General features: G+C 47.2%; 2 protein-coding genes across 2 annotated transcripts; one reads left to right on the top strand and one right to left on the bottom strand.

Moving 5' to 3' along the window:
• Positions 1-40,750: 40,750 nt before the first annotated feature.
• LOC115098022 (protein-lysine 6-oxidase-like) lies at positions 40,751-78,832 on the top strand. The gene is made up of 7 exons (XM_029614297.1): positions 40,751-41,913; positions 64,366-64,474; positions 65,768-65,905; positions 66,112-66,268; positions 75,826-75,921; positions 76,214-76,329; positions 78,682-78,832. The coding sequence occupies exons 1-7, from the start codon at positions 41,364-41,366 to the stop codon at positions 78,686-78,688; spliced, it is 1,173 nt and encodes a 390-aa protein (XP_029470157.1). The 5' UTR covers positions 40,751-41,363; the 3' UTR covers positions 78,689-78,832.
• A 31,702-nt stretch (positions 78,833-110,534) lies between these two features.
• On the bottom strand, positions 110,535-139,278 carry DAPK3 (death associated protein kinase 3). The gene is made up of 9 exons (XM_029614296.1): positions 139,184-139,278; positions 138,508-138,631; positions 135,825-136,185; positions 121,179-121,308; positions 113,319-113,367; positions 112,777-112,803; positions 112,516-112,668; positions 112,005-112,050; positions 110,535-111,848 (listed from the first exon to the last, which is right to left on the bottom strand). Exons 2-9 carry the CDS (start codon positions 138,567-138,569, stop codon positions 111,306-111,308), a joined length of 1,371 nt encoding a protein of 456 aa, XP_029470156.1. The 5' UTR covers positions 138,570-138,631; positions 139,184-139,278; the 3' UTR covers positions 110,535-111,305.
• Positions 139,279-140,211: the final 933 nt, after the last annotated feature.

Below are 140,211 nucleotides of genomic sequence, written 5' to 3'. Positions count from 1 at the left end.
TACCAATGTCATCTTCAATCCTGTTGGGGTAAGAGAAAGTGGGTTAGGCCCCACTTTAGGCTTGGATGGCACACTGCATGGTAGGCCGCAGCAGTACCATCTTGTGCGTGTCTTTGTGCATGCCGTATTGCCCTCCATAGAATGTCAGTACGTGTAGTGCATTGGTTCTGCGCATGTGCCTCATGCATAAAGTTGTGCGCATAACCTACTAAGCGCAGAATACAAGTAAAGCTGGGTGCATGGGCTTTGCGTGCGCCTTGCCGTGTCCCGCCTAGGTGCCCAAAATCTGTGTGCATATAATTTTAAGCGTGAGCCGACAGAATACACAATTACTGTGCCAATGGCTCTGGAAGTGAAAAAACATAAGCGCCTTTCTCTCTCTGCACTGCTCGTCATATTAAGCTTTTACAGTCTGACCTGGATTCCAACTTATGTCAGCAGTGTGAGGAAGCCCGAAACCCCCCAATGAAATTTTGCTAACCCACCCTCAGAATGAGGAGATAGGGTTGACTGTCTCTCTTCTACTAGCGGTGGGTTGAGATCACTTCAGACAAATGGTACTGGAAGTCATGCAAAAGGGTATGTGCTGCAATTACACAGCACTCCTTGGGGACATATTCATGATGTCTCCTTGCCACTCCCAGCACAAGAAGCAGGTAGTGGAGATTACTCTTAAGGCTCCTCAGGATGAGGACTATAATCCCAGTACCTGTGCCCAGGAAAAATACGGTGCATTATTTCATCGTACCCAAGAAGGAAGCTTTCACTCCAGCCTGGACCTCAAGAGCGTCAACCAACATCTACGAGTGAATAATTTCTGCATGCAAACACTACGCTTCGTGATAATGGCTGTACAATCAGAGTTCTTAACCTCCCTGAACCTATCTGAGGCCTACCTACATATTCCAATCCGTCAAGAATATTACCTACACTTTGCAGTACTGGGTCACCATTTTCAGTTCCAGGCATTGCCCTTTGACCTAGCCACCGCCCCCAAAACATTTTTCAAGATTATGGTGGTCATAGTGACAACATTGAGAAAAGAGGGAATCCTGGTGCACCCCTACATGGATAGCTGGTTGATCCGGGCCAAGTCTGTGGAAGAGAGTCTCTGGGTGACCAACAAGGTTACCACCTTGCTTTAGGAAGTCAGCTGGGTTGTAAACCTGGACAAAAGCAGTCTCAAGCCCTCCCAGTCCTTGGAATATCTGGGAGTCTGGTTTGACACCAAGCAGGGCAAGGTCTTCCTTCTGCCCATGCAGATAAGGAAGTTGATATCTCAAGGGCATCAGTTGAAGAGCAAGATATGCCTGACAGGGTGGAGCTATCTCTAAATTCTTGGTTTGATGGTGGCACACCTGGGACTATTGGCGAGGGCCCACATGCAACCACTTCAACACTCTCAGTATTGTCACGTTGGAACCCTTAGGCTCAAGACTATTTGATTCGCCTCCACTTACCAATGGGAGTATGCTCTTGGCTCCAGTGGTGGCTGCAGGAAGCTCACAACAGATGAGAGCCTCCGGGACTGAAGAGCTCACTATCCAGAACTGACTGCCCAGGGATGTTGGACCTAGGAAGAGTCCCTCTGGAATAGCAACCACCTGGAAGCCCGGGCAGTCAGATTGGCGCATCTACAATTCAGCCACAGACTCCAGGGTCAAGCAGTCCGTGTAATGTTGGACAATACAATGACAGTAGACTACATCAACCGCTAGCGTAGAACCAGGAGTCAGAATGTGTCACAGGAGATAGATCTCCTTATGGAATGGGCAGAAATACATCTACTGCTGATCTCCGCCTCCACATCGCAGGAAAAGACAACATCAGAGCGGACTTTCTAAGCAGGAAGAGCCTGGATCCAGGAGAGTGGATGTTGGCCAAAGCCTTTCAGCTGAGAGTAGATCGCTGGGGTCTCCCGGCCATCGAACTGCTGGCCACATCCAACAATGCAAAGGTTCCCCCAATTCTTCAGTCGCAGAAGAGATCAATGGTCCCTGGAGACTGATGCTCTTGTTCAGACCTGGCTGGAACAAGAGTTGCTCCTGCTGGGCAGGAGTTGCTCCTGCCCAGCAGGGTCATTCGCAGAATTGAGCACCACAGGTGGTTTAGTACTACTCTTAGCTCCAGATTGGACCAGGCATCTGTGCTATGAGGCCATGTGGAGATCCCACCGCCCAGGGGCCTGCTTCTGCAGGGACAGGTCCTTCACAAGGATCCAACTCAATTCAGTCTTATGGTCTGGCCCTTGAGAGAGCTCGCCTGATGAAGCGAGGATATTCTGCAGCAGTAATTGCCACCTTACTCTGCGCTTGGAAGTTCTCTACATCCCTAGCGTACATGTGGTACTGAAGAGTATTTGAGGTCTGGTGCAAGGAGCGAGGTGTTCCCCCTTGGGCAGTCGAAATCCCACTAATTCTGGATTTTTTGCAGGATGGCTTAAATAAAGGTTTGACCCTTAACTCTTAGGAGAGCGCCACTAGCTGGACCTTCAATTTCAGGGGCGAGGTGAACAGAACCCGCCTCTCTGCTCATCCAGACATGGCCTGTTTTCTGAAATGGGTGAAGCACCTCCAGTCCCCTCTACGGTGGCTAGTTTCCTTGTGGAATCTTAATCTAGTATTGGAATTTTTGGCAGGGCCTTCCTTTTGGCTGCTGCGAAGTCTTTTCTTGCATTCATTACCCTTGAAAACTGTATGCCTGGTGCTATATGCTTGGCATGTAGCATCTCCAAACTTCAGGCATTGTCGAGTTGGGAACCATTCCTCCAGATGACTCCAGGAGCATTACACCTTCATACAGTTCTATTCTTCTTGCCCAAGGTAGTCTCGGAGTTTCATTTGAATCAGTCCATTTCATTGCCATCCCTACCTAAGCACAAGGATGCGGAAGAATACCACCTCCTCTATTTCAATGGCAGGAGACTTTTGGTGTGGTATCTGGAAGTTTCAGAATCGGTCCAAAAGACTGGTTCTGAAACCGTTTGTCCTTCACGGTCGAAGGAAGTGGGGTGAACCAGCTTCGCAGGCTACCACAGCTCACTGGATTAAGGAGGTGGTCACAGGCGCCTATGTGGAGGCAGGAAAGCCATTACCTTCTCAGGTTAAAACTCATTCCACTAGGGCCCAGGCGGTCTCATAGGCAGCAGCTAGACTGCTGTTTCCTGTTTGATATCGGCCGAGCGGTGATGCAGCCCTGTTTGCACACCTTCTCTAGGTTCTATCGCCTGGATATACAAGCCTGAGAAGATGCAGCCTTTGCAAGGGCAGTGTTAACAGGACTGCGTGCAGCCTTCCGCCCCAATTCATTGGTCTTGAGTCCATCTGGCTACAAGCTAGGAAATGGAGAAATTACCTACCTGATAATTTTGTTTTCCTTAGGGTAGAGAGCTGCCCAAGACTGGTGCCAAGGATTTGTCCATGAAGTGGATATAGATTCCAAGAGATTATGGGTAAGCCGTCATCCAGTCTCTAGATCAGGGTATCTATATTCTTACTGGAGTTCAGTGTTTATGATTGGTTGAATACAGTTCCTCTTCTCCTTTTTTAATCATTTTAATCACATTTTTTCATTAGTATGTCCACAGTGGCGTTTGAAAAGAATATTGAAGGGCTGAGGTCACCACAGGGCTATATGTAGGGTGACATCAGCTTTGAAATCTGGCTCCATCTGCTGGTAGGGGAGCATAACCCATTTGTCCTGAGTCCATCTGTCTGCCCTAAGGCAAATACAATTATCAGGTATGCAGAAATGGAGAAATTGCTTAACTTGCCTTGTTAAATAAAAGACTTAAACTACATGTTTTGTATGTTTCTAGCATAACTGGACTTCCCAGCAAGTCTGCAAGGTTATTAGTTTACCTTCCCAAATAGAAATGGGTTAGTGCAGTTAGTGTAGCTGGGTTCAAAAAAGGTTTGGATAAGTTCTTGGAGGAGAAGTCCATTAATGGCTATTAATCAAGTTTACTTAGGGAATGGCCACTGCTATTAATTGCATCAGTAGCATGGGATCTTCTTGGTGTTTGGGTACTTGCCAGGTTCTTGTGGCCTGGTTTGGCCGCTGTTGGAAACAGGATGCTGGGCTTGATGGACCCTTGGTCTGACCCAGCATGGCAATTTCTTATGTTCTTATGGGTATGAGTATTATATAAACAGGCCTGTGCAATGCAAACAAACAAGACCTGTTTGCTAACATTCCCAGGCAAAGTGCCTACATTGTGGTATTTATGTATTAAATCATTCAATCTGTTTTTTATAACATTCTTCATCTGAATGAAAAGCATGTTTGTCTCTTGTATATTACATCAATGCCAAAATCTGAGTGCAGCTTCAGTGCTTGGACAGATATTGGTTCTGGAGGAAGGTGGTAGGAGGGTAGTAGTGCCACACAGCAGCAGTAGTTTCCAAGACAGCTTTCACCCCCCCCCCCCCCCACCCCCCCCCCCTTAAGGATAAGAACTAACATTTGCACACAGATTAACTTTTACTATTTGTGAGCATTAAAAGAAGGGAATCGTAGCAGAAGAGTTAAGTTGTGGCCCTTGTCCTGTCAATTTTGCTTCACATTTGTCCTTGCCTGTGGTTTCTCCTCAATGGCCCCCTTTTCAGGCTGGGACCAATAGTCACCCAACAAATGAGCCTTAAAAGAAACCTTGTCCACCAATTTATATTGTAGATAATGAATGAGTGATTGCCAACCAGCAAAGAGGTTTTATAAATTATTATTTATAGAAATTAGCATGGAATGAGGATAAAGATAGCACAACCTAATTCCTTTGTAAAGTGTGTGTAGGGTCTGCTTCTCTCCAAGAAGTTATGCAGCTACACGATAGGTGAGCAATGAAACCTACGTCTGTCTCTTGCTACCATGCATTTACAGTATGTGAGTCATGCAGTTCTGTAATGCATTTCTTTGCCTGGGGTCCTCATCCCATGTAGAAAGTTAGATGAATGATTTTGGGTGGTGGCATGAAGGGCATGCAGCTAATCCAGGCTGGGAGCTGGGTTATTCTGGGACTCTCCCTAATTGGCACTCTTCAATCAGCAGCCAGTCTTAGTTTTCAGCCAGTTGTGGGTTTCACTCTGCTACCCGATCCCATGGTACTAGCCTTTAACCCTGCTGCAGAGGAGCAGGAGCAAGAATGCTTCTGTTATATATGCACGCAGTAGGGCTGAAAAATGGGTCCAGATGATGGGAATCCAATTATAAAAAAAAAAAAACCAGAGCAGAGCCATGTTAGAACTAAGGAATGGCATTGAACTTGGGGCTCCTCAGCTGCAGGAGAAAGGTTGAAAGGTTAGGCCAAGTCAGTGCAAGTCCTGTTCTATCAGTCGTCCATTGTACCACAGGCTCCCATGGGAAGGAGCACCTGCTTCAGCCTGAAACACAGAAAGCTGCCTGCGAGGCCCTGGCTCTTCACCTCCTTCATGAAGGATATGTTCAGGGCAGGCTGAGTTACTGTCTGTATTATAGCTGCTACTGTAGGGGGCAGGTGCTTTTGTTTAAAGGCATTTTCTGCCAATAAAAGTAGGGCCCTGGTTTTGCCTCCATCTAGTTGCTTTATGCCCTCAACGTGTTGCTGTGCTCTTTGAAAATCTCTCTGAAGTTGGGAAAGGGACATGGAGAGTGACAGACTGTGAGGGGGTAGGGAAGAGGGGTGTCAGTGAATATTTACCCCATCCTCCATGCTTTACATGGCATCATGAAACTGCCCCCTCCCCCCTTCGCTCACGTAAGTAGGTGACATGGTGTCAGTGAGCCTTGCAGGGCCCAGTTCTGGGGCTCAAGTGAAGGGTAAGAGTTATTTCAGTCCTCTCTGCTCACCATTACACATTGGTGAGCATCAAGCTGCTTCCACTGCCTGCTTGGTTGGAGTTGATGCTTCCTGCACATATTAGCATACAACCCACACCTTAAGCTTGATCTTTAGGGAGAGTTTTTCCTGCACAGAATGAAATAATTTTCTTGACAAGTCCCGAGCTCTTGTGATCTACTGCATACATGACATTGGCTGCAGGTAACTCCTGAAAGAGAATAGTGGTGAGACGAGCTCTTTGGAGAAAGAGAGTGAGGTGAGAGTTATAATATGTACACTAGGAAATCCATGCCACAATCCCCGCTAGCTTTACCCTTTGGTGCCTGAAAATGTCCTTAATCTGTCAATGGTTATACTAGGACAGTGATCACGAATGCCTGTCCTCCAGTGCCACAAACAGGCCAGGTTTTCAGGATCTCTACTATGATTATGCATGAGAAAGATTTGGTGCACCACCTCCATTGCATGCAAATCTAGCTCATGCATATTCATTGTGGATATCCTAAAAAGCTGGCTTGTTTGTGGTATTCAAGGATTGGAGTTTGCTATCACCGTACTAGGATAAGGATTCTGTGGCATTCCCAAAAGCTCTATGAGAGTTAAAAACATTCCTCCATGGACTAACACAGGGTCAAACTATGCAGAGTGTCGCTGCCACTAGCAATAGAGACTATGCAAGAGGTTCTTACATTTATTCCAATATTACAAACCAAGGGGTGGATTTATCAAAATGCAGTAAGTACCACATGTGATAGCAAAAGGGGCGTGTTTTATGCTAATAACCTGTGTGAAGAGCTAAGTTAGCACAAATTGTGATACCATTTCAAATTCTGCGATAAGTGCCAGACCTGTTGTATTTCCTGCATTCAACCACTGGGGGACCATTTTGAGTGAGTGAGTGAGAGAGAGAGAGGCCCACCTAGTTACTCGAGGTGGGGGATTAGGTAAGAGTGTAGGGGGTTAGGGGCCACTTTGACATTCAACGTGACACCTACGAACAGAACAGTGGTCTCTTGTGAAGATTTGCTGGCCTTCGGAGTGAGGAAACTCACTCCAAGATGAGATTTGGGCAATGTTCTCTCAACCTAGCTTGATGTTACCCAGGTAGAGAGCCCATCAAGCTAGGTTGAGAGAACCTTGCCCAAATCTCATCTTGGAGTGATCTCGGATCTCGGATCGCTTAACGCATGCGAAAACGCCTTATCGCATTTTGAAAAATGACACCCCCCCCCCCACCCCCCCAAGAAGGTTAAAATGTGTCAGAAACCCATCTGTGCTTTTTCATACAGATGTTTAGGGCAAGATATATTGCATTTATTTCCTTCATAAATACAAAATGGGTAAAAACATTTAGCAATACAGTATGTTTGATATCAGAAACTTAGTCCAGAGCGCCGTAGGCACATAAGATGATCTTGTGCACACACAGCTGAGTACAGTGGATTGGCCAATGCCTGCAACATGCTCAGTAAACAGCATAAGCAGACATGGAATATTTGCTAAAGAAGCAATGCAAGTGGGTAACTGAATTCCAGTGCTTTACGTAACTTGTGTTTTGAAAAGAATACCACCATCATTCTGGAAAAAAAAAAGTCCCCAGCCAAGAAAAAAAACTAGCTACTTCCTATGGAAGCCTGCCATCCTCCAACCCATTTCTTGGTTCTTCCTCGGCTGAGACCCAGCCTGAACTAAATCTTTGATGTGCCTGGAGGGGGGGAAGTGCACACGAGGGAGGAGAGGCATGGTCTTGTAACAGCTGCTCACACTTTCATTATATACCAGGCTAGTCTGGGAAGAGGGATAGGTGACTGAGAGGAGAGAAGTGAATCTGATTTTAAGGTTTTTAAAAGAAATCTGAAAACCTGGCTGTTTAGCAGAGCTTATAATGGAGCTGTTTGAGACCTGTCTGTAAACTAATTATTTCTTTTATGTTTTTATCTCTATTTTACTTAATTTATATTTTATTATGGCTTTGATATTTAATTATTTTATGTGACATTGTACTTAAAGTTTTATATTTTAATTCCTTAATCTTAATTACTCTATATTTTATACTATCTATCTTATAAATGGGCTCTGACCGACGGCCCGCAAATGCGCAGTAGAGAGCAGCTCTACCGCGCATGCGCGGGTGAGCACGTCGGTCAGAGCCGAGCGTGCCTGAAAAAAAAATGGCGTTGGGGCCGCAGGAGCGGCGGCGGTGAGAAGCAGAAGCGGCGGTGAGTAGGAGCGGCGGCGGCGACGAAAAAAAATGGCGCTGGGGCCGCAGGAGCGGCGGTGAGAAGCAGGAGCGACGAGGAGCAGGAGCGGCGCCGCACGCGCGGGAGGGACCCCCCCCCCCCCCCCCCGGAGATCTTCCGTCTGCCGGTTGTGGATGATCTGAGAGGGGGAGGGAAAGGGGAGGAGAGAGTGAGGGGAAGGGGGGAGGGGGGGGGAGGAGAGAGGGAGGGGGAGGGGAGGGGGGAGGAGAAGGGGAGGGGGGAGGAGAGAGGGAGGGGAAGGGGGAAGAGAGAGGGAGGGGAAGAGGAGGAGGGGGAGGAGAGAGGGGGGAAGGGGGAAGGGAAGAGGAGAGGGAGGGAGAATAGAGGGGGAGAGGGAGGGGAGAAGGGGGGGAGAGGGAGGAGGGAGTGGGAAGGAAATGGACAGAAAAAAAATGTTTAAATGTAGCCCGTTGTTACGGGCTTAACGGCTAGTAACTATATATTCTCTTAATTATGTAAACCGTTGTGATGGTACAACCGAATGACGGTATAGAAAATTTGCTAAATAAATAAATTAAATAAATAAAATCAAGCCACAAGGGCTGGAGAAGCATCTGAGGGAAGCTTTCTAGTACAGAGGCTCTTGTGTTCTCAGGATGCTGCAATGACAATTGAAACTTTCCCTGGAAACATACTACCCTTTACAAGCACCACCACTGTAGAATTCAGTAGGTACTTAAAGTAAAAAAAATAATAATAAATAAATAAATCATCAATGCCTCCCATTTTTATGCTAAATGTAATTGATGATAGATAAAAATCAAAATGGCCCATCCACTCTGCCTAGTTGAGATTCATCTTCTTTTGGTAGCAGTGCATATAAAATTTCCAAATGCAACCTAACTGCAATTCCCCTCTTGGGGCTTCCACCCAATCTCTCAACCCTTCTCTCATATCTCTCTCAAGCCTGCCCAAAATCCATCTCACTATTGGCCTCCCCATGCTTTCTTGAAATTCCCATGCAATCATATTGTTGCTGTCTTAGGCCTGGATTTAGCAAAATGCACTAAATATTACATGCGATAGGAAAAGGGATATGTTTTATGGTAATAGCGCACTTTGCGATAAACAGCCTATCTTAGCTTCGCATAGGTATTAGTGCAAACTGCAATAACTTTGTGATAAGTGCCAGAATTGTATTTCCTACCTACAACCACTGGGGGGGGGGGGGGGGGGGGTTTGAAGAGAGAGAGACTGACTAGCTATAAGGGCCTTATACTAGGTAGGTATTTATACCTCTATATGATGTCCACCTAGCTACTCGAGGTGAGGTTTAGGTATTAGTGTAGGGGTTAGGAGCCACTTTGACATTCAGAGTGCGACGTACGAACAGGACAGTGCTCTCTTGTGAAGATTTGATGACCTTCGGAGTGAGGAAGCTCACCCAAAGATGAGATTTGTGCAATGTTCTCTCAACCTAGCTTGATGGACTCTCTACTATTCTAACGTGGTGCTTCGCTTTATGTGAATTTCATATTCAAAAAAGTGAGAAATAAAATAATAAAAAATGTCCAAACAGCAATAAAATATTTCAAAACAGCAGACACATTAAACAACGATTAAAAATATCTTCTGCATCATATCATTCCATATCATATCGTTCCAAGTCACTTTTTGTTTACTTACTTCTTGGTTTTCTACTACTCTGGGCAGACGCATATTCAAAATCCCAATCTTAATCCAACACCTAGTGCCCCTTCCCCTCACCCCTAATGTCTTACTTCTAAGATTTCACAATAGACATGAATCCAGCAAGGGACAACCGGGCCTTGCTTCCTATTCCTGCTTACCAGCAGTACCCTGAAATCTCCCAGGACATCCCCCTAAAACACCTGCATCCCATTCCCCTCCCCACCCAGTGACATTCAGATCAGTCCTAGGCCCCTCTGGCTTATATTCGCCTGTTCTATCACTGAGCCCTTTTCTGCCCCTCTTAGCAACTGTTTGTGTTTATCTCTCAGTAAACTTACTTAAAAAAAGAAATGTATAGAACATCTTGTTTTAAGTTCTCGGTCTTTGATGCCGGGGGCACAGCACATGCAGGTTATTAATAGACCTTTAGTGCTTCTCCGCTCCTGTCCAACTTTGGTTAAAGCTGGGGGGGGGGGGCAGGCAGCACGTCGGATCCAGCCAGTCCTATCCAGCTCAGCATTGCAGACGGGCCACATCAATCATCTGTCTGCTGCTCCTCCAGGATCGTCTCATGGGGGCAAGAATGTGGAAGAGAGCCAAAGCCAGGGCGGGAGGGATTCTTTTCCCCTCCCCCGCCCTTATCACCTGTCCATCACCTGCACACGTGGTTTGACCTGTCTGTCATCTGCTATCTATAGATCAAACCCTCCTCTGGGGTAAGCAGTAGGGAATGGATTTTCCTGCTGGGATCTGCCAGCTCCTTCCAACTGACCAGGACCGGCTGCGGTCTGAGACAGATGCTTGATGAGCCATTGGTCTGACCCACCAGGCCATGTCTTAAATTTTTAGGTCACCTTCTCCTCCCGTGCCCTTGATGCCCTGCTATAAAGGAAACTGGTCCCGTTAGAGACGCCATCTACCATCACATGCCAGGATTTTTGTATTCCTCCGACCCAAGGGACAAGCTTTGCTCTTTGAACACCTCAAACATAATGCACCTAGGTTGGCTCTCGGTTTCCGAATTTAAAAGAAACCTGCACTAAAATAACAGTGGAGAAATGCATGTATGTTTTAGGATTCTATCTATGAAAATCTCATATTAACAGGGAAACCAGATGGACAGCATTCCACTGCTTCCAGGCCTCCTTCCCCGATCATCTTGGGACTTGTAGTCCTGTAAGTGTTTCTTGCATCGGTGGTCCTTTGAAACTTTTAAAGTTGATGCACAGACAGTTTATTTAAAATTTTAAATATATGAATATAACATTTAAGAATAAAGTGGAAGGCACCTAAAGGTTCTAATACTATTATTCGTGTGTTGTACAAACCTGTGATCTCCTTTTTTTTTCCCAGGTAACAACCCTCAATCAAAAGGATAGTAAATTTCACACAATATAAATCCAGCTGTCTTTAATTCACATTCCTTTCAAATTAAACTGTATTGTAAAAGAAAATATAAGAACATAACACACCATGTATATTTTGTAAATCCATGTACTAAATTATATAGGTGCAAATCATGAAAAGCAGTCGTATGCCCAAAATAGGTTGGAACAGGAGCTTAAAATGCAACTGCTTTGTTACTGTATCTCATTCAAATATCTGTCAAATTACCTGAAGGTTAGAAACCATAACAAAATGAACACTAACCCTATCCTGGTTTTCAGGAGATCCACAATTAATACTTCTGAAGTAGATGTGCATACAATAGAGGTAGTGCATGCAAATTTCTCATGCGTATGCATTGAGGACAGGGCACAATTTGTGGGGAAGGGGTGGAACTCAGTTCTGGGGTGTATTTTCCAGGCTTGAGAGGCGGAGCAGCAGGGGTGATCTGCTCCATCCCTTCCCCCTCCAGGGAGCCTGCAGGGAAGAGGAGAGGAGGGTCTGAGCCTGAAGCACACAGAGAAGAGAACAGCCACTCTGCTCCCTAATCCAGCCCCTCCTCTCTTGTTCCCCCTCCCTGCCCCCTTCTCCTCCTGTTTTGCAGGGAACAGAAGGTGGAAGGGGTGAGACTGAAGCAGACTCTGCAGAACAAGGAACAGACTCAAAGAAGGGTTTGAATTAACAACAAGTCTGAAACTTGTGAGCAGCAGTGCCAATTGTCAAGGCTTCAATCCTAGTCTTGATGAAGGGCACTACTACTACTCATAACTTTAAAATTTATGCTAATTCAACCCCTTTTTGTGTCCATTATTAAGGGCTTAATCTCTGGCAGAACGACCCAAAACAGTGTTCTGCCATCTTTTTTCTGGGACCCAAGAAAGCAGAGCAGAGCTGGCAGTGTATGTCGGTTCTGGATCCCCCGCGGAAACACCACAGAGCCAGTAATTGCATGGGTTATTAATGCCCCCCAGCCCTTGGAGGGAGCAGAGAACAGAGAGAGTGGGAGCTGCTTACCCTGAGCCAAGGGCAGCCACGCGGCTTTGATTTGAGTATGGGAGAAAGAGAGATCACACCTGGACCTGGTCCTGCTCCTTTGCACAGGTCAAAACTGGCCCTGGCCCCCACCCATTTCACCCCTCCACAGTTCCAGTTCCTTTCTGTCTGCAAATTAAGCTCTGATTGTGGATTTGCTCAAACCCTGACTGATCAAGCACTCCTGAATGAGAATGAAAACCATTGCACTAGTGTGGTAGATGACGACAAATAAAAACGAATTGCCCCATCTAATCTGCCCAGTAATTCCCGGCCACATACCAGCTGCCAGCCAATCGGCCATAGAGTGTGACTGACAATTTGTGTTCTCCTCCTCATTTTCACTCCATCCCCTTCAGGAGGTGAGCACCAAGATCTCCCTCTTAGTTCACACCCAGGCCAGTATCCCTCCTTTTGTATGTCTAACCACCAAGTTTTGGAATAACCTAAACAGCTCCCAGTACCCGTGTGCCCAAACATCCAGCCCTCCCGCCTGCCTACGTGAGCCCCTGCGTTTCTGCTAGGACTTCTAACTCTTACTGAACATGCAGCCTGGCAGATGGACCCCGCTGCTAGTTAATTCTGTCATCACAGCCTGCCCGATCGACCTGGCCACATGGGTGCTATCCCCTTTTCATTTAGTTTCCTGAGGCAAACTGACTTTAAATGAGTGCATGGAATGAGATGTAGATGGACCCTTCAGTAATGGGGCTTTAAAAAAAAAAGCAAATATCACTTTGCTAGAATAATACTTATGCTCTCTCACATCTAGGTTATTTCTCTTTGGTTCAAACTCAATCTTCTAGCTCAGGGGTGGGCAATTCCAGGCCTCGAGGGCCGCAAACCTGTCGAGGTTTTAGGATATCCTAATGAATATGCATGACATAGATTTGCATACAGCTGAGGCAGAGTGCATGCAAATCTCTCTCATGCATATTCATTAGGGATATCCTGAAAACCAGACTGGTTTGTGGCCCTCGAGGACCGGAACTGCCCACCCCTGTTCTAGCTGTTAGTATCAAAAATGCAACCGATTGCAAATGGGTATTATCTGAAATTAATAAGGCTAAGAAGAAACAGAACACACATACAACCTAACATATGTGAGATCTCATCTTCGCAAAGTGATTTTATCAGCAGAGGAGGACATAAAAAAAAAAAAAATTGTCTGGTCCTTTATAGAGTGAAAACCATGGGATTCTATTCAGCAGAGTTTCCCAGGCAGGGTTTCAAACTTTGCATGGCATTTCTACCTTGATCCTCTCCCTGGCCTGAAATGCCAGTTGAAAGATCAAGTTCCCATTTTGTGCATCCCAATTGTAGGAACAGTTTGTGTGACTTATCCTCACTTGCTACTGTACTATGAGTCAGCCTGGTTGGAGTGGCCAGAGCTTGCATCCAAGTCTCAGGGTACTCACGTGGGAATTCCTCAATAAACTGGAGATCAGGGGGATGTCTGTTAGTCATCAGCTGTTGCCTGCCTTCCTCCTCGCCTGATCTCCTGTGCCTAGAGAATGACATACAGGATGGCATACAGAAATCATGCAAGGGGATGTGCATTCGTTTTTCATGAATTAGGCAGTCAACGATATTGTCTAATTCGTCATGGTTCGTTAGCCCCGATAAATGAAGTGTTTTTTGCCAAAATTTCGGCAAAATTCATATTTTGTGTTAGTGCGCACTAATGGAGTTACTGCGCTCTGCATATCTCTTAGTGCGCAGTAATACCAATTAGTGCGCACTGTTTTTCTAGCTAACGAACTCCTCTGAATTGATACTTTTTAATTTTTAAGTTGCATTTTTTTTAGTGCGCACTAACATTAGTTACAGCGCACTAACATTAGTTACACATTAGTGCGCACTAACATTAGTTACAGCGCACTACTATATACTTAGTGCACTGTTCTATTAGGATGCACATTAACATCTAGCTAGTGTGCACTGTCATGGTACTGCGCACTAATGCTGAGATAGTGCGCACTAACTGGTTGTGAGTGCACAGTAAGGCCCATTAGTGCGCACTAACGCACTTCGTCAAAAATTGCTGGAAAAAAAAAAAGACGAACCATGGGAAAACGAAATTTTCCACAGAGCACCCAATCCGAAGCCCGAACCAATAGCTTTAACCGAAGCACATCTCTATGCAAGGCACAATAATGTCAGAGAATGTGAGGTCTGAGTTCCATTTTTTCCGCAGAAGGGTTTCATAACCTTGGAGTGTTCATGGACAGGGAAAATTAGGTAAACCACCCATGAAAAGGTAAGAAATTAGTTATGATGGGTTATGAACTACTAAGAAGTACCAAATCACTCTGTTCCCTTTCCCCGCCCCCCCATGCTCAAACCCGCACATACAAAAATAAAGACACAGAGGTAAAGGAGAAACCCACAAGGATGGCATTGCTAATAAATGGGTCAGTACCAAGTGACTAATCTGTTCAATGCATTGAGTGAGAGAAGATCCTCAAGTACCAAGAGATGCAACCAGAGACCAGGAAAATGTAGCAAACGATACATCAATAGAGCCAACTGGCTTGAGAGCTGCTGGTCTGGTTTAAAAAATAACTCCCAAGCGTACTTCAATATGCAGAAAGATCTTACACCCTATTATCTCCAGAAGGAAGATCTTTGGCGCAGTGCAAAGAGAGCTTCGGTAATAAAAGGAGAGACTGAGACTGTACCCAACATCCCCTGGCTTAAGGTTCATTTGTCTCTTGGTATGTGCAAGACAAAACCCATTACAGAATGTATATATTGTTCAACATCTCAAAACGTGGCTTCAGACAGATGTAAAGATCCTGACTAGTTGTTAGGATTCGTGGATTTAGTGGACCCTTGGCCCAAGGGGAGTGTTGTTACAGCCTGAGGGGAGGGGCCCCACAGGTCCTCAGTGTCGGGAGGCGTGGTCAGCAGTAGTAGGAGACACAACTGAGGTGTAGCGTAGTCACAGAGTCTCTGGTATGATGACATAGGGGCTGCACCGGGAAGCAGGGAAGCACAGAGCCAGTCCTAGCAGCAGTGATGTAGGCTGCCCCAAGGAGTGGGGAAGTGCAACATCAGATTTAGCAATAGCAATGGAGACTGCCCCGAGAAGCAGGGAAGCAGGAGCAAAGTCACTCGAGTAGAGATGTAGACGCGGTCCCGAGGAGCGGGGAGATGTGGAGCAAGTTGCTGATGAAGCGACATAGACCCTACCCTGAGAAGCGAGGAAGAGTGGAGCAAGGTCGCTGGCGTGGAGACGTAGGCACTGCCCCAAGGGGCAGGAAGTGCAAAGCAAGTTGCTGGCGTAGAGACCTAGACACTGCCCCGAGGAGCGGGGAAGTGCAAAGCAAGTTGCTGGCGTAGGGACGTAGGCACCTGCCCGAGGAGCGGGGAAGTGCAAGGCAAGTTGCTGGTGTAGAGATGTAGACAGTGCCCCGAGGAGCAGGGAAGTGCAGAGCAAGAGTCTCTGTAAGGTAGTTCCAGGGCGACCCCCGAGGAGCGGGGAGGCCAACAGGCAGGAGCTCTGGAGAGGGCAGGGCCACCCCGAGGAGTGGGGAGATCTGGAGACAAGTCTCCCGAGAAGCACACACAGGCCCCCGAGGAGTGGGTACCCGAGCCAGAGTCCAGGAACTGAGGTAGAGATCCAAGCAGGAACAGACGTCCAGGCCGACCGGCACAAGCACCAATAGCATAGGAACTCATTGCCAAGTCGATTAGTGCAGGGCCAGGACGGTGCTTATGAATCCCGGCTGGTGATGTCATCAATAAGGGACACCCTTGAGCAGGGCCGGCGGAAGCACTAGGCGAACTAGGCGGTCGTCTAGGGCGCCAGCTTCCCGGGGGCGGCACTGCCCCGGTAAAATTAAGAGAGCCGCGCTCAGCCGCTGCCCCGGTAAAATGAAAAGAGCTGCATTAAGCCGCCGCCCCCCCCCCGATAAAAATAAAAGAGCCGCTGCCGGCAGCCCGCCCCAAAAGACCCATCTGACCTCCCCCAGCGGTTCGCGTGCTCCCGGTCTCTCCCGCTGCTCTTTCTTCCCTGCTGCCGTTGCCGCCGGGCTATCAGCACATTCAAGCCCAGCGGGAACGGCAGCAGTGCAAAAAAAAAAAAAAAAAGCTGTGGCATCCGCGGCTGCCCTTTTCTTCCTCCCGCCCCCCCTGACCTAGAACAGGAAGTGATGCGCGGGAAGGAGAAAGAGCGGTGCCGCATGAAAAAAATAGCGGCGACAGCAGCATCGGCCCCCGAGCAATTGATGCAGCCGGGAATCGGGAAAGGAGTCAGCAGCATGAGCCTCCCGCGGCCGATGGGATTCTTCCTTTTGGCCTGCGGGGGCTGGAGGAGGAGGCTGTTGCAGCTACCATTTGTGCTGGGGGGGGGGGGAGGAAGTGAGTGAGAGAAAGAGAGAGAAGCAGCCAGCCAGCCTGTGTGTGATTGAGAGCCTGTGTGTGTGATTGAGAGCCTGTGTGTAAGTGAGAGAATGTATTTGATCGAGAGCATGTGTGTGTGATTGAGAGAAACTGGTCAGAGAGCTGATGTATGTGTATATGTGAGAGACAATGAAAGTGACTGCTCAAGGAGATGACTGATGTGTGAGAGTGTGAGACAGTTAGGGATGTGACTGATGTGTATGTGTGTGTGTGTGTGTGAAAGAGAGAAAAAGCATGGAAGTGAGAACTCTGGGTATGTGAGAAAGCATGGGAGTAAGAAGCCTGGTGTTGTGGGGGTGTATGTGAAAGAAAGCATTGGAGTGAGAAGCCTGATTATGTGAGAGAGAGCATGGGAGTGGGAAGCCTGTGTGTGTGTGCATGTATGAGAGAGAGACTGGTTGGTAAGGTGACGGTGTGACTGGTGTGTATGTGAATGTGAGAGAGAGAGAATGTGATTCAGGGAATGAGAAGCCTGTGCACCTGGAGAGCGAGCATGGAAATGAGAGAGAGACTGGTGTATGTGTGTGTGTGTGTGTGTAACAGAGAGAAAGTGATTATGGGAATGAGAAGTCTGTGCATGTGAAGAGAGTGAGCATGGGAGTGAGAACCTGGGTGTGTGTGAGACACAGCATGGGAGGGAGAAGCCTGTATATGTAAGACAGAACAGGTGACTGGTGTGTGTTTGTGTGTATGTGAGAGAGAGAAAGAAAGTGATTATGGGAATGAGAAGCCTGTGCATGTGAAGAGTGAGCATGGGAGTGAGAAAGCTGGGAGTGTGTGAGATACAGCATGGGAGTGAGAAGCCTGTATATCTGAAAGAGAACATGGGAGTGGGAAGCCTGTGTGTGTGTATGCATGAGAGAGATCAGGTGACTGGTGTGTGTGTTTGTGTATGTGTGTGAGAGAAAGAAAGTGATTATGGGAATGAGAAGCCTGTGCATGTGGAGAAAACAAGCATGAGAGTGAGAGACTGGTGAGTGTGTGTGAGAAAGAGAAAGTGATTATGAGAGTGAGAAGCCCATATATGTAAGTGGAACACGGGAGTGGGAAGCCTGTGTGTGTATGGCATGAGAGAAACTGTTCAGGAAGGTGACTGGTGTGTTTATCAAAGACTGTTTGGGAGATGATTGGTGTGTGAGAGACAGAAACTGGTCATGGGGGCATGACTGGTATGGTGTGTGTGTGAGAGACATGGGCCTTAAGGAAGAGGACCATGAGTATAGAGCTTAGCCACTACTGCTGCTTCTGGTGTGTGCTATGGCCTGCATGGAAGAGGAGTAGGAGAGCTGCTGGAGGGGGTAAGTAAAGGTGGCTTTTTAAGTTTATTTTTCTTGATTGACTGCCATTTTAATTATTTAATATTATGTGATGTGTATGCTTTTTTTGTTTGAGCAACAAGTATAGCTTTGGTTTATGTTTATTTTATTTATTTTTATTTATTTATTTATAAAAGTTTCTATACCGTCGATAAGACAAATCATCTCAATGGTTTACATGGCATAAAAATGTCAAATAAGTGTTCTGTTATAAATACAGACTTCGTTATTTTCATTAATGCACAATGTAAGTTAATTGTGTGTGGAGGCGGGGGGGGGGGGGGCGGCATAGCTGACGTTTCGCCTAGGGCGCCTAATACCCTTGCACCGGCCCTGCCCTTGAGGTTCCCGCCTTAGCGTCCTTAAAGGTAGACTCAGTGGCACACACGTGCGCCTAGGAAGGCGTGGAGGAGGCATGGAGGTCTGCGGTGTCCCAGCCACCATGAGAAGTCCAGGGAGGTAGACGGCATGCGTCGGGAGCGGCTAGCCACAGCCGCGAGTTCGGCCGGAGAGGAGAGCAGGGCAGCACATGATGTGAGTTGGGTCGACCGCGAGCAGGCTGCGGATGAGCAGTCATAACACTAGCTCTTCACTAGTCACTGAGAAAGGTGACTAATTACTATTAACAGTTACACAAGAGTAAAGGGAAAGGTTAGTTACTTTGTACCTATCTGAAAACAAGGCATGTCTCCTCTTAGAGGTTTTATGCAGGGTATAAATTTAAATAAAGTGATGAACAAATACAGGGGAGCTGATAGAATTAGCTGAGTATTAAAATTGTGTGCTGAAATTCAGTGCAGTTTCTTAATGCTCAAGCTAACTTTTTAAACTCCTGATGCAGTAAGCTAATGATATGCTATATGGGGAGTTAAAAAATGCACACAAACCAGGACGTGTGGCCAAGAAAAAGCTTAGCACACAGCAAGGTATTATTTATGTGCACAAAAAATGCTTACCTTAGGGAACCATGAGCTCCACCCTTTCATCGACATATCCCCACCACTCAATGTCAATGTGCAACTCACTCCTTGCTAATCCACCCCTTTCCGGGTGCTCACTGACATGGGGTCCCACTCCATAGGCATAATTTGCACCCCTCTGCCCATTAGCTACCCAAATGAGCCCTTTAACCACATAGCTTTGAGTGGGGAGGGTGGGAGCAGAACAGGGAAAGAGGAGGGAAGTCACCCGTACCTGCTGGCCAGCCTCCACTTGCTGACGCCTGCCATGACCTTTCCCCTCCATCCTGCAAATGAGAGGGAATGACCACCACAGGAGAGGGGAGCACCTCCTTGGGTGGGCAATGGCCTGGGCATTCAAACCTGGGGAGGGGGGCTCCCCCTTCCGCACAGAAGCATTTTTTGGGGGCACATAAATGTATTTATTTATGTATTTATTTAGATTTTTATATTCCGCTTTTCGGCACTTCAAAGTGTACATCAAAGCGGGTCACATCCAGGTACTATAGGTATTTCCCTATCCCCACAGGGCTTCTAATCTAATTTGGCAATATTTTATGCACAGAAAGCAGGCTTTTTGAGTAGAAAGCATGTGGACAATACCGAGTACAGGTCCTGGCACCAGAACTCCTGCTTCTGCCCATAGACTAATACCAGCACTGGGAACGTTACTCCACCTCAGCCCAGGAGTAAAATTGCCAGCACTAAGAAAATATCTGTTAAGCCAGCACACTTTTCTGCACTTGGGGTACTAGCTAATGCCTTCATTTGCATGGGATTTCCATGTGAGGACACTAAGCAGTGTGTGCAGTTCCATGCATTTTTTGTGCACAAAACTTCTTGCTACATCAGGAGTAAGGTTTGTGCACAAAAAATGTGCATACGACTGCGGGTAAAGCTGTGCACTCTGCTGAGCACATTTTATTACATCGAGCTCACCAGTATTAGTTTGGGCAGTTAGAAAATTCTCAGACATTTTCTGGTTTCTTCCAAGAGCTTTAAAAAAAATACAATTTTTAAAACAAAAATCCCCTTCTATGTCAGAATCTTAACATTTCACTTAAAACGTAAACTAGAAGAATTTTTTTGTTGTTGCATGAAAAGCAACTTATGTTTAATTTTGTGGTAAAACTGGTTATATAAGTTCATTACCTCAATAAAACATGAAAAAACAAACAAACAAGCAATTACATGCAAACCAGTTCTTTCCAGCTCTGTGACTTTGGAAGCTGCTACAGTAAATATTTCTGCACAGCTTGTGCCTTCGTGGCCTCACAGAAACGTAGCGGCAAAGCTTCAGATATGAATCACTCTGTTTAATACGCAAATAACTAAAGGTGACTTGAAGAGAACTGAATGCCAGCAGCTTCCCTGAAACTTTCTCGTCTCCACACCGCCCCCATGAGGCTGGATTGGAGAATTAAGCAGCTCGAATTCCCGCTGCTAAACCAGGGGACTCACATGCACCCGAATCCACCTTTTCTGCAGGTCACCAGGGAGGAGGAGCCTGTGAAGCAGAGAAACCAGGGTTCAGATCCTGCTGCTGCTGCTGCTTCTCGCGACCTTGGGCAAGGTCACTTCATCCTCTGATTGCTCGGATGTAAACTTAGCAGAGAGCTCCCAGAAGAGGTTCAACAGATGGGTGCATGGGGTATTGATCTGTCCCAGGTCCTGGTGTGCGCCTGAACAGGTGCAGAGCACTTCTGTGCGTTGGCTGCTGGCAGAGTGAAGGTGATTACTTGCTGGTGGGTGGAGGGCTCTTCTTCCCCCTGTTATGCCCCCGCACTGCGCATTTAAGGTGGTTCCCCCTTTTTTCTGTTCTCCTCCCCTTTTTTTTGCGTTTTTTTCTTCCTTTTGGTTGGGGAGTAGGCCTGCTCGGACAGTGAGGCATCCCTGCCCATCAGTCCCATGAGCCTTGGGGCTGGTGCCTTGGGCAAGCAAGTGCAACCTTAAAGCCTCTCTTGCCAGGGTCACTGCACCCCCCACTGCAAAGCAAACAAACAAACAAACAAAAAAACCCCACCTTTTTCCCTTGGTCTCATCCACCCTACAGTGCAACAGAAAATGGCAGGAACTGCAGACCAAAGAGAAAGACAGGGTTTTGTTTGGTTTTCTGTCATGTGAGCCAGGCAGGCCAGGGACCTGGCTTCTAGTTAAGCTGGACTAAGGACTCCAGAAGGGGCTTAGAACTTTATTTAGGCAGCACTGAATGCACATTGGAACTTCTTCTAAGGTGCGGGTCCACCTTTTCTGGTTCCCGCCTTGCACTGGCTTAAATAGTCTGCAGGTTGTTTACCGAAATTCAGAAAGAAGCCCTCTCTGGGACATAAATAGAGGAAGTTCAGAAACAACCAGCAGTGCTCTAAGTGACTCATGTGGGGAGGACTTCACTGCATTAGAACATTCCCATCTCAAAGGGCCTGCACTTCTGTTTCCTTATGGGACCTGGTGCAAACGTCTAAAGATGGTTTTTTTTGTTTTATATTTCTTCATTTTACAATTCAATTCAAGCCTAATTTTCTTAAATTTATCACAGGTTACAGAATTTATATTAAAGTATACACTCTAAAAGTACTACTTTCCCCTTTGACGCTTAAATCAGCCATACCAATTTTTCTTATTCCATATAATACTTTCAACAAGCAATTTTGAACACATTTTTGTTTTTCCAAAAATTGAACAATTAATAAATCAAGATTAAGTCAAAAATTACATATTCCAGATACTTTTTGTTCTTTTATTAATTCTGTTTACCTGTGCTTAGCCCACAATTGACTCCAAGGTACACAATACCCAAACATTATCTACTTATTTAAACTAAATATTCATCTAACTGGGATTGCACATTCATCTAACTGGGATTGCTGGAGACGATCACTTCATATCACATATGACTGTGTTAGATGGGTTTTGGGGTAGAGCTGGTGGTGGACTTCACTTCACTATGACTAAATTGTGTTAACTGATCAGGTTGTAGGAATATATAGATATTGCCCTCACACTTTATCAGGCATTTGCAAGGATATTTCAAAATAAATAACATTCCCATTTGTATTATTTGAGACTTCAACGCAAGAAATTGTTTTCTACGTCTCTGTGTTATTGGCTCAAAAGATGTTTTACCAAACCTTTATCCTGCTGCTAAAGGGAGGACCTAGAAGCACATTGTAGGTCTAGGGATTTCCACAGGCCCAATGTACAGTCTTTGTTTAAAGGCACTGAAAGGGTTACAGGGAACACCGCATTTCCTATGATGTACTGAACGCTGTTTAAACAATCAGTGCATGTGATAAACTGTATATTATTTACTCCGGGGGGAATTCTGCGCAAAAATAATTTAAAATTCTGCTCATAAAAACTTAAAATTCTGCAAACTTTATATTGGTCAAAATAACACAATTACATTTTATATTAATACAGAAAAAGTTATTAAATAAAGATGCAGAATTTTAAATATTTTGAGCAGAATTTCCTAGAAATTCACTGTAAGAGTGTCCCTTCCACTCGCTCTCCCTACTCCCCTGGCCACTTTGCCCTCTCAGGCCCCATCTCCTCCACCTGCCAGTATCTCTCCCCACCACCTCTAGGCTCAACCCTTTCCATTCTATCGCCAGTCCCAGAGTTTGACCCCCGTTCTCAGTACTGCTCCTCACACAGGCTCCCTCTCTCACACACATGCTCCCTCTCACATACACACGCCCTCATACTGTGGCTCCCTCACTCTCTCTTGCATACACACACATCCCCTCATACAGGGCCCTCTCTCTGGCATACACACCCACACAAGCTCCCTTTCTCTCACACATACATCCTCACACAGGCTACCTATGTCTCTCTCTCACGCAGCCCTTCATACAGGCTCTGTCTCACACATACACAATCCCTTCACACAGGCTAGCACCCTCACATACACACAAATCCCTTTTTCATACACACGAGCTCCCAATCTCTCACACACATACACACTCCTTCACAATCTCTTCATATAGGCTCCCTCTCTCTGAAACCCACTCAAGCATCCCCCCCTGCTCTCTTACCTCCATGCTCTCTCTCACCCTTCCATCTCTCACCCCCTCTCACCTCCTCTCCCTGCTCTCACCCTCCCCTCCCCCTCCCCCACACCCTCTCCCCTCTCCACTCTCACGCCCCCTCCCCTCTCCTCTCTCACACCCCCTCCCCTTTCTCACATCCCTCGCCCTCTCCTCTCACACACACACACACACACCAATTCTCTCTGACTGGAGCCTTTATCTTCGCCACGAGTGGAGCACACTCCATTCGCGGCACACAGGGCCTTCCGTTTTCACAGCAAACAGCGCGCCCAGGCACACGCGAGCCTTTGTCTTCGCACGCTCTGTTCCCCCCTGTGCAGAAAATGGCAATTCTGCTCAGGGGGGAAATTCTGCACAAATTCTGTGCTCCACAATAGCGCAGATTTCCCCCAGGACTAATTATTGTAATACATTTACTCATAGGAGAAGAATATATTGAAACGAGTGTTTTCTTTTTAAAACAGAAGTAATCTGAGCACTGGCTGTCTTCCCTCCTAACGATCCCTTATCGGTCCCCATGAGGTTGAGACTCCAGTTGATTTTTTATAAGGGTGTGCCAGGGTTGGGGATAGGAAAGGGGGAAGGCACTGAGGTAAGGAGCAAGCTTCCCTATCTGTAGCACCTGGGAGGAGGAGTACTTGCTTGTCACTTTCCCTGTGCCATGGACATACACTAATTTGTTACTAGAGCCAGTATCTCCTATACTCTCATTTCCTGTAGCATTATGTATTAAAGAGGAGCTAGAATGTCTTAAAAAAAAAAAAGCCTCTGAGGGAACATTTGGTGCTAAGGAATATGGGTTTGCTGTGGCTACCATTTCTTTTTTCCTTATCTTGGTAACACTTCCTGTGCTATTAAGGTAATTGGGCTGCTTGTGCATAAGGGGAGGAGGAGGGGGTGCAGCTTGCTGGAGAAGTGGTGGGAGGGCGCAGCTGGAAAGCTTTGCATCCAAGGACCCTTTAAAACTGCAAGGACTGCTTCCTCTGTATTTATCTTATTTCATTTTTAAGAGTTCAGGATTCTGCAAGCCTCCTAATGGCAAACCATACAAAAAGGAAAATAAATAATGTCTCTTTATTTAAAAATAAAAGCTTCTGTTACTTTATATAGGGCTGTGATCTCTAACCGAATAATTAAGACTGTGAAATAAAACAGGAGGTGAGTGGCGAGAGCTGCTATTTTGGGGATTGGGTGAGACCCGAGCTCCGCACCTCCTGTCTTATGATGGGTGCTGGGAAGTGGCAGATTTCTCAGGGGGACAGAACCAGAGCCGCAGCTTTCTTGGGTTCGGTGATTGTGTTGGAATTGTAGTAAATCTGCCCTTCTCCCCTATGGGTCTTTACCTAGCTCTCTGCTGCTTTCTTATTACGCTCATTCTAACACGATTCCTCCTGACAGGCTCTCTGCTGCTTTCTTATTACGCTCATTCTAACATGATTCCTCCTGACAGGCTCTCCGGCTGCTTTCTTATTGCGCTCATTCTAACACGATTCCTCCTGACAGGCTCTCTGCTGCTTTCTTATTACGCTCATTCTAACACGATTCCTCCTGCCAGGCTCTCTGCTGCTTTCTTATTGCGCTCATTCTAACACGATTCCTCCTGCCAGGCTCTCTGCTGCTTTCTTATTACGCTCATTCTAACATGATTCCTCCTGACAGGCTCTCTGCTGCTTTCTTATTGCGCTCATTCTAACACGATTCCTCCTGACAGGCTCTCTGCTGCTTTCTTTCTTTTTTATTTATTTATTTATTTATTTATTTAGGATTTTTATATACCGACCTTCTCAATACAAGTATCAAATCAGGTCAGTTTCCATAGAACAAAACTGTCGCGGTTAAGGCGTTACAATAAACAGAGTTTCTGAACATAAGAACATAAATAAATATTACATAGACAACAATAACTCGTCAAAATAACGTGAATAAATATAGGGAATGGCTAAAAAAGGGCTTTCTTATTGCGCTCATTCTAACATGATTCCTCCTGACAGGCTCTCTGCTGCTTTCTTATTACGCTCATTCTAACATGATTCCTCCTGACAGGCTCTCCGGCTGCTTTCTTATTACGCTCATTCTAACACGATTCCTCCTGACAGGCTCTCTGCTGCTTTCTTATTACACTCATTCTAACACGATTCCTCCTGACAGGCTCTCCGGCTGCTTTCTTATTACGCTCATTCTAACACGATTCCTCCTGACAGGCTCTCTGCTGCTTTCTTATTACGCTCATTCTAACACGATTCCTCCTGACAGGCTCTCTGCTGCTTTCTTATTACGCTCATTCTAACATGACTCCTCCTGACAGGCTCTCCGGCTGCTTTCTTATTGCGCTCATTCCAACACGATTCCTCCTGACAGGCTCTCTGCTGCTTTCTTATAGCGCTCATTCTAACACGATTCCTCCTGACAGGATCTCCGGCTGCTTTCTTATTGCGCTCATTCTAACACGATTCCTCCTGACAGGCTCTCTGCTGCTTTCTTATTGCGCTCATTCTAACACGATTCCTCTTGATAGGCTCTCTGCTGCTTTCTTATTGCGCTCATTCTAACACGATTCCTCCTGACAGGCTCTCTGCTGCTTTCTTATTGCGCTCATTCTAACACGATTCCTCCTGACAGGCTCTCTGCTGCTTTCTTATTGCGCTCATTCTAACACGATTCCTCCTGACAGGCTCTCTGCTGCTTTCTTATTGCGCTCATTCTAACACGATTCCTCCTGACAGGCTCTCTGCTGCTTTCGTATTGCGCTCATTCTAACACGATACCTCCTGACAGGCTCTCTGCTGCTTTCTTATTGCCCTCATTCTAACACGATTCCTCCTGACAGGCTCTCTGCTGCTTTCTTATTGCGCTCATTCTAACACGATTCCTCCTGACAGGCTCTCTGCTGCTTTCTTATTGCGCTCATTCTAACACGATTCCTCCTGACAGGCTCTCTGCTGCTTTCTTATTGCGCTCATTCTAACACGATTCCTCCTGACAGGCTCTCTGCTGCTTTCTTATTGCGCTCATTCTAACACGATTCCTCCTGACAGGCTCTCTGCTGCTTTCTTATTACGCTCATTCTAACATGATTCCTCCTGACAGGCTCTCCAGCTGTTTGGTGCCCAGGCAGACACTGCAGCATCTAAAGACAACAGATTGGAGATGGAAATTTCAGGGCCAGCCCGAGCTACGTGAGCTCTTGTGTACAGACGGGCTGGGGATGTGTCCCTGTGTGTGTGTGTGCACATGCACGTACCACCAGTCATCTTTTCAGAAAGGGTTGCCTTGGATTCAGTCCCTTTGGAAAACGGTTTGGGACAGCCTTCACTGGGGCTGTTGACAGAGGGTTGTCCATTCTGCATACATGTGTGTGGGGGGTACCTTTCCAGCAAAGCTAATGGTGTGAGGAGGATGTCTGTTTAGCACAAGAAAGCCAAAACAAGTAGTCGTGACCTGCACGTCTTGTTATGCCTCCCTGTGCCATTCAGTAGCCCCTTCCTGCAACCATGGAGCGCTCCACCCTGCATTAGAGAACCCGGTCCCGTCTGGCAGCATCATCGCTGCATACAACAGAGGAGCCCAGCCTCAAACGCTGCCAGTCTGTAGCAAGGCCGGCTATAACCCAATGTTAAAGGCAAACGAGGTCATTGTGCACCTCTGTATAGTAAGTACAAAATGATTGGGTGAAATATAATTCTTTAGTTCTATTGGCCATATGATTAAACAATAGATGATCTGAGTCCAAAGAACAGCTTTAAATAACAAACAGTGTTCCCATCCTTTATTTAAGTATATAAAGTTCTTTAAAAGACGAAAGTGATAAGAAGTATGTTCATATATAGGCCAGCCCATTGCCTGGAAATATTGGGCTATCTATTTTAATCAATACATGTTTAAAAAAGCACTTGTGCTGATATGTGCTAAAAAAAAAGTTTTTTAAAATTAAAAAAAACATTTATTTTGCATAGACGTCAAAAAATCTTCTTATGAATCCTCAATGCGAATGTTCAGATAGCTAGGAGGCAGGCTGGACCTTTTTTAATATTTGTAATGAAGATCCATAAGAAGATTTTATGACCTCTAAGCAAGATAAGTGGGTTTTTTTAAATTTAAAAACTTGTTTTTTAAAATTTGTAAATGATTAAAATAGCCCAATATATCTATGCAATTTGTTGGTCTTTATATGAACATGTTTCTTTTTACTTGCAGCTTATAAAGGAGTATAGATACTTAATATAAAAGACAGGAGCACTGTTTATTGTGTAAAGGTGTTCTTTGGACCTCGTATTATATATTGCTTCAGCCTTCTATTGTGCCTGTCCTGAAGCATGGGTGTGTGGCAGATGGGCGCATAGGTTTACGGATTCCTCTGTGCTGTTTCTTGTACTGGATCAGTTCTACCACTAGAGGTCGCCAGAACCTGTAATTGCTTAGCCCCCTAAGGCCAACGTTATAGTGTTCAGGCCGGCATATTAGCTAAACTGCATTCGTTTCAGTAAACGGCACATTGATTAATGCGTAGGCCAACTGGACAGGAGAGGGATTAGCACCTACGTTAATATTAACGTACATTTACTACATCAGCCTCAATTTGTGCTCAGACAGGCTCTAGCAGCCTTACTAGTCCAGGCGAAAGTTTGATTCGCTGCAGGCTGATACAGGAATTATCCAAAGCACTTGTTCTGTATATGTCTACAGGGCACTTTGAGGCAGATTTTAAAAGCCCTACGCGCGCCGAGCCTATTTTGCATGGGCCCCACCGACGCGCACAAGCCCCGGGACGCGAGTATGTCCCGGGGCTTTGTTAAAGGGCGGGGCGGGGGCAGGGCCGTGCCGGGGGATCGCGGGCCGACCCGGAGGCAAGCGCAACTTCCAAAATAAAGGTTGGGGGGTTTAGGTAGGGCTTGGGGCAGGTTAGGTAGGGGAAGGGAGGGGAAGGTGGGGGGGCAGAAGGAAAGTTCCCTCCGAGGCTGCGCCGATTTAGGAGTGGCCCTGGAGGGAACAGGGAAAGCCATTGGGGCTCCCCTAGGACTCGGCGTGCACCCCCTTGTGCTCACCGACCCCGGATTTTATAACTTTCCCGCGGCTGCGCGCACATGCTATAAAATCGGGCGTACAAATGTACCCCGCGTGCGTAGGTTTTAAAATCCGGCCCTTTGAGTTCAGAAAATAAGGCCATGATTAGAAGATTAAGGCAGGTGAGAATTATTTTGAAATTAATTTTTAAAAGAAGAAACAACATTTTGTTCATTTTGTTTTACAATTTCACTGCTGCCAACAACAACAGCCCTCCTCCCTCCCCCGTTATGAAATTTTATTTTTTTTCACGGAGCAGGTGCGATCCCCAGAAGCTCCTGCGGTACTGGCGGAATCCTTAGAAACAGCACCGGAAGACCCAGCCCAGCACCATTTTTTTTTTTATTATAATTAGTATTTTATTGAATTTCTTACACAAAGTATACAACAGTGGCAGATTGCCAACATGTATGCATAGAATACAGGTAGTCCCATACAGGAAATAACAAAACCGGCCCCATTCCTAACCCCTCCCCAGCCTTCCCTCCCCCCCCCCCCCTCTAGATATTAAACAGTAATATTCATCAGAGCGCTAATAACAAATCTGAATGCAAACTTTATACAACAAGTAGTCAGAGATTAAGGATTACTGTACCCCCAGGCAACTTACCGAAAAATGTAGGGTTATTCCCAGCACATCCCTGATATATTATATATATCCTGGAAGAATAGGTGCTACTTGAGAGATGCTCCTATAAGTAATAGAGGCCTCCAAATCTTATAGCTGCGGTTAGGGAAACCAATCGGCGATATTCACTAAGTTTCATCATGACGCCCGAGAGAGCAGGAGCATCCACATCTTTCCAGTGAATGGCAATGCTGCTACGAGAGCCTATGAAAACTTGGATGCGACGTGTCTACTGATATTTATTCAGACCCGGAATAGGGATATTAAGCAAGGCTCTTCCGGCTTCATGGGGCCATTGTGTCTTCAAGATGTCATCTAACCAGGATAATATGTTCTTCCAGAATATAACAATCTTAGGGCCTAGCCACCCAATACGAAAAAAAACGAATCTACAAAGCCACAGTTCCTCCAGCATAAATTTGATTGTTGAGGGAATATTTTATGTAGCTTCTCAGGAGTGAAATGCCACCTGTACAAGAGAATTTGCCCGAATTTCTAAAAACTATATCCCAAATTTTAGGTTCAAGAGTTTCCCCAAGATCCTTTTCCCACTGAATAATATGATGAAAGGACTGTTGCCTGGGATCATTAAGTAAGCCATAAATTTTGGAAGTTACCCCAGATATCGAATCAGCATGAGAACAATAATTTTTAAATAGTGATCTACTAGTGCATAACCTTTTAGAACATTGTAAAGATTCTATAAAATGTTTAATCTTCACATAGGCAAGGAAATTGTTACAATCCAGGGCCATACTGTTGCTTAATATGATCCAGGGGAAGCGAAGTCCCATGTCCTAAGGTGGTGTCCTATGGTGGTGATTCCGGCTGACTGCCAGGCATGAAAGGCCGATGTCCGAAAGCCCGCTGGAAAGGCGAGACTGTGAAATAAAAAGGACCGATAAAGATAAGAAAAAATCTCCTACAACTTTGCTTTTCCATAAAGACCAAACCTTTAGTGTCTTGTGAAGCGACCAGGGAATGCCCCACACCGGCCGCCACGACTGCCCTGGCTGCCAGGGCAAAGCTCCCAGGGGCATCTCGCCGAGAACCGCTTGTTCCAATTATCATCCACCGTTTAACCGTACTCGGCAGGCTACCCAAGGGGGCCTAGGCCTCTACATGAAATCAAAGATCTTCTTCTGCCACCTGCGCAACAGTGAGGATGAAAGAAATATAGGCAATGGTGAGAACAAGGATAAGAAGCGGGGGAGGACATTCATTTTAGTTAGAGCGATGCGACCTAACCAGGAGAAGGAGCCCTTATTCCATTTCTCGAGATCTTTGTCGATGGACCGGAGCAGTGGGATATAATTGAGAGAGAATACATTTGATAAAGAAGATCCTAGGTGCATACCCAAATATTTGAGGGAGGTTTTAGCCCATCTAAAGGGGAAACTCTGTTTAACAGAGGATACGACTGACTCTGGTAGGTTAATGTTGAGAAGTTCTGACTTTTCAAAATTAACTTTAAAGCCAGATACTTTGCTAAACTCGTGCAATTCGGACCCTGCTCCTGCCAAAGAGGATTCTGGTTCAGAAAGGATGAACATAATGCCATCTGCAAATAAGGAGATTTTGAAAGAAGACTCCCTGAGCTGTATCCCTTTAACGGTTGAAGAGAGCCGAACTCTGGAGGTGAAGAGTTCCAAACAGAGGGCAAAGGGCAGAGGAGAGAGGGGGCCCCCTGTCAATATAAAAAGCTGGACCAGAGCTCCCGTTCACCTTTACCTGGGCTTTAGGGGAACTATATAGTTCCCCCATGCATTGAAGAAAAAACGGGGCAAATTGCATCTTCTGCAGGACCTGAAATCGGAATGGCCAGTGAAGCAAGTTGGACGCCTTCTCAGCCCAGCACCATTTTGTGCAGAATAAATTAACAAAGACGCAGAGTCGTTTCTAAGCAAATCACCAGCGGGGCGGAAGTGAAGAAAAAGAAAAAGGTGGGAAGAGTGGCTGGGGGGAAATTGGAGGGGAGGCCCGGGACAGTTTTTTTTCCTCCCTGATGTGTCTGACATTTTACTTTGTTCTGTTTTTTTCCTTTTTTTAAAGTATTACTTGTTTCTTTTCAATTTTCATTGTTTGTTTGCTTGTTTTAAAGAAAGAAAGAACATTTTAAAAAATATAAAGGAAAATAAAAATGACAAAACCAGGCTGTGCATATCACTAGTGGGGATAAAGTGAGAGGGGGGGGGGGGGCAGCTTTGGCTGATATTTGGGGTCTGAGAGTTCTCCTTAAAACATTTCCAGAGCCCAAATATCATATCTGATGATACGCCAAAGCTAGAAGTTACTATTGATCGGCTTTTTCTTCTACAGGGGATGGAATCCCCCCCCCATCCCCTCCCCCTCCCTTCCAAATTAAGGTGCGTTAGGTACACGAAAACAAAGAGGAGGGAGGGACCAGGCCTGGAGAACAGAGGAGGTGGCATGCTGGGTGAGACCAAGGACCATCTGGGCACCAGCGTCCTGTTTCAGAGAACAGCAATACATATCGGTGCATCGTCTGTTCCTACAGTCCAGCAGAGCATAATCCAAGCAGGACAGAACCTCTGCCTGGCCCAAGCCAGAAGAAAGGAAGGAGGGTGGTGGGAGGTAGCAACTGAGCACAAAACCAAAAGTGGCGGTTATGATGGTCCTTAGCAAAATGGCTCTTAGTTCACCACAATCTTTAAATGGGCAGGGGTGGTGATGGATCCTGAGGGTCTTCTTCCTCTGCCACTGCAGTGGACAGACACAGGTGCTGGTAACACGGCGTCCGCACAGAATTACAGAATGACTGCAGAAGCATTGTAAAACATCAGCGTAGTAACCTGAGTGATGAGTGGAAGGGGTCCGGAGCCTGTGGGCATGGTGAGATGGAACTGTAATAGTGTTGTGAAGGGTAGTGGGTCTGTGAGCTCTTTGTACTGCGGTGTAGTTGATGCAGCCTCAAGGGTGACCCCCATGAGGCACCAGCAGCTGGCAAATGTACCCTGTAGTGGGACAGTCTGGCACTTCTATACCAGATGCCTCCCTCTTAGGTTGAGCCTTTGGGTTCTGGCGGCCAGCAGGTCTTAGGTGGATCCCTAGGGTGGTGAAGATAACTAAAGTCCAAAGGCACACCAAGGACAGGGCAGGCAGCAGACTAACAGAGTCAGAGACAGGCCAAGGTCTTGGCAAGTGACTAGCAGGAGTCAAGGGGTCACAGCCAGGCAGCAGGCTATCCTGATCAGGTCCAGGCAAGGGGTCAGGTCCAGGCAGCAGGCAATCATGATCAGGTCCAAGCAAGGAGAAAAGATCCGGAGAGTCAAGCCAAGTGTGGATGAAGACACACTGAAGACACTGGACAAAGTGGATAGGACAAAGTAAGGCTGGACAAGGGAGGCTAGAGAAGACAAGGATGGACGACAAGGCTGGAGAGGACAAGGATAGATGACAAGGCTGGAGAAGACAAGGATGGACAACAAGGGTGGAGAAGACAGGGATGGACGACAAGGCTGGAGAGGACAAGGATGGACGACAAGGCTGGAGAAGACAAGGATGGACAACAAGGCTGGAGAAGACAAGGTTGGATGACAAGGCTGGAGAAGACAAGGATGGACAACAAGGCTGGAGAAGACAAGGTTAGATGAAGCAAAGCTGGATGAGGCAAGGCTGGATGAGGCAAGGCTGGACGAGGTAAGGCTGGAGGATAAGGCAAGGCTGGATTCAGCAACGCAGGAGAGCAGGAACCAGAAATACATAAGCAACACATACTGCAAGACAGGAGACCCGTTGCTGAGGCAAAGTAATGCTACAGGGCCATTGCTTAAATAACCCGGAAGGGCTGATGTCATTGGGAGGTGCCGCTCAGCGTGTCCTGCCGTGGGACCTATATTATGCGTGCACAATCACATGTGCCTACGGGAAGGTGGCAGCCTTGCGGTGGCAGTGGCAGTTGGCAGCATGTGGGTACGGCAGGATTCTGCCATGATGGGAGGCCTCCAGCAGCGAAAGTCAGTTGAAGGGGTGAGTGCGGTGGCTCACAGGGCAGTCCTGCGAGCAGCCAAACATAACAAGTGTGCATAGCAAAAACTGTGGTTTTTGCTGTTTTCTTTTATTTAGCTTTTAGCCCAGGATAAATGGTTTAGTGCATGGCTAAAACCAAAACAAAATGTGTTTTTTCCCTTAACTTTTCACTTGAAAATAACACAGAATGAAATGCTGCACATAACTGATGTTTTCATGCTGCTTTCAAATGATACCACAACCCTAGGAATGAGAAGTACAACAGTGCATCTTAGAAATAGACTGAGGGGAAAAAGCAACACGGGGGGGGGGGGGGGGGGGCAGTGGAAGACGAGCAGGAGAATTCTGGGAGCCCTGAAGCTCTCCTGGATCAGTGCTGTCTAACCTTATTGCCAGAACCCTTTGGTCAGGAGCTAAACTATCCTCAGAATATGCAAAATTGGTGCAAAAGGGGCTTGTGCCCTAGAGCAGGTGCTGTAACTGGAAAATCAGCTGCAGGTGAGAATGAGATCTCCTTGGAAAGAGCCCCAGATGAGGACATCCTTCAGAGCAGGGCTGCTCACACTGCTCCCCCAGCCTGTCGGGGGTTTCAGGATATCCCTAATGAATATGCATGATGTATGCAAACATTTCTCATGCATATTCATTAGGGATATTCTGAAAACCCGACTGGCTGGGAGGGGGCCTAGGACCAGTTGAGCACCCCTGCTTTAGAGAAGAAATGGGGAGAAGGTGAAGGATCCCTTTCTTCTTTCTTGACTTTCTGCGTCCTCCGCTCCCTCCCCCCTTGAGACTGCAGACCATTCAGCTCCTAACACCCAGACTTAAACAAACTCCTCCCTGTGTTTGAATAAACTTTTCTCAGCTCTCTGCCTCCCCTGGAGCAGGCTAAGCAAACAGAGCAGCTCCTCAGCTGGAGCAGGGGCTGAGCAAACAGGTCCTTTTCCCGTGCCGCCACTCTTGGAGCAATAAACAGCGGCCCAGCACCGACTCAATGACCCGGTCTGAGTGCTGGGGGTGAAGTTATTCAGACTTTGCATTGGAGAGGAAATGAGCGATGTGTGTACAGGAATACATCTGCATGATAGTGTGGTTATGGAATGGTGCATATGAGTTGGCGGGCGTGGACCCTTAGGCAGAGATGGGTGTTGACGCAACATGCAGGGAGGAGCCCTGTAGGTCTCCACTGTCAGCAGGCCAACTTAGATGAGGCAGAGGCCCAACTGGAGCTTCACCTTTACCAGCCCATGTTCTCCTCGGGTTGAGCCTTTGGGTTCTGGGGCTGGCAGGTCTTAGGAGGGAGCCTCTGCGGACGGTGAGGATTCTTTGACATAGGAGGGTCAAGCAGACTGAGGTCAAGTGAATCCCGAGACAGACTGAGATCAGCAGCAGGCGGCATATGAGGGTGTCCCAGATACAGGCAATGGGTCAGTGGCAAGCAAGGATGTCCAGGAATCAGGCCAAGGACAAGTACCGGTTATCCGTCCATAGGGAAGAAGGGATGAATAGGAAGGGCAGGAAGTCAAGGAGCAAACAGGCAGATGAGGAACATGTGAGAGAACTGAAGAAGGACCAAGGACCTTGGAGTCAAAGACGAGCTGGAACCAAAGAACAGGGACAAGCTGGAACTGAAGAACAATGACGTAGGCAACTCGCACTACTCAACGAAGCAGGCTGACCTGTTGCCAAGGCGAGGAGTGAAGGGAAGAGGGGCCTTTTATAAGCCAGGACTCTTGACGTCATCTTCAAGGGCTGAGGGGCTTTTCCCTCCGCGACCCTTTAAAGCCCAAAAAGAGACGTGCAGCACAGGAGCCTTCAGAAGCATCTCGCTGCATCGGAGAAGGGCGGCTGGCCTGGGGGAAGTCGGCAGTAGCATCCTACTGAATACGCTGGCAGCGCCCCGCTGCAACTTGGGCCAGGCTGGAGGTAAGAGCGGCAGTACATGGGGCAGCCCGCGGACTACCAATCGCAACAAGGACACGCTGTAGCAACCAGCACTGCAGAACTAGCAGGAAACCTGTTGCAAAGGCACAGGAAGGAGACTATGGGCTTCCTTTTAGACGAGGCAGGATGTGATGTCACCTGCGCATTTCACAGGAAGTCCAGCCAGCAGGCCCTATAAAAGGGACTCAGGAAGTTCAGCCATGTTCCTGGGATCCAGCATGATGCTTGAGGCGCTTCAGACTAGAAGTGAGGGGTGATACATACAGAAATGGAGGAGCATCTGAGTGTTTGCACACGACGGGTCAGAGGATAGCATTAAAACATGCCTGAGCACTCATATACGCAGCTATATGGATATGCGCATGTATGCACACCTGTTTTATATCGTGCACGCAAATGTGTGTGCACGATATAAAATACACATAAATCTATCCAACAACATGTTTGCATATCAAAAAAGCACAGCATGTATTTTAAACATATTTTTGACTTATCCAGCTAAGTAGCCCTGTGAAGATTTATCTGGCTAACAGGTCGATACTGTAAGACCGCAGGAGAGCGGACGAACGCCCGCTCTCCCGGCGCGCACACCGGCCCCTCGCCGGTGCGGGCGATTCAGTATTTAAATGAGGTGACGCAGGAAAAACGGGGAAAAGGAGGCGCTAGGGACACTAGCGCGTCCCTAGCGCCTCCTTTTTGTCAGGAGCGGCGGCTGTCAGCGGGTTTGACAGCCGACGCTCAATTTTGCCGGCGTCGGTTCTCGAGCCTGCTGACAGCCACGGGCTCGGAAACCGGACCCGGCAAAATTGAGCGTCCGGTTTTCGGCCCGACAGCTGCGGGCCGAATTCAAATTTTTATTTTTTATTTTTTTACTTTTGGGGACCTCCGACTTAATATCGCTATGATATTAAGTCGGAGGGTGCACAGAAAAGCAGTTTTTACTGCTTTTCTGTGCACTTTCCTGGCGCCGGAAGAAATTAGCGCTGACCTTTGGGTCGGCGCTAATTTCTTAGAGTAAAATGTGCGGCTTGGCTGCACATTTTACTTACTGAATCGCGCGTGCATACCTAATAGGGCCATCAACATGCATTTGCATGTTGAGGGCGCTATTAGGTGCCGCGGGTGGGCTGCGTGTTTTCCTCCCCTTACTGAATAAGGGGTAAGGGAAAACACGCGTCCAGAGCAGGCTGACAGTGCGCTCCGATGGAGCACACTTTACTGTATCGACCTGTAAGTAAGATAGCCAGATAAGTGAAAGAAAAGTGCTACATAGGTGAATAAGTAAGATAGATGGATAACTAGTGTTTGAAGATTTATCTGGCTATCTTCTCCGGCTATGTAGCACTGTTTAAGACTTATCCGGATAAGTCTAAAATTATCTGGATAAGTTGTGGATATCTGCCATACATGCATATTTGTGCCCCTAATTTTAATCATTTACACGAGGAAATTTAATTTGCGTATTTTCCTTAGCACTTGGCTTTTATGTGTGTAAATGATCAAATATTATAACGTGCATGTGAAGGCAATGACCAGTTTTACCATTTAGTCCACCAGTTTGCCCAGGTTCCTCAGCCTGCACTCCCCTGAGTTTACCCTGCCCCTCACCCAGTCAATGTTTGGCTATAAAGAATTCTATTCTGGCTTACACCTGATAGTTGCGCAGGTAACAGTCGTACGTGGGCTGCATTCGCAGGTTTTACAAAAGCACCCTATAGGGGTAAATGTTGGCCCCACCCTGGAACACCACTGGCCCACCCCTTTTTTGTAGGAGCAAATGTATTCGTGCATCATTCCTTGCGCATGTACGTTTGAGGTTTATACAACAGCAGTGGCGCGGAGATGTGCTCGCTGTTACGTGTGCAATTCTTTTAAAATTCACCCGTAAGGTTTTAACTGCATCTTTCATCGCCCAGCCCCCATTTCCTAGGGAGGGTAGGTCTGACATGGGGCAGCCCGAATCTGATGCCGCAGCCTCCACCAGGCAATAAGAGCTGATACCACCAAGAAGCTCCTGGGCCTTCTCTGCTTCCCTCAGTGGGACACATAATGGTGCCATCTAAAGTGGCAGAGCACGGGGAACCGCGGCCCGCATCTTCCACAGCATTTTGCACCTCCAGCAGCTTTATCATAATCTCCCTCCCCCACCCCCCAGTCCAGAATTTTGCTGTCATAAGACAAAGGCCTCTGCAATAATCCAAGCTTGTCCTGGCCTGCCGTGCCCTGTGTCCCTGTGTATTTTTACTTCAGGTTATCCCGGGATTGCAGCCAGGTGTAGGGGTCACTAGGGCCCATGACCTCCTTCAAGCCAGAATCCTTTCTGAGGGCTACAGAATGAACAAAGAAAGCACTTTATAACCCTCCCCCACCTCCCAGAGCACCCAAAGGATGGTCCTGCAGACAGTCTCAGTCGGCCGTCTGAGGGGGGAGGCGCAGAGCTCTCCACCCTGCACCCCCACCCCCGGTTGTCCAGGAGACTCTGTGAATGGAGCGCCTGCCAGGCACTTGGGAAGTTGGTGTCTGTTTGTCTCTCACTCTAGTGATGGAATTTTTTTGTGCCCCTGCAGCGTGGTTGGCTCCCAATGACAGAAGCTGGTGCTGCCCTCTGCTCGCTGCTCTCCGACTGTCCAAGAAGGCGGTGCTCTCCGCAGCATCAGCATCAAGAGGATGAGGAGACGGCAGAGGAGGGCGGCGCTGATGGACTGAAGGGAGTCCTGCAAACCGGAGAAGAGTGGCGCCAGAGCTGCTGCGATGAATTGTCCCCTGCAGCCCAACAGAACCAGCTGAAGATGCTCCATAGGGGAATGAGTTTTATAAGACAAATTATTCACATGGCATGTGGCACATTTGCTATTGGCATTCTCTGGTGAGAGATGCTCAGCTGGAATAGCAGAGAGGATTACAGGGCAGGGGTGAGGTGCATGGGCAGAGCCGGTGGTGGGGATCTTAGTAACAAAATGTCAGGAGATGCTTGGGGGTGAGGACGGAAGTGCACTTGGTGACCAAATGAAAGCCTTTTCTCATAATCAGAGAGTGAAAGACCATCACCTCAGCACTCAGCGACCATGGAAAACATTTCTAGCGCTGAGCAGCTCAGTAACTGACTGGAAGGATTAAGCCAGAGACCTCAAGGAGAGTCAGGAGAATGTCACAGACAGCAGTCCTGCCAATAGCTCTCAGCCCCTGGGGGGAATGTCTGCTTTTCTTGGTCTCTCTTTAAAAGGGATCGCAGAAGGGAGCTGCCTCTGAAAACAGACCTTAGGGTAGAACACAGGAGGGTGACAAGATTGAGCTATGTTTTGGTGTCCAGTGAAAGATACACAAATACCTTCTTTAAAATCGTGTTTGTGCTGTTCACGGGAGGGGGAGGTGTTATCGCAGAGAATACAAATAAGAAACACCCCCTGCCAGAGGCATTCGGCTCGATCCAGTAAGGCCGCGGTAAAAACAGTGAGGTAGTGTCAGGCGCACCCTTCCTCCCCGCACGCACAGTTCTCTTCACTAACTCCCCGATACTCTCCTCTAATCGCATGCAAATGCATGCCACGGCTGTGAAGCGTTAGGGAAGGGTTATGCCCGCGCAACCCATTTTACTGTATAGGCGCTGTAACAGCGCCTATACAGTAACCTGGGTGCGCTGGTACCTGTCATTTCAAATGACATTTGAAATGACAGGCACCAGGAAGTGTAAAAAAGTTTAAAAAGTGTAAAAAACAAAAAACCTGTGTGTTATATAAAAAAATAAAACAATTTTAAATACCTGTCGGAGGGCCGTGGGTCCAGGCGGCCGGTGTTAGGTACTTAAAAGATCTGTGCCTGGGCCCAGAGTTCTTCCTTTCCCTCTTCCCAATTTTGAGAATTTAAGTGAGCAATTGCAATCACCTCCGAGGATGATCCTTTAAAAACACATAAAACATCTTACTTAACAAGTGTATGTTAATTTTTCAAATGTCGTTCGCTGATGGTAATAGAACAGGAAAAGAAAAAACAAAGCCTTTGAATAAAAGAAAGCAAAACGCATGAATATTTTAATTAAGAGTGTAAAGAGAAAAATACCACAAGGTATGTAACTGTTTCTTTTACATATCATATAGCAGTACAGTCAGGGCCAGTGCAAGGGTCTGTAGTGTCTTAGGCAGGGCAATGTAACCCCCACCCTGAGTTGAATGTGCCTTCTGACAGTGGTAGATATATAGAGTTATGGTCACCCTCTTACTGTGCTCTCTCTCTCTCTGCTGTCACCCCTTCTTTCACATTTTTGAAAATGGCGCTCTCATGCATCCACAAAAATTACTCCAGCAATGGGTGAACTGCAGAAATAGGACATTTCCCCTTACAGCTCATACAAAACAAATATTCAGATTCTAGTGGACACAAAAAGCAATTCACCCACAAAATAAATCTCGATAATAAACAAGAGCGGATGTATCAAAACAAACTACAAAAGCATCTTTTCTTTAATTAGAAAACATTCAAAATAAATTTCCACACAAAAAAATATTCAGTATTACAATATATTTATTTATTTTAAAAGATTTCTATTCTGCTCTCTATACAAAATCATATAATCCAGAACACATAACATTTAAACACCAATGGGCAAATACCCAACCACATAAAGAAAATGTACATAATATAGTACATAAATCTTATACAGTACCACAGAGAAAGCATATAAACAATTCAACCCATTCTTTAATCCCCTTACAAAATAAATAAAATCACATACTAAGAAACCCATAAACCAAACAAAACAGAAAGACCCCAATTTAAAAATATATGCACCTAAATTTTACAAACCAAAACACACACTAAAAACAACAAACAAACATAACAAAACCATAAAATAACCCTCTGCATAAGGCTTCTTTAAAATTGTCACAAAGTCAATTAAATATTTCCCAAGAGTCTGTAGAGGCCAGATGGGCCACCACTATGCCAAATCCAGACGAACAAATAACTCAGCAAGGTGTCCACCTCGCAGGAGCGTTGCTCTGCATATGTCGGGGTCACTCCAGCCGCCCCGGCCCGCGTTTTCCGCCTTTCAAAAGACAAATCTGACATCGGCAGGCAGAAGAGACGAGACGAGTTCACTCATACCCGACCCACAAAATAACCTTAAAAGAAAATGCAACGAAAATTTCAACCCAGAAAGGAAAGGAACGGCAAACCCTTGCATTTATTGAGTGTCGGGTTGAGGTGCTTGTCCCATGTGCCCACAGCTAACAGCGCCACTGAGAATTAAACTGAAACCGGCCGAGGCTTCTTCCCATGTACTACACGTGCGCAGGTGCGCAGTCACTTTAATATCTGATTGTAGAAACGTCCCATTTCTGCTGCGGCAAAGGTGTACTTTCGGATTTGCGATTGTTGTACGCAGAAGTGCCGTGGAGTTTGCTCAAAATATCAATCTACCAGTTCTTGAGGCCTTCTATCAACTTTAAACACTTATTTCTGCACAGAAATAAAAACAAAAAAAAATCAGAAAGCAAAAATGAAATCTTACTTATTTTGTTTTTAACCAACAACTGAATTATTAGTATTTCTTTAACCATTGGTAACTCATTTTGGTTCTGAAAAATGAACTGGAAATCAACGAGTGCTGGTTACAAGCAAAGCCGGCGGTCTTCCAGCCTTTGCTACCTTTAACGCCACAAAAAGCCACATGAAAGCAGAAAGAGGTTTTTTATTTTTTAATGTCCTACCCTTCAAGAATCCTGAGGTCTGGTTCCGGAGGATTCAATACTAAGAAAATGTTACGCGAGTCATCCCTTCCTCCTCCCCAACCCCATCTAGTGGCAGGGGAGTTTAAGGATGCAGCCGAGGGTCCCGGTGCGGGCTGTGCGAGCGCCCTGGCAGAACCAAGAAAAGCTCAGGGTTCAGATCCCGCCCTCATCCCCCTTCTCCTCCCCCTTTTTCCGGCCGGAGGCTGCGAGGAGGGACGTGCAGCCAGAGGAGCTGCTAAGACCCTAATTGCTGGCCGGAGCCGCTCTACATCCTCTCCACCGGCGAAGTCTGCGGGACTCTGGACCAGAACAGCAACCCGTGCGTATCCTGCACCGGGGAGCTCCGGGCTAACCCGCACCTGCAGCAAAGAGCCTGGATCTGCGCAGGGAAACTTTGCAAAGAAGCCTGCATTCAGGAGCCCGGGGAGCTCTGGACCTTTCCCGATTTGCATTCAGAGCCTGCAGCAGAGCCCAGTCTGGCACCAGGATCCCAAGGCAGTGTGTGCAACCCTAAAGAAACCCAACAAGAACCAGGTACCGAGACACCCTACAGGGAGAGCGGGGGTGACTCCGTGAGGCCCCAGCGCCTGGAAACCCTGCCCGGCACCCCCAGGAGAGACGCTACACCAGACCCGGACTGATTCCCGCCGCCCTAACCGGCCCCGTCCCGGATAAATCCTTCCTCCCCCGTCACCTTCCGCCTCCCCTCCACCCAGGAGAGACTCTGCACCGGCCCCAGAGAGATTCGGCACCAAACCCAAACCGATCCCCCTTCCCCTCGGAAAGACACTACTCCGGAGTTAGACATATTTTCCCTCCCCCGCCCCTCACTGTGAAATACTCCACACCAGATCCAAACAGAGCTCCCACCACCCTTGAAGAGACCCTGAATCAGACCCAGATAGATCCCCCACCACCATCCAAAGACAGACTACACCGGACCTAGTGAGATTCCCCCTCCCCTCCCCTCCCCTCCCGAGAGAGACTGACCCAGAGAGATCAACACCGCCCCCTCCCCCCGAAAGACTGCACTGAACCCAGACAGACGCGCCTGCTCCCGGAGGAAACTCTGCACCAGACCCAGACAGATTCTCCCTCCACCCTCCCAGGCTAAGACTCTGCACCGGACCCTGATTTGCCCCTCCAATACGGCCATGTCTCCGCGCACCCTCCTCTTCCCCCTGCTGGCCTTCCCCTTCCTTCTCCCTCTCCCCCGCGGGGCCCGGGCGCAGCGGGAGCCCTCGGCTGACACCTGGAGGCACCGGATCCGCTGGCAGAACAACGGGCGGCTGTACAGCTTGGTGAGCACCGGCTCCGAGTACCAGCCGGCCCTGGACCGTGGGCGGCGGCAGCAACAGCAGCCGCCGGCCCAGAATGTCTACCTGTCCGCAGGCGAGGACTGGCCGGTCCCGCATCCCCGCTCTCCGGGAGCTCCTGCCCCTGCGCGCCGCGAGGTCGGGCGGGGGGAGCCCGATGACGTCACCCAGGAGGGCGATGCCGTCCCCACGCGCGGCGGCGGCGTAGGGGAACCCCTGGCGGAGAGCGGCCAAGAAGGCGGAGAGGAAATGCTGGGCGATGATCCCCGCAGCCCTTACAAGAACCGCAACACGGTGTTCTACAACGTGTACTCCACCGGCAGAGCCTGGCCCGGGATCGGTACCAGGAGGCCCGGCGGCGGCTATGGGACCCGCTACTTCCAGCACGGTGAGAAGGAAGGGGCGTGGCCTCGTGCAGAGGGTCGAGGGTGGGAGGCTGCCTTCTCAGGGATCATTTCTCACTTTGTGACTTTACCCCCGGGTTGTCATTAGCTATGGGCACATGGGCACTGAGTTTGCTGTCTCGCACAAGAATTTGTTGCTGCTCTGCCAATGATGAAACTTTTCCGGGTGAGGGACATCTTTTGGCCTAGAGCAATCTGTATTGGCAATTTACAAATACAAAACATACTGTAAAATGTCTGGATGTGAATGCCAGGAGTTTGAATAGTAAGACTGATAAGTTAGAATATATTGAAGAATAGACATTATAGCAGCCTTTCTCAACCAGGGGTTCCTTCAGAGGTCGCTAGGGGTTCTACCAGAGATCATGATTGAAATAAAATAAACACGGTTTTTTAAAACTTACCCCGGCCATCTTGCCATTCACAAGAAAGCAATGAACATTTTGCTACAGTTTGCAACTTCTTACATGTGCCAGCAAACGTTTTCGTGTTTAACAAGCATCAAGAGTTAGGACAGACATCGCCTCATTTCAGTTGAAGATGAAATCCCTGTGCGCTTATCTCCTGTTCCTCAGAAAATTAAGTACTTGTGCAGCAACAAAGAAGCACAGGTTTCATAATAAATAAGACAATTTCATTCTTTATTTTTTGGTAAAAAATAACACTTTTTATGCATATATATAGGCCTATAAAAGAGATCAAGAGTTTTTACAATTTATGGAGACGGAACTATACAAAACCAGTAGGCCAATAATTTGTCAAAATAAACAGATCCACAGAAACATCTCATTCTGTACTCAAAAGTGCAATGACAGTTATTATTGGATTATTATATCTACAAGTTACTAACATACCATGAGCTGTGGATATAATAATTTTTATGCAGGGGTCCCTGAGGCCTGAACATTATTTCAGGTGTTCCTCCATGGTAAAAAGGTTGAGAGATGCTGCATTATAGGCATTTCAGAGACATGGTGGAAAGAGGATAAAGAAAGTTTGCTTTCCACAAAAAGTTGTTTTCAGTACAAAGCAAGATTAAGTAGCCATGATACGTAGGGTGATGTCATCCAGTAACTCTGAATACACTTGTCTCTCCTTGCTAATATAGTTTTCAGCTCTGCTGAGCATGTGTGCTAATTCCCAAGTGGGCATTGCCTCATGAACCTCCTCAATTGATATCAGAGCTAATCCTAGGTAGGTAGTCAATTCTCCAGGGAGGCAGATGGGGATTTAGCATAGCTAATTCATCCTGCTGTCTAGGGAAAATGTTATGACCATCGGACGGCTGCGACCGCTCTAACTCACACCATGTGCTGCCGCCCTCTCTTCCTTGGGTGAACTCAGAGCTATGGCTAGCTGCTTCCGACACACATTGCCCTGTTCTGGGACTCCACATGGCGGTGGGGACACTGCCAACCGCCATGTCTTCTCCGGACCTTCCTAGGCGCACGTGTGCGCCACTTGGACTTCCTTTAAGGACACTAGGGTGGGAACCTCAGGGGCATCTCCTCCTGATAACATCACTAGCCCTGGACTCTTAAGCACCACCGGGGCCTGGCTCTAATCGACTTGGCAATGAGTTCCTTCATTGCTGATTCCTGCTGATCTCTCCTCGGACCGTGGTTCCCGTATCCTGCACTTCCTGGCATGAGACATTCTTTGGGTACCCATTCCTTGGGGGCTCATTCCTGTCTCTGGCTATCTGCTCCTCGAAAGGCCCTGCACCTCGGAAGCCTTGCCTGCCAGCGTCCCTGCTCCTCGGGATCGCTTCTGGAACTACACTGCTTCTTGGAGACTCAGCGTTGGTGTACCCCGCTCTGCGGGCCATTGCCTTTTATTTCAGTGTCTGTGTGTTATTGTTTGTAAGGTTTTGGGTGGACCCTTGGACACTGTGGCAGCTGACCACGCTCACGGGGGGAAGCCCCATGAGGGGCCACAGGTCAGGCTCAGCTTTGGGACACACAACACAGAGTTATATCTTTTATTAGACAGAGTTGAGAAGCCACCAGAGGTGGCAGTAGTGAGTAGAGATGAAGCCCGGCTGAGGTTCCTCAGGATACTGGAACAGCGCTTCCCTCTATGGCTGTGCTGTAGTGGAGAAAACTGAGACAGTGAGTACAGTGGAGCATACACAGAGTTCTGGTATAGAGCCTCGTTGGTAAAGTTACTCATACAGCGGTTTCTCCCGGAAGGTAACACAGAAGCTGGAATAGAGGCAGGCCCTCGAGGAGCTAGTACCTGGTTCCAGGGAACAGCTCTGAGGAAATAAAGTTGGTAACTCACTGATGATGTAGGCAGCGGTTTCTTCCAAGCAGACGCGATAAGTTCAGGCAGCAAATCAGGGAACATGGGCTCTTGAGGATCGAGTACCAGTTCCTGATAGCGACCTGAAAGAAATGAGAGAGGCCCCCGAGGAGCGGGTACCCCGTTAGGGTAAAGTCCAAAAGTTGGAGAGGCAGAGTAGCTAGGTATGGAGAGCGAATCCCATCCGTAAGGAGTTCCCTTGCTAACTCGATTAGCTAGCAAAAAGTGTAGGCTTTTGTATCCGGGATGCGTGACTTCATCACAGGGGGATGCCCCTGAGGTTCGTGCCAAAGAGAGAATAAGAAGCAGGGTCACGCAGCGCGCATGCCCTATGGTACCTGGACAACATGGCGGGATGCAGCGCCCAAGCTGGACCGGGGATGCCAGAGAGGACGGCAGGCAGACGCCAAGGCAGCCAGACGTCCATCAACCGCGGGAGGAGTCGCAAAAAAGGTAAGGTGGGCGGAGTGGAGACATCGGGCAGCAACAGTCGTAACACTGTGCCACGCTCCCCTGCTCCTCGGGGCAGCGCCCCGTGTTCTTCAGTGTCGTGCCACACTCTCCCGCTCCTCGGGGTAGCGCCTTGTGCACTTAGTGCTGCGCTTCTCTGCTCCTCAGAGCAGCGCCTTGAGTACATCAGTGACTGCGTCATGCTCCCTGCTCCTTGGGGGCAGCGCCCTGCTTCACTTCAGAGACTGTGCTCACACTTCCCTGCTCCGCAGGGTAGAGTCTTCGTGCATTGCAGAGACCCCTGGGGCTTCCCTGCTCCTCAATACAGACTTGCCCAGTCCGTCCGGGAAACTTCCCGGCCTAAGTTCAGTTGGGGTCCTGAACTTGGGCGCAATGTCCCCGGCCCCTCAACTCCGTGCCTATTACTATTGTCTTGGACACTCAATTGTTTCCTGTCCTTGCTCTGGTGGACTCCGGAGTAGGTGGTAATTTTATCCTTAGAGACCTGGTTCAATTCTTGGGTATCAAAACCCATCCTTTCGAGACTTCCTTGTGCATTGCTTCAGTCTATGGCGAACCGTTACCCTGTCTAGTCTCCTTAACCACAGAGCCAGATCGACTTCTTACTGGTGCTCTCCACGCCGAAGAAATTGATCTGTTGGTTCTAGAGAAGTCCATTCACTCATAGTTCTGGGACTACCCTGGCTCCAATGTCACTCTCCCCAATTCGATTGGGAGTCTCTCCAGCTGACAGAATGGGGCTCAGCCTGTCATCAGACTTATCTTCAGAAAGTGGCACCCCCACCAGTGGTTCCTCTGGCGACCACTTCCTCAGGCATACCTGCTCTCTAAGCAGACTTCGAAGACGTGTTCTCGAAGCAGAAGGCGGACCTCCTACCTCCTCTTCGGAAATTTGACTGTCCCATCGATCTTCTGCCTGAAACACCCCCCCCCCCCCCCCGAGGGCATACTTATCCGCTGTCGCTTCCCGAGACCAAGGCCATGACAGAATACATCCAGGAGAATCTTGCAAAGGAGTTCATTCGCCTCTCTATCTCCCCTGCTGACGCAGGGTTCTTTTTCGTCACAAAGAAAGACGGATCTTTAAGACCATGTCTGAATGCGGTCACTCTCAAGGAAAAGTACCCTCTGCCCTTGATATCTGAATTGTTTGATCGACTACACGGAGCCTCTATCTTCACCAAGTTAGACTTACGCGGATCCTATATCTTGGTGCGTATCCGCCCTGATGACATCTGGAAGATGGCTTTCAACACCAGAAATAGACATTACGAACATTTAGTGATGCCCTTCGGCCTTTGTAAAGCACCTGCAGTTTTCCAGCGGATGATTAATTAAATCTTCAGGGATCTCTTGTACATCAAAGTTCTGGTGTACCTGGATGACATTCTTATCTTCTCCAAGGACCTGGCCACGCACCGTACCGATGTTCGTACTTCAACGTCTTTGAGAGAACCATCTGTTCACGAAATTGGACAAGTGCCTGTTTGAAAAATCCAGTTTGCCCTTTCTGGGGTACATAATCTCCCAACGAGGATTTTCGATGGATCCTGTGAAACTAAAGGGAATCCAAGACTGGTCTGAAGGCACTTCAACGTTTTCTAGGATTCACGAATTACTACCGCCACTTTATACCACACTACTCTACGTTGGCGGCTCCTCTTACAGCTCTAACCCATAAGGGTCAGGACACCCGAAACTGGATCCCGGAGGCTCTTTCTGCCTTTCATCACCTCAAAGAGGCTTTCTTAACTGGATCCTGTCTCCATCATCCGGACCCGAATCATTGTTTCCTGGTTGAGGTAGATGCCTCCGCGATTGGAGCGGGGGCGGTCCTGAGCCAACGCTCTGCTTCTGGATCCGTGGTCCTATGTTCCTTCTACTTGCGCAAATTCTCTGTTGCAGAACAAAATTACAGCATTGGAGACCACAAGTTACTCGCCATCAAGCTGGCTTTGGAGGAATGGCGCCCTTGGCTAGAGAGCACCCAAATAAATTACAGTGTTCACAGATCATAAAAACCTGGAACACTTGAGCCAAGCCCAACATCTCAACGCCTGTCAAGCCTGATGGGCTCTGTTCTTTTCCAGATTTAACTTCGAGCTTCGCTACCACCCGGCAGAGAAAAATCTCCGGACAGATGCCCTGTCTCACTCATTTGAACCTGAAGACAAATCCGATGAACCAGGTTGTTATGGTTTGTTTGTTTTTTTATTTATTCAATTTTCACATGATTAATACAAGAACAATCTTGGTTAAGGAAAAAGCATATATAATAAAAACAAAAATTAACTTAATTACCCAAAATACATCCATAATGCTATAATTCAGTCCTCAATTATAAGAAGCCGATCTTAAGCATAACTCGAAAAAGATATCTCTTTTTACAAAAATTATACCTTGCATCGTACAATTACATGTTATTTTAGGGCTCACTGAATATATGGTAGCTATATAGTCTCCAACTCGGTATCCTCTAATTGTGTTTTATCACTCAAAAAAATTGACAATTGAGGAGGAGTATAAAACACAAAGGACTTGCCCTTGTATCCTATACAACATTTACATGGATACTTAAGACAATAAGTTGCTCCTATCTGGAGAACCCTTGCTCTAAGTGAAAGAAATTGCTTCCTCCTCTTTTGTGTTGATTTAGAGAAATCAGGGTAAACTCTTATGACTAGTGTCAAAAATGATTCCATCCTGTGTTTAAAAAATAAACGAAATACCCAGTCACGATCTGACTCAAACACAAAGGTGGTTAACAATGTAGCACTCTGTACCATATCACTGTCAGAAGTTTCCAAAATTTTGGAAACATCCAAACTAGTTTCTAATTTATCCATTTCCTGTGTTCCCTCCTGCTCTTTTTGTACTCCCTTTTTATACACTGGAATATAATAAATTTTTGCTAAAGGTGGTATTGAATTCTCTGGTACCTTAAGAATCTCAAGCAAATATTTTTTAAATACTTCTTTAGGTGGTAAATATGGTAACATTGGAAAGTTAATGAAACGAAGATTTCTTTTCCTGTTCACATTCTCCAAATTTTCCAATTTCATTTGCAATATTTGATTTTCTTTTATCATTGCATCTTGTACCAGTTTTGTGTTATCTAATTCTCCTTTAATTTTGTCTAAATCTTTTGTTTCATTATCTTTTCTCAATTCCATATTTATTATTTTGGTCTGTAGATTATTCACTTTTTCTATAACAGGGTTAATTTGTGCTACAACAGAATTTTGCAAATTCACTATAGCTTCCATTATTACATCCAATGTAACAACTTCTGGTTTACTTATTTGAGGGACAGATAATCTAGGCAAATAAACAGAGTCCTCCATTTTAGTTGGATCCAGGTGGGGACTTCCTTGCACCAGATTCAGTGAGGTGGTCTGTCCTAATTGGACTACCTCCAGCCTTTCCATTCCAGACAAATCCAGTGACTTATGGCCTGTAAGAGAGGATCCTATCTCTGCGACTTCCGCAGAAGGGCCCTCCCTCATTAGCCCATGGGCTCTGGCTATAGCTGGATTTACAGGTGGTTCCCTTTGGATCGGGGATAAAGATGTTGATAGGTCCGATGGGGAAACCTCAGACATAAAATCTAGAGGTTCACCCACCTGCACCACATCCGATCTTGCTGTACGTAGCACGTGGGTGTCCATAGGTCCTTTTATTGAGATACCAGGGATACTGACAGGCTCAGTTCTTTCCCTGGCTCTTCTTTTCCTTACTGAATGAGGCATTATATTTAACAAACTAAATTATCACAGGACCACATTGAACTCCCACTAAGGTAAAGATTTCGGCTTCTTATTGGGAGTGAAGGAGTAATTTAGAGAGTACTTACAGGTATGAAGATATTACAAAACCCCTTCAAATTCCTCGCAATTCCGACACAAAGCCGCACTAAGCCGCGCGCCCCTTAGGAAAGCGCGGCTTTGGACAAGCGCCGGCAACGACAAGCGCCGCTGCTGAGCCGTTTTTATGGGCTCAGCGTCCCGCCCTGATGATGTCATGGGTGGGCGGGGTTTCCAGCGTCGTCGTGGGGCCGGGTAGCCTCACCTCGATGCTCCGGGCCGGCTGCCCTACCCTCCAGGAAAAGTCCAGGACGAAGGTAATTTCAAAAAGGACTCTCTCCCTCCTTCAGCGCCGAAAAACTGTAGTGCTGAGCCGTTTTTATGGGCTCAGCGTCCCGCCCTGATGATGTCACGGGTGGGCGGGGTTTCCAGCATCGTCGTGGGGCCGGGTAGCCTCACCTCGATGCTCCGGGCCAGCTGCCCTACCCTCCAGGAAAAGTCCAGGACGAAGGTAATTTCAAAAAGGACTCTCTCCCTCCTTCAGCGCCGAAAAACTGTAATGCTGAGCCGGTTTTATGGGCTCAGCGTCCCGCCCTGATGATGTCACGGGTGGGCGTGGTTTCCAGCGTCGTCGTGGGGCCGGGTAGCCTCACCTCGATGCTCCGGGCCGGCTGCCCTACCCTCCAGGAAAAGTCCAGGACGAAGGTAATTTCAAAAAGGACTCTCTCCCTCCTTCAGCGCCAGGTTGTTATGGTTTTAAGGTGTTTGGTGGATTCTTAGGTGCTGCAGTGATGACCACACCCACGAGGAGGAGCCCTGCGGGGAACTGCAGTACCAGGCTAGACTCGAATATACAAACACAGAGATATTTTTATTATACAGCTTGTAAAGTTCATCAGAGGTGGCAGTAGTGAGTAGGTTCCTGTGGTAGCAGTCTTGGGTCCTCTGCTGAGGAGACCCGTCCCACAATGGTGGTGTAGGGAGCTCCGATGCAGGTTTCCAAAGAGGAGCTGTAGATGAAACAGACTGGTAGATGTTAGATTACTCACAACTCGTGTAGCTGTAATGGTAGAGTTGCCAGCAGGTAGAAGTAAAGGTAGCAGGCACCAGGGTAGACAACACAGGCCCTCGAGGAGCGAGTACCTGGAAACTGGATAGGTGCCTGGAAAGAAGCAAGGGCCCCCAAGGAGCGGGTACCCAAGTTAGTAGAATACCCCGATGGCAGTCCGAAGGCAAGTAGAAATAAGAGAACCCAGATGATGGAGAAAAACCTAGGTTAGCCAATGGGACAAAGAGAGTAACAGCGGTGGAGAGAAACTGGAAAGAAGAAAGTCCAAAAAGTAGAGGTAACTCCTACACGAAGAGTCTGAGGAAGCTAGGAATGCTGAGACGAACTCCTTTGCTAACTCAAGGAGTGGAAGACAGGAGAGGCTTTAAATAGCCCTCTTCAAATGACGTCATCTGCGGGGCGGGCTCAGGACTTCCCGCCCAGGTCCCTTTAAACCTCCCATAATGGCGCGCGCACGCACGTAGGGATGTCCAGGAGGCGGGGCTCAACGAGACGGTGGCATTCCGGCCATGGATCCAGGCCTCCCGCCCGTGGGGCCAGCCACAAGGCACTGCGAAGTCCTGGAAGGTGCTCTGCCTCCCTCCGGAGAAGCAGAAAGTCCAGTTGACTGGGAGGTGAGCAAGCTCGGTGGTGCTGCGTGGAACCAAGCAGTGCAACACAGGTCATATTATTGACCCTGCCTGCATTTGTCTTTCGGCTACTCATCCTATTCCTACGGGGAAAATGGTGGTGCCCCATCGACTCCATGAAAGAGTCCTCCGGTGGGCACATGATTCTAAGTTTGCCGGTCACCTAGGGCGAGCGCGAACCTTAGCGCTGTTTCAGTGGTTCTTCTGGTGGCCCACTATGGTCTCTGACGCTAAAGCGTACGTCGATTCCTGCAGCACCTGCTCTCAACAGAAACCCCTGGTCGGGCGACCTTGGGGTTTACTCCAGCCACTCCCAGCTCCCGAAGAACCGTGGACACATCTTTCCACGGATTTCATCGTGGACTTACCACCATCTAAAGGCCACAAGGTCATATGGGTTACAATTGACAGATTCTCCAAAATGGCCCATTTTGGACCATTACCGGACCTACCATCTGCACCCAAATTGGCATGCCTGTTCTTTCGACACATCTTCCGACTACACGGCTTACCCAAGGACATTGTTTCTAACAGAGGCCCACAATTCATCGCCAGATATTGGTGCGCCCTTTGTAAAAAGTTTGGCATTAACATCAGTTTAAACACAGCGTACCATCCTCAAGCCAATGGACAAGCCGAGCGTACAAACCGCTCCTTGAAATCCTTCCTCCGCGCATATATAAATGATCATCAGGACAATTGGTCGGAGCTTCTTCCTTGGGCGGAATTCTCCTACAACTCCCATATTGCCGCTGCCACAGGTACGTCGCCCTTTTCCATCGTTTACGGGAAACAACCGCGGCCACCGCTGCCCATATCATTGTCAGTACCTTCTCCTGCTGCGCAAGCTACTGCCGATGCCCTCAAGGCACTTTGGAACGAGACAAATCTTCGCTTACGCCAACCTGCTTCCCAGGCCAAGAGATCTGCTGACAGCCATCGACGCTTGGCCCCTGAGTTCCTTCCTGACCAGATAGTCTGGTTAAGCACCCATTATATTCGCACCAACTCGGTCCTGCGCTACCCTCGGACTCCAGCCTGCTGCAGAAACCCCACATAAGTCCAGCCGGCCCCGGTACCCGAGGGCTCAACCTGAGGGGAACAAGGGCTGGTAGTGGTGAAGCCCAACACTGGTCTCTTCCACCTTCCTGTCTCACCAACTGATGGAGAGAACCTGTGTGTGGGGGGGGGGGGTCTCCCTACAAGTGGAGACAACTCCTCTTCGGCTCAAAGGTCCTCAAGCAGAACAGCTACAGATGAGAATGTGGGAAAACCTTGTTGCACCGGAGGTGGACCCCTGGGTCGAGGTGGGGTTGACGCAACCCATAGAGGGATCCTACAGGTCCCCACCCCATTGGCAGGCGGAGATGGCTGAGGAAGAAGGCCGGCTGGCACTTCACCAATACCAGCCCTCATTCCTGCGGGTTGAGCCTTTGGTTGTCAGGGCCGGCTAGACTTATGTGGCCTCCGTCAGTGGTTGTCAATGGGTGGATCAAGGTCAGCCTAGAGGCAGCAACTAGCGTAGTCTGTACTGGACGAGGCGGAGTCCCAGAGACCCGAGTGCCAAACTCGGTCTGACAGAGGGTGCCCGAGCAAGAGCAGAGGTTTGCACCAAGGTATATTGGACCTTTTCCAATCATTCGTCGTGTCGAATTGGTAACCTACCAATTCTGGCTGCCGCCTACATTGGGAATCCACAATACGTTTCACGTATCACTCCTAAAACCTGTGGTCCTATCCTGGCCTTCACGAAAGGCTCCTGCACCTCCTCCGCTGGTCGTGGAGACCGACACCACTTATAAGGTCCATGAAGTCTTTGATGTCTGCCGTAGGGGCCGCTGGTGGGAATACCTCCTTTCCTGGGAGGGTTACGGCCCTGAAGAAAATCGTGGGAGCCAGCCTGTAACATCCTGGATAAGAAACTCCTCCAGTTTCATCATGCCCATCCAGGCAAACCCAGACTTCCAAGGGGGGAGAGTAGAGGAGGGAGTACTGTTACACACGCCAGCCACAGCAGACCCGCAGCTCGGCCCCCTCACCTCTTTCAAAGTGATCCAGCACCTGGTTCCTCGTCTCTGGTGGCTGTGGGCCGCTGGCTTCGTCCCCTGGGTCCTGAGGCTCTGTTGTAGCGCCTGATGTTCCACATCGGGCCTCTCTGCATGGCCCGCAGAGAGACGCCGTCCCGACCAGCGCCGCACCCGCACAGCTGATTCTTTAATAGGGCCCGCGGCGGGACCCTGGCTGCGGCTCCTTATGATGTCGGCAGAGCTCCGGTATATAAGCCCGGGCTCCGCTCTCTCAAATCGCCTTTGCAACAGGTCCCCTCGCTAGTCGAGTGCTCGTTATTTCTACTGTTCCTGGTTCCTGAACCTGATTGCCTTCGTTCCTGTTTCCTTGTTCCTGAGTTCCTGTTCCTTCGTCTCTCCTTCGGATTGCTAACCTGGTTTGACCTCTGCATCACCTGACTACTCCGTTGCCTCTCTCCAGCCCTGGACCTCTGCATTGCCTGACTACTCTGTTGCCTCTCTCCAGCCCCGGACCTCTGCATTGCCTGACTACTCTGTTGCCTCTCTCCAGCCCCGGACCTCTGCATTGCCTGACTACTCTGTTGCCTCTCTCCAGCCTCGGATCTCTGCATCGCCTGACCATGCCGTTGCTTCTCTCCAGCCTGGACTTCTGCTTCGTCTGACCATCCTTTGACTCTCTCCTCGTCCAGACCTCTGCCTTGCTTGCCACTGCCTCCAGCCTGCTGCCAGTCCTGAACCCAGCTTGCTTAAAGATGCCTCTTCAGCCTTTGTCCTGGACATGGTTCATTCAGGCTTCAGCCTGCTCTTGCTCGGGTGCCCTCTGTCAGACTGTGTTCCTATTGGCGCCCGGGTCTCCGGGACTCCGCCTTGTCCAGTACAGACTGTTACCTACGCTAGTTGCTGCCTCTGGGCTGACTTTGATCCACCCATCGACGACTACTGACGGAGGCCACCTAAGTCCAGCTGGCCCCAGCACCCAAAGGCTCAACCTGCGGGAATGAGGGCTGGAATTGGTGAAGCGCCAGCCGGCCTCCATCCATCAGCCTTCTCCGCCTGCTGATGGGGTGGTCAACCCCACCTCGGCCCAAGGGTCAACCTCCGGCGCAACAAGGTTTCCCCACATTCTCATCTGTTCTGCTTGAGGACCCTTGAGCAGAAGAGGAGTTATCTCCACTTGTAGGAGACCCCTCCACAGGTTCTCTCCATCAGTTGGTGAGACAGGAAGGTGGAAGAGACCTGTGTTGGATTTCACCACTACCAGCCCTCGTTCCCCTCAGGTTGAGCCCTCGGATACCGGAGCCAGCTGGACTTATGTGGGGTTTCTGCAGCAGGCTGGAGTCCAAGGGTAGCGCAGGACCGAGTCGGTGCCCGGGCTGAGGCGTAGCAGGTGGCATAGCCTCAAAGGCAGTGTCTAGGTGAAGTGGTAGCAGGTGGCAAAGTTTGTAGTCTGTGTCCGGTCCCAGGTCGTGGCAGGCGGCGAAACTCGTAGTCAGAGTCCGATCCCAGGTCAGCCGAGGTCAAGCAGAGAGGCACGATGGGCAGGAGTGAAGGCGGGAAACGCAGGAACTTGCCGGAAGCAAGGAGACCTGTTGCCAAGCCGCCTGCTGGGAGCCAGATGCAGCCTTAAATAGGCTGGAGCTGTGATGTCATCAGGGAGGGCCTGCAGCCATTTCCCACCGCCAGCCGTTTAAGGCTTGGGAAGAGACGCACACGGGCATGTAGGAGGGGCCCATAGAGGAGCGGCAGTCAGTGGTGTCCCAGCCGCAGAAGAAAGAAGGGAGGTTCCTGCAGCTCCAGGATGGGACGGCTTGCGTCGGCAGCTGTTCCACAACACATCCAGAGAGCCCGGGCCCGCTGCCACTGCTGCAGAGCAGCGGGAGGTGAGTGAAGCTGACTGCGGAGCCCTGCGGTCTGCAAGCGTAACAGAGGCTGATGCAGAATGTTGTGTACTGGGACAAATGCTCATTCTGATGGAGTATCCATAATTTGAAGGAGGCCAAAGACATCTACCTAGGGAACATTATCCTTGTGCACATTAACTCCAAGTGTTTTTCCCAATTTTTCTATAAATCTTGAATAAGTAAGGTCTTCCAGATCAGAGGTATTCCTGCTGAGCCTTCTTTAGAACCCAAGGTGAGGGAACACTAATCCAGGACCCCAGTGATGAAGATGGTGAATCCTAGGGTTCTTCCTGTTGTCTCTGAGGGGAATAGCCTTGGTCTGCAACTTCTGAACAGTTTGACTCTGCTGCAATTGAGCGAGATGATGAAGAATCTCTCATTAGGGATTCTGATGATGTGTTTATCCTAATAGGGAAACTGGGACTCCATCCTGTGGGATAGCTGTAGCAATACTGGAGAGAAGCAGATGGAAAGTAGCCAAGGAGATAAAGACATTTTTCACCAGGGGTGCTATTTGATCAAATACTGACATGTCCTCTGACCTAGTGTGGGTGGTGGAACATCTTCTTCAGAGACAAGAATGGACTCCTATTCCTAAATAGGAGGCCTGTTATAGGTAAGTGGCACTAGAGAACTTATTGTGTCTGGTGTTTCTAATCATAAACCCTCTGTCAGAAGCCTTGAAGGAGTAAGAATTCTGGTAATTGGAGGAAAATAACGCCTTTTGCACCTGACCTCAGTTGACTGGCATAAAGTTATGTTGGTAATTCTGTATGACGCCCACAGTCTGGGGCTCAGTGCATCAAATGATACACTGATGGAATAAATGCTTTCAGTTTTGGTGGTGCAAGAGACTTATGTTTTGATGGTTGCCAGGTGCTTGGAAGTCTTTGAGGAAGCATGTTTTGATTGTGTCAAATGGTCTCGTTTCAAATGTGCTCGTTTCAAATGTGTCAATGTAATTGGTGCTGAATGAGAATGCGTAAATGACACATACATTCACAGCATAAGAATTGCTTGCATCAAAGGCACACCAGCACTGTAAGCCCATGGGCCATGTGTCAGTGGTGCCAATGCACTGTGCATCAGCGGAACAATGCACTGTGCGAAAGCAGTGTCAGTGCATCAAAAGGCAACAGTGCTTTGTGTTGAGGGTGCCATTGTGTTGTGTATTGACAATACTGATGTGCTATGTGCTGACAGTGCCATTGACATGCACATGCCACTGCACTGTGCATCAATGGTGCTGATGTACCATGCTTAGAAGACTTATGCTTCTTCTGTGCTGGTTGCTCAACAATCCCTCAGAGTGTTGCTGATTCTTTCTAGATGCAGGGTGATCAGCATTATTCGACTGCAAGGTTTTGTCCTGCTTCACCAAAGGGCGAGTTTTGGAGGAGCTCCTTCTCAACTCTTTTCCTGGAGAGGTAGATACTGCTACACTATGGGAGGAGGCTGACTGCAACTTCTAAGAGACTTATACAGTTCCTCCATTTTATAGGCCCGTAAATATTGAGTGTGCGGGGACATCAGTCCTCAAGCATAACAATTCACCTGGTCATGATCTTGACCCAATGCTCACTGTGAGCTTCTCCTTGCCAGACATTATGAGAGGATAGGTTTATATATATATATTTTGAGAGTAGATGCTTGGTGAGCCCATGGAGCCGAAAGATGTTTTGGACAAACAGTTGCGCAAGTTGCGGAGTGGACGGTAGGCCTGGGAGTGGAACAAAGTGTGTCATTTTAGAGAAACGGTCGACTACTATCCAAATGGTAGTTTTGCCTTCGGATGGTGGCAGGTCCACGATAAAATCTGTAGAGAGATGTGTCCAGGGTTCTTTGGGAGCCGGTAGAGGCTGCAGCAGGCCCCACAGGTGGCCGGGCGGCGTCTTCTGCTGAGTGCATACGTGACAGGCATTCACGTAATTCTGAATATCCTTTCTCAAGGTGGGCCACCAATAAAATCGCTGGATGGAGGCTAAGGTGCGGGCTTGCCCAGGATGCCCCGCGGTTCAAGCATCATGGGCCCATTGAAGGACTTTCTCGCGAAGTCTGTGGGGTACAACGGTCTTCCCAATAGGTACCTTGTTGGTGGCAAGGAGCTGAACCCGAGCAAGATCGATAATGTGGCTCGGGAGTGACATCCGGAATAAAGGAGCGGGAGAGGGTCAGTATTGTAAGACAAAATTGAAGCGGGTGAAGAAAAGGGCCCACCAGGCCTGCCGAGGATTTAGGAGTTGGGCTTGGTGCAGGTACTCCAGATTTTTGTGGTCGGAGTAGACTGTGATGCAACGTTGAGCTCCCTCCAGCCAGGGGCGCCACTCCTCGAAGGCGAGTTTTATGGCAAGTAACTCCTTGTCCCCAATACCATAATTCTTCTCCACCGGAAAGAATTGTCTAGAAGAGCAGGGATGTAGGGTCCCAGTGGAAGAGTGCTGGCTTAAGACAGCCCCTAACCCCTCAGAAGGGGCATCCACCTCCATGATGAAGGGTTTTTGTGGATCTGGGTACCGGAGACAGGGCTCACTGAGGAACGCTGCTTTCAGGCAACGGAAGGCCATCCAGGCAGTGGGCAGCCATTGCCTGGGATTAGCTCCTCTACGTGTCAGGGCCATCAGAGGTGCCGTCAAGGTGGAGTAGTTGGGTATGAAGCTTCGATAATAATAGGCGAAGCCAAGGAATCTTTGTAGAGCCTTGAGACCGACCGGCTGGGGCCACTTCAGGATGTTGGACAGTTTTTCTGGGTCCATTCGGAATCCATGACAGGAGACGATGTAGTCCAAGAAGGGCAGGCTCTCTCTTTCGAAGGAGCACTTCTCCAACTTTGCGAATAGTTGGTGATCCCGGAGGCATTGAAGGACCCGAAGAACATCCCGACGATGAGTCTGGAGATCACATGAGAAGATCAAGATGTCGTCGAGATAAATGACCACGCAGTCGCAGAGCATGTTTCTGAAACACCTCGTTCATCATGTTCTGAAAGACGGCGGGCGCATTATAGAGTCCGAATGGCATAACTAAGTACTTGTAATGGCCATCCCTGGTGTTAAAAGCTGTCTTCCATTCGTCGCCCTTCTTGAAACGGATCAAATTATATGCCCCTCAGAGATCCAGCTTGGAGAAGATATGTGTTGCGGCCCGCGGGTCCCTTACCTCCGCTGTCGCTGCCCCCAGTCGCCACGGTCCTGCCCGACGCACCCCGAGCCGCGGCAGGCCTCCTGCCGCATGGCCGGCAACGCCGTCCTTCCTTCAGCGGGGATCTCCCTAGACGCGCACACGCGGGAGGCCCCGCCCCCTTAAAGGGACAAGCGCGGGAAATCTCGATCAGGGCACGGAAGAGGATATCAGCTGACAGGGGTATTTAAACCCCACCTAGGCAATAGGAAATTGCTTTTGCAACAGCTCCCCTGTTGCTCTCGGGCCGTGCCTACTCCAGTGTCGTGCTGTGGTTGGTGTCTTCATTCCTCTCTGCCTCTGCATCCAGCGCTGTCTCTTCGCCTGCAGCAGTTCTTCGTCTGGATCCCCAGCTTGATCCTGGTTCATCTTCGTCTGCTCCTGGCGGCTGTCCGTCCCGCCCAGTGGATGATATCTTCGCTTTGTCTCTTCGCTTCCAGCTTTGGATCTTCTGCCTCGACTCCCAGCTGCCTCCTGGGAAGGTTCGTTCCCATTCGGCTGGGTGGCCGCTCTGAGTAACTGATCCTCGGGGGCTCCTTTGCATCCATAGGTCACCCGCTCCTTGGGGAGTTGTCCGGCCAAATCATCGGAACCAGCCCAGTAGTCCTCCTCTTCATCCACGCCACCTCCCGGAGACGAGTCCCACCGAGAAGACCTCCTCGGCAGTTGTCATCTCCTTTCGCTCCGGCTCAAGAGTCCATTCCCTGAACAATATGGGCTCCCTGAAGGCGGTCAAAGAGCTCCGCGATGAGGGGCAGAGGGTATCGGTCCTTTTGGGTGATGGCATTTAGGCCGCGATAATCATTACATGGAAGTAGCGTCCCATCTTTTTTGCCACAAAGAAGAATCCCGCTCCAGCAGGGGACTTAGAAGGCCAGATAAAGCCCTTTTACAAGTTCTCCTTCATGTACTCAGACATGGCTCTGGTCTCAGTCATGGATAAGGGGTAGACCCGATCTCTGGGTGGTTCCATACCAGGTCCATGGGCTTGGCTAACTGTTATGATCTCGATGGGAATGTGAACCCCTGGCCTGTGTTGGGATTGACACTACCTGGGAGGAAGACCTGCCTCAGGTTCCCAACGACAGGAGGCGAGGATGATGGAAGACAGGGGCCAACTGGAGCTTCACCAGTACCAATCCCGTTCCCCATGGGTTGAGCCCTTGGGTGCCAGGACCGGCTGCACTTAGGTGGGCCCCTGAAATGATGGAAGGTGAGAAGGAGATGATGATAGCTAGTTCGAGGTCAGGAAGCCAGAAGAAGACAATGATAGCCAGTCCAAGGTCAGGAAGCCAGAAGATCCGTCTGAAAGGAGGAGACCGGGAAGAGAAACAGGCAAGCAGGATCTGGAGAGGGAAGGCTGAAGCGGGAACGGAGCACAGGAACAGGAATCAGGAACAAGGCACGCTGGAAACGAAGACTGAAGTAGGAACGCTGCGAGAAGAAGACCTGTAGCCAAGTCATCAGCTGCAGGTTAGGAGCAGGTTTAAATACTAGCCGGCTCTGATGTCATTTGGAGGGGCCGACGGCAATTTCCCGCCGCGGCCCCTTTAAGACCCCTTAGGTGGCGCATGTGTGCCTAGGGGAACATCGGGGAGAGGCGGAGTCATCGGCGTCCTGCTGCAGGGAGGCCTGAGACAGCCTCGGTGGTCTGCTGGGCGCATCGGGTGAACCCCGGAGGCGCGGATTCCTTGGCGTGCTGGATGGCCGGCAGGGGCAGCAGGGACGTCTGCGGCCGCGGGCTGCGGGGACGGCGGGAACGCGGAGGGTAGGTCTAACAGCTAGTAACAATTTATGGACTTCTCCCGGAACTTGTCCAAATCTATTTTTTTTTTTTTCGTTTAAACAATTTTTATTGGTAACCAAGCAGAGTATGTACAACATGTATAACATGAACAGTTATTAGACACACTGCCAACTCCAAGTGTCTACAGTACAAAAGAGTTCTGCATGTTGTGCTAACTACAACAAAGAGTCACCATCATTTTAACAATATGGAGAAAAGAAATAACCCCAGCCAACCCATTATCCCTCCCCCCACCCTCCCACATGGTCATAGTTGCTGTTGTCCAGAAGTGAGGAAGCCAGCGGTACCTCGGCAAGGGCTTCATCAGAGAAGGAAAGAACAGAAGAAGACAAAAGAGGGCAAATGAAGACACAAGAGGGCACGATACAGCATACCACTGCGGTGCTCAGCTAAAAGGCAACGCTGAACGGACCTGTGACAGAGGTCAGTAAAGACCACATACCGCTGATATTGGGGAATGAAGCAAAACCCTCGTGCATATACGTGAGACATTACCCAGAAGGGAGCACAAAGATTGGGTCCTGTAGGTTAGCAATTAATTAAGGTACGAGTGAAGAAAGAACCTCACCCTGCTTCTGTAACCAAGTGCAATAAGGTTCCCAAATTTTTTGGAAAGCTCCTAGACGATCCCGTAGCACAGCCGTCAGCCTACCCATGCTGTAATATGAATGTAAACGTTTATGTACATGAGCCAAAGAGGGAGCATGAACCCTCTTCCAATGTAATGCGATCTCTGCCCGTGTTGCAATAAAGATTTGTAAAAGTAATTGCTGTGTGTGTTTTGGAGTATCGTCAATGGGGAGACCAAGCAAAGCATGCCAGGGGCGAATCTGAGGGGAACCAGGAAAAAGCCAACTCACCCAGGCGAGAACCTGCGACCAGCATTCCTGGACCCTCGGGCAATCCCACCAGATGTGATAATAAGTACCCTTGTCACCACAACCCCTCCAACAGACATCAGGAATTGAAGGTACAAATTTATGGAGGGCAAATCTATTTTAAACCTAGCTACATTAACTGACAAATAGACATCCTGTCTCTGACAATGGCCAATCCAGGTCGCAAGTACCTGACATATCCCATAAAGTAGATCTAATTCCTCTTACTCACTCCCAGGGATAGCCATAGCTCTCTTTAGTCTGCTTGGCCCTCAATGTGTTATGGGCTTTTCCACCAAGAACTTGTCCAAATCTTTTTTAAACCCCATTATCCTAATTATCTTGAGCACGTCCTTTGGCAACAGATTCCACAGCTTGATAGTGCGCTGAGTGAAAAAGTACTTTCCACACTCTGTTCTGCATCTTCTGCTTCTTAGTTTCATGGTGTGTCCCCTTGTTTTAGTGTTATTTGAAAGGGTAAGTAACCGTCCACCCTACTCATGATTTTATAAACATCTATCATGGTCCCCCCTCAGCCATCTCTTTTCCAAGCTGAAGAGCCTTAGCCTGCATTAACTTCTCATCTTAGGAGAGAGGTTCCAGCCCCTTTATCATTTTTGTCACTTTCCTCTGCATTTTTTCTAGTTTTGCTATGTCTTTCTTGAGACGGAGCGACCAGAATTGCACACAATACTCAAGGTGCGGTTGCACTATGGCTCGATACAGAGCCAATACAATATTTTCTGTTTTATTCTTCATTCCTTTTTGGATCATTTCTAACATTTTATTTGCTTTTTTGACTGCCACTGCACACTGAGCAGAGGATTTCAATGTATTGTCCACAAAGTCTCCAAGGTCCTTTTTTGAGTAGTGACTCCCAATACAGAACCCAGCATCGTGTACCTGTAGCTGGGATTATTTTTCCCTATGTGCATCACATTACACTTTTCCACATTAAATTTCATCTGCCATTCAGTTGCCCACTCTCCTAGTCTACAAGATCCTTCTGCAGTTCCTTGCAATCCTCGGCTGTTTTAACAACTTTGAATAATGTTGTGTCATCTGCAAATTTGATCACCTCACTCATCGTCCCCTTTTCCAGATCATTTATGAAGACGTTAAACAGCACAGGTCCCAGTACTGATCCGTATGGCCCTCCACTAATAACCTTTCTCCCTTTGGAAAGCTGACCATTTAGTCCCACCCTCTGTTTCTGGTTTTTTTTAACCAGTTACCAATCCACTGCCTCTTACCTCTTGACTTTGTAATTTCCTGAGGAGTCTTTCATGGGGCACGTGGTCAAATGCCTTCTGAAAATCCAAATTTACTATGTCAACCAGCTCACCTTTATCTACATGTTTATTTACACCTTCAAAATATTCTAAAAAATTGGTAAGACAAGACTTCCCCTTGCTAAAACCATGTCCACTCTTCTCCTTAAAGCCATGTCCATCTATGTGAACAGTGATTTTGTTTTTGGTTTCTATCATTTTACTGGGCACTGCATCAGGCTCACTACCCTAGAGTTTCCCGGATCACTCCTGGAGCCCTTTTTAAAAATCTGCATCACATTGGCCATCTTCCAGTCTTAAAGAATCATGGCTGTTTTAAACGACAAGTTACAGATTACTAGTAACAGTTCAGCAATTTCATGTTTTAATTCTTTTAGAACTCTGGGGTGGATGTCATCTGGTCCTGGTGATTTTTTACTTTTTAGTTTGTCAATCCAGTCTATTACATCCTCCATTGTCACAGATATTCATTGTAGTTGCACCTACTCTCCATCATTAAAGAATGTTTCAGATTCAGGTATGTTCCCAGCTTCTTTCTCCATAAAGACCAAGGCAAAGAATTCAGTTTCTCTTATTTCCTTGTGCTCCCTGAGCACCCCTTTTGCCTCTCTGTCATCTAGTGGCCCAAGTAACCCCCTCACAGACATTTTGCTTCAAATGTACTTGAAAAGGGTTATTTTTGCCTCACCGGCAAGCTTTTTCTCAAAGCCTCTCTTGGTCTGTCTAACTTGCCAGTGCTTATGCACTTGCCTATTTTCATCATTTGGGTCTACTTTCCATTCCCTTTTAACTTTAACTGCCTCCTTTACCTCATCATTAAACCATGCTAGCAATACTTTGGTCTTCCTTCTGCCTTTTATAATGCAAGGAATACATTTTATCTGGGTTTCCAAAATAGTATTTCCTCATGCAAATTTTTAACCCTTTCAACTGCTCCTTTTAGGTTTTTTCTAATTTCCTCCTATCACAGTCTCTCTTTTTAAAGTTATATGCTACCATATTAGTTTAACTTAATGTCCTCCCTCCAGTGATTATGTCAAATTTTATTGCATTATGATCACTATTGCTTAGTGGCCCTGCCACAGTAACCCCTCGTACAAGGTCATGTGTTCCACTGAGAACTAGATCTAAAGTAGCTGTCCTTCTTGTCAATTCTAGGACCAGCTGCTCCATGAAGCAGTCATTTATGGCATTTAGAAGGGTGACCAAAATGAAGAAAGGCTATAGAGGTTAGGGCTGTTCAGCTTGGAGAAGAAACAGCTGAGGGGGGGATATGATAGAGATCTATAAAATCATGAGTGGAATAGAACAGATAAATGTAAATCAGTTATTTACTCTTTCAAAAAATACAAAGACTAGGCGACACTCCATGAAGTTATTAGAAAACATGTAAAACAAATTGTAAAAAATTATTTTTCCCTCGATGCAAAATTAAGCTCTAGAATTCATTGCCAGAGGATGTGGTTAAGGCAGTTAATGGTGTAACATTTTACATGGGGCAACCTGCATGGAGCGGCAGTTATTACCCTTATCAGAATGCAAGGGGGTAAACTGCATGGAGCGGCAGTTACTACCCTTATCAGAAAGCATAGGGGTAACCTGCACGGAGCAGCAGTTACTACCCTTAACAGAAGGCATGGGGGTAACCTGCATGGAGCGGCAGTTACTACCCTTAACAGAAGGCATGGGGGTAACCTGCATGGAGCGGCAGTTACTACCCTTATCAGAAAGCATAAGGGTAACCTGCACGGAGCAGCAGTTACTACCCTTAACAGAAGGCATGGGGGTAACCTGCATGGAGCAGCAGTTACTACCCTTAACAGAAGGCATGGGGGTAACCTGCATGGAGCGGCAGTTACTACCCTTTACAGAATGCAAGGGGGTAACCTGCACGAAGCAGTAGTTACTACCCTTAACAGAAACATGGGGGTAATCTGTACAGAGCAGCAGTTACTACCATAAGAAACTTGCTGGGCAGACTGGAAAGAACATTTGGTCTTTTTGTACCAGCATTACTATGTTCCTATATTACTATGTGTACGGAAATATGCACTTTTAATTACAAGATTCTTATTTTCCCATGCTGTTACCATCAATGAAAGCCAATAAAAAGTTAACAAAGAAATATTAAGCATTATATCTTATATATTTTTACAGGATCATTCTTAGAGGAGATTGTAACTGTTCTGTTTAATTATCAAAATCAGAAGGAGGGAGGGAAGGGAAGGACAGGAGGACCAGTTCTTTTAAGTACCTAGCAATGCTTCTGCTTTACACACTGAAAACCCATTTGTTTGTTTATTTATTTATTTAATATTATATTCTGCCAAATGCAAGCCTTTGTTGAAGGCGGATTACAGTTTAAAACACTGACATTAAACATGAACATATAATAAAAGACATGGGAAGACACACGTCATTCCAATTTAAGAAAACTAATATTATTGTAAACCATATTTATGCTAGTCAGTATTTATTGAAAGCATCAGCTTTGGAAATGTGATGGTTATCTGTAATTCACTGTATAGTAGTGAGTGGCTAAGCTACTTTTTAAAAAAATGATTTTATTTGGATGAAAGCTGCTACAGAAGCCAAGAGAGTGAAGAGAGTGACCCTTTCCACCCAACTCTTGTTTGCCGTGTAAGTTTGTCTTGGCTAGATGTAAGCTCCATGGAGCAGGAACTATCTTTCATTTATATCTGTACAGCGTTGGGTATGTCTAGACAGTTATTAGCCAGGTAGCCCTTGCTTATCCAGGGGAATGATCAACAAGAAACAGATCTGTGTTTTGGGATCGATATTACTTGTAACCTTGAGATAGGATGCCGCTCGACAGTCGTTGGTCTTACCCAGCATGGCATTTCTTCGGTTCCCATATTACGTCTTATCATTATTTAAAGTGCTATTATAGACCATGCAATCTGTCCCAGAAAGTTTTGCGGTGGGAGACAAACTTGTTCTAATAAAAGCTCCATTTTCTTCAGGTAAAATGTTATTGAATAAGCCCATTGGATGCCATAAATCTTAACTGGATCTTAACACGTTCTTTTCCTCCCCTTGCCCTCCCCTCCTCTCCAGGACTTCCTGACTTGACACCTGATCCATATTTCATTCAAGCCTCCACCTATATTCAGCGAGCCCAGATGTTTTCCCTGAGGTGTGCCGCGGAGGAAAACTGTCTTGCCAGGTATTGAAAACCTTTTGCTACTGGCCTGCTCTAGGCTTGAATGAAATCAACCAGGCCATTTTATTGGAAAATGTTGTCCTTCATCTGCAGGAAAGGTATTGTAGAAAGCTTCCCTTTAGCCTCCCTGTATGGTGATTGCCCCAGGGCATGCGGTGCTAGCTGTATGTGTAGACATTGCATCTGTTATGTCATCACAAGGAAGAATCTTGCTCTCTCATTCAATTCGATGAGGTCCATGTTCAGTAAGCGGCGGCAGTGGAGATTGTTAGTTTGTTGGGAGGAGCGGGCTCATAGCTTGGTTTGAATTGAAATACCTTGGGCCACTATGGCTTGTTGCTTGTTTATAATTAATTTGGAGGGTTGGGGGTGGGGGGCAATAGGGCACTAGCCCCATCACTGGTTTAATTATTTTGGGAGGTGGGTTGGGGGTGGCGAATTGCCCTGCTTGCGTTTTGCTCCATTTTTACTTAGCCTGCTTTATGCCAAATATTGCAGGTTAAGGTTCACGTTATCCAGGTACAGAGGGGGCAGAACACTGTTTTTTGGTTGGAGGGAGCAAGAATGCATTCTCTACCCCTGACCTCCCAAGCTCCCGTGGTATTGATGCCAAGTGGGGCAAAATGTTGGTCAGGCCATGGCCCTAGTGGCCTGCCTCATTCTGCTGCCTATGTCCAGATAAACATACTGGGATAACTTTAGCACTGCTAAACTTAAGTCAGATACCACTGACTTAAGTTTGGCCCACCCTGGAATTCCCCAAATTTATCCAGATACATTTTATGCGACTAATCACTTAACCAGGTAACTTGGGAGCATTCAGACCAGCAGGAAATCTAAAACCCTGGGGTTTGTCCAGCTAAGTCCCAACTTAGCTGGACAAACCCCTTTGAATATGGACTCCAATGTCTTTTCTTGGATGCACTCTAGTTTGGCAATACATATCCTAAAAGCAGTAATTCATGCAATGTCTATAGCTATGTTTATTCTTAGCCATGGGCATTGGATAAAACTGCTGCCCACTAGTCCTTTTCTCCTCTAGAATGTAATCGGGATTTGGCAGCATGCTTAGCTGGCATTTTGGCTTCTTTCTCATTGGTCTCCCCACTGCATGTTGTATTACGTAGCTTATCACTTTCTTAAACCATATTGTCTTGTCATTGCCTTTCTCTCACATACCACTGGCAGTACTTCTTCAGATAGACTAGATGTCCTCTTCACAGCCCATAACAGATCTCTGCCCTTACCTAAGGAGTCAACTGTTTGGCATTAAAGGAGTTTTCTCCTGTCTTTCAGGTCTGCATACAGACCAGGTGTGTCTGACATCAGCTACAGAGTATTGCTTCGCTTTCCACAAAGGGTTAAAAACCAAGGCACAGCTGATTTCCTTCCAGTAAAGCCCCGCCATGCTTGGGAGTGGCACAGCTGCCACCAGTGAGTAAGGATATTGTGTTTCTTGGGGGGAGGGGGGGAAGGGGGCAAAAGGAGGTGGAAGAGTTAATCTTACTTCTTTCTGTGATCTTAACTTTTCCATCTTTGGAGTGAGGGTGGCCCTTGAGCACTGATTTCTGACTGCATTGATGTGAAGAATGATTTGAACCTTATTCTGAGTTGTAGCTATCTTGACCTCTCTCCCAAAGGCACTACCACAGCATGGATGCTTTCAGTAACTATGATCTCTTGGATGCTATCTCCCAGAGAAAAGTTGCTGAGGGACACAAGGCCAGCTTCTGCCTGGAGGATACAACCTGTGATCTTGGCTTCAGACGGCGGTATGCCTGTACAGCCCACACTCAGGTGAGTGTGACTACCGAACCTGGCACCCAGGGAAAGGGCTGGACTGATACTAGGCTACTTTATTTAAAATCGATTCATGCCTGCTGTCATACCTAGGAACTCTCTGGATTTGGCCCGGAGACTCCGGAATTCTGCAGGAATTGCCGGGTCTCTGAGCCAACATCCGAAAACTCTGGGTGCCAGTGGCGTACCAGAGGGGGCGATGATGACCAAAAAGAGTAGGAGGGCCGCGAGTCTGCCAATGGACCCCATCTCATCGACAGCCAAAATGATCAACAGGGCAGCGAGGCCACCAGTGGACCCCATCCCACGGCGGTCAAAATGAAGAAGATGATTGCAAGGAGGGAACCCATTCTTCTTCTCCTCTATGCTAGCGTTCCTTATTCAAATCATGTGCAGCTAGCACTACTCTATGCTGATCTCATGATGCATGAGATCAGCATATAGGAAATGCTAGCCCCACAACATTTGACTAGCGCAAGGGCCGGTACCCTTCCTGGGTGAGTGCATGTGAATAGGAATCTGCCTCAGTTGTGTGTGTGTGTGTGTGTGTGTGTGTAAAAAGGGGGGGGGTGGCTGAGTGGTAGGTTATATGTCACAGAATACACAACACATTTAATTACAAGTATAGAAGCTTAACTTATAAGTCTGAGAATAAGCAATCAAAGCCTAGAGTTTGCATTAAAGAATATGTACACAAAATACTTCCTCACAGTTCCTGATGTGAGATATTTTGGAAAATCTGGAAATACAACACATTGGAAAATCAGCAACAACTCATTGGTCACTTCATTAACCACTAATGTCCTATAGGGGGCTGATGAGTAATGATGGCTGGCGCCGGCCATCCAGTGCTCCTGCCATGTGACAGGGGCCGGCCAATGGCACGGATACCCTGTCACATGGTAAGGGCAAAGGGGCATCGGCGCCATTTTCTTTTAGCGCAGCTGATGCCTGGGAACGGGAAATCGTCCCCCGAGGCCCCCCTGGACCACCAGGTAATGTTAAAAGGTTTTGGGGGGGTCGGGAGGGTGGGGGAGGCTAAGGGGGGTCAATTTAAAGGGTCGGGTGGGTTTTTTTTTATCGGGCCATCGGCGCCATTTTAATTAGTGGCAGCCAAAATGGCGCTGATGGCCCGAGAGCGGGAGATCGCGCCGGGAGCCCCCCCCATTGGACCACCAGGTAATTTAACATTTTGGGGGGGTTCGGGAGGGTGGGGAAGGGTAAGGAATTGGTTTTAAAGGGTCGGGGTGGGTTTAGGGGTTGTTTTGGTGTGCCGGTTTTCCCGCCCTCCCCCAAATAATTCCCGTGCCCTATTTAACGATTTAGGACGATTTATGACGATAAATCGGGGGCATTTGTATTGTATCGTGCACTCTGATGATTTAGGACAATTTTAAAATTATCTGACGATAATTTTAATCGTTCAAAAACGATTCACATCCCTATTAATTATTGGGTGTCTGCCATTTTTTATTTGTTTTATTTGTATACTGTATTGAAGACTTTCTTTTTTATTAGTATGGTTTTACTAATAGGACTGATTTATATTCCTTGATTTTATTGTTTGATTATTTATGAGGACTGGTGATGTTTGTTTCTCCATTGATGCATTACATGCAGAGTGTGGCTTGTTGCAGTTTCCAATTCAGTTTCTGTCTATATGTTTCTATTTATATGTTATGGTCTCTTTATTCTGTATTTGGTGAGGGTGAGCCAGTGTTCTGCATGTTTAACTGAGGTGGGGTATTCTGCTAGCTTGCAGTTTCTATGTAGGGATTTATAGCAGCCTGGTTTGTTCTGTTTTTTCCACAAGACATATATTGGAGTTCCTGTAAGTACCCAGATCAGTCCAGACAGCTGGGTTATGCCTCCCTTCCAGCAGGTGGAGTCGGAGAATAAACTGAAAAGGCACCCCCTGATAACCCAGTGTGCCATCTGCGGTCCCTCAGTATTTCTCTGACTCCAGCAGGTGGAAGACAGCATACCCTGCGGTCCTGATCTTACTAAAATAATTTTTTATTGAATCTTTCTTGAATCTTTATATTTCCTATGTGGCCTAATGACTAGATCAACAACTTAGTGAGAATATATATATACAAAAAAAAAAGGAGTTTGGATTATTCTTCTTACTCACCTCTTAATGCAGGCATAGCTGAGCCGTGGGGCTTTCAGCATACTTACCTGGAGAGCTAGTGGCAGCCCGGTGAGTAGGGGAGATTTACTGGTGGGCCGGTCCCTCTCCCCTACGTGGCAGAGAAGTTTTCATCCCTCTGCATTCAGGGTCGTCTCCATTTCCCTGCTCGTTGGAAAAAAAACAAAACCTGAAATAAATAACGAGATAGCCTGCGTCTTTCCCGGGCCTCCAGAAGGGGTGAACTCCTACCCGGGCAGTTTATTTTTTGTGGGGCTGTGCTGCCATGCCACGAGGAGTGCAGTGCTCCTCATGTGGAGAGTCAGCTGCACGACTTTCCCCCGACGGCTTGTGCTCCCGTTGCTTGCCAGGGGGCGAGGGTCCTTTTCAGCTGCTTCTCCCGGGCAGCAGATCTATCCCGCGGCCGCAGGGAGCGGCGAAACGGGGGCTTGAGGGGCCCGGCCAGTTGGTCCCGTTCTCACGAAGCGCGGGAACAACGGCCATTTTGAATATTTCCCCCGTAGAGGAAAATCAGGGCTCCAGGGAAGGAGACTTCCCTCCTCCTCCGCGTTTAAGCCCGGTGCCACCCCCCGATGATGTATCTCAGCCTCTGCCTCCTCCTCCTTCCTTTGCTCCGACGGAGGGGGCCTTAAAGCGGCAGCACCCCTTTCCCTCTCAATTTGTGCTGCTTTTGCAGCATAGCCTAGTGGTTAGAGCACTGGACTATGGACCAGGAGACCAAGGTTCAAGTCCCGCTATCGCTCCTTGTGACCTTGGGCAAGTCACTTAACCCTACATTGCCTCAGGTACAAAAACTTAGATTGTAAGCCCTCTGGGGATAGAGAAATACCTACAGTACCTGAATGTAAACCGGTGTGATATCTCAATTGAGATGAATGTCGGTATATAAAAATAATAAATAAATAAATAAATAAATAAATAAAGCCTACATGGAGGCAGAGGCTGATGATTTACAGCTACCTCAGCCATCTAAGAGACCCAGGTTTGATCTTCCGGAGGTTCCTTGTGCTCCATTACCTCAACCGGTCCCTGATCAAGGGCCACTGCTGGATTTGTCGGCTGACCCCACGCCCCTGGACCCCCTTCATCTGGGCGATCACCTGGGCAATGACGTGGATTCCGCCGCACCGGTGGAAGGGGATGATCCACGGGTGCTTCGCTTGTTTAGGAGGGAGGAGTTGAATCCTCTCATTCCACATGTTTTGGCAGAACTGGATTTACCAGTCCCACAGTCCGGGATGGATAGACATCTTTTCCATTCAATCCAAGTCTTTTACAGCTCATGACTCGAGAGTGGGATGTTCCGGAGGCCACTCTTCGCGTTACTAGTGGATGGAGAAGCTCTGTCCGCTTCCAGACGAGTATTTGGACCTTCTTAAGATTCCCAAAGTGGATTCCACTGTATCGGCTGTTGCCAAGCATACTACCATTCCAGTGACGGGCGGCACTGCCCTGAAAGATCTTCAAGACAGAAAGCTAGAGATACTTCTTAAAAGGATCTTTGAAGTGTCTGCTCTCAGAGTGAGGGCAGCGGTTTGCAGTAGTTTTATGCAGGGAGCCACCCTGCGCTGGGTTCAGCAACTGCTTACTGCACAGGAGCTACCACCAGAGGAGGCCGAACAGACAAGACCGCCTGGAAGCAGCTGTTTCCTATACGGCAGATGCTCTGTATGATCTGCTAAGAACCTCCTCTCGAGCAATGTCCTCCGCAATGGCAAGGAGGTTACTGTGGCTGTGCCATTGGTCGGCGGATTCCTCTTCCAAGTCTCAGTTGGGTTCCTTTCCTTTTAAGGGGAATCTTCTATTTGGAGATAATCTGGAGCAGCTCAACAAGGACTTGGGAGACAATAAGGTTTACAAATTGCCGGAGGACAAGCCTAGGTCTACTTATCCTTTCAATTCCTATCGGGGTCATTTTCAAGGCCAAAGGCATTTTTGTTTGGCTAGGGCACTGTCTTTTCCTTCTCGGCAAGCTCCCTCAAGATCGCAGGCTTGGGCATGCTCCTTTCGGGGTAGGCGACCTCCCCGAGATGGTACTTCCCAGGGATTCAGCAATAACAAGGCGGCACAATGAAGGTGCGCAGGCCCATTCCTCCGTTCCGGTGATCAGGGGCCGTCTCTCTCTTTTTCGAGGGGAATGGCTCAAGATCACGTCTGATCAAAGGGTCTTAGACATTATAAGTCGCGGTTACGCTTTAGATTTTGCTTTCCCTCTACGGAATCTTTTCATGGTGTCTCCTTGCAGGTCTCGAGTGAAAAGGCAAGTGGTGCTTCAGACTTTAGATCGCTTGAAGGCCCTGGGAGCGATCATTCCAGTCCCGCCGGGGGAGTGTCGGACAGGCAGGTATTCCATTTATTTTGTAGTCCCAAAAAAGGAGGGCTCCTTTCATCCCATTCTGGACTTGAAGAAGGTCAACAGAGCCCTGCGGGTTCCCCGTTTTCGCATGGAAACCTTGAGATCAGTCATTGCGGCCATGCATAAAGGAGAATTTTTGGCCTCTTTAGATCTGACAGAGGCTTATCTACACATCGGTGTACAGGAGCATCCTCAGAGGTTTCTCCGGTTCATGGTGCTGGGGGATCATTATCAATTTCAAGCGCTACCATTTGGGCTGGCGACGGTGCCACTTGTGTTCACCAAGGTCATGGTAGTGGTAGCGGCATCTCTGCGAAAAGAAGGGATTCTGGTTCATCCCTATTTGGACGACTGGCTCATTCGGGGGAAGTCGCAGCATCTATGTGAGCAGGCGGTTCACTCGGTGGTGCTTCGGCTTCAGTCCCTCGGTTGGGTGATCAACTTTCCCAAAAGCCAGCTGATTCTCTCGCAAGAATTGGAATTCCTGGGTGCCCGATTCGACACGAGAGTGGGCAAGGTGTTTCTACCCGTGCAGCGAATGGACAAGTTAATGGCCCTGGTTCGGCGGCTGCTGACCCTCCCATTGCCCATCGTCTGGGATTATTTACAAGTTCTTGGTTCTATGGCTTCTACTCTGGCATTGGTCCCATGGGCGTTTGCTCATTTGAGACCTTTGCAGAGGGCGTTGCTTTCCCGTTGGGATCCCAAGTCCGAGGAGTTTCACCTTCAGTTGCCTCTCCTGGATCCAGCCAGGGGCAGTCTCCAGTGGTGGCTCATACCAGAGCACTTACAACAGGGGATGGATTTGGAAAATCCCCAGTGGCTGATTGTCACGACAGATGTCAGCTTCTCCGGTTGGGGGGTGGTTTGCCAGTCACTCTGCTCAAGGTCAGTGCTCGGTTCCCGAGTCCAGGTTGTCTATCAATTGATTGGAAACCAGAGCGGTTCATCTGGCATTGCGCAGCTTCCTTCCCTTGATCCGCCATCAGTCGGTGAGCATCCTATCTGACAATGCCACCATGGTAGCCTACATCAACCGATAGGGCGGAACGCGGAGTCGGCTAGTGGCCGCCGAAGCCGACAAGCTTATGACTTGGGCGGAGCGCAATCTGCAGGGTCTGGCGGCGTCTCACATAGCCGGGGTCGACAACGTCCAAGCAGACTTTCTCAGTCATCAGCAGCTAGACCCCGGGGAGTGGGAGTTGTCCGAGGAAGCAATGCAACTCTTGATCCGGAGGTGGGGAGTTCCCCACCTAGACTTAATAGCGACATGAGTAAACGCAAAAGCAGTACGGTTTTTCAGCCGCAGACGGGAACACGGAGCAGAAGGGGTGGATGCTCTAGTCCTTCCCTGGCCCAGCAATGTGCTTCTCTGTGTTCCCTCCTTGGCCTTTAGTGGGCAAGGTGCTCAGACGGATAGAGCCGCACAGGGGTCAGGTAGTCCTCCTGGCTCCAGAGTGGCCGCAAAGACCCTGGTTCGCGGACCTGATCAACTTGGCGGTCGAGGGTCTCTTGCGTCTCGGCCACATTCCGAACCTCCTCCGTCAAGGTCCAGCATTTTTCGATCAGGCGGATCGCTTCTGTCTAGCAGCTTGGCTTATGAGAGGCGCCAGCTGAGAAAAAAGGGATACCCTGAGTTGGTGATTTCTACTCTGCTTCGCACGCGTAAGACTTCCACATCGCTTACTTAAGCTCGGGTTTGGAAGGTTTTTGATTCCTGGTGTACCAGTTCTCAGGTTGCCCCACGAAGGGTCACGATAGTACATATTCTGGAGTTCTTACAGGAAAGCCTGAAGAAAGGTTTGGTGTACAGTTCTCTTCGTGTTCAGGTAGCGGCCTTGGGCTGCTTCCGTGGCCAGGTGGACGGTACTTCCCTTGCGGGGCATCCAGATGTGGCACGTTTTCTGAAAGGAGCCAAACATTTGAATCCTCCAGTACGACAGGTCTGCCCTTTGTGGAGTTTGAACTTGGTTCTGCGGGCACTATGCGATTTGCCTTTTGAGCCCCTCAAGCGGACCATGTTAAAGGATTTGACACTTAAAGTGGTATTTCTCGTGGCTATTTGTTCGGCGAGACTGATATCAGAGCTTCAAGCATTGTCGTGCCGGGAGCCGTTCTTGCAGTTTTCGTTTTCGGGAGTTTCACTTCGGACGGTGTCGTCCTTCCTTCCGAAAGTGGTGTCGGCTTTTCATTTGAATCAGTCCGTTGAGTTACCGGCCTTTTCAGATTTGGATTGCGATTCCTCTCAGGCTCAGGAGTTGCGAAAGTTAGACATTTGTCAGGTCCTTCTCCGCTACTTAGAATTGACTAATACTTTTCGGTTGTCAGACCATCTCTTTGTTCTATGGAGTGGCCCTAAGAAAGGGCAGAATACATCCAAGACTACTATCGCCCGATGGTTGAAGGAAGCCATTGCCTCGGTGTACATATGTAAGGGCCGTCCGGTACCTGATAGTCTTAAGGCTCATTCTATCAGATCTCAGGCGGCGACTTGGGCGGAGAGTCAAAATGTTTCTCCTCAATAGATTTGTCGTGTGGAGACTTGGAAATCCCTGCACACTTTTGCTAGGCACTATCGCTTGGACGTCTGGGCTCCAGATACGGATTGTTTTGGTACCGGGTCCCACCCCAGTTAAGACGGCTTGGGTACATCCCAGCTGTCTGGACTGATCCGGGTACGTACAGGGAAAGGAAAATTGGTTCTTACCTGCTAATTTTCGTTCCTGTAGTACTACGGATCAGTCCAGACGCCCGCCCAGATGGTTGGGTAAGTCCGTCGATTTCCTTTCTTTGCTTTGCTTCCTGCACAGAAGATTTGCAGATGCGAAGATGTTCGTTAGACTGTAAGGTTTGGAAGAAGCTATACTCCTTACAACTTCCTAGTTAGTTCTGCCCGTTGGGACCATTGGGAGCATTAGTTTTTTGTCCAGTCATTGGCTGTTAAATTGTTCAGGGGTTAAGTTGAGTTTTCTTTCTGCTTGGATATTCATTATACTGAGGGACCGCAGATGGCACACTGGGTTATCAGGGGGTGCCTTTTCAGTTTGTTCTCTGACTCCACCTGCTGGAAGGGAGGCATAACCCAGCTGTCTGGACTGATCCGTGGTACTACAGGAACGAAAATTAGCAGGTAAGAACCAATTTTCCTTTTTAAGTCCTGATGTAATATATGCATTTTTGCCTTTTCAATGATAGGATTGTTCCTGTTTGAGTGCTGGCAGTTAGTACTATTTTCGTATGGGAAGTTTACTAAATCATTATTGTCATTCTGTTTACTCACGACTTTCGAGGGTCAAACCCACACCCAACATATTACAATAGGTCTAATACCATATGGGTTTAGTAGGTGGCACCATAGCAGTGCATGCATTTCTATACCTCAAAATGGTGCTGGCTATGGGGCCAGCCAGCGCCATTTTTACATAACAGTTAGTGGATGACTCCTGCCCAATTTTGACATTAAGGTTCAGGGAAAGTGTCAGTTTTAAAAGTTTAGATTGCTGGAGGGAGCATGGCTTTTTCGGTAGGGAAGGGGTCCCGCGACGGAGTGTGAGACTGACAGTTTCTACTGTGTTTTGGTTACCAGGAAAAAAAAAATTCTGTGTTTAAAAAAAAAAAAAAAAAGGGAACCAGGAGGGGCAGGAGGGGGGGAAGCCAATAATTGCTAGCACTGTCCCTACCAGTGGCTGCGGGGGGGAGGGGATCCCATCCCATCCAGCAAGAGAGGTGGAGGAAGGTGAGTGACTGAAAGGGAGAGGATGAGCGGAAGGGAGGAGGTGAGTGATTGAGAAGGAAAGGAGGGGTGAGTGACTGAGGAAAGGGAAGGTGAGTGGGATTGAGGGGGTGAGGGACTGGGAGGTAAGGAAAGGGGGATGAGTGAGACTGAAGGGGGGAGTAAGAAGAGAGGGTAGAAGGGTTGTGTGTGTGTGTGTATGATAGAGAGAGGAGAAAGTTTGTGCTTTTTCTCCTCCCCTGCTGCCCCACCTCCTTTCCAGTATTCCTCGACTTTCTCAGGATGCCTGAAAATCAAAAGTTCCAGGTATGCCCACTGCATCCAAAGATCAGAGCGGATCTCTACTCGAATGGAAAGATGCCATGTTGGAACTTTATCTCTTAGAGCGTAAATCGCTTCCACTGTCTTCACAGGCCCAGCGAACTAAATTCAGCAATGTGTGGTCTCCCATTCTTCAGTCGCTACCTTTAAATGCCTCAGACCTGACCCACTACTCTAGATGTTGTTAAGTACTTTCTTCCATGAGTATGTTGGCTTGGCTGCCCATCTAGTATCCATATTAATATTCTGTTACATGGTGCTATGAGGACAGTATTCCAGTGCTTGCATGCTTATCCCTTATCCCTTATCCCTTGTATCTTAACCCTAGTTGTTGACTAGTGAATGCTTGGACAAGTGCACACCTGAGCGGAATGGGAGGGAGGAGGGAAGGTGATAGGGTGGGGATTGAGCTGGGGAGGGTGAGGATGGGTTGTTTTGTTTTGTTTGGTATACTGCTGATATTATATAAGAGTGTACAGAACTGTTGATGGTTTATGGTTCACAACTGGCCCTTTTGGTTCATTACTGTTTGGTGTTAAGAACCTAAGTTTTCTTTTCTAATCTTTGAATGCTGTATGCCTCTTCTAAAACTTTAATAAAAATCATTACAAACAAAAAGATCAGAGCGGGTTACATAAAACCACACACACTCTTCCACACCCTGTTTTACAAATGAATAATTCCAGCTTTCTACCCACCCTGCCAGCTGCTGTTTCCTGCTCTAGATTTAGACATTTTTCAAACAAGATGGTCCTGGTCTAGGCCTATAGTAAAACACTTTTGAAAATAATGATGCTTATTTGTATGTATGTTTTTATACCACTATAAGGGATAATAAGCAGCAGTGCCAGAGAAGTCTTTATCCTCTCTTATTTTCTTTCATTTTCTCTCCCTTTGTCTTTCTCTCTTCTTATCTTTCCCACCATCCCTCTCTCACATATTTGTTTTTCTCTGGGACAGGATAAACCTTTTTGCCTTTGTTGTGCCCACAGGGGCTGGGGCCTGGCTGCTATGACACCTACAATGCCAACATTGACTGCCAGTGGATCGATATTACAGATGTGCCTCCAGGAAATTATATCCTGAAGGTAAAACCTGCCTTGCCACTATACATTCTTCTGATTGCCACCACTTTCCATTTTGGTTTTATTCTTTTGTGGTAGTGTGCCTCTCTATTTGTCTAATTTGGCTTTTATGGGATAACATGACCCATGTATCACTCAAAAAATTTCATGTATTAACCTCAGGCTTCAGCTGCCAAGAGTTTGCATTATCCGATTCATGGCTGCTCACAGACCTGCAATGGGATGAGTGGGTGGGGGTCTGGTGGGGGTCTGGTGGGAGAACAGCAATAGTGCTTATGTTTTTCTTTCCTGTTAGGTGACAGTTAACCCGAACTTTGCGGTGGCAGAATCCGATTTTTCTAATAACGTGGTACGGTGTGAAATCACGTACAGCAGGAACTTTGTAAGCACCAGGAACTGCAGGATCACAAGGTAAGGGAGAGAGACGTATGCTTTCTCAGTGCTGGATTGATTCCAGGCCTCTCTTTCTGAGCCATTGGACTTTGAGATTTGCCACTCTTTCTACTGGATTCCCTGAAAATGCTGGATTGCATTGGAGCAATCTACGCGTTATCCCCAAGGTGATGGACCTGTGAGCGTAGGGTCCCATCTTCAAAGGCCTGCTAGGAAGCTCCTAGACTGCAATATTTTTTCGCACAATTCTTCATCCTGGTCCAATAAAAAGATAGTTTTTTTTTTTTTAAAACTTAGTAAAAATCCTACAGAAGGTTCAGTTTTCTCCAGGTCTGCTGTATCAATAAGAACATAAGAACATAAGAAATTGCCATGCTGGGTCAGACCAAGGGTCCATCAAGCCCAGCAACCTGTTTCCAACAGAGGCCAAAACCAGGCCACAAAAACCTGGCAATTACCCAAACACTAAGAAGATCCCATGCTACTGATGCAATTAATAGCAGTGGCTATTCCCTAAGTAAAATTGATTAATAGCCATTAATGGACTTCTCCTCTAAGAACTTATCTAAACCTTTTTTGAACCCAGCTACACTAACTGCACTAACCACATCCTCTGGCAACAAATTCCAGAGCTTTATTGTGCGTTGAGTGAAAAAGAATTTTCTCCGATTAGTCTTAAATGTGCTACTTGCTAACTTCATGGAATGCCCCCTAGTCCTTCTATTATTCGAAAGTGAAAATAACCGAGTCACATCTACTCGTTCAAGACCTCTCATGATCTTAAAGACCTCTATCATATCCCCCCTCAGCCGTCTCTTCTCCAAGCTGAACAGCCCTAATCTCTTTAGCCTTTCCTCATAGGGAAGCTGTTCCATCCCCTTTATCATTTTGGTTGCTCTTCTCTGTACCTTCTCCATCACAACTATATCTTTTTTGAGATGCGGCAACCAGAATTGTACACAGTATTCAAGGTGCGGTCTCACCATGGAGTGATACAGAGGCATTATGACATTTTCCATTCTATTAACCATTCCCTTTCTAATAATTCCTAACATTCTGTTTGCTTTTTTGACTGCCGCACACACTGAACCGACGATTTCAATGTGTTATCCACTATGATGCCTAGATCTCTTTCTTGGGTGATAGCTCCTAATATGGACCCTAACGTTGTGTAACTATAGCATGGGTTATTTTTCCCTATATGCAACACCTTGCACTTGTCCACATTAAATTTCATCTGCCATTTGGATGCCCAATCTTCAAGACTACAAACCTCAAATTTCTCTGAAATAGTAAAAAAAAAAAAAATAATGGTGTCTTGTGTGACAAGTCCCCTCCCCTTTTCTCTTTCAATACTTGGTGGTATAGAATCAAGCCCCTTGGGAAAGAGCTAATCTTGCAACTTGCCTCTTGAGCTTCAAGATTAGAAACTACATCTGCAAGGGTTCTGGGGAGAGAAAGACCCCACCCTATACCCCCCCCTGACTGACTGTTATTGTGGTGCACCTCCAGAGCCTGGGCAGGAAGAGGAAACTCCCATTTTGAGGATTTCCTGTCTTCTGTAGCAGGGGCGGTTCTACAATGAGGCAGGGTGAGGCAGCCGCTTCAGGCGGCAGGATTTTGAGGGGGCAAAAAAATACCTCTCTCAGAACACCGTTGTGGCCTCCGCCTCACCCTGCCTGCCTCTACCGTGGCTGCCGATCCAGGCCAGCGGCGGCTGAAGAGAGGAGGGACGCTGTGGACTGCCGCCAGAAGAGAGGAAATGACGCTGCAGGCCGCCACTGGAGGCCAGGCCGGTGGCGGCTGAAGAGAGAAAGGGATGCTCTGGAGGCCAGGCTTACTGGGCCGAAGAATGAGCAGAGGCGCCACGTGAGAGAGGAAACTTGTGGGTGGGTGGCAGTTAGCTTTGGGGGCGAGGATGCAGCTTGTGAGTGTGTATGAGAAGGGTTGTGTGCATTGTGTGTATGGAAGAGGGAGAGAAGTGAATGAATGTATATGTGTGTACGCATGTATGCGTGTGTGTGGAAAAGGGGGTGGGGGGCACGCCATCTCCTCCCTCGCTTCAGGCAGCAGATTGCCTTGAGCCACCCCTGTTCTGTAGGCAGAGAGGTCATGATGAGACAATTGACTTTATTTTAAAAAATCATTCTAGAATATTCAGTGTCTTCCACACACATACACAGGCTACATATACACACAAGCCCTCTCTCTGTCTCTCTTTCACTTTTTCCCTGTCTCTAGTCTCCTCTCTGATTTTTAAGGCTGTCTCTGAATTTAAGCGGTATATAAATGAATAAGTACATTTGTGGTTTGCTAAATGTGCACTTCCAAAAATTCCATTGCTAAATTCTTTTCTCTCTCTCTCTACAGTTTCTAACTGGACTCCCACCTGTCCTAAGAACCTCATGGACTTTTCCCAGTAGTAACTTCCGGAAGAACTCTACAGGCGGTTCGTTTTTAATGAGGCGCTTTTTTCATTTTGTAATATTTTCTAGTCTGCTATTAAACTTGATTCCTAGGGCTGTGGACTTGTGTGTGTGTGTGTGCGCGCACGAGTGAGAGAGAGAATGTGTGAGAGAGTGTGTGTGTGTGTGTGTGTGCGCACGAGTGAGAGAGAGAATGTGTGTGAGAGAGAGAGAGTGAGTGTGTGTGTGTGTGCGCACGAGTGAGAGAGAGAATGTGTGAGAGAGAGAGAGAGAGAGAGAGTGTGTGTGTGTGTATGTGTAAGAGAGAGAGAGAATCCTCACTGGACCTCCATTATGAAACCACAGTCAGTGCTTCAGGTATGTCTCCTCTTCCCTAGATGGTAGCAGCTCCATAAATGTCCATCTAGTCTCCTGGGCTTTAGATAAGGCGGAGCAAGGTGTTACAGACTCACAGTCCTTTCAGAAGAAGGGGTATCCATAGAACTTCTGCACAACAAGCCTGCTTATCCCACACCGGTCTTTACCTTCCTCTTGCCAGGTGCTCCACTCTGGAAAACAAGATGAATGCCCGTCTTCCCATGTCCCACTGAGTGTGTGTCAGATTTACAGTACAACTTAGATGGCGCAAAATATGACACTGTCTCTCTGTTGTTTCCTCTATTGGTCCCATTTCTAGGTTCCCTTTAACTTTTGTTCCACATTTTATTTTACAAAGTAAAGGCGTACGCTGGTTTGCTTTTAAATCTCCTTCCCTGATACCATTCATCAGCTGTCCATGCTATATCCATGTACTGCCTGTGTCTGTATGATTCATGCTCACTCAGGGCTTTGAGGAGAGTCCATGCTGAAACTGCTCACTTACAATCAGGCTGATACAGAAAAACGCGCGGGAGAGCCAGCGAGCGCGTAGGCCACTCTCCTGGGCGCGCGATTCAGGAGGGTGGCCTATCAAATTAGGGCCTGCAGTAAAAAGAGGCACTAGGGACACTAGCGCGTCCCTAGCGCCTCCTTTTTGACAGGAGCGGCGGCTGTCAGCAGGATTGACAGCAGACGCTCAATTTTGCCGGTATTGGTTCTCAAACCCGCTGACAGCCACGAGTTCGGAAAATGGACATCGGCATAATTGAGCGTCTGTCTTCTGACCCGCGGGCCGATTTTAAATTTATTTTTTTTAAATTTTAAATTTTATTTATTTTTGGGGCCTCCGACTTAATATCAGCCGCGCGCATGTTATAAAATCCGGGGTCAGCGTTCGCAAGGGGGTGCACAATAGTGCACCTTGAGTGGGCCGAGCCCTTGGGGAGCCCTGCTGGCTTTCCCCGTTCCCTCCAAGGCTGCTCCGAAATTGGAGCAGCCTCGGAGGGAACTTTCCTTCCGCCCCAGCCATCTTCCCCTCCCTTCCCCTACCTAATGTTCTTAAATGTAAATGTTGATTTTAACTACTGACTGTAAAAGGTTGTTGTAACTGTAAACCGGAGTGAAGGCTTCTGCCAAACCTCGGTATAGAAAAAACTTCAAATAAATCAAATAAATAACCTGCCCCCCAGCCCTACCTAAACCCCCCACAACCTTTATTTTATAAGTTGCGCCTGCCTCTGTGCAGGCGTAGGTTGCGTGCGCTGGCCAACAGCCGGCCCGCAATCCCGGGCACAGTAGCAAATGGCCGCTATGCCTGGAGACTCCGCCCCCAGACCACCCCACCCATGCCCCGCCCCTTTTTTCAAGCCCCGGGATTTACACGCGTCCCGGGGCTTTATGCGCGCCGCCAGGCCTTCTGAAAATAGGCCCGGCGTGGGTAATCCCCCCCCTACGTTTACGCGCTTAGGGCTTTGAAAATCTGCCCCATTGTTTGCAAAAAAATCTAGATAAGGGAATACCAGCTTGCACTGATCAGACAGTCACGAGGCCGTACATACCAGGGAGTACAGATCCAGTTTAGGGTAATCCCACCACTACACACCAAGGCAATTCCACTTATACATGTATTGCACCTTATTGAACCTGAATACTAATATGTTGGAAGCTGCCTTGAGTATTATATGGAAAGTTGTGCTAAAAATCCAGAAATTAATTTAAGTTTAAATTACACACTCAGATGTCCTTCCAAGTCCCACTTTGGTTACTGACGCTGCTGATTAAAGAGAAAGGAGATACAAACACCTGAAAGAGTTAAAGACCTGATGGGCCAGGTCCCAGAAGGAATCGTTTCTGTGCTGTGATGACCTAGAATGGATCAGTGGACCCAGTAGTGTGGTTGCCCTTTCTAGTTTATTTGCATGTTCCAGAGAAAAGGTTAATAAACAAAAAAAAAAAATATATATATAAGGTGATCCCTTTTTATTGCTGTAACTTAACACATTTTTTGACTGGCTTATTCTGTTTTGACCTGAGGAAGGGTGTGTTAGCTACTGAAAGCTAGTTTCGGAATGAATTAGGTTAGTCCAATGAAAAGAGTTTACCTTTATAATATTTTTACTAGCCTTTATTTTCACAGATCCAGAAACAAATAATATTATGGTTCAGGGTATGAGTACCATGACAGGATGGGCAACTCTGGTCACTATTATTTGGGAGGGGTGAGAGGGAAGAGAAAGTATTTCATTATTTGTATTCTCTGACATGACATTTCTCTCATCCCCCTGTAGCGCACAACATGATTTTAAAGAAGGTATTTGTATATCTTTCCCTGGAAACTAAATATGTCTTCCTGCTGTGGTCTGCCCTAAGGTCTTGTTCTCAGAGGCTCTGAAGTCTTCCAGGCAGTTCCCTTCTGCGATCCCTTTTAAAGAGAGACCAAGAAAAGCAGACATTCCCCCCAGGGGCTGAGAGCTATTGGCAGGACTGCTGTCTGCTAAGGTCTCCTGTCTTTGGCTTCCAGTCCACCCCTGAGCTGCTTAGCGCTAGAAAAGTCTCCCACAGTTACTGAGTGCTGAGGTAATGGTCACCCAGTGCACCTCCATCCTCACCCAGAGCAGCTCTTGCATTTGTGCTAGAACCGGAGGATGGAGACGCTGCTCCTTTCTGCACAGACCGCTGACCCCACTGCAGGACTGAGCACATTTCCACCATCACTTGGGTGCTCCTCCTTGGTTTTGTGATTAAGGGGTGCTGGGAGGAGAGGGGTTTTGATCAGCTTGCTTTGTTCAGTCTGTTGCCATCAAAAATGACTCTGGACGTAGGTCATGAGCCCCTGGGGACCCCTACCCATGGCTTGTGCTTTCTTTAGGCAGCTAGGTAGTCGCCTAGAGCACCAAAGCTTGGGGTAGCAAAATCACACCAGCACAAGCCCCTGGCCCCTAGCAGAGCTCAGCTCATTGGAAGCTGAAGAAGCGAGAGTGGCCCAGTAAGGATGTGGAGGGAGCCTGGCCCACCAGTAAGCAAGGAAGACAAGAGGCCTGGCATTAGTAGGGGAGAGAGAGAGAAATGAATGCTAGGTAAGTATGGGGAAGGGGGTGTGGCAGAGTGCACTGTAAAAACCCTCAGAACCCCTTACTAGACCGGTCCCAGCAGGTCTGGGCGAGGTCCACTTTAACCCAGGGCATTCGGGGTGCAGGATGTCTCCTCTACGCAGGAAGAAAGCATAGGCTCAGAGGAGACCAAGAGAAGCCCTGGGGAAAATGAGGAAGACAGCAGCTCCATTTGAATACTGCTTGTTTGATGTGCTTGGTGAGAAGTATTGCCAAGGTAAGCTGCTTCTATGTACCCTTTGAGTGTACAGAATAAAAGTGATGCAAGAGAAAACTGGAGTCTAGGCTGTAATCTGTCCTCCAGCCAGCTCATGCTCTCTGACAAGGGGTGAAGACAGAGAAAGAGAGGGTATTAAGTGGGCATGGGACAGAGAAAGAGAGACAGGGTACTGGGCAGGAGGGTTGGGGAATCGTGGGTGGGGAGGGAGATAGCATGTAGAGAAGGTGGCAGGGTAGAAAAAGTGAAAAGGTGCTGAATGGGTGGGAGAGAGTGAAGATGCTGAGCAGTTAAGAGTGCAGAGAGAGGGTGCTGGCACTTTGGAAAGAAGGCAAAAAGTCTGGGGTTATGCTAATATAGGTTGAATGAAGGAGAAAAGAAGAGATGCTGGGCAGAGGCTGAAGGAAGAGAGCAAGGGGTTATGAATGATGTGCCAGAGCCAACACCGCCAAAGGTGATGCTGTGCTGGAGTGGCCAACAGTAGATAAGTCGCCAGGGGAGGGGAGGATGTCAGGAGCCAAGGTTCACTTAGGGTGCCTAAAACCTTTATGCTGGCCCTGCTCCTGCACCTGGCTGCAATGTCAGAATAACCTGAAGTGGGAAGATAGTGCTACACTCACGGCCTTCCAGTGTTAGTGCAATGGAAACTCCTGCATGGCTACCAACGGTCATTTCATTGTGTCCAAAAGATGTAGCACGGGCATCGTTCATTATCACGGAATGACGAGCACCACATTCCCTCCAATGATGAAGCATTTAAATCCCAAAGTTGTGAAAGAGACAAAGGACGTGACAGGCCAACACAAGCCGGGATTTCTGCAGAAGGCTTATAAGGTCTTTGCCTATGACAGCAAACTTCTAAGCGGCAGGGGTGGGAAGTAATATGCCAGTTTCTAGAAGCTGGGGCAGATCCCGACTGCAGCAGCCCATGTCCTGCCCCTTTAGACCGTTCCATTATGCGTCTCATTGAGGGTAGCGGAGTTTTGCAGCCCAGGAGATTCTTGGGGCTATCAGCTTTTATTGCCTGGTGGAAGTTGTAGCATAAGATCCAGGCTGCTCCAGGCTAGATCTGGGGTTGGGAGAGGACCAGTGTGGAAAAAGCTCAAGACGGTAACGTTCAGAGGGGCGCGTGGGCGCACATTGATGAGTGTGCATTGGCATGCACCCAGGGACATGGCGATTTTATAACATGTGCGCGTACATTATAAAGTAGTCTTAGCACACATATGCATGTGCCTAATTTTTCAAATAGGTGCGCCCAACCACGTAAATTGGGTTTCGGCCACGTAAGTCAGGGAAATTTGTAACCGGTGTACGCCCATGCCAAAACCAGTTTCACCAGTTCATCCAGTAGTTCACCCAGTGTAGACCTCGATCCTCCAAACCCCCTCTGGTTTAATAGCCTGTACTCGCCCCAGTTACTCCAGACCCTTTAAACCCCTCGGGAATTTTTAAAATGTCCATCTCTTCCATAGCAGAAGTAAAGTTACGCAGCACTAGACCTGGGCCCAGGCACATAGGTCTTTTGCATGCACATCTCTTGACCCCACCCTTGAATGCCCAGGCCCCACCCACATCATGTCCCGTTTTGATTCTGAGTGAAATGTGCACGCAGCTCGTGAACTTGGCTCTTCAAAAAAGCATTTCACAGTGAGGTAACGGAATAACAAATGCACAAAACAGGAAATCGCCAAGATAAAGCAGTATTGCCTACTTTTGTTATTTTCTCACAATCTAAGTATTAAATTATAAAGACAGTTTATAGTAAATGGTAACCACACCCTCTCACATTTAAGTATATTATTGAACTATGTAACCGTATAATAATGGCACCCTTGGATAAATTAGAAACCACATATTTGTGCCTAACTGTAAACCGTTGTGATGGTGCTCTACTATACGACGGTATAGAAAAGTTTTAAAATAAAATAAATAAATAAATAAATCCTCCATGTGCGCGCATCTCCCGATTTTGGCACGTGCCACGCTTTTAAAATTCACCTTAAAATCTATGAATGTCCTATCACATGACTCAGATGCCCCTTCATTTCTGTACATGCACCATTCCATAACCACACTATCATGCAGATGTATTCCTGTACACATCGCTCATTTCCTCTCCAATGCAAAGTCTGAATAACTTCACCCCCGGCACTCAGACCGGGTCATTGAGTCGGTGCTGGGCCGCTGTTTATTGCTCCAAGAGTGGCGGCACGGGAAGAGGACCTGTTTGCTCAGCCCCTGCTCCAGCTGAGGAGCTGCTCTGTTTGCTTAGCCTGCTCCAGGGGAGGCAGAGAGCTGAGAAAAGTTTATTCAAACAGAGGGAGGAGTTTGTTTAAGTCTGGGTGTTAGGAGCTGAATGGTCTGCAGTCTCAAGGGGGGAGGGAGCGGAGGAAGCAGAAAGTCAAGAAACGAGAAAGGGATCCTTCACCTTCTCCCCATTTCTTCTCTAAAGCAGGGGTGCTCAACTGGTCCTAGGCCCCCTCCCAGCCAGTCGGGTTTTCAGAATATTCCTAATGAATATGCATGAGACATGTTTGCATACATCATGCATATTCATTAGGGATATCCTGAAACCCCGACAGGCTGGGGGAGCAGTTTGAGCATCCCCTGCTCTGAAGGATGTCCTCATCTGGGGCTCTTTCCAAGGAGATCTCATTCTCAACTGCAGCTGATTTTCCAGTTACAGCACCTGCTCTAGGGCACAAGCCCCCTTTGCGCCAATTTTGCGTATTCTGAGGATATTTTAGCTCCTGAGTAAAGGGTTCTGGCAATAAGGTTAGACAGCCCTGATCCAGGAGAGCTTCAGGGCTCCCAGAATTCTCCTGCTCATCTTCCACTGCCCCCCTGTTGCTATTTCTCCCAGTCAGGGCCGGTGCTTCCATTAGGCAAAATAGGTGGTTGCCTAGAGCACCAACATTTTGGGAGTGGCAAAATCCTGCTATAAAAAGAGGGGTGCGGTGCCAGAATCAATACCACCAAAGAAGGGAGTGCTGGGCTGGAGGGAAGTTGGGGGGAGAGGGCTCATGACTGCAGGTTCACCTAGGGTTTCAAGGACTCTTGACCCGGCCCTATTCCCTCATCTTCTGACATGCACCGTTGTTGTTGTTCTCCTTCCTAGGGGTGTGGTATCATCTGAAAACAAAATGAACATTTCATTGCTATTTTGTTTTCCAATGAAATGGCAGGAAAAAAAATGTAATTTTGATTTCAGCACACACTAAAAGCTAAATATAAAAAAACCTACAAAACCACATTTTTTTGTTATGCTCATCCCTGTATGTCCTTCTCACCATGCCCACAGGCTCCGGACCCCCTCCACTCATCACTCAGGTTACTGCGCTGATGCTTTACAATGCTTCTGCAGTCATTCTGTAATTCTGTGCGGACCCCGTGTCACCAGCACCTGTGTCTGTACACTGCAGTGGCAGAGGAAGAAGACCCTCAGGATCCATCACCCCCCTGCCCATTTAAAGATTGTGGTGAACTAAGAGCCATTTTGCTAAGGACTTTAATATCTGGCAATGTGGGTTCTTACCTACCTCCCACCATCCTCCTGGCTTGGGCCAGGCAGAGGTTCTGTCCTGCTTGGATTATGCTCTGCTGGACTGTAGGAACAGACGATGCACCGATACGTATTGCTGTTCTCTGAAACAGGACGCTGGGCACGATGGTCCTTGGTCTCACCCAGCAGGTCACCTCCTCTGTTCTCCAGGCCTGGTCCCTCCCTCCTCTTTGTTTTCGTGCACCTAACTCACCTTAATTTGGAAGGGAGGGGGTGGGGGAGGGGGGTTCCATTAGGGATTGAAGCTGATATCCCATACCGTCATCCAGTGGCGTAGCCAGAATTGATTTTTTGGGTGGGCCCAAGGTTAACATGGATGGGCTGTAGGCATGCAGGACTACTAGTTGTTTTCTTACTGATAAATAATGCCATATACTGCATCCTAGAATGGTTTTCTAAGTAATTTGCAACAGCCATTATGCATCATGTATGAAACTTTAAAATAATTTACTTCAATTATTTCAAGCATTAAAAATTCCTTATTAATCAGAATTTATTTTATATTTATTGCAGTTTATAAATGCACAAGTATAGAAAACAATCAGATCCAATCATGTAATAAAACAAAAATTAATGATTTCTTTCATGAACCATCTTTGCAGAAAACCAGAAATCTTCATAAATACAATAAAATATAATTAATCATCAGAACAGGTGCAAGCGCAGAGCTAGAGCAATTCACATTACAACTAACATGAAAAAAAAATTTCAAATTCTGGTGTCACCTCAGCAAAAAGTAACCCTCCACTGCTATTTTGTGAAGTAACACAAACTCCCGCAAAGAAAGAGGCATCTAGAACCTTGCCATATCATACAGTCACAGCACTGACTCTCAGGATTCAAATAACAGCAACCTTATGAAAAAGCAGCAATGCAAATACTACACCAGGCCCTAGAACATTAATACATCACCTACTGGAATAACAGAACAAGCTGGGCTACTACTACAGAGAAACTATATGCTAGAAATACTGCATTTCTGTCACAAACAGGCAAAACTGAGACCGACCCTTACCTAATATAGAAATAAGAGACTATAAATTAGAAACAGAAACATGCAGATAAACCCAAAATAGAAAGCCTGAGAAACTAAAATTTCTGAACAGTGGAATACTTAAGAGCAAAATACAAAAATATAAGAAATGCACATTCCCAAAGATGACATATTGCTCGTAATAATAAGGCTAAAGTACCACATATTATCAACAAAACAATCACCGTGAATTACGGTTTTTTGTATCATTAAGTAGACCTCATACATAGGCGTAGATGTGAATGTTATTCAGCATAACTTTTTACACCAGTAGTATAATCATGGGTCAGAAATGAATTTTATATGCTTAATGAATCCAAAGTGAAAAGAATTCAAAGTTGATGTAGCATGACATTTCTCATTGTATTCATTGTTGCAGAATTTCTTAACGCATCATAGGATTGACAACATTCAATTTCTTAAGATAATGGAGGAATGTGAGGAAACGCATTACTTCCATGTTGGTGAAAATGCCGCGAAAATCATCTCACATACATTCGGCCCCTTGATGAAGGCAGACGCTGAAACACGGTCAGTGTCGGGCTAGTACACCTCGAGCCTTGTAACATCTTTAACTCTCAGGCATTTCTTCACATGCAAAAAAAGCTAAGTAGCTACATTATCTTAAGAAATTGAATGTTGTCAATACTATGATGAGTTAAGAAATTCTGCAACATTGAATACAATGGGAAATGTCATGCTACATCAACTTTGAATTTGTTTCACTTTGGACTCACTAAACATATAAAACTATTTTCTGACCCATGATTATACTACTGGAGTAAAACGTTATGCTGAATAGCATTCACATCTACGCCTATGTATGAGATCTACTTAATGATACAAAAAAACATAATTCACGGTGATTTGTGGAACTTTAGCCTTCTTATTATTACGATTTTATACACTACTACCTGTCCATAAATTTTGAGAGAGCGGTCGTGTTGCTTATATTTAAATTGCTAACATCTCAAAATAATTTTTTTTTTTTACCTTTGTTGTCTGATCTTTGTATCTTTCTAATCAGTTGGTCCTGGTCTTTTTTTCCCATTTTTTCCCTTGTTGCTCATTTCCTAATTCCTTTTCAGTGTCTTTCTTCTATTACTCTCTTCTTCCCTTCCACACACACACATATATACATGCTTTCTCTCACAGACTCCCCCTCGCACACTCACGCTCTCACTCTCATATGCTCTCCCCCCACACACACACAAGCTCACATTCTCTGCAGATACACATACAAGCTCTCACTTTCTCACCCCTCCCCAGGCTTATATTCTTATGCACACACAGATGCACATCCAGGCACTCATTCTCACCCACACACATAAACCCAGACTCCTATTCTCACCCACACATACACATATTCAAGCTCCCATTCACACCCACACATACTCAAGCTCCTATTCTCACCCACACATACACATATTCAAGCTTCCATTCTCACCCATACACAAACCCAGGCTCCCATTTTCACCCACACACAAACGCAGACTCCCATTCTCACCCACATATACACACATTCAAGCTCCCATTCTCACCCACATAGTCAAGCTCCCATTCTCACCCTCACACAAACCCAGGCTCCCATTCTCACCCATATATACACACATTCAAGCTCCCATTCTCACCCTCACACAAACCCAGACTCCCATTCTCATCCATATATACACACATTCAAGCTCCCATTCTCACCCATGCACAAACCCAGGCTCTCCCATTCTCACCCACACATACAAGATTCCAATCTCACTCCCACACACACCCAGGCTCCAATTTTCACCCACACACACACTCAGGCTCCAATTTTCACCCACACATACACATTCAAGCGCGTGCACAGCTTCTGCTTCCTCCCCCCAAAGCAAGAAGATCAGCTGGCCTCTCCTGCTGCCACCGGCCTCCTGCTATCTTCGGGCTGTATGGCCCACCGATCTTCCTGCTTGGGGGGGGGCGAGGGGGAGGAAGTGGAAATTGTGAGCTGCGCTTCCGCTTCCCCTCCAAACAGGAAGATCAGTGGGCCGTACGGCCTGAAGATAGCAGGAGGCCGGTGGCAGCAGGAGAGGCCAGCTGATCTTCCTGCTTTGGGGGGAGGAAGCGGAAGCTGTGCGCGGCGCTTCCGCTCCCCCCGCCCCCCACAGGAAGATTGGTTGGCCATACGGCCACAGCACTGCTTCCCCATGTGTGCCGTGATGGCGCGCCAGGCATGGGTCCTCCTGTTCGCTGTCGCGGGGATGGGATCCCGCGACAGCCTTGCAGTTCCGGTGCCAGTTAGGTGGGCCTGGGTCTAAATTGGGTGGGCAGCTGCCCACCCAGGCCCACCCATGGCTACGCCACTGCCGTCATCCTGTACAAGAAAAGCTGATCCACAGCAACTTACAGATTCAGAGTTCTCCTTGATACACTTCCAGTACCCAAACATCATATCTGATGTTCCAGTTCATTCCCCTGATCAGTCCAGACACGTGGGTTTTGCATCCCTACCAGCAGATGGAGGCAGAGAACCAAAGACTTTGAGGCACTGCTCCGTAACAGAGAGTGCCACGTGCAGTCCCTCAGTATTTCTCTGTCTCCAGCAAATGATAGAGGAGTAAACCTGAAGTCTGGAGTTTAAAAAAAAAAAAAAAAAGAGAAAGATTAAAGAATATACGCTCCCTGAGGTGTTAGGTTCCTTCATTGACCATCCCTCAGGTACAGCCAGGCAAGCGGGGAGTTGGAGATCCCTGGACAGCTTGACCCGCAGCGGTTCCAGGAGTCTGACAGCCAGGGGTCCTGGCTCCCTCTGCATCTCTGAAGGCTTCTTCCCAGATGAGTGACCAGCAGCAAGAAAGTATCCTTAGTTTTTTTTTCTGCCTGTTGGTTTGTTCTTTGCTGGGCTGGTCCTAGCTCTTTAAGAGTTTTTGGGGAAAAAAAAAAGAGAGAAGTGGAGCAGCAGTGCTTTGGGCCCTTGCAGAGCAGGGCAGGCCAGAGCTGGGTAAAGAGCATCGCAGAGACCACGACTGTCAGCAAACAGCTCGGGGAGTTGGGGGCTGTACTGGGCTGCCATTTCCCTTGCTTTCCTGTGCACCACGACCTTGCGGTGTGTGGCATCTGCTTAAAATGGTGCTGATGACAGGGTCGCATCAGAAGAAAGAGTGTCGCTCGTGCAGGCTGCTCTGGGGCAGCTTAATTCAGCGGCATTATGCCGCGATTGTGTCTCAGGCAGAGAAGGTTCCTCGGGAAGAGGGGGGGGCATGAGCCTGGGCGCAGGGCCATATGATCCCAGGATCCGATGTTGACTCTGCAGGGGATCTGGAGGGCCTTGTTGGCCAGGAGGAGAGCTGAAGTAGAGCTGGAGATTCCCCTCCCCGTTGTTGCCAGTGTTTACATCGGGACAGGAGTTGGGAGGGGGAAGGATCAGGCTAGAACCTGGATCAGATGAGGATGACATAGGGAGTTTCCACAAATTTTGTTCTCCTTATGCACAAAGCATTCCTGGCCAGGAAGAGTGTGGGGGCTAAGCAATCGGCTGGCCATCGGTCTCATCCCGCTGCAAAGGTGCCAAGGACCTCCTCGGCCAGGGGGTCAGGAGACCTTCTTCGTCACCTGGGCCTGGATCATGCAGGGGAGCCTGGTGGTTTGGATGACTCAGAGCTGGATGACCCAGGTAATGATCCCAGACTTGATCTGGACTTTGGCCAGGGGTATGGTCAGGGTGGTCTTGGTCCAACATTTGTTAAGGTTGTGAAATTGATAGGCTGATATGTGGTCCAACTCTCAACTCTGTAATCTTCCCCTCAAGGGAAAACTGTTGTTTGGGGAGAACCTGGAGCAATTGATCAAGGTGCTGGGAGAATCAAAGGATCATAAGCTGCCAGAGGATAGGAAGACGGCTCAGAAGAATTTTCAGTCTCAGTGGCTATGCAAAATTGTTGCTTCAATAATTGAGAGTGAGTATCCCCAATGTCATGGACCCAGTGAAGTAAAGCTATCTCTTTTGATAAAGAGAGAAATTCCTTAATTAGCTGAGACAATATAGCAGATACCTGTTGCCATAATAATTAAATATAGGGATAGTCCCTCCACATATGGATATATGAACCAGGAGAAGAACAGCCTCGCCAACATAGCATGCTGGTCTTGGATGAGAATTTATGTATTTGAATGGGAGTATAGTGCCACCTATATAATAATTTGTAGCTATTCTCAAGTATAGAGGATGATATAGAGGATGTTCCAATTCTTTGAAATACAAGAGACCAGTCCTCTTCAGGAAGGGAGAGCTCAAGATCTTTCTTCCATGCTTTTATATTGGTAGGCTTGTCCTTCAAGCGAGCATTCAAAAGTGAATAAATCTTGGCAGTCATACCCTTCATGTGATGAGATTGCATACAATATCCTTCAAAGAGGGACCTTTGTGCTGATATTAATGATTTCCTCTGCAATCCATCTATAAAATGTGTGATCTGAAGATATGAAAGACATTCTGAACTAGGGAGGTGGAATTTAATTTGTGAATCATTAAAAGGTACCATCCGCCTGTTTGTAAAAATCTGATCTATCTGTATGAGGTTTCTGGATTTCCATACTTGAAATGAGTGTATAGGGGTACATAGGGAGAACATCAAATTATGAAAAAGGTAAGTAGATTGGAAGTATGACGAGGGGCCTACTAGCTTATGCTTCCAAGAGAACCACACATTCAGTGTAAGCCTAGTTGTGGGAGCCATGTTTGGGCACGGATGCCATGTTTTGCGAGATTGCCACATGGTAGCTCTTAATGGCATACCATTCATCCAGGTTTGCTCTATCTGTACACATTGTTTCTCTGTAGCGCTATTGTGCCACTCTATTAAGGGCTGGAGTTGGGCTGCCACATAGTACCAAGAGAGATTGGATACTCCCAATACCCCCTCTGATTTTATTTGATAGAGACGTGACCTGGCGACCCTAGGAGGTCTCCATTTCCAAATAAAGCAGAGGAGTTTTTTTCCAACTTTTCAAAATAGATTTAGACAGGGATATTGGTAATGTCTGAAAAAGATAAAGAAATCTAGGGAGAAAGTTCATTTTTACTGTTGTAATCCTGCCAAGCCAAGAGAAAGATAGTCGATCCCATTTCTCCAGGTCCTGCTCAATTTTCTTAAGTAAGAGCTCATAATTCAACTGAAATAGGTCCTTCAAATGGCTACCTATGTTAACGCCCAAGTACTTGAGTTTATGAGAGGCCCATTTAAAGGGGTAATGCTTTTTTTAATAGGATTCAAGGCGGTTGTCGCATGAGATGTTCAAAAGCTCTGACTTTTCCCAGTTAATTTTAAATCCAGAGACAGCGCTGAATGAGGTTAAGTCAGATTCAATTGCTAATAATGACTCATGAGGAATGCAAATAGTAAAAAGCATATCATCTGCAAATAAAGATAATTTGTAAGCCTTAGAGCCTATATGAAAACCAGGAATGTGGGGATTGTTCCGTATTGTAGTGGCTAGTGGTTCTAGAAATATTGCAACTAGAGTAGGAGATAGTGGACATCCTTGTCTTGTGCCTCGTTGAACATTAAAGGTATTTGAACATCCACCATTAATTTTTAAACATGTTTTAGGATTATGGTATAGTGCCCTGAGCCAATTTTGAAAGTGGCAACCAAAGCCCATATTCTCCAGTATGGAAAACAAAAATGGCCAGTGGACCATATCAAATGCCTTTTTGGCATCTATGGCTAGTAATATGGTGGCTATTTGTTCTTGGTGGGCCCCCCTCGCAGATTATATTCAGAATTTTCCGAACATTATCACTAGGCATTCTTCCTGGAATAAAGCCCACCTGATCGGGATGGATGATCTGTAAAATAAATGTATTAAGGCAACTTGCTAGTACTTTGGCTAAGAATTTCAGGTCCAGATTAATTAGCGATATGGGCCTATAGGAGCCACAATTGGCGGGTCTCGCCCAGGTTTAGCAATAAGGGTAATGCCCGCCAAATTGGAGCCTGAGAGTAATAAGGCTCTTGTGCATAGATGATTAAATAACTCTGTAGATGTGAGACTAAATAGGGGTCAAATTGTTTATAGAATTTGACTGTCAGTCCATCGGGACCGGGTGATTTGCCCACCTTCATATCCTTAAAAGCCATTAGGAGTTCAGGGGTAGTGATTTCGGCATCAAGGAGTTCCCTCATTTCTAATGTTAAGTGAGGTAGAGCAATAGACCATAAGTAAGATTTGATAGATTCCTGATTGATCAAGGAATTCAGAGAGTAAAGATTCTGATAGAAATTAAGGAACTATTGACTAATTGCTTCATTAGTGGTAAGAATGTGGCAATGCATAATTTTTTATTTTCAATATATGATTTTGGTAGGTAACCTTTTTCAACCTATTAGCTAGCAATTTGACTGCTTTTTCTCCTCCTTCAAAGAATTCTTGTTGCGCTAGTTCTAGAGAATGTGCAATCCATTTGGATTGCACATTGTAAAGTTCCTCCCTTGCTTTGATAAATTGATTGAGTGTAATCTGAGAATTATAAGTAGAGTGTTTGCCTGTGAGAAGGGATATGATGCTCCTAAGTTGGATACATGTCTCCTCCTTTTTCTTTATAAGGAAGGAGGAGCGAGATATAAATAGACCACGTCTATAGGCTTTAAAGCAGTCCCATACAATGAGTGGGGATGAAACTGAATTAGCATTAATATGAAATAAATTTTGGTAAAAGAAATATCCTGGAGTATGGAGTCATTAAGGCGCCAGTAACATCTCCCTCAATCAGCAACTGGGGAATGAATATCCAGAGATATATGGGCATGGTCTGACCAAGAAATAATTCCCACTTCAGCATGCAAGACATTATGAAATAATAATTTCTCAATTAAAAGATAGAATAAGAATTGTGGGGTTTAGAATAGAAAGTATAAGATCTGGAATGGGGGTATTTAAGTCTCCAAGAGTCAACTAGCTGTAGATTATCCATAAATGATTTAAATGCATCTACATGAATTTAGCTAGGTAAGAGTTATCTTTGGATGTATCTAAAGCATGGGATAACACTATAGTTTGGCTTAGTTTTTGAAGAAATGAGGCTTGTCTTGCATTTGGTCCATATACATTAACCAGAGTGTATGTCACCCCATTAACCACTATTCGCACTAAAAGATATCTACCCAAGGGGTCTGAAACCCAGAGAATGCACTCACATACAAAATCTTTAGAGAACAATATACAGACTCCAGTGTATTTGGCAGTCTTACTATTAGGGACGAAATATTGTTGGTAGAAACTAGGCGAGCATAAGAGGTGTTCGTACCTTTATGATAAGTGTGTCTCCTGAATAAAGAGTATCTCAGGTTTGGTCAGATCAAGCTCTTGGAATAGAAGGCTCCTCTTCTGGTGCATATGGAGAACCCTTAACATTAATAGAGGTGATGCGAAAATTAGGCATCATACTGTTATAATAGTATTATTTGAAAAGATGATATAAGTTTATCAGGATTCTCCAGCAACTAGGGAGTCTCATATAATGTAATAGAGCATAACTTGTAGGAGATTATGACTCCATCGGAAGTAAAAGAGCTGGTAAATATATATTTATGCTGATACTACATGTAATCCTAGCACATTTGAATAACAATGTACTGTGCATCAAGATAATATAAGAATACACATATGCAGCTATAACCCACCCATGAACTTTTTTACCCCTCCTAAACAGTATCTAACCTCCCTGCAGGCTGAAAGTTCTCCCTTCCTGGGAGGAATTATCTACGATGGAGGGGAGATCCTGAAGCCGCCTCGACATAAAGCAGAGAATAAAACAGGTTTTATCATCGCAAAACAGCGCAAAAAAAAAAATCAAATAAAAAAGGGAAGCAAAAGGTAAAAACTTCAAAAAGAAGCATTACAAAGTCAGATGGAGCACAATAATACCAATCTGACATATCTGTGCATTACAACCGGGTTCTATGTGGTTATCAATTCGAGAACTGAGTACTCCTTCATTACATTAGTGAGCAAGTTGGGCCTTGCCTGTTCACCGAACCCCCAGATTGTTGGCATAGTCTACTATTACACTTTTCCACTCTCTGCCAGGTTGTTGTTGCTGATCTCAAGATGGCTGACTTAGCTGGTTTAGAGGGTGGAGCAGAGCTGACATATCCCCATGGTGATAATATTAGTAGGGCTTCAGCCGGTGCACATACTTTATGTGAGATTCCATCTATGGTAAAGATAAGTCCAACAGGGAGTAACCAACGATATTTAAATGTTCTACTTTCTGAGAAACACTGTAATTTCCTGCAACTCCTGTCAGCTTTGTAACGTGGCTTGTGACAGATCCGCATATATGGAGATATCCTGGTCCTCCTAACGCCAACTATTTTGTGTTTTAGCCGTTTGTGCTATCATCTCCTTGACCGTGTATTGATGGAGGCAGACCATTATATCGCGATTTTTATTAGCCAGTAGAGCACGCAATGCACAGTGAGCTCTATTTAGCTGGATGTCGGGTAAGATGAAACCAGGTTCCGGGTTGGAAGTAGTTAGCAAGTGTTGGCAGAAGCGGGTGATAATTTTTTTGAAGTCCTCATTTCCTGGGGATTCTTTGATCCTCGAAATCTTAGGTTACTCCAACGTTCTCTATTTTCTAGGTCTGCTAGTTTCAGTCTTAACATCCGATTATCCTCTTGTAGATCTTCACAAGTGGTTTTTATACTTTTAGAGAGTTCAATCTGACAATTGAGTCTCACATCCACCTCATCCACCCGATGGCCTTTTGAGGCCAGCTCCTCTCGCATTGCATCCATATACTCCATCATCTCCTGACGATAGAGTTTGATATCTTTGCGTACGCTGGCAAACCATTCCCAAAATTCTGATCGCGTTGGGTGTACTGATTCGGTGTGGATAGCAGGATCAGCAAGCTCTGTGTCCTCCTCCTCTATTGGTGCTTCAGTGCCATCTTGGATGTCGCTTGCCCCTTCATCACATACCTTGGCATTGTTCTCAATAGGAAAAATGGCAAAAATCGATGTTTATCTTCTTGGATGCCATAGTTGAGTACTTAATATTCAGTATTTGTACCAAATAGTTAGAGAAGTACTCAAAAATATCTGCGAGTGCTATAGATTATTGAGACGGCTCCAGGAGCTCACAAATCAGGCTGCCATCCCCGACGATGAGGTCACTTCCTCCCGCTGTTGGCTTTTCTGCAACATGGCCTTTTCAAGGATTTGGCTTACAATTCTCTGTGGGTTCAGGTGGCAGCTTTAGGGTGTCTCAGAGGCAAGCTCCAAGGGAGGTTGGTGGCCTCTCATCTGGATGCGGTGAGGTTTCTGAAGGGGGTCAAGCATCTGCGTCTGCCAGTCCTCATTTCCTGGGGAATTGTCCGGCGTGGAATCTGAACTTAGTCTTGCGGGTACTTTGTGGACCTCTATTTTTACTGGTGAGCATGGCCTCATTGAAGGACCTTACTCTGAAAGTAATTTTTCTGGTGGCAATTTGTTCAGCTTGAAGCTATTTCTGAGAATCTCGGATGAGAGAATGTTGTTGTATACTGTTCCCTCATTCCTTCTTAAGGTGGTTTCTTCCTTCCATCTGAATCGGACAGTACAGCTTCTGGCTTCCCCAAATCGGTCAGTCGAATCGTCTGAGTCCAGGGAGCTCCATCTCATGGATGTTCATCGGGTGCTGTTGCATTATTTAAAATTCACCAACAGTTTTCAGCAATCAGACCATTTGTGTTATTTGGAGGTGCAGAAAAGGGTTGCAAAGCCTCCAAGGGCACAATAGCACATTGGCTGAAGGAAGTGATTGTCTCGGTCTATATTTGCAAAGGAAGGAGAATTCAGGGTGGATTGTGTGTGTACTCTAGTAGGGTGCAGGTAGCTTTTTGGGCTGAGTGTCAGTTTGTTTTGCCATACTTTTTCTCGCCACTACCGGTTGAACATTTAGGCTCTGGGTGAAGCATCTTTTGGCAAAAGTGTGCTGCATGGGGGTCTTTTGCGGACCCAAGTGTAGGGTTGCTTTGATACATCTTACTTGTCTGGACTGATCTGGGGTACGAATTGGAAAGGAAAATTGGTTCATACCTGCTAATTTTCATTCCTGAAGTACCACAGATCAGTCCAGAGACCCAACCCTGTGTATTTTTTACTCAAGACAGATTAGCCGCAAAGATCTTATGTCACACTTTCTGGGAAGAGCTGTCAGGTTGTACATATTCAGAGCCTTCAGAAGATGGCCTGGTTGTTTTGTTCTCCCTTGAACTGTTAGTGGTTATGCTATGTTCAGGAGTTTTCTATCATTGGGTACATTTTTTTCCCTCATTTACTCAATAATTGGTTGTTCTCTAACCTGGCTTGGGTACAGGTCAAACCTGGGGGACACTGCAGGTGGCACTCTTGGTTATGTAGCCTCAAAGTCTTTGGTTGTCTTCCTCCATCTGCTGACAGGGAAGCAAAATCCAGGAGTCTGGACTGATCTGTGGTACTTCTGGAACAAAAATTGGCAGGTAGGAACCAATTTTGCTATATGCAAAAGCTGTCCCTCTCCCTTTATTCTCACTAGGGGTGTGCATAGTCAGTTTTTTCCCCCCTTTCATTGTTTTCATTTTAAAATTAAAAACAATGAAACAATTTAAAAAAAGGAAAAACCCAAAATGTTGGGCTCCCGACAGAGAAACACCCCCCGCACACACACTCTAGTGCCCAGGTGGCAAACTGCGGTCCTCGAGAGCCACAAACAGACCAGATTTTCAGGATATCCACAATGAATATGCATGAGATAGATCTGCATGCAAAACTATCTCATGCATATTCATTGTGGTTATCCTGAAAACCTGGTCTGTTTGTGGTCCTCGAGGACCGGAGTTTGCTCTAGTGGTACACTTAAAAAAACAGCCCTGGCAAACTAAGCTGTGTCTGTTGATTTATTCCATATAAAAGGGCCTGAGTCTTCTGGTGCCATTTATAAGCATTTCACCAGCAGGGCAAGACTAACTGGAGATCCTGCCTGCCCTATGAAGAAAACTAAAACATGGCAAGAGGGTTGGGTGGGTTGAAAATTGGATGAAAGGCCAAAGAAGGCTGATTGTTGTGTTAAAACAAAGCTTTGTTTCATTTTAAAAATACATTAAGAAAGTACATCCCTAATTCGCACCTGCCTTAAATCTTCTATCATGAAGTGGAGTAGCTGCCTTATGGTTACAGCAGTGGGCTATGAACCAGAGAAGCCAGGGTTCAAACCCAGTGATGCTCCTTGGGCAAGTTATTTTATGCTCCCTTGCCTCAGGTACAAAACAGGAACAGGAAAATACCTACAGTACCTGAATGAAATGCCAGAAAGCTGAATCTTAACTCGATATTTCCTATGTGTTTTTACTGTGTCTTGACTGGACTGTAAGTTCCAAGGAGTAGGAACTGTCCCGTGGTTCTGTGCCGTGCTATACAAATCATTTTACTGATAATGCGCATCGGCCCAGGGAACCCTTCCTTTGCTTCTCTAGCCTGTCCCACTTGGAACATCTGGAGGGTATGACTCAAGAAATTATTCAAAGACGCTGTGCTGTCAGCAAGCTTTTCAGAGCACGTGGATCCCTTCTTCATGGGTTGTAACAGTGGGACCAAGGTGCTCTGTAGACACATACAGAACAAGTGCTTTGGATAATTCCTGTATCAGCCTGCAGCGAATCAAACTTTCACCTGGACTGGTAAGGCTGCTAGAGTCTGTCTGAGCACACTTTCAGGCCGATGCAAGAGTCAGCGCCCGCTTTCTTAACGCGTGCATGGCGACCTTAGCTCCTCTTTGCTAATGCGACCCCGCCGCAGCTGCCGGTTACGAAAACAGACTCCGGTAAACTCTGCCTTGGTTTTCATAACCGGCCATCTGCCGGTAATGAAAACCGGCAATAACTGCTTTTCTGTACTTCTTTTAGATGTGCTTAGCTATTAACGCCTGCTCCAGGCAGGCGTTAATATCTGAGCGCTAAATGTGCGCCTGAGACGCACACTTTTTTTTTTTTTTTAATGCAGAGTGAAAGAGTAATAGCTTCATTCACATGCATGGGGTGGATTTGCGCCTATTTAACCCGTGCCTGAGTGCAGGTTATACAGTGCGCTCGGCTGAGGACACTGTATTGCATCGGCCCCTATAATTGCATCACACTTGGGGCTGATATAGTAAATGTGCGTTAGTGTTAATGCATGTGCTAACCCTCCTCCTGCCCAATTAGCCTAAGCATTAATCAACATGCTATTTACAAAGGCCCTCACCACTGAAACAAATGTGTTAGATTACATGCCAATCTGTGCATGAAATGCTGGTAATAGGAGGAAAGCAATTTACAGACTCCTGGGGACCTCTAGTGACAGAACGGATTCAGTACAAGAGCCAGCACAGAGATACCAACAAGTCTGTACATCTGCTACACACCCAGACTTCAGGACAGGCACTGTACAGGGGGCGCAGGCTGTCACTGTTTGCCTTCACCATGGGCCATAGGCAGCAGTTCCCAGGCCGGGCTTGTCTGTTGCATGCAGTGATGATGCTGCCATCGCTGAGCAGATTCTAATACAGTGTGGAGCTCTACAGGAGTGGGCTGCTGAACAACTCAGGGAGGCACAAAGGATTTAGACAATGATTACTTCTTTCATTTTTCTTGTGCTAAACAGTCATCCTCCACACACCATTGCCTGTGCTAGAAAGTACCCCCCCCCCCCCTCCATTCTTAAAAGTGAATTTTCAAAACGTTATGTCTGTAAAAAAATTAGCACATATGTGCATAAGTAGCCTTTACTTGCCTACTTACAATTTTAGAAACATAAAAAAATACACTCATGTTTTCACTTTTGCATGCACATATATGTGATCTAAAAAAAGGGGTGGGCTGGGGTGTTCTGGGCGAGGCCAACATTTACGCATGCAAATTGCTATTTTAAAAGACGCATGTGCACATTTTCCAAATTCCTTACGTACTTTTACCTCTGCCCCGAGCTGTAAAAAATGTTTATTAAGTCACACTGACTGGGTGGGAGGTCTGGATGAAGAGCCAGGAAGTTCTTGATGACCTGGAGCAGGACTGGATGAAATGATGGACTACTTGCTCAATGGGTTAATTTCCTTGCCGTGCACATATTTTAAAATTGGCCCACTTCTGCGTCTAAATTATGACTTCCGTGAGTAGGTCCTAGTTTACATAAAATAGACATGCGTATATTTTTAAAATTGAATGTGCATACTTTACCCACCTATGTATTCTTGTGTTGGCATACACCTGTTTGAGGGGTAAACATATGCATGTTTTATAATAAGTGCATGTGATACGTGCCTGTTATAAAATACTATGGTTAAACTACAGGCAGGGACAGGCATGTGTATAGATCGCCACGCACAGTTGTTTGAAAGGTATCCTCCCTGCAGGATGGATAATCCTCTGTCAACAGCCCCAGTGAAGGCTGGCTCAAAATAGCATGGCAAAGGGACTGAATCCAAGGCAACCCTTTATGAAAAGATCACTGGTGGTACGTGCATGTGCACACACACAGGGACACATCACCAGCCCGTCTGTACACAAGAGCTCACATAGCTCGGACTGGCCCTGAAATTTCCATCTCCCATCTGTTGTCTTTAGCTGCTGCAGTGTCTGCCTGGGCACCAAGCAGCCGGAGAGCCTGGCAGGAGGAATCTTGTTAGAATGAGCGCAATAAGAAAGCAGCAGACAGCCTGGCAGGAGGAAGCATGTTAGAATGAGCGTAATAAGAAAGCAGCAGAGAGCCTGTCAGGAGGAAGCGTGTTAGAATGAGCGTAATAAGAAAGCAGCAGAGAGCCTGTCAGGAGGAAGCATGTTAGAATGAGCGCAATAAGAAAGCAGCAGAGAGCCTGTCAGGAGGAATCGTGTTAGAATGAGCGCAATAAGAAAGCAGCAGAAAGCTAGGTAAAGACCCATAGGGGGAGAAGGGCAGATTTACTACAATTCCAACACAATCACCGAACCCAAGAAAGCTGCAGCTCTGGTTCTGTCCCCCCTGAGAAATCTTCCCAACACCCATCATAAGACAGGAGGTGCGGAGCTCGGGTCTCACCCAGTCCCCAAAATAGCAGCTCTCGCCACTCACCTCCTGTTTTATTTCACAGTCTTAATTATTCGGTTAGAGATCACAGCCCTATACAAAGTAACAGAAGCTTTTATTTTTAAATAAAGAGACATTTATTTTTCTTTTTGTATGGTTTGCCATTAGGAGGCTTGCAGAATCCTGAACTCTTAAAAATGAAATAAGATAAATACAGAGGAAGCAGTCCTTGCGGTTTTAAAGGGTCCTTGGAGGCAAAGCTTTCCAGCTGCCCCCTCCCACCACTTCTCCAGCAAGCTGCACCCCCCTCCCCTCCTTATACACAAGCAGCCCAATTACCTTAATAGCACAGGAAGTGTTACCAAGATAAGGAAAAAAGAAATGGTATAGAGGAGCGCAAGCCACAGCAAACCCATATTCCTTAGCACCAAATGTTCCCACAGAGACTTTTTTTTTTTTTAAGACATTCTGGCTCCTCTTTAATACATATTGCTACAGGAAATGAGAGTACAGGAGAAACTGTCTCTAGTAACAAATTAGTGTATGTCCATGGCACAGGGAAAATGACAAGCAAGTACTCCTCCTCCCATGTGCTACAGCTAGGGAAGCTTGCTCCTTACCTCAGTGCCTTCCCCCACTACTGGACCCCTCATAAGAAACCACAGGGAGACATAAGGGAGTAGAAGGAGGGAAGGCACTGGTGTTCAGTTTCTGAATGCTACATTTATCTGATCTTTAAAAAAAAAAAAAGACATTAACTCATAAGAATACATTGAAAGATGCAGTAAACTGTATGATATTGTATCACATATGCATTATATGTGTTGTGCTGTTTAATGCTTTCAGTTATGGATGGCTGTTCTGTACTCTGCACTGAACACATGATTATGGAATGTAAGAAACCCTAAATGAAAATAGTGACTGTTTAAACAGCGTTCAGTACATAATAGGAAATGCAGTGTTCCCTGTAACCCTTTCAGTGCCTTTAAACAAAGACTGTACATTGGGCCTGTGGAAATCCCTGGACCTACAATGTGCTTCTAGGTCCTCCCTTTAGCAGCAGGATAAATGTCTGGTAAAACATCTTTAGAAGTTTGCACCAGGTCCCATAAGGAAACAGAAGTGCAGGCCCTTTGAGATGGGAATGTTCTAATGCAGTGAAGTCCTCCCCAAATGAGTCACTTAGAGCACTGCTGGTTGTTTCTGAACCTCAGTAAACAGCTCACCTTTAGCTGCTTAAGCTTCCCTGGCCCACAACCTCGCCCGACAAGCATGCCCTGGCCATGACATCACAGCCAGCACACGGATCAATTCAACGCTTTGTGTGTGCCAGAAAAGAAATCGGTGACACTTCCCTTAAGGTGGCCACTCACTCGGCAATGATTCGCTACAAATGAATCCTTAAAACCTGCACCATGAACTCCTCATGCACCAAGCTACAGCTGTGCACAAGTGGCACAGTGTACCAAACAGCAGCTTCTTTTTCAACATGCAATTGTGTCAACCTATATTTCCCAAACAGCATCACCCGCTAAGAAACAGCCCTGTCCTGCCCCTCGGGCCAGCGCTGGTGACACCATGGCCATTCACCATGGTGTCATGCCAGTGTAATCAGGACTTGGTTGTTGCTTTTCCTATTTACCAAAACATGGAAGCAAGCTCCAGAAACCAAGCACAATGGAATTAAAGGCCTCCCCAAAATTACTATAAAAACACACAAAAACCCCACAACATTTTCTTTGACCTCTAAAACAGATCAAACTCCTGCCTGTGCTGTTGGTAGTTAAGTGTAGAATAACTGGCACTGCCCATTATGGTGCATCTACAGTGGTGGTAAAAAGATGGCAAAAGGCTTTCCAAGCCCCTTCCCATCCAGATTGACACAGGCTGCCTTCAGAAACAGGCTTCGGAATAAATGGCTGCAATGTGTTCAAAGGAATTTCGGCTCCTGTCCTGTGATAGCACGCCTTGCACAAAATGCCCCTCTCCTCCGTAAGCAGTTTCCTTCCTCTCCAACAAGATAGGGCCTGCAATCAGTACCATGATCTGCAAAGTCAGCAGTGATTGCAGGCTCCAAGCTATTTCTAACTCCAGCTTTCTGATCTTTCAGTCCTCCTTATTAAACTGTACAATACAAATCAGTTCACAGAGATTGCTTCTGCTGTTAATTTGACCTTGGTAAACACTTAAGAAAAGGGATAGGTGAGACCACTCAGAACATTGTTTGCTGTGGTGTCTCTAGTTTTAAAAAAAACATAGGGAGGCAAAACCCAGGAGTCTGGACTGATCTGGATACGTACAGGGAATTATAAGATGCTCTTGCTAGGAGCCTCAATTAAGACAGGAAAGGATCTGCATTATAGAAGAGAAAAAAGGTTTAGCTTCAGCCTCTGCACCATCCCACTCCCTACTGTCTAATCAGCATCACCCAAGGAAAATTGGTTCTTACCTGCTAATTTTCATTCCTGTAGTACCACGGATCAGTCCAGACCGTGGGTTGAGCCTCCTTTCCAGCAGATGGAGACAGACCAAAACTAAAAGGGTATCCTATATGAGGACAGAGCCTACCCTGTAGCCCTTCAGTATAACCATTGTCAAAGCAGAAAAACATGAAGATAAACACCACGGAACAAGCAAGTAACAGAAGAACTCGAGTAATTAACAAGAGAACTCTTGAAACTTTGAACATGTACAAACAGTGAATGAACTCTGTGTATGGACACTCTTGCATGAATGCCCACAACCATCACATAGATGCTTCCAATGCCTCTTATTAATGAACACATAGAAAAGAAAAGAACCATGTAGAAAACAGCATTTAAGGAAAGGTTTAAGAAGCCTCGAGCGGAAAAAAGACAGTAAAGGGAAGGGCGTCTGGACTGATCCATAGTACTACAGGAACGAAAATTAACAGGTAAGAACTAATTTTCCTTTCCCTGAAGGTACCCGGATCAGTCCAGACCATGGGATATACCAAAGCTTCCCTAAACAGGGTGGAACCAGGACAGCCCCGCTCGAAGTACCTGCCAACCAAAGGAACCAAAAATTGGTGCCTGAACATCAAGGCGGTAATGTCAAGCAAAAGTATGCAGAGACTTCCAAGTAGCTGCCCTGCATATCTCCTGCGGAGAGACCGACTGGCTCCCCACCCAAGAAGCAGCCTGAGAACGCAGGGAATGAGCCTTAAGGCCCTCCGGGACCAGACGTCCCTGACAGATGTAAGCAGACGAGATCGCCTCCTTCAACCAGCAAGATATCATAGTTTTAGAGGCCTGCTTGCCCCAGTTGGGACCACTCCATAAGACAAAAAGATGATCCGACACTCGGCAATCATTAGTTACCTGAAGATAATGCATGAGCACGCGTTTCACATCCAGACGGCGTAGATCATCCCCGCCAGAGCTTGCTATGTCCGCAGGAGAGAACGCGGGGAGCTCCACCGACTGATTGACATGGAAGAACCTTCGGCAAGAATGACGGGACTGTCTTAAGAGAGACCCCGGAGTCCGAGAAACATAAGAAGGGCTCACGGCAAGACAACGCTTGGCTCTCAGACACCCGTCTGACGGCGCAGATAGAGACCAAAAACACCGTCTTAAGCTTCAGATCTTTGCGGGTAGAGCGGCGAAGGGGCTCAAAGGGAGCCTGACAGAGAGCCAGGAGGACCAGATTCAGAATCTACGAGGGACAAGTGGGACGCAACGGCAGCTTCAAATGTTTGACCCCCTTGAGAAAACGGACAATATCCGGATGAGAAGCAACCGCATAGCCTTCAAGGCTTCCCAAGAGAGAGCCGAGGGCATTCACCTGTACCCATAGCAAGCCGAAGGAGAGGCCCTTAGAGAGGCCTCGCTGAAGGAACAAGAGGACTAGTGATACTGGAGCCGAACGTGCTGGAAGACCCGCTTCCTCGCAGACGAGCTCAAAGACCTTCCAAGCCCGAACATAGGCGAGGGAAGTAGAAGTTTTGCGAGCCCTCAAAATAGTGGAGATGACGTCCTCAGCATATCCCCTCCGTCTCAGCCTCCTCCGTTCAAAAGCCATGCCGCAAGACAAAAGCTGTCCGCCTGGTCGAAAAATACGGGACCTTGGCAGAGGAGGTATTAAAGATGGCCGAGACGAAGGGGACCGTCCGACGCGAGGTTGACTAGGTCCGTGCACCACAGTCTGCGAGGCCACTCGGGAGCTACGAGAATGACCGGACCTCTGTGAAACTCTATCCATTTGAGCACTTTCCCTATGAAGGGCCAAGGAGGAAATACGTACAGAAGGACGTCGCGCGGCCAAGGGAGGGCCAGAGCATCTACCGCTTCCGAGCAGTGCTCCTTCCGCGGCTGAAGAACCTGGGAGCCTTGGCGTTGTTCAGAGTTGCCATCAAGTCCAGGTGCGGAGGACCCCACCTGCTGATGATCAGGGCCATGGCGTCGTTGGACAACTCCCACTCACCTGGATCCAAACGCTGACGACTCAAGAAGTCGGCTTGAACATTCTTGTTGCCCACGATGTGAGAAGCCGCGAGGCACTCCAGGTGTCACTCCGCCCATGCGAGAAGCCGACTTGCTTCGAGAGCCACCAGGCAATGCCTGGTGCCCCCCTGGCAATTGATGTATGCCACAGTGGTAGAATTGTCCGAGAGCACCCGGACTGCCCGTCGAAGCAGTGGGAGAAATGTCTTGAGTGCCAGACGAACCGCACGAGTCTCCAGGCGGTTGATGTGCCAGAGAGATTGGGCTGGGGACCAGTACCCCTGTGTGGTCTGAGACTGGCAAACTGCTCCCCAACCGCAGAGGCTGGCATCCGTCGTGACTACCATCCACTGCGGGGTCCAAAGGGACATTCCATGAAGAAGGTGCTTGAGCGATAGCCACCATTGTAAGTCGCTAATGGTAGTGTCGGAGAGCGGGAGCTGCATCTGAAACTGTTCCGATACCGGCTGCCAACGGGTCAGCAAAGCTCTCTGTAAAGGACGCATATGCGCAAATGCCCAGGGGACCAAGTCGATCGTGGAAGCCATGGTCCCCAGGACCTGCAGATAATCCCACGCCGTGGGAAGAGGCATGGAGAGGAAGCTCTGAACCTGATCCATCAGCTTGAACGCTCTCAAGTCCGGCAGAAAAACCTTGCCGACGCGGGTATCGAAGCAAGCCCCCAGGAACTCCAAGACCTGGGTCAGTCGGAGATTGCTCTTGGAAAAATTGACGATCCATCCCAGGGATGAGAGAAGAGCAAGGACGCGGTCTACCACCTGGCAGCATAGGGTCTCCGACTTGGCCCGGATCAACCAATCGTCCAAGTACGGGTGGACCAGCACATCGTCCTTCCAGAGGGCTGCCGCCACCACCACCATCACCTTGGTAAACTTGCATGGTGCCGTGGCGAGGCTGAAGGGCAGGGCCCAAAACTGGAAATGTTGGCTCAAGATGTGAAACCGGAGAAACCTCTGATGTTCGGAATGGATTGGTATGTGCAGGTAGGCCTCTGTCAGATCGAGTGAGGCCAGAAATTCTCCGGGATGGACCGCCGCTATCACTGCCCGCAGGGTTTCCATCCGGAAATGGGGCACTTTGAGGGCACGGTTGACCCTCTTGAGATCCAAGATGGGACGAAAGGAGTCGTCCTTCTTTGGGACCACGAAGTAGATAGAATACTGGCTGGCGCCGTAATCGCCCCAGCCTCTGGAGTCTGGTAAGAGTGAGTCACAGCGGCCCGCTTCCGGTGGCCGCACGGAGAGACCATGTACAGGTCCGGAATGTCGCGAGCAAATTCTAAGGCGTAGCCTCTTTCTATTGTTTTGAGGACCCACTGGTCTGACGTAATTTTGGCCCATTTCTCCACGAACAGAGACAAACGACCACCTAAGTTGGGAACGGAGGGATGGACCGGCAGATTCTCATTGGGAGGGGGGCTTGGGTGCGGGATGATGGGGAGCAGCATCTCGGAAGGCCAGACGGCCTCGAAAGGACTGAAGCCAGGCCTGGGACCTGGAGGAATTTCCCCTAGAGAAGGCGCCCCTTGCTCTTGGGTGATATCTGTGTTGGCCCCAGAAACGGGTACGAGTAGGAAAGAAGGATCTAGCCTGTTTTGGGCGGTCCTCAGGCAACTTATGAACCTTGTTTTCCCCCAAGGATTTAATAAGCTGCTCCAGGTCCTCGCCAAAAGCAAATTACCTTTGAAAGGGAGAGTTCCCAGATGTGCCTTGGAAGATGAATCAGCCGCCCAGTGTCGTAGCCAGAGAAGTCGTCTGGCCGAGACCGCCGAAGCCATTGCCTTCGCCTGCACCCGGAACAAGTCGTATAGGGCATCCGCCCCATAAGCCATAGCGCCTTCTAACCTGTCAGCCTGCTCTGCCTCTGCAGACGGGAGGTCTTGGGTGCTGAGTAATTGTTGGACCCACCTAAGGCTTGCCCGCTGCATGAGACTGCTGCAGATCAATGCCTGAACACCCAAGGCCAAGATTTCAAAAATGTGCTTGAGATGGAATTCCAGCTTACAATCTTGGACATCCCTCAAGGCTGTAGCCCCCACCACTGGGATGGTGGTATGCTTAGTGACCGCTGTCACAGAAGAGTCCACCTTAGGCATTTTCAATAAATCTAAACACTCCTCCAGGAGGGGATAAAGCTTTTCCATGGCTCTCCCGACCTGAAGACCCGACTCGGGGCCTGCCATTCCCTGAGGAGCATTAGTTTGTGCATAGGGTGGAAGGGAAAAGAATACGGCAGAGCCCTGAGCCCAGCCAGGACCAGGTCCGAGGAAGCTGGCATCGCCGCCAAAAACTCGTCCCCTGGAGGACACTCAATCTCCAATTCCTGTGAGATGAAGGGGATAAGGAGCTCCAATTCCTCCCTTCGGAGGAGACTGAGAACCCGGGGGTCATCCCCCTCCCAGGGGGGGAGAGGCGACAGCCGAATCCGGGTCCTGATCTGGATCCTGGGCAGGCAGGGGGTGGGGGACCCCTGGAACCACTCGAACCCGAATCGACCCCTGCCTGTCCGGAGCTGCTGGGGAGGGAGGAACAGGGAGCCGAGGGACCTTAGCGGGGGGGGGGGGCCAGGGAGGGGGTCCGCTTCCTCTTGCAAACTTGCCAAATAGAATTTGTGCATTAAAAGCACAAAATCAGCTGAAAACCGGGGTCTGGTGCCTCCGGGGGGGGAGGGAAATCGGAGGTGGGGGGGTCAAGACCTGCTTCAGGAGAGTGCGCGGGACTCAAATCGGGGGAGGGGGGGTTTGGCTCCGAAAAAAAAAAAATCGGGTCCTGTGCCTCAGGCTGCTCCGAAAAAGAAACAGCTGAAAAACCTAAAATGGCTGCCGATCCCGTGGTTTGACAGCCCGAGAATGGCGTGGCCATGTGCTTAAGAGGCCTGGCTCGGGTTCCTGAGTGTATCAGAGACACAGAGGAACCTCCCCCCCCCCCCCCCCCCGGCAGACAGCGAGAGCAGAGTCCCTCCCGAGAGAGACGAAGAGAGGAATCCCCACAAGCCAGACACAGGGGAGAGCTCGGCATGGCCCCGATGTGGAGGAGGGGCAGCAATTAAAATCAGCTGGGCTGCCGGGGCTGAAGGAGCAGAGGCACAGAGCGAACTGTGCACACTCCTAACTCTCTCTCTAACGGGCCAATACAGTACAGTGCACTCCGACGGAGCCAACTGTTAACCCGCCATTGGACGCGCGTTTTCCCTTACCTCTTATTCAGTAAGGGGCCGAAAACCCGCGTCCAACCCGCGGCACCTAATAGCGCCCTCAACATGCAAATGCATGTTAATGGCCCTATTAGGTATTCCCGCGCGATTCAGAAAACAAAATGTGCAGCCAAGCCGCACATTTTGCTTTCAGAAATTAGTGCCTACCCAAAAGGTAGGCGCTAATTTATTCGGGCACTGGGAAAACTGCTTTTCTGTGCACCCTCCGACTTAATATCATGGCGATATTAAGTCAGAGGTCCCGAAGGGTAAAAAAAAAATAAATTTGAAGTCGGCCCGAAAACCGGACGCTCAATTTTGCCAGCGTCCGGTTTCCGAGTCCATGGCTGTCAGCGGGCTCGAGAACAGACGCCGGCAAAATTGAGCGTCGGCTGTCAAACTCGCTGACAGCCGCCGCTCCGGGCCAAAAGGAGGCGCTAGGGACGCGCTAGTGTCCCTAGCACCTCCTTTTGCCCGTTTCTACCGCTGGGCCTCATTTAAATACTGAATCGCGTGCACAGGCGAGTGACCTGTTCGCCCGCTCTCCCGCGGACTTTACTGAATTGGTCCGTAAGGCTTCAATACTGCGCGGGTAAATCAAAGAAAACATTTCTTCTGATCTTTTTTCTTTTTTTTTTTAAACTAAGACAGGGGAAAAGACGTCCCTGCAGGCAGCTTCAGAGACAAGTCATCCCAGTAAAGGGAGACAAGTATGGAGGGAGAGAGAGAGAGAGGCTGAACAGGGGGAGTGACTGGCACCACCAATTTCCACCCCTGCAGGCAAGGACCACCGGGAATAGGGAGCCTAGGCTATATAAAACAAGCCCCCCCAGACCCCTGCAAGAGCAAGGAGACAGGGACTGTCTCTTGTAAAAGTAATCCAGAGTTCAAACAACAAACTTTTTTTTTTTTAAATTAATAAAGCGTAAATACTTGCTTGATCCAAACAGTGTTAGAAACAAAGACAGAAAAGTCCCCAAGAGGGACAAAGAAGAAGACAAACAGCTGTTCCATCTGCTGGAGACAGACAAATACTTAAGAGTACAGGGTAGGCTCTGACCTCATACAGGATACCCTTTCAGTTTTGGTCTGTCTCCATCTGCTGGACAGGAGGCTCAACCCATGGTCTGGACTGATCCAGGTACGTACAGGGAACTACGAAATAGCCATAACCTTCCACCACGGCCAGCCCTGGTGGCAAGATGGCACTGTATTGGATGCCACTCAAATGTACTCTGGACTTTTTACAAGCTGTAGCTTTTTCTCTTTCCTAAAACATGGAAGTAATCCCCAGAAACCAAGAAAGATGGAAATAAAAGGCCTCTCAATTTTTTCTTTAAAAAGAAAAGAGAAAAAAAAAAGAAAGAAAGAAAAACTAAAACATTCTCTTTGACCTCCAAAACAGAACAAGTCATTTGGGCTCCTGCATGCACTGCTAGCAGTTAAGTGTGGAATAACTTGAGAAAGCACGCTCCCCGCTCCAGACTCCAAAGACACCAGAAAGAACATGGGTCAGCATGAACCAGCACGGAATGCAGATCTCCTAGTGGCTACTCTCTTTCCAGGACTAGCACCTTCACAAATATAGAACTGTAACTTGGAAAATCCCAGAAAGAGAAACCGCACAACTCCACCAAACCTTCATACCCCCAGAGAGAACCTAAAACAGGGCCAGATTTAGGAATAGGCAACACGGGCCTAGGGTGCCAAATTCTGAAGGTGCCCATAAACTGGGAATGCGCCTGTAGCTCTTTGATTGTCAGGGATACATCCTCTCTTCTTGTCCCCTCCCCCCCCCCCCCCCCCCCCGATCTTCTGCCAGTGGGCACCATTATCTTAGATCCAGCTCTGACACAATTTCTCCACCTTCCCTATGCCCTGAGCATCGCATGCTGTACAGGCCCGCCCGCCCCCCTCCGTACATCACACAAGTCCAAGGTGTGAGGTACAGGATGCCTGTAGAGCATGCAATGCCCTTCCCTGCATTTGAAGCTCCCAGCATGGAAAACAAACCTGAAACTAATAGATGCAGAGGCAATCGAAATATCAAAGCCATCAGATGGTAACAATCCTATTCAGAAACAAGGCACAATGCCATTTTCTAAGGATTATGCAAGAGCCTGGCAAGAAAAGATTCATAAACTGTGAAGTCACTACACCGGCTGCATTCGGCTATGTGGGCGCAAGGTGCATGGTGCTTCAAGTTGACCCACAAAAGCATTTTCTGTATCATGCAAGGCTATCTTGGCTTAAGATTAGCCCCTGCAAGATCCAACACAGGCGAGATTTCCACAGGACGAATCCTCTCCCCTTCACTCAGCGGTGGCAAGCTGGGTACTGAATCCCGATATTCAATGCAGACAGCTTACAAGGAAACAAGTTCTGAGCTAGAGAGGTAAATGAAGAAAATCTAAAAGGTGAGTCACTGTAACACTGCAGGTTTTCAAGTGGGTACGATCGCCTGTCTCAAACTCACCAGATATATTCTGGGTATGGTGAAGTCATTTCCCCTTAAGAACTCCCCATTTTGCTGTTGCTCCCCCCACCTTCCACGCAATTTGTTAGACTAAACTAACGCATCCCAGCATTCCCTTCCATACTCTGCAGTTTCTCCTGCTCGATTGACCTAACCAGCTCCTCCACAAACTTCATCTCTGAAGCCACCTGCTTGGCCAGTGCCTCATAGCGGTTCTCTAGCCGCCCAAAACGCCGTTTCAGCCCGTTGGCAGACAGCAGCGTGGTCTTCACTTCCTCCTGGGTCTGCTGCTTGATGGACTCGGTTTTCTGCAGCTCCTGCCGTATCTGCCGCAGGTCCTGAGAGATGCTCTCATTCTCTTCCTTGTACCAGGACTCCTTCTCCTCGTAGATGGACAGCAGAGCCTCAATGTCCTCGCGGAAGGAGAACTTGTTTTTCTCCAGCTCCCGCAGGCTCTCCTCTGCTGCGCCGATCTCCTCCATGACCTTGGAGAACCTCTCGAAGTTGACATAGGTGTTGTTGGGGGGCATGCTGGAGTGGGACTTGATGGTGTACTCCTTCAGGCGGGTTGTCTTCAGGCGTCGGCGCTCCGGCTTCTTGCCTTTATCCTCATTCCGGACATTCCGCCTCTTGATCGCCTACAAGGAATTCAGAAATAAAAGTAGCTCAGCGGCTGGGACACTTTGAGGAAACATCCATGGTGCATGCAGAAAAAAAAAACATGTCTTCATCCACAAGAATATTTCCAACTGCACTGGAGTTAATGGCCTCCAGAGACATTTGTTAAGTTTTACCTTAATCCAGGGGTGCTCCAGACTTTGGTCTATGGTCATCCGTTTTCTGTAATAAGAAAAAGTGAGCAGGCATTAGCCATTAATAGACTGTCTCCATCACAGTGTCCACTTCATGCAGTTTATCACTCAAAAGGAGGACAGGTTAAGGTGACTGGATTAGACCTAAAGAAACCAAAGAAGGGTTTGGTTGGGGAGGGTAGGGGGAGGGGGGAGGAGAGAGGAGATGATGGATAATTAACAGTGATGAAAAGAAGGCCCCTGCAGTGTGAGAGGAAATGGAAAGGGGCTACCTTAAGAAAAAAGGAATCTTAAGGTCTTCATGCACTCTCAGAATGATGTCATGAGCCCAGAATCCCAAATTCTGACACCACTGGAGACTGCCTGGCAAAAAAAAAGGTGAGGAACAAATAAGGCCCCTTCTCAATCTACTGGCCAAAGCCAGTTTCTCTTCCACGCTAAATAAAATGTTACAACCACGCCTGGGTTTTTGATGCGATGAGAAACTTCATACTTTGGGTCTTTGACTAGCAGCCGACGAATGAAGTCCTTGGCCAGTTCACTGGTGTTACTGAAATACTCTTCGTCAAAGTCATAGTTCACACCCGAGATGTTGGTCAGAGTTTCTTGTTTTGTTTCCCCCAGGAATGGAGAGGCACCACTTAAGCTAAAACAAGATAAAATACGTTCACGTCACGCACAGAATAACTGGCACCCGTGAGATAACAGACAGGATACCTTTAAACTTAAATGCAGTAACAACAGCCATACGTACAGAATGTATGTGATCACCCCAATGCTCCTGCAAAAGAAAGACAGACAGAAAGGTTAGATCATGGCTGCCAAATCCTTCCCTATAGGGTGGAAGCATCTGTTTTCAGCAGTGTGCTACTACCTCGATGGCAATATTTTATTTTTTTGCTATTGGTCCGAAGGGCAAGTCCTTTTTTCATATGAATACAGGATGTCCTATAAGAGGGAGGGCTTTCCAATCCACCCTAAAGCTCAGGATTATACTGCAAGGAAATGGTGTGGGTGCAGACAAGGCTCTGTGGAAGCTTTCCCGTCCAATGCACAGAAACCGGCTTGGATGAAATATAAGGAAATGCTTTGGCCAGCTCATCTATAAGCAGTCAAACTATATAGCTGCCAAAACACAAATAAGGAACACCAGCACACATTTTTTTCAAAAACAGAGATGAATATAACAACTTTAGAATAAATTATTAGAACATCAGCCCAAGGTCCAATGTCCTGACCAGATCAATTTCCCTCCCTCCCCCAGTATATGTTCCCCATTCCAGTGCTGTTACTCACCACATGTCCGCTTCCAGGCCCAGGGGCTCATAATTCACAATTTCAGGGGCTTGAGAAAAAGAGCAAAAAAAGAAAAAAGAAAGAGCCATCACATTGAGAAAATCTTGAAGAGAGAGGAAATTAACAAGACTTGGTAGCTCAGTTCTCGTCCCGAGTTATCACACGAGCTTTTAAAATCATGTTATCCAAAGCCTTCACTTAGCAAATAAAAGATTTCCAGCTTTTTAACCCCTTGTAGCATCTCCAAAGGCTTCCAATGGAGTAATTCATGCCAAGACCACACTTAGAAACAAAATGTTCCACCTAAATCTGCTGGTTAATAATCCTCCCACCCATTCCTTCCTCCCTGCTCTGTACTTCTACAGCACTTCCAAACTACTGAGCAGTCTATTACTGGCAAAGAAGGGGAGGGGTAGAAATTGATTTAAAAGACTTGGTGCCAATTAAAACATTTTTAAGTGCCAGAAAAAAAATGGTTTCCTTACTTTTTTGCTTATTTTGTTTGACTTTTTCTTCGTATTTTCTTCTTTTTTTTCAGTTTAGCGTTTCATATTATTTGCTTTTCTGAGTTTTAGGTACCAGGTGCCAAATTTTAGGCATCTAGGTGACTTGTTTCTGGGATTTTTCCAGCCTCAACAAAGGCTATATTAAGTCACTCAAAAGGTTGAGATCCTGTTACTGTATGGAAAGAGACATTTTTTCTTTCCCGATAATTTCCTTTTCTTGAATCCTACTACACCAGTCCAGACAAATGGTTTTATCTTCTTCTACCAGCAGATGGAGGCAGAGAAAGGAAAATTGGTTCCTACCTGCTAATTTTCGTTCCTGTAGTACCACGGATCAGTCCAGGACAGCTGGGTTTTGCCTCCCCCTCCAGCAGATGGAGACAGAAAAAGACTTTGCGGACTCTGTCCTATACCCCTGAGATGCCACCTAGTGTCTGCCAGTATTATACTGTACCCAAGCAGAAATTATATAAACCATAACGGCAACCATAAACACTTCCCCCTGAAGAGCAGAGGAGATGAGAACAACCTGAAACTCAATGAATGAACGAAACATGCCCAAAACCTTTCCCTGAGAAGGGGGCAGTCAGTAAAACTTGCAGAAATATTGATCTACCGGCCGAGCGGACTCTCCATTTTCCCCCTAGGCAGGCATCTGGACTGATCCGTGGTACTACAGGAATGAAAATTAGCAGGTAAGAACCAATTTTCCTTTCTCTGTACATACCCGGATCAGTCCAGGACAGCTGGGATGTACCAAAGCTTCCCTAAACAGGGTGGGACAGAGAGAGTCCGGCTCAGAGTACATTGGCTCCAAAAGAACCGGGCTCTGGAGCCCGGAAATCCAGTCGATAATGTCTGGCAAAGGTATGCAGAGACTTCCAGGTAGCCACCCTACCAATGCCCTGTGGCGACACCTGCTGAAATATCCACCTTCCACAGAGGGATGGACCATGCCCTGCAGTATGCCTCACATAGGCACCAGACCCAAACATAAGCCAGAGAAGTGGCATTTTTGTCAGCCTTCAGAGTAGATATTTAAATGTATTTATATTCCGCCAATCCACAGATCTTGGTGAACAATACATACACAATACTCTACAAAAATCACAATGCATACAGATAACAGTGAGGGCAGATGGAAACCAACAATACAATTACTAAGGAAGAGTATCCTTTCATGTGCAGGTGTGATTTCTCAAGAGCCAGGACACAAGATAAAATGGAGACAGGTATTCAATGAAAACTGGATCTGTAGGAGGGCCCATCGATTTGCAACCTTTATCAGATTTATTTATTTTTTATTTGGAGTTTCTTCTATACCGATAGCCGTTTGCACATCGTATCGGTTTACATACAACTAAGAACTGTTGGGCGTGGCCCTTACATAGAACAATAGCAAACAATGAAACAAAGATACATGGGATAAGTATGTATAAATAACAGGGACTATATAATGGAGTATCAAACAGCTATACGAGAACAAATTAAATATAGATTTGAAGAGAGAAATAATGCAGGGTATCCTGCACGAAATAGCAAGACAATGTACAAAAAACTATAATACATGGTAAAGGGATGCCTTGAAAGCAATTATACACATATAGGGGTAGATTTTAAAAAAGGGCGCCCTCGCGTACTTTTGTAGGCGCATCAGGCGCAAACAAAAGTACGCTGGATCGGCGCGCGCAAGGCTGCCGATTTCGTGTAGCCGGCACGCGCCGAGCTGCGCAGCCTACCTCCGTTCCCTCCGAGGCCGCTCCGAAATCGGAGCGGCCTCGGAGGGAATTCGCTTTCGCCCTCCTCTCACCTTCCCCTCCCTTCCTCTACCTAACCCACCCCCCGGCCCTGTCTAAACCCCCCCCTACCTTTGTCGGGGGATTTACGCCTCCCAGAGGGAGAAGTAAATCCCCGCGTGCCAGCGGGCCGCTGGCGCGCCTAGACGCAACCTGGGGGCGGTTCCGGAGGGCGCGGCCACGCCCCGGACTGAAACCATGCCCCCGGGCCCGCCCCCAAAATGCCGCGCCGATCGGCCCCGCCCCCGACACGCCCCCCTCGATAAACCCCGGGACTTACACGAGTCCCGGGGCTCTGCGCGCGCCGGCAGGCTTATGTAAAATAGGTGCACCGGCGTGCAAGGCCCTGCTCGCGTAAATCCGCCCGGATTTACGCGAGCAGGGCTCTTAAAATCCGCCCCACAGTGAATGGATGTACCATAATACATGGTACAAGGTATGCAGTCAACAAATGCAATTATAAAATAGACAGCTGGAATTGGGGAACTGAGTACCTAAATAGGTTATAAGGGGGGTTCCGGGGAACATTATGGGAGAGAGAGGACATATGAGGGCAAGGGAAAGCTACACAGGAGTACGCGACCCTATGGGGTGGTGGAGAGAAGAGAGGAGAGAGGCAGGGGCGCCTTGGAAGGAGAGGGGGGTACTTAGTGGAGATACCAAAGTCAGCTGAAGGGGGGAGCTAGAAATTATATAAAAGGATCCTTCTAGTTAGGTATACTTTGTGAAGGGGGAAGTGAAATCGGGGTAGGCCTGAAAGAACAACCAAGTTTTTATTTTTTTTTTTATTTGGGGGTGGAGGTTTCTGTGCGTAAATCGGGTGGTCGATCCGTGTACCAAGGTATTCTTGGCCAATCTGGTGCTACCAGAATGACTCAAAACCGTTCCTTCTATATCTGTCTCAAGGTCCTTCCTATCAGAGACCATGAAGGAAACAAACAAATAAGTTCTTTTGGCCACAGGCACAGTACGTCATCTATGTTTTTGGAACCTAATTTCTTGCAGCTGCTGAAGAACTTTGGCATTCTAGAGAGTTGACATGAGATCCACTATATAGTGCCACATTGCTCTACTATCTATCAAAAGGCATCTTGGCTGTGTTCCCTTTCCCCTACATCCAAAATACTCATGCTGAGAATATTGGCTTAAAATGTTTTCCAGCCCTGCAATATGCACGATAGAATCTGGAGATTTTCATCTGCCCAAAGATATGGATTTGTCTCATCAGACACCCCCTAGCTCCAAGCACCTCCCTTTCTGTTTACTTAGGCTACTACTGTAGCACTGATCGTGAAGGGAATAGTTGTCTGAGTTTCTCTCTTCTGGTTATTGGTTTCCCCTGGTTATACTGTAAACCGGTACAATAAGACTTTGTCTTGAGCATCGGTATATTAAAAGGAATCTAAATAAATAAAGCACAACAAGGCTAATCTGATGGTTCTGGTTTCAAATCTATCAAGAAGCTTCTTCCTGACATCACAGCACTTGAGTTAATCTTGACAGTGTGTTCCCCATCCCATCAAGCTGCCATCCACAGTGATCAGAACCCACGAGAGTGGCTCCAGACACTCCCTTTATTCAATTCTGAGAAGTTGACTACCAGGAGAGGCTTTGCCTCACTCAATCCAGGAAGGGGAAAACAATTTGTAACTGAAACATAAGAGGATTGCAGTGCACACATATGAGCTCTGGCCCATGGCACCAGATCCAAAGAGGCTGCCATAGAACTCAAGAACTGAAAATAATCTCATGCTCCAAGATCCTCTTCTGCCTCTGATCATTTCCACTTGACCTATGATCTTGATCACCCTCTCCAGAATTAGAAACACTTAACCTACTTTGGTATCCAATAGAGCTCCCAAGTATTCCAGAGACTGGAAAAGGATGTATTTCCTCTTTGAAAAATTGATTATTCAAGCCCAAGCTTTCTAAAATCTTCACCACCCTGTTGGGCATGGCTCTAATCAACCAATCATCGAGATACCGGTGAACTATGATCCCCTTCTTCCTTAAGAAAGCTATCACTACCATTTCTTTGGTAAAGATTCTTGGAGCCATGGTAATACAAAGGGCATGCTCTAAACCAGTGGTCCCCAACCATGTCCTGGGGGCCTACCAGCCAGTCGGGTTTTCAGGATATCCAAAATGAATATGCATGAGAGAAAATTTGCATGTTATGGAGGCAGTGCATGCAAATTTTCTCTCATGCATATTCATTGTGGATATCCTAAAAACCTGACTGGCTGGTGGGCCCCCAGGACAGGGTTGGGGGATCACTGCTCTAAACTAGAGAAAATAGAGAAAACTCAGATGATCTTTCCTGATCTGTATGAGAAAGTACATCTCCAAGAGATCTAGAGATGAGAAGAATTTGCCCTATTGCACAGGCACTATCACTGACCAAAGAAATTTCATACAAAAGGGAGAAACACAGACTGGTGTTTACCACTTTCAAGACAAGAATAGGTCTGTAAGTTCTTTCCTTCTCCAGAACCACAAAATAAATGTTGAACAACTGCAACCTAGTGCTTCAAGTGGAACTGGAATCACAGCTTGCAATAACTGAAGCCTCTCAAGAGTTACCTGAACTGCCATTTCTCTTGGCAGACACACAAGGCAAGACCATAAAAGCAACAGAAATTGGAGTGGCAAGCTCTAAAGAGTAGCAAACTGAATGATATCTAGAACCCACTGATCTGATGATATTTGGGTCCACTCTCGGAAAACCAGTGAAGGCAACAATCAACAAATACAACCAAAGAGGGACTTGACACTTCTCACTGCGAGGCACAATTGGTCCCCTGCTGGACCAGCTGATTCGGTCCTTGGCTCTCTTACACCCTGAAAGAACTAATTCTTTCCCTTGAATCTGAAAGCTTGCAATGTCAACTGCTTCCCTGGCCTGTACTGTCTAGAATCTCAAAATTGATCCTAGCCCTCTGTTGACACAGGGGAATAACCTGCCCATATCTTCCAGGAGCCTATGAGGTTTTTGTTCGCCTAGGTTCTTAACCAACCATTCTAAATCTCAACTTTTTTGATTGGAAGTTTACAAAACTGAGCCTTGGACCAATCGCCCGCCACTCAACAGCGAAGCCATAGAAGTCTTCATGATGCTAATGCTAAGGCTAGACCTAGAAGAAATTCTAATAAGGTCATGAAAGGCATCTGCTAGAAACACAGTTTCAGACTCCAACCAGGCTGCTTCCTGACCGTCAGGGAACTGTTGCACTCAGCAAAAAAGAGCCTGAGCCACATAAACCTCCAGAAATAGCAATCTGGACTGAAAGCGCCATGGCTAATGCATTTCTAGAACACTTCGATCTTCCTATCTTGAGGATTTCAAAGAGCCGTGCTTCCTTCCACTGGAAGGCGACAGCTGAGACTAGAGCATCAACCCACTGAAAACGATGATGCATTGCATTTGGCAGCAGCGGGTATAGCTTATGGAAAGCCTCGATTCCTCTGAGACCACTCTCAGGGGATTCCCATTCTGTCAAAAGCATGTCCTCCAACTCTGAATAACGTGGAAATGCTTTAGAAGAATTGAGGACTACCTGGAGAATAGGATCCTCCCCAATTTTAAATTAAGACATCCTGAGTGAAGACACAACCTGAGAAATTAAAGACATCATTCTCATCCTTGTGAAATAAATGGATGACATTGACACAATACTGGGGTAATTGAAATCTCCATTATTACTGTGTTGTCAAATTTATTTGCTTTGTTAACTTCAGCTAGCATTCAAAATATCACCACCTATTTGATTATAGGGTGTCAGCATAGAGCCCATATTACTCCTATTTTGGAAGCCTTAAGCTCCTCATATCTTAGAAATTCAGTTTAAGGTGATGGGCCAATTTATCCTTATGTTCAATTTTTGGAATATGTCCCACCCGGGTCACTGCATTCCTCACCAGAGGCCCTTCTCCAGGTCTCTAGGGATGCAAGGTTGATATCTTTCAGTCTTTGGTCCTGCTCTTCAGAGTTCCTTTCTCAGAAAGTGATCTGATTTATAGCAGACCTATTAAAATTTAGGGAAACATTTAAATCTGCCTTTTTATGTCCTTGCTTTTAGCTGTCAATTTCTTTGTACAGATCGCCTAGAGAGTATCATGATTTTCAGTAGATCACACCATGGTAATATACCGCATCGAATAGGGTTCCAAGGTGCATATTACCCCAGCTGAACAATTGTCAAATTTGATTTAGTAATTTTTTTGCACAGCACAGTCATATTCAGAGCTCTGTAGTGCTGGAAGTTGATTGCCTTTTGATTAGAGTTTTTTGAATTTTGATTTGATATGATTTTTCGTTTACACGATGATTTGTTTTACTTTTGGAAACTTGTGTTACTGAGTTGTCATTGGCTTACTATTCGTTATATTGCAATATTTGCTAGGTTTAGATAGGGATGGCCAACTCCGACCAAGAGCCAGAAACAGGCCTGGTTTTCAGTAGATCTATAATGAATATGCATGAGCTTTTTGTTTTTTTTTTTATTGGCATTTATAATATATACACGAATTGCTGCTAGGCAAAAAAAAAAAAGTTATGACAAAAAACTTAAGAATAAAAAGAAGTCCGCATTAAGAAGAAACAGGGGGGAGAAAACATTAAGGAATTACGTCAAGAATAATTAGGCCATCAGACTCTTGAACCAAAACCCCAAAAGGATAAAAAGAAAAAGAAAATTCAATTCACTGCAGATTTATCCAAAAGAAAATGTTGTAAATGAGTAGGGTCTGAGAAATATAAGCTATTTTTGCAGATTTTATGCACATTCATTGTGGATATCCTGAAAGTGGGGCCTGCTTGTGACTCGGGGACTGGAGTTGGCCACCCCTGGTTTACATTACGTGCATTACATATAAATTCACTTTTTTGATTATGTTGAGGCAGTGTTATATTGTTCATGTTATAATCCACTCTGAACATATACCGTAAGAATGGAATAAAAATTCAATTGTATGTAAAAATAAAACAAAATAAAAAGTTCTGGAGATGGTGCAAGTAGCAGCACTTTGGTTCTACTGGCAGAGCAGTAACACTGTGCTGAACCAAAGGGTACAAACATTTTAAGTGATTTTGGAAGTAGGAAGAATGGAAAAAGGGTCTCTGTTTCCTATCTAAGCCCAAGAGCAAACTGCTTCTGAGCACATCCAACAAGGAAAAATGAGAGAGGAGCAGCTCCACCGCTCATGCATCTGACCATAGACTGAACTAGCTCTGCTGCATTTAACCCCCATTCCCAACACACTCCAAGAGTCAGGAATGCAGGCAGAATACATGTAAAATCAGAGAGAAACTGGAACCAGGCACCAACAATAACAAAGTGGTCTTTAGAGGCTTAAAAAAATTAAAATTCAATTTGCCATCTGAACACTCATAGGTGCCACACTGGTCAGACCAATGGTCCACCGAACCCAGTATCCCATCTACAAAGGTGGTCAAAGCCAGATCATTGGGAACTACTTGGCAGATCTGTTCCCCATCTACCCAGCTAATAAACGGACCTGTCCCAACAGAATTTTATCCAAACCATTCCCAAACGTACCTACAAATTCGGGAGTGCCGAAGATGTTCTTGAACTCATTCCCCGCTTCGATCTTGTGGGCGATGCCAAAGTCGATGAGTTTAATGCGGGGGCTGGGGGAATGCTTGTCCAGCAGCATGATATTCTCCGGCTGGGGAAGAGAGAAGAAGGGGCTTGTGCATTAACAGGCGCAGCTCTCTTTGCTTCCGGTTACTAGTATGTACAAATTGAATGAAAACAAAAACAGAACAAACCCACTCATATCACTCATCCCTTTCAGCATGAAAGTTTCTTCCGCCATGGTTGGATGCCTTGTAAATCTCAGCTTGCTTTCCTTTCACCGTTCTACCTCTCCAGCAAGGTCCATTTCTTTGAGCTTTACTCACCTGGCTTTTTTTGGGGGCCTATTAGTTTTTCCTTGTTCTTCCACCTCCATCAGAACTGGCTCTTACTGGGACTATGGGATCATGAACCTTTAGTTGCAACTATCTGGGGCTTTTAATCCCCATGGTTATCCCTCTCCCTTCCTCATCTAGCCCAGTCCTTGGCCAGGGGAACCAACCTGGGACAAGTGCACCCAAAGTGTAATGTTTTATGTTTGTGCAGTTTAAAGAAAGGAAAATTGGTTCTTACCTGCTAATTTTCATTCCTGTAGTACCACAGATCAGTCCAGACTCCTGGGTTTTGTCTCCCTTCCAGCAGATGGAGACAGAGAAAGTTTCACGGACACTGGCATATAACTTGGTGGGCCAACTGCAGTCCCTCAGTATTGATCCGTACCCAAGCCAAGATTCATCCCATAACAATCCTAATGAAAAAGAAAACAACCTCCCACAATGAGCAAGAGAAAAGGCAGAACCGCGTCCTGGAAGAAATCTTTTCTTTGCAACGCCAAACCAGAAGAACAAACCTGAAATCCTGAGCAGCTCTGCAGCCTATACACAATAACAACACGACAGAAATACAAGTGCACTCTCCCCCTCAAGCAGGGTGGGAATCTGGACTGATCCGTGGTATTCTTAGCAGGTAAGAACCAATTTTCCTTTCCTGATCATACCTGGATCAGTCCAGACTCCTGGGATGTACCCAAGCTTCCCTAATTAGGGTGGGACTACGAGAGTCCCGCTCGAAGAACACTCTCACCAAAGCCCATAGCTTCTGGGGCCTGGACATCCAAACAATAATGTTTGGTGAAAGTGTGCCACAACTCCAAATAGCCACTTGATAAATTTCTTGCGGCGACACCTGCTAGCACTCAGCCCAAGAAGCCTCCTGCACCCGAAACAAGTGAGTCCTCAATCCCACCAGGATAGGACGCCCCTTACAGATATAAGCCAAGTTCATTGCCTCTTTCAACTACCTGGCTATCATGGACTTTGAGGCCTTCTGCCCCTTCTTAGGCCCACTCCATAGCACAAAGAGGTGGTCAGACATCTTAAAGCTATTGGTGACCTTGAGGTAATGCAACAAAGGCAATATTTAAAAAGGGCTCCAGGGGCGATCCGGGAAACTAGAGACCGGTTAGCCTGACTTCAGTGCCAGGAAAAATAGTGATAAGTGTTCTAAATATCAAAATCACAGAACATATAGAAAGACATGGTTTAATGGAACAAAGTCAGCATGGCTTTACCCAAGGCAAGTCTTGCCTCACAAATCTGCTTCACGTTTTTTGAAGGAGTTAATAAACATGTGGATAAAGGTGAACCGGTAGATGTAGTATACTTGGATTTTCAGAAGGCGTTTGACAAAGTTCCTCATGAGAAGCATTTGACAAAGTTCCTCATGAGAGGCTTCTAGGAAAAGTAAAAAGTCATGGGATAGGTGGCGATGTCCTTTCGTGGATTCCAAACTGGCTAAAAGACAGGAAACAGTGAGTAGGATTAAATGGACAATTTTCTCAGTGGAAGGGAGTGGACAGTGGAGTGCCTCAGGGATCTGTATTGGGACCCTTACTTTCAATATATTTATAAATGATCTGGAAAGAAATACGAGTGAGATAATCAAATTTGCAGATGACACAAAATTGTTCAGAATAGTTAAATCACAAGCAGATTGTGATAAATTGCAGGAAGACCTTGTGAGACTGGAAAATTGGGCATCCAAATGGCAGATGAAATTTAATGTGAATAAGTGGAAGGTGATGCATATAGGGAAAAATAACCCATGCTATAATTACACAATGTTGGGTTCTATATTAGGTGCTACAGCCCAAGAAAGAGATCTAGGATCATAATGGATAACAAATTGAAATCGTCGGTTCAGTGTGCTGCGGCAGTCAAAAAAGCAAACAGAATGTTGGGAATTATTAGAAAGGGAATGGTGAATAAAACGGAAAATGTCATAATGCCTCTGTATCGCTCCATGGTGAGACCACACCTTGAATATTGTTTACAATTCTGGTCGCCGCATCTCAAAAAAGATATAATTGCAATGGAGAAGGTACAGAGAAGGGCTACCAAAATGATAATGGGAATGGAACAACTCCCCTATGAGGAAAGACTAAAGAGGTTAGGACTTTTCAGCTTGGAGAAGAGATGACTGAGGGGGGATATGATAGAGGTGTTTAAAATCATGAGAGGTCTAGAACGGGTAGATGTGAATCGGTTATTTACTCTTTCGGATAGTAGAAAGACTAGGGGGCACTCCATGAAGTTAGCATGTGGCACATTTAAAACTAATCGGAGAAAGTTCTTTTTCACTCCATGCACAATTAAACTCTGGAATTTGTTGCCAGAGGATGTGGTTAGTGCAGTTAGTATAACTGTGTTTAAAAAAGGATTGGATAAGTTCTTGGAGGAGAAGTCCATTACCTGCTATTAATTAAGATGACTTAGAAAATAGCCACTGCTATTACTAGCAGTGGTAACATGGAATAGACTTAGTTTTTGGGTACTTGCCAGGTTCTTATGGCCTGGATTGCCACTGTTGGAAACAGGATGCTGGGCTTGATGGACCCTTGGTCTGACCCAGTATGGCATTTTCTTGCATTTTCTTATGTTCACATTCAGATATTGCAGGTCCCTAGCATGCGGAGTTGATGCGTCCAAATCTGGGAAAGTCGGGAGCTCTACCGTCTGACTCAGATGGAATGCTGACAAAACCTTTGGGAGAAAGGAGGGCACCATCTGCAAGGAGATCCCGGAATCCAGGATCTTCAAAAACGGCTCCCTACACGACAATGCCTGCAGTTCCAAAATTCTTCTGGCTGAACAAATCGTTACCAGAAAGAACCAACTTCAACGTGAGGACCTTCACAGTTGCCCTCCTTAGAGGCTCTAAAGGAGCTACACATATTCCTTTAAGAACTAAGTTAAGATTCCATAAGGAACATATTTTCCGCACTGGAGGACACAGATGTTTTGCCCCCCCCCCCCCCCCGAAGGAAGCGGGCCACATCTGAGTGGGCAGCCAAAGACATTCCATGTATCTTGTAACGAAGACAGACCAAGGCCACAACCTGTACCTTAAGAGAGTTAAAGGCCAAGCCCTTCACCAAAACTTTCTGCAAAAAGGTTAAGATGTGAGCTATTGAGGCCTGAGAAAGTCTTACTCCCTGACCCATACCAGGACTTGAAGACTCTCCAGATCCTCACACAGGACAAGGAAGTAGAAGTCTTCCTAGCCTCCAATAAAGTGGAAATGACATCCCCTCTCTCTCAAATACCTCCTCTCAAAAGCCAAGCCACAAGACAAAAGTGATCCCCCTGATCCAAAAATATTGGACCCTGAAGAAGAAGGTTTGGCAAGTAAGTGAGCCACAGAGGACTGTCTCCCGCCAGGTTGATTGTGTCCACAAACCACGGCTGCCGTGGCCACTCTGGTGCTACTAGGATCACTTCCCCGGGATGACTTTCTGTCTGTCTTTCTTTTCCCCACCATCAGCTGCAGGGGTGGGGGGGAAACACGTAAAGAAGAATCCCTCGAGGCCAAGGGAGGACTAAGGCATCGAGCCATTCTGCCCTGTGATCTCTTCTGCGACTGAAGAAGCAGGACGTCTTGGCGGTCCTTTGAGGTGGGCTCTCGCCTGTTAGCTGCAGAAAACATGGCTGCCTTTCCTACACCTGAAAGGGGCGGGGGGTTGCCAACTTCATAGATGCTCCCGTGCCTGCCTTTTGCTTAGATTGCTGCTCCAGCACAGCTTCTGCTGGCCCCGATCTACCCTCTCCACCAGAGAGGCAGCGGGAGCAAAGCCGGGAGCAGGAAAGTCACGCGCATGCATCGCCACATGAGCATAAGCACTGCCGCGCGCCATCCAACAGCAGAAAAACAAAACCACCAGCAAAAGGAGGCCCGATCGCATGGCCAACAAGTACCACTGCACCGAGCCAGCAAGGAAGGCCTGACCGCGTGGCTGACGAGCCCTGCCGCCTGAGAACGCCTGTCCTAGCAGCAATTGCACACTTAAGCTCCACCCGTAGCCTCCCCTGGCTGCTATAACAGTGCTGCTTCCTTCCATTCTTTTCTTTTTTTTTTTACTTTAATAAAAATCAGCCAAGGAGGAAAACAAAGGGTTCTTCCTGCTGGCAGAAGAGCTGTGGGACTCCAAACTTTCTCTTGGGGGGGGGGGGAAGGGGGGGGGAAGGGGGGGGAAGGGGGGGGGGGGGAGGGAACTTGCCCCATCAGATATACACCCCTGGAGGCGACAAGACTGAGCTAGGCAAGGGTCCCCAACCCATTGCTCGTCCACCTCAGAACCAGGAGGGATAGACCCCTTAATCCCCCTTTTTTTTTGGACTGCGGGGACTGCACCTCTACTATCTGTTGGAGACAGAGAAATACCGAGGGACTGCAGATGGTGCACCACGTTATATTACAATGTCAGTGAATCTTTCCCTGTCTCCATCTGCTGGAAGGGGCAAAACCCAGGAGACTGGACTGATTCAGGTGTGAACAGGAATTGTAATTCGTCTAGCACAGTTTGTCCAATATAAGACAAAAGAAAATTGGGTCTTACCTGCTAATTTTCGTTCCTGTAGTACCACAGATCAGTCCAGACTCCTGGTTTTGCCTCCCTTCCAGCAGATGGAGACAGAGAACGTTTCAGAGGCTCCGCCTCATAACCCAGTGTGCCACCTGTTACTCTTCAGTAATGATCAGTACCCAAGCCTAACACATTGAAAACCAAACCAAATTGAATGAACATTAAACTCTTTCCCCCGAATGGGCAGAGAAGTAGGAACAATTGAACAACTTGATTAACCAGTTGCCTATTTTCTGCAGCACCTATGCCAAACATCAACGAAGAGAGAGATGAACATCAGAAATCGAGCAGACTCTCCAATCATGCCAACCTCCGATACGGGTGGGCGTCTGGACTGATCCGTGGTACTACAGGAACGAAAATTAGCAGGTAAAAACCAATTTTCCTTTCCCTTATGTACCCAGATCAATCCATACTCCTGGGATGTACCAAAGCTTCCCTTAATGAGGGTGGGACATGGAGAGTCCTGCTCGAAGCACACTCTCTCTGAAATGGCAGACGCCCGGAGCTTGGACGTCCAACCGGTAGTGTCTAGCAAAGATGTGTAAAGATTTCCAGGTGATCACCCTGCAAATTTCCTGCGGGGAGACCAGATGACATTCCGCCCAGGAAGCAGCCTGGGAACGTGTAGAATGAGCCCGCAATCTTTCCGGAACCGGGCGACCACAGCCGATATAAGATGCAATAGCCTCCTTGAGCCAACGCGCTATTGTGGACTTCTAAGTTTGTTGCCCCTTCCTTGGGCCATGCTACAGAATAAAAAGATGATCCGACAAGCAAAAACTATTAGTGACCTCCAGATACCGCAGGATAGCCCTAACGTCCAGGCGTCTCAAAGTCCCTAGCCTGTGAGTAAGCAAGATCTAGGTCTGTAAAGACTGGGAGATCCACGGACTGATTCATATGGAAGGCTGAGACTATTTTAGGCAAAAGGGACGGAACTGTACTCAATGAGACCCTTGAGTCTGAAATTCGCAAAAATGGTTCCCTGCAGGACAATGCCTGAAGCTCAGAAACCCTTCGAACTTAACAAATGGCCACTAAGAAGACCACCTTCAGCATGAGGTCTTTCAATGATACTTTCCTGAGGGGCTCAAAAGGTGGCTCGCACAGGGCCTTAAGGACCAGGTTCAGACTCCAAGAAGGACACACACTGTGAACTGGAAGGCGCAAATGCTTAGCGCCTCTGAGAAAACAGACCACATCTGGATGAGCAGCGAGAGTGGACCTGGGAATCTGGCCCCTCAGACAACCCAGTGCTGCACCTAGACTCTTAAGGAATTAACGATAACCCCTTCGTCAGCCCATCCTGCAAAAAAGAGAGAATTGAAGACACCGAAGCCCGGCGGGGATCAAGACCCTGCGGCTTCCACCACGACTCAAAGACCCGCCAGATTCAACTGTATGCCATGGAGGTTGAGGGCTTGCACACCCTCAAGAATGTAGAGATGTCAGCCTTTCTTCCTCAGCTGTTTCCTCTCAAAAGCCAGGCCGCTAGACAGAAGCGATCCGACTGATCGAAAAATATAGGATCTTGACGAAGAAGATTTAGTAGATTGTTGAACCACAGAGGCCCATCAACTGCCAGGTTGATTAGATCTGCAAACCATTTATTTATTTATTTAACAGTTTTTTATACCGACCTTCATAGTAAATTACCATATCGGATCGGTTTACAGATTAACAAAAGGGAAAAACAACAAGAGTAACAAATCCACGTAAACGAAAGATAACAATAAGTAGGAATAAGTCAAAAATTACAATCAACAAGGGGAGAGAACTTGGAAGCTTGCAACAAGCTGGAAGGAAGATAGGCCGGTAAAAGAAATTTTACCATAGAAAGTACAAGTTAAAAACTTAGACGGTGTTTTAACCTTAATGACTCAGAGTCCATTTATTCCTTCATTGAAAAATGGAGTGCCAGACCGAGTAGCAATGAAGGCCAACTATTGATTGTCTGGTTCAGGGAAGGCTTGTTGAAAGAGCCAGGTCTTAAGTCCTTTTCTGAAAGTTAAAAGGCATGGCTCCAGTCTGAGGTTTGATGGGATACTGTTCCAGATCGATGGGCCTGCTATTGAAAAGGCTCTGTCTTTGGTCATAGCGAGGCGTGAGGCTTTAGTGGGGGGAACATTCAGAGTGCCTTTGTACATGTCTCTAGTTGGTCTGATAGAAGAATAGAGTTTAAGAGGTATTTCCAGGTCAAGTTGAAGTTGATGATGGATAGTTTTATGGATTAAGGTGATTGATTTGTAAAGAATTCTGTAATTTACTGGTAACCAATGTAGATTCCTGAGAATGGGTGATATGTGATCGTGGCGGCTGGTACTGGTTAACAATCTTGCTGCCGCATTTTGAATCATCTGCAGCGGTTTAGTAGAGGATTTGGGAAGTCCTAGTAGCAGGGCGCTGCAGTAGTCTATTTTGGAGAACAGTAACGCTTGGAGGACTGTCCTGAAGTCGTGGAAGAATAAGAGAGGTTTAAGTCGTTTTAGGACCTGTAATCTGTAAAAGCAATCTTTCGTTGTTGTGTTGACCATTTTCCTGAGGTTTAGTCGGTTGTCTAGAATCACCCCAAGATCTCTCACCTGTTTACATGTGATGTGAGCGTTGAGTGATGTTGGTTGATGGATATTATCATTTGAGGAGATGAGGAGAAGCTCTGTCTTAGAAGCGTTAAGGACCAAGTTTAAGCTATTGAGTAGATTGGTGATGGAAAGTAGGCAGTTATTCCAATGGGTGAGCGCTTTTGCTATTGAATCTGTTATGGGGATTAGAATCTGTACGTCGTCTGCGTACAGATAATGAATTAGATTGAGATCTGTTAACATTTGGCAGAGGGGGAGGAGGTATATGTTGAAGAGGGTTGGGGATAAAGAAGATCCTTGTGGTACGCCAAGATTAGATTTTGTTAGGGGAGACTCTTTATTATTGATTTTGACTTTGTAAGTCCTATTACTGAGGAAGGACTTGAACCAGTTGTACGCAGATCCCGAGATGCCGATATCTGCTAGACGATCCAACAGGATGGTGTGATTGACGGTGTCGAAAGCCGCCGAAATGTCTAACAAGACTAGTAAAAAGGAATGTCCTTTATCTAACCCCATAATAATATGGTCTGTTAGTGAGATGAGGAGGGTTTCCGTGTTGCGTGATTTCCGGAAACCATATTGCGAAGGGTGTAGGATCTTGTGGTCTTCCAGGTAGTCAGAAAGCTGTGTGTTTACCAATTTCTCCGTTAATTTAGCGACGAAAGGGAGGTTAGAGATGGGTCTGAAATTTGCTGGAACATTTGGGTCTAAATTGTGTTTCTTGAGGAGGGGCTTGAGTGAAGCGGTTTTTAGGATGTCTGGGTAGCTTCCTTGGGATAGGAGGCTATTTATTATACTGGTCAGAGGTCCTGAGATCAAGTTAGGGATTAGAAGCAGGAGTCTCGATGGGATGTTGTCAACTGGATGGCTAGCAGGTTTCAGTTTATTTAGAAGGGATTCAATCTCTTTGGTGGAGATTGATTCGAAACAGTCAAATTTGGGTCTATTTAGAGAATTGGAATTCTCACCTGACTTTAGGGGGGTTGTATTTGTAGGAAGGAGGGCGAGGGTATTTAAGATCTTCTGTTGGAAGTAAGAAGCGAGTTCTATAGCTTTTGAGAGAGCTTGTTCATCTGGAATAGGTGGTGAGGTTGATTTAGTGATTTGTGATACGTAGGCGAATAAGGCCTGGGCATCGTATTGAAAATGGTGAATTTTGTTTGCGTAGTATTCCTTCTTTTTCTGTAGAATGGCGATCCTGTATTGATTTAAGAGTCCCTTGTATGATGAGAGGGTTGTTTTATTTGGGGTTTTGCGCCATCTATTTTCTTTCTGGCGTAAATCCTGTTTCATTCGTTTCAGTTCCGAGCAGAACCAAGGTTGGTTTCCCTTTTTTATTGGGTTGAGTGATTTGGAGATTATTGGACACCATTTATTTGCGACTATTTCCGTAATCTTTTGCCAAGAAGATAGTGCTGAGTCCGGATTAGCTAGGTCTAGGTTGGAGAGTTCTTTGGATAGCTGATCGCCGAGTATGTCAGAAGGACATGTTTTCCTGAATTGAATGGTAGAAGTGTATGGAGAAGTGTGTGTCTGTTTGTGTGTGGAAAAGGAAGATTCTATTAGGAAATGATCTGACCAAGGGATTGGTGTACAGGACGGTTCTATTGTGCAAGTGAAATTAGAATTGATGAATATTTGATCCAGGGTGTGACCAGCTTTATGTGTGGGGCTGTTGATGGTCTGAGTGAATCCCATCACGCCGAGGGTGGTGAGGATCACCGGGTCCAGGCGAGCTTCTATTCTCCTGATCACCTTGCCTATGAGAGGCCACGGCAGTCAAAAAAGCAAACAGAATGCTGGGAATTATTAGAAAGGGAATGGTGAATAAAATGGAAAATGTCATAATGCCTCTGGATCGCTCCATGGTGAGACCGCACCTTGAATACTGTGTACAATTCTGGTCGCCGCACCTCAAAAAAGATATAATTGCGATGGAGAAGGTACAGAGAAGGGCTACCAAAATAAGGGGAATGGAACAGCTCCCCTATGAGGAAAGACTAAAGAGGTTAGGACTTTTCAGCTTAGAGAAGAGACGGCTGAGGGGGGATATGATAGAGATGTTTAAAATGATGAGAGGTCTAGAACGGGTAGATGTGAATCGGTTATTTACTCTTTCGGATAATAGAAAGACTAGGGAGCACTTCATGAAGTTAGCATGGGGCACATTTAAAACTAATCGGAGAAAGTTCTTTTTTACTCAACGCACAATTAAACTCTGGAATTTGTTGCCAGAGGATGTGGTTAGTGCAGTTAGTATAGCTGTTTTTAAAAAAGGATTGGATAAGTTCTTGGAGGAGAAGTCCATTACCTGCTATTAAGTTCACTTAGAGAATAGCCACTGCCATTAGCAATGGTATCATGGAATAGACTTAGTTTTGGGGTACTTGCCAGGTTCTTATGGCCTGGATTGGCCACTGTTGGAAACAGGATGCTGGGCTTGATGGACCCTTGGTCTGACCTAGTATGGCATTTTCTTATGTTCTTAACTGCCAGGTTGATTAGATCTGCAAACCATGGGTGACGCGGCCACTCCTCGGATCACCGGGTCCGGGCGAGCTTCTATTCTCCTGATCACCTTGCCTATGAGGGGCCACGGTAGAAACACATACAGGAGGACTCGGCGAGGCCACGGAACCACGAGCGCATCCACAGCTTCTGCCCCGTGCTCTCTTCTGCAGCTAAGAATCGCAGTGCCTTGGCGTTCAAGCGAGTCGCCATTAGATCTACATGAGGGAGCCCCCACCTGTGGGAGATCAAGTCCATTGCACTGCCTAACAGCTCCCATTCTCCGGGGTCCAGTTGGCAACAGCTGAGGAAATCCACCTGCACATTGGAGGTCGCCACAATATGGGTTGCCGCTATCATCTTCAAATGACGTTCCGCCCAGGACATCAGCATATGCGCTTCGAGAACCACCAGCCAGCTTCTGGTACTGCCCTGCCGATTGATGTAGGCCACTGTCGTCGCACTGTCCGACAGAACTCGGACCACCTGGTTGTGCAGGAGTGGGAGAAACTGCTCAAGAGCTAACCTCACCGCTAGTGTCTCCAGACGACTGATCGACCAAGCCGCCTCCTCCAAGGACCAACAACCTTGAGCCACTTGCGACTGGCATACAGATCCCCACCCGGAGAGACTGGCATCAGAGGTCACCACTATCTACTGTGGGATTTCAAGGTCCACCCCGCGTTCCAAGTGGCCTGGAGTCATCCACCACTTGAGGCTGGATCTGGCGACATCCGGAAGCAGGAGCTGGAGATGAAATTGTTCCGAAAATGGATTCCAGCAAGAGAGCAACGCACCCTGCAGGGGCCTCATGTGTCGAAGCCATGGAGCCGAGAACCTGGAGATAGTCCCGGACCCTGGGCACTCTGGTTTGCAACAGGTGTGGTACTTTCCGAAAGGAAAACTTTGCCTGGGCTAGTATCGAAACAGGCCTCTAGAAACTCCAGAACTTGAGACTGAGAAGGTGACTCTTGGCTAGGTTGACAACCCAACCCAGTGAGCACAGTTGAAGAAGCACTGATGCCACCGCCTGAGAGCACTGCTGTTCCGATTTCGCCCAAATCAGCCAGTCATCCAAGTAGGGATGGACCAAGATACCTTCCTTTCTCAGAGCCGCTGCCACCACGACCATTACCTTGGTGAAAGTTTGCGGGGCTGTGACCAGACCAAAGGGCAGGGCGCAGAATTGAAAATGTTGACCAAGAATCATAAATCTGAGGAACCGCCGATGATCCCTATAAGCAGGTATGCCTCAGTTAGATCAGGAGACACCAAGAACTTTCCCTTTCGCACCGCCGCGATCACGGAACAAAGAGTTTCCATATGAAACCGGGGCACCTTCAGGGCTCGGTTGACCTGTTTCAAGTCCAGGATTGGTCTGAAGTTTCCTTCCTTCTTCGGTACCATGAAATAAATGGAGTACCTTCCTTGACGGGTCAGGCACAATAGCCCCAAGCTCCTGGAGCCTTTGAAGAGTCTATTGCACAACTTGTTGCTTTGCAGGGGAACCTCAGGGAGACACCAGGAACAGGTTTCTTAGCGGACAAGCAAACAATAACGCATAAGCTTGACTTATCACGCTTAAAACCCACTGGTCCGACGTGATATGGGCCCACTCCTGGTAGAAAAGAGCCAATTGGCCCCCAATATGTGGAACCAAGGAGTGGGCCAGCGGTATCTCCTTGTGCAGGCTTAATTCCATTGACACCTTGAGAGGTGCTCTCCCTGGCTGGTCTGCGGCCACAAAAGGACTGAGACCAAGACTGTGCCCTTCCCGAGGGCTGGTAATGACCAGAGGCCAGAGCCCTGCTCTGACGAAAACGTTGCTAACTCCGGAAGCGAGAACGAGTCGGGAGCTCACGGTTTGTCCTCTGGGAGCTTATGCATCTTATCCCCCAGATTCTTAATCAGCTGCTCCAGGTCCTCCCCAAAAAGGAGCTTCCCTTTAAAGGGAAGAGCCCCGAGCTGAGCCTTTGATGACACTTCGGCCGCCCAATTGCGGAGCCATAAAAGCCTCCGAGCCAAAACTGCTGAGGCCATAGTCCTGGAGGAAGTGTGAAGGAGGTCATACTAGGCGTTGGCGCCGTAAGCCACGGCCGCCTCCAACCTGTCCACCTGCTGTGCCTCCGGGGGTGAGAAGTCCTTGGCGCTTTGCAATTGTTGCACCCACCATAGGCTCACCTGTAGCATATAACTGCTGCAGACAGCCGCTCGAATGCCGAGAGCAGAGACCTCAAAACTTTGTTTGAGGAGGACCTCCAGTTTCCGATCCTAAAGATCTTTCAAAGCTGCCACCTCGGCGACTGGAATGGTGGTCCTCTTCGTGACTGCCTAGACCGAGGCATCAACTTTCGGAACCTTCAGCAGTTCCAACATATCTTCTGGTAACAGATAGAGCTTGTCCATCGCCCTGCCGACCCTGAGGCCTGCCTCCAGAAAGTCCCACTCCCGGATCATAAGCTGCTTCATCAGCTCATGCAGGGAAAAGGTCGCAGACAGACACCATAAGCCCGCCAAAACCGGGTCCACTGTGTTCGGGCTCAGATCCGCCACCGTAGGTTCAATGCCCAGCTCTGCCAGGACGTGAAGAATTAATGGAGCCAGCTCATCCTGTTGGAACAAGCACATCACCTTAGGGTCATCCCCTTCCAGGGGCACCCCTGGGCCCCCATCATCGCCGGTCTCATGAGCCCCTAAGGGGGGAGGAGAAAGGTTAGCTCGACCCTCAGCCGGGTCTGAGCCCTCCAAGAAGTCCTTTAGCGACTGTGTCCTTGGCCCGGGAGAATGCATCCTGCGGACCCGACAGCCGGGGAGACTTCCGGCTTCCTAGGTAGCTTCCGAGGGGGGTCCACCGGCAAACAGATCCCCCGACCTCCTCTCTTGCGAGCACTGCTGGCCAAAAAGGCCTGATGCATGAACAGGTTAAACTCCGGGGAAAACCCGGAGGACCTCATAGCAGGTCCAACGACTGATTCCTGGTCCGCATCAGAGATCTCTCCCAAGGCCCCCCGGGCCCTATTGGGGCTTGAATCGGCAGGAAAAAGCCCTGGGGGGATTCCCCTCCCCCTCTCGCTGCCACCTCCGCTGCACGAAATGCTCCCAAAATGGCCGCCATTCCCGCACTAAGAGGGAACGGGTTGGCCCGAGGCTCAAACGCAGCTGGCAACGGACCTGTGGAGGCTTGAGAGCTGGGCACTGCCATAGGAGCGCCGGAAGGTCCTTCCCCTATGTGGAGGTAGGCGCGGCAAAGTCCCGCCACAGCTCGGCTCAGGAGCCTCTCCCCACACGCAGAGCACGGACACGGCAAAGCCCGCCAAAAGCTCCAATCGACACGGGGGGGGGGGGGGGGGCAAGAGAACCCAGACAAAAAACTCACCACCCAAAGCGCGATCCCTCCCCCCCACTGGCGAATCACTCCTGCAGCAAGGGAGTCCCTGCGTCCCTTGATCGTCATCTTTTTTTTTTTTTTATTCACGATTATCGTCAGGGAAGAGAACGCAGAGGAGAATTACTTCCCTGAGAGTTGGCAGAGTCTGCAGGCTGCAAAGAGGGGGGAGGGAACTGGTCCCCAGCTATTAACCCCGGTGCACTGAGCATACGTTTGGGGTCACCAACCCCCTGCTCTTTCCTGCCTACAACCAGGGGGGATAATCCCACCAGGACCTCCCAACCCCCTGGGAGACCTATTCCTCTCTACACAGAAATTTTTTTTTCCTAGGCACAGGTACAGAACCACGGGTTTTGCACCACTTCCATCTACTGGAGACAGAGAAATACCGAAGAGTAACAGGTGGCACACCGGGTTATGAGGCGGAGCCTCTGAAACTTTCTCTGTCTCCATCTGCTGGAAGGGAGGCAAAACCCATGAGTCTGGACTGATCCAGGTATATACAGGGACTAAGTATTTTAAATAAATAATAGCAACAAATGAGACACTCTCCCCTGTGACTGTTGCCTCCACAAGGAACAGATGTTAAATCCAGATCTCCCCATGGCAGCACACATCACTGCGAATGAGTCATCCCATCTGGTTTCATGACAGAACCATCATGTCTAGCCTTCTCAGCAAATATTTGCATTTTTTTTCCCACTCTTCTCCCATGTCCATTCCCACATAGAAGTCCAAGAATAAAAGCATACTACTCCCACTAGGTGACAATAAGTGCCATATAGACCATTCATCTTGTACACCGAAGTACTTTCTCAACCCAGTCCTTGGGACACACCTGACCAGTCAGGTTTTCAGCATATCCATAATGAATATGCATGAGGTAGATTTGTATGCACTGCTTCCATTGTATGCAAATCTTTCTCAAGCATATTCATTGTAAATATCCTGTAAACCTCATTGGCTAGTTGTGCCACAAGGACTAGGATGAGAAATACTGCTTAGACCCCCCAAGACTGAAAATGGCAGTAGATGGGCATGTGTTGCTCAAGCCAAGACAACCATATGGGTTTTTTTTTTTTACCTGAAACAGATTGGTAAGTAGCATAAACTTATCATACTGCAAAATGCATAAGACACGCAGTTTTGTGATGCCCTAATGTCCATTGGATAGGATGGGGGAACCGCGCACAGAGCCTCACCTTTAGATCGAAGTGCGCTATGCGTTTTGAGTGGAGATAGTATACGCCATCCAGGATCTGCTTGAGGAACTGAGTGGCTTCTTCCTCAGTCAGTGACTCCTTCTCCGCTAGGAAGTCAAAGAGCTCTCCGCCCGACACCAGCTCCAGGATCAGCACCACGTCTGTCTTGTTCTCAAAGATGTCGTGCAGTGTGATAATGTTGGGGTGCTGGATCTCCCGCAGGATGTCCACCTCCCGCTCTATCTCCTCGCGGCTCACACCCCGCCGGCTGGACGACAGGCGTCGCTTCTTGATGAACTTGGCAGCGTATTCCACATTAGTCCTTTTCTCACGGCACTTTCTCACGATAGCAAACTGCCCACTACGGGAAAGACGGGAAGCATTCAGAGAGCACTTTCAGCAAGTCCCTGCTACTTGTGTCAGCTTAGTAACAAGAGAAGGACTGGGCCAGCACCTTTATAAGACCCTCTTTGGCTTCTCTGCAGTGAGATGGTAGCTTCTTTGGTGATTTCAACCTACCTCGCCACTTGGAACGCTCAGCAAGGACAAAGGCTCCTTTTAAGCAGGAGGGTCTCTTTGCACATCAGTGCTAGAGTGGGCCAGCTAATATTTGCACAGACTGCTCTGTAAGCAGTCTCCACCTGTCAACTGGGATGCCATGAGTGCCTGTATTTATGGATTATTAATAGGAATGGGAGCAAAACCAGCTATTTATCTCATACATGGTCCACCAAACAGACACAGAACTGGCAACATACGGCTACTACCAACATAAGCAGGATTCAAACAGGAAAGCTAAAAGGAGAAAGGCTCTGGAGCCTGCTGCCAATCCTTCTGGAGTCACTCTCTATCCAACCAGGACCCTTTAAGTAAGCTTCAGTGGGATTTCAGATCTTCCCTGCAATCTTCCCAGAGGTTCCTTCTCTACAGGATTACAGGCTGCTTGTGACAAAGCATACAGACTTCAGCTATTTTAGGCCCATTTTGTGGAACAGCTGGAAAAAAATTAAGAAAGGGGGTAAACTATCTTAAAGCAGGTAAAATGCTGGTTATTTACTTGTGAATGAAGGTGGAAGTAAAGTAGGATGGATGAAAGAGGCAGGCTGGGGTTTGCTGGGGATTTTATTTTTTTATGGTTTGTTCCTTGCCTTGATGGTTTGCTTTATATGGCATGTAATCAAATTCATATACATACAAACTTCATGTGCTTGCCTGAACCATGTTAAGTCACAAGATGCTGGTTCCTACTGTCAACTACTCAAGGCACAATAAGAAAAAAAAAAAAAGAGTAAAAAGGCAGATTATAACAAAACATGAAACTTGGAACTCTGCCACAGGATCCTTGAGAAGTAGTTACAGAATGTAAAAGCAGCAGCTTGAGCAAACAGCCTGGAATGTGTTGAAATAAATGTTTTGGCCTCAGTCTGGAATCTGTATGCCACTGGCTGGTTTACATTTTTACACTATGACATCACTATTCTTAACCCCAAAGACAGCTAATTGAGCCCTGAACCTGCCATATAAGGCTTATGGCTCCAAAGTGTGTGTGCTTGGGTCAGGAGGGGAGTAAGGAGAACAGAGTTCAGAGCAAACCTTTAAACATGAAATGTACTTAGCAAGATTCACTTTAACCAACTGAAGGTGAGGCCCTGGCATGCTTCCAAGGCCTCACTTTGTCACACTGGTCTGAAAACTGCTGCTACCATCCTGAATCCCAGTGTGACTAGTGTGGAGCATCCTTTTCTGCCCTCATTCTTGGCTTTCAAGGCCAGCACCAGGTGTCATTCAGTTATTACAAGTTAAACTCCAGAATATCCCCAGGTAGTGGAGAAAATATAAAACTTTTCAAAGACCTTTGGCTGAGGAGGACCATTTCTATATCTTTAAGAAGCCTCCAATATTATCCTTATCTTGAGCTGCTGATTTGAGCCACAGACTGCTATTACTTTCCTTAAAATCAAGCAGTCATTTGTCAAGATGGGCCTCTAAAGTTTCCCTCTCAATCTACAATTTTGAAATAGAATGTCTTCAGTTATGATGGCAGTAGATCAATGTTTTTAAGCTTTCATATACTTGATTCAAAACACTGCAGGCAGGAGAACAATTTACAATAACCTTCATTTACCTCACACAATTTTTGCATGAAACCTAGACTTTCCCAAGTGTACATGCAGGGCTGATCTTGGGGAGTGTGGGGCCCTGGAATGCTGAAATTATAGTGCTGGGAACAGGGCTACCATGATGGTGTGGGACCCTTCAAAGTGCAGGGCCCAGGGCAATTACATGTATTCACCAACTTACCTTTCCCAAAGAGCAGCCCAGCATGCACCTGAGCTTTTGACTACAGGCAATAGAGCACACTGGAGTGGTTGTGTGAAAGTAGGTCCAAGGCTCTAGGCAGAAGATTCTTTTTGTATGCTTTGTGTGAAAAGCATACAATTCAGATAATTCATACAAAAGAACAATACTAATTTCCAAAATCTGATCCTGCTTTAAAGATTGCATTCTTAAATGGATCTATCAAATCTGGAAGTGCAGATAGCCTAATCTATGAAAAACCTGAGCCATTGGCACAGAACAAGACAGTTTCTGCTAAACCTTAATTTCATAAAAAATTTAAAGATAACCAAAAACTGGCATTCCGCTTTCACCCACTCCCTCAGACATGCCTTTTTTTGCTTACCTGCCCAGCTCCTCTCCCATCTCATAGTGCTCTTCTACATTGCCTTGCTTGAAGGCTGTCATTTCTCCCAATGTCACAGATCCAGAGAATCCCTGCACTCTTCAGAAACTCTCGAAGGCTTACACTGGATTGAAAGTAAAAAAAAAAAAAAAAAAGAGTAAAGAACTCCCAGTGATACTATTCACAAAACAGAGGAAGCAGAAAGAAAATGTAGCCGAAACAAAATTCCTGGCTAATATCTGCAGAATCAAGCTATATATTGCCCCATCGTCCGCAATTCGTACTGGCCAATACATTAAGTGGTTATCAGCAAGCCAATATAGCTGAGAATGGAGGAGAGGGTGTCTCCCTTCAAACTGGAGAGGATAAGGAGGGGGGCCATCTTCCTCTTTCGGCTTGGAGCTGGAGAAAAATTGTGTGTGTGTGTGTGTGTAGGGGGGGAGGGGGTTCTTCCGCCCTTAGGCTTGAGATTGGTTATTTGGCCAGTGGAGATGCAGGGAGGGGACTCCCCTTCAGGGAAGATATGGGACGGGATAGGGCCCTCTGTCATGTTGAGAGTTGGGGGGATTTCCTTCTCTCAGCTAGATACTTAGAATTAAAGGGGTGACCCCTCAGTCTAGAGCTGGGAAAGGGGTTTCGTTCTCTCCCCAACTTGAAACAACCAAAACCACTCTACCTCCAGCTCGCTTGCTCTGTATCCACTTCTTCCTGCCACCGCATTCATCCGAACTGACTACTAGCCAATACAGCCCGCCCCTCTGACGTCACTACGCCCATACACGTTTCCGGGAACGCCCCCAATTCCCGCCCTAAGCCTTTCATTGGCCGTGGGTACGCACAGCTGTAACCGAATGGTAGAAGAAAACGTCCATCACGTAGCGTAGCTTTCTAAAAGACGTGAGCCATTAGAACAGCAGGAGTCGAATGGAAGTGGACAGTTGATTGGCCTACAGGTCTATCAGCCATCGATGAGGCAACCGTGCCCCCAAAGTAAACATTGCGCTTGAGTAAACTTGTTAGTCTAAATAGCAGTTTCGTCATGGTGCCAGCATAGCTGCTGGGTTTTGTTTTTTTATTTATTTTTTTTAATTATTTATATTCCGCTTTTGGTACTCCAAAATTGCTCTATCGCTTCCTCTTTCATTCGTATGTCTAGGTCTGATTTCTTTTGCTCTAGTATATATTTTTTGAAATGCAAGATACAGTTAGTTTAGTATGCCGACCCCCCGAAGCCTGTGTTTACTCTAACATTTATTTTTGCTATTATTGTATTCTGCAGATTTCCGTGTGATGCCTTTTAAGATGGCACCCTGAATTTTTATTTTGCACCTAACAGGTAGCAAAGTTGCCTACCTGTAACAGGTGTCCTCTGTGCACAGCCGGACAAACAGCCCCCACATCTGGGTGACGTCATCGAACAGCACCGAATCGGCTCTCAGTGTCGCCTAGTTTAGGAAGCTGCGGGGATTTTCCCAAGCGTGCACGGTCTGAGTTGGTGTGATTGCTCTTCGGTTCAGTTTTAACCCTAGCTATATAACTTAACCGAAGAGGAGCGGGCGGGGTATGTGTGGCTACTTGTCCGGGGGTCCACCTAGCGTGTAGTTGACCAAGTCGCTGCTTGGCATAGCTCTCATATTGATGCGTATTACAAACGATGTGGAGGAGGCCACTGCTCTGATGTGCTCAGATGTACATTGGGGGGTG

This window comes from Rhinatrema bivittatum, chromosome 8 (genome assembly GCF_901001135.1).
Source record: "Rhinatrema bivittatum chromosome 8, aRhiBiv1.1, whole genome shotgun sequence".
Lineage (NCBI taxonomy): Eukaryota > Metazoa > Chordata > Amphibia > Gymnophiona > Rhinatrematidae > Rhinatrema > Rhinatrema bivittatum.
Note: the sequence above shows the minus strand (reverse complement) of the source record. Positions and strands in the feature narration are given on the sequence as shown.

Excerpts from the sequence above, each read along its gene's own strand:
- DAPK3 (XM_029614296.1), bottom strand. The coding sequence starts at position 138,569 with ATGACAGCCTTCAAGCAAGGCAATGTAGAAGAGCACTATGAGATGGGA. Across the intron at positions 121,309-135,824 it reads TAGCGCACTTCGATCTAAAG|CCGGAGAATATCATGCTGCT; the intron begins GTGAGGCTCTGT and ends TCTCTTCCCCAG. Across the intron at positions 112,051-112,515 it reads CTGCTAGTCAAAGACCCAAA|AAAACGGATGACCATAGACC; the intron begins GTATGAAGTTTC and ends TTCTTATTACAG.
- LOC115098022 (XM_029614297.1), top strand. The coding sequence starts at position 41,364 with ATGTCTCCGCGCACCCTCCTCTTCCCCCTGCTGGCCTTCCCCTTCCTT. Across the intron at positions 41,914-64,365 it reads GACCCGCTACTTCCAGCACG|GACTTCCTGACTTGACACCT; the intron begins GTGAGAAGGAAG and ends CCTCCTCTCCAG. Across the intron at positions 75,922-76,213 it reads CAGGAAATTATATCCTGAAG|GTGACAGTTAACCCGAACTT; the intron begins GTAAAACCTGCC and ends CTTTCCTGTTAG.